The 119,478-nt window shown below is 47.5% G+C and overlaps 4 protein-coding genes and 1 pseudogene across 4 annotated transcripts; 3 read left to right on the plus strand and 2 right to left on the minus strand.

Moving 5' to 3' along the window:
- The first annotated feature begins 18,544 nt into the window (after nt 1-18,544).
- On the plus strand, nt 18,545-18,669 carry LOC136659654 (5S ribosomal RNA; annotated as a pseudogene).
- Nucleotides 18,670-22,004: 3,335 nt separating this feature from the next.
- On the plus strand, nt 22,005-31,995 carry RFC2 (replication factor C subunit 2). The gene is made up of 11 exons (XM_066635012.1): nt 22,005-22,141; nt 24,024-24,093; nt 24,573-24,614; nt 25,475-25,581; nt 25,972-26,073; nt 27,657-27,757; nt 28,819-28,976; nt 29,446-29,511; nt 29,873-29,953; nt 30,769-30,882; nt 31,714-31,995. The coding sequence occupies exons 1-11, from the start codon at nt 22,041-22,043 to the stop codon at nt 31,822-31,824; spliced, it is 1,053 nt and encodes a 350-aa protein (XP_066491109.1). The 5' UTR covers nt 22,005-22,040; the 3' UTR covers nt 31,825-31,995.
- A 798-nt stretch (nt 31,996-32,793) lies between these two features.
- Nucleotides 32,794-48,275, minus strand: LAT2 (linker for activation of T cells family member 2). The gene is made up of 13 exons (XM_066636380.1): nt 48,202-48,275; nt 43,399-43,510; nt 43,069-43,111; nt 42,187-42,230; nt 40,731-40,779; nt 40,573-40,628; nt 38,161-38,199; nt 37,190-37,220; nt 35,837-35,892; nt 35,049-35,105; nt 34,719-34,787; nt 33,441-33,505; nt 32,794-33,212 (listed from the first exon to the last, which is right to left on the minus strand). Exons 1-12 carry the CDS (start codon nt 48,244-48,246, stop codon nt 33,447-33,449), a joined length of 660 nt encoding a protein of 219 aa, XP_066492477.1. The 5' UTR covers nt 48,247-48,275; the 3' UTR covers nt 32,794-33,212; nt 33,441-33,446.
- Nucleotides 48,276-52,135: 3,860 nt separating this feature from the next.
- On the minus strand, nt 52,136-71,848 carry EIF4H (eukaryotic translation initiation factor 4H). Its single transcript, XM_066636539.1, has 7 exons — nt 71,737-71,848; nt 60,936-61,117; nt 60,134-60,198; nt 59,924-60,023; nt 57,094-57,165; nt 54,716-54,859; nt 52,136-52,289 (listed from the first exon to the last, which is right to left on the minus strand). Exons 1-7 carry the CDS (start codon nt 71,793-71,795, stop codon nt 52,150-52,152), a joined length of 762 nt encoding a protein of 253 aa, XP_066492636.1. The 5' UTR covers nt 71,796-71,848; the 3' UTR covers nt 52,136-52,149.
- A 3,200-nt stretch (nt 71,849-75,048) lies between these two features.
- MYBBP1A (MYB binding protein 1a) lies at nt 75,049-118,935 on the plus strand. The gene is made up of 27 exons (XM_066635436.1): nt 75,049-75,261; nt 76,365-76,463; nt 78,078-78,161; nt 78,319-78,393; nt 78,708-78,815; nt 78,976-79,166; nt 81,239-81,406; nt 82,149-82,266; nt 82,706-82,995; nt 83,657-83,773; nt 84,439-84,564; nt 86,357-86,563; nt 87,046-87,154; nt 89,394-89,493; nt 89,589-89,743; nt 90,103-90,195; nt 93,313-93,495; nt 94,772-94,939; nt 95,947-96,104; nt 97,229-97,363; nt 98,386-98,509; nt 100,327-100,458; nt 101,512-101,580; nt 113,746-113,859; nt 116,821-116,922; nt 117,546-117,670; nt 118,454-118,935. The coding sequence occupies exons 1-27, from the start codon at nt 75,061-75,063 to the stop codon at nt 118,848-118,850; spliced, it is 3,948 nt and encodes a 1,315-aa protein (XP_066491533.1). The 5' UTR covers nt 75,049-75,060; the 3' UTR covers nt 118,851-118,935.
- Nucleotides 118,936-119,478: the final 543 nt, after the last annotated feature.

Consider the following 119,478-nt stretch of genomic DNA (forward strand, 5'->3'; position numbering starts at 1 on the left):
GGGCTCTTCCAAGCCTATGTCCAACTTCTGAACTGCTACACCACCCTGGTTCTTAGATATCAATATCAAATATCAACAGATGACTCACCTGTGCAGATTTAAAAGAGGGTGACATATATACATGGAGGATGAGAAGGCCATGATTAAGCGAGACCTTCAGGTTCACTAAACTCCCCAAGTGCAAGTTGCTGAATAGAACAATGGCAGAAGCTCTGCTTGACTTCATGCACTGCTTGTAGACTTCCAGAAGCATCTAATACAGCTACCACTCTTAGACTCTCATCACTGTTGGAAATGGAACCTCCTTACACAGAGGCAGTATACCTCTGACTACTAGATGCTGAGAAGGGCACATAACCAGGGAGGTCAGATGTCTCTGCACTATGTTGGTGGACTTCCCAGAAGCCATCTGGCTGGTCCCTGCTGGAGGAGATGACCCTGGGGCCTGATCCAGCAGAGCTTTTCTCCCCCTCACCTGAAAACACGCAACGGGGCATTTTCTGTAGGACCAGGCAGTGCTTTGCGGGTTACCTGCGCTGGGATTTTGGCTACCTCCCTGATGAACGGAACCCACTTTGCATCCTTCCCTCCCCGGACAACATTCTCTGCTGATCAAAGTGCTGACTTCTTTGGTTTCAAAGGAGACCTCATTCTGCCAAGTAAGAGACCAACAAGTATTACTCAGAAAGCAGAAGTGCTCGAGGAGTCAGAATTTGCCTAACATGTTCAGAGGAGAAGAGACGCTTTGATTCTCTTTGTTGTTGCACAGCTCCCCCTCTTTTTTAAGATGAACCCCTCTTTTTGCCTAGATGAACTCTGTTTTTCAGGTGTATACCACAGCAGTGGAGTGCAGTGGCTAGAGCAATGAGCTTGCTAGTAGTTCCTTACGAGGCTCCTGTGTCATTAACGGAGAGCCAACAGGCAGAATCCAACAAGGGAAGCATTCCCTAGTGCTTACTCCCACACATCTTGCATAACCTCACCTGTTAGATTTCAGCTTCTCATGCAGAGGTTGGCAGCCTTGTACAAGAAGTCCAGGCTGAAGTCCCCCTAGCTCAGGCCTAGTTCTCAGTGATCTTGTTAAAAAACAGGCCTAGTGTCAGAACTATACCATGTCAGGTCACAGGGGAAGGGTCCCACAGCTGAACCCTGCTCCATGTAAAATAATTCCCTTCACATAGCAAACGAGCACATTCAGTAAAACAGATTAGCAGGAGATTCAGGATGAATACCACAAAACACTTGTGGAACTCATTGCCACAGATGCGACAACGGCGATGGGCTTCAATGGCTTCCAGAGGGAACTAGACAAGTTGTTGCTGGATGACAGATCTTTGATCTGATCCAGCAGTGCTGTGCTTATAGAAATTACCTCTTCAGTGGAAGGGCAAAGATGGATTTAATTTCCATGTTCTTTGCAAAGGTCATTGCAACTCTCGTTTCGATGCAGACACATTAGCTTCTTTGGACAATGAGACAATCCAGTCTCTGCCCACCAGAACTCAATCCATTTTCAGCAACCAATAATAGGTTTTCCTGTCTTGTACTCCAACTCGCCAAGGGCTGTGCCTTATTTATCTCTGACAAAGCACACCTGGCTCTTCACTCTTACGACTCTCCCACCTTTCGCCACCTGATTTTAATCTGCACATTGCATACTCATTGAGAGACACGTCCCACCTCTCCCGCTGGCACTACAAACTGGGAAAGTGGTTTCTCCCACTTTATCAGCTGTACAATTGCAGGAGATCTCAGAAAGAATTCAACCGCCAAGATCAAATCAGCCCCCCTTTCAGCATCTCCTGAGGTCTGGTCTAGAGAGTAGAGCCTCCATTTGCATGAAGATAACATCCACAAGGTCGCTAGTTCGAGGCCACCGTGCAACCTTGAGGCAGCTGACAAGCTGAGCCGAGTTATTCCATCTGCTCTGAGCGTGGGAGGATGGATGGAGGCCAGAATGTGAAACCAGATCAGAAAGAAACATCTGAATGTTGTGGTTCTTGAAAGATAGAACCTTTTTTCAATTGTAAAAATCCCTACGGGGATTTAAATAGCCTGCCTATGTAAACCGCCTTGAATAAAGTCTTGAATATGTTAAATTATGTTTTAATCTGTTTTTAATATGTTGTAAGCTGCCCTGGGTCCCTTTAGGGAGAAGGGCAGGATAGAAATAAAGTTTATTATTATTATTATTATTATTGAATAAAGACCAAGAAAGGCAGTATATAAATACCTGTATTATTATTATTATTATTATCAGTCACGTGCCACTTGGCTTTAGAGAAATCAACGAGAGCAATATTCACTCAACCCACTTCCTACCTGTTCATTGCAAAAAATATATATATATGGATACAGATTCAGAAGTTTGGGTTGCCAGTTTGTCCCAAATGCCTCTGGTTCTCCAGATTTTTTGGGGGGGGGGGGAAGAGGAAGGGGAGTTTCTGTCTTCCTTTAGGCAGACAGACAGCAAAGTTAATCTCAGGTCATTTTGAACCCCACTGGCCAACTCTGATAGCAGGTGGTCCCCCCCAATCATCAAGCTTGCATCATCACCAGGCCCTGTCCCAAATCTCAGGTTTCTGAACGCATCCAACCTGGCACCTCTTTCAGTCTTTCTGAAACCAACCATAAACTGCTCCCCTTTACACAGCAGTACATCAACTGCTGTATCCCCCACTCCACCTTTTCCTACTTCCTTGATTAAAAGAGGGGAAAACAGTGAAGTAAGGTGAAATGATAGAGAGCTAGCCTAGAGATGCTCTCATCTATTTCTGCTCTCATCTCCACACTTCCTCTTCCTTTTGTGAAGGCAGGAAACAGAATGAAGGAAAGAGTGCTTGCAGATCCACCACCATCTCAGGCAGCCTTACAGATGGACCAGCCCTGACCACAAACACCAAGATAGATCTACATCAGCCATTTTCAACCTTTTTCATCTCACGGCACACCGTCAAGGCACACCATCAGTTTTTGTTTTTTTTTATAATTGACAAGGCACACCACATTGCTGGTGGGGGGGGGGGGCTCACATCTCCCAATGGCCCTACTAATAAATGACACCTACAGCACACACATGGGTCATTCGTGGTTGAAATATCACTGAGGTACACTGATCTCTGCCCAACTTTGTATTTCCTTTCCTTTTTTTCTTTTTTTTTTTAGGAGAGAATTAAAAATAATGTAATCTGTGCAATGTCGTCTCCATCTTACGTGACGCATAGACAAGTATCAAGCTCCCAGGTTATAAATGAAAGCAGGAGCTCTTCCTAGAAGCAGCTGCTGGTTTACACTCTGTTACCTCCGCAGGATAACTGAATCCCTTCCAACACTAATTGGAGAGCACCAACTTTTATTTTTTCCCCCAGAGCGCGAGAAAAAGGACAAGGGAACTGTCAGCAGAAGCAGGTCAGTTGGAGAAAGAATTTGTCAGCAACCCAATCCCCACCATTAATTGAGCTCAGTGCAGTCTCAGAGCCCAACTTCAGGGTACCAGTCGAGAGGCAGCTCAGAGGCAGAAGCTGATCAAGCCAGGCATGATATCCCCATGGGAAAAAGCACCAGGCTGGAAGCGTGTTTTAGGCTGCAATCCTAACCACACTTTCCTGAGAGTAAGCCCCATTGAACAAAATAGGACTTGCTTCTGAGTAGACCTGGTTAGGATTGTGCCCTTAGGCTGACCATCCTCTTAATAAGGCCCAGGGGTTGGATGTGGCCAGATGAAGCTTTTCATCTGGCCCTTTTGCTCTCAGCTCAACCCGCATTATAATTGGGTTCTCCCATATCTTGAAATATGATCAAGGTTTGCATATTTTTCTCTGCCACTTGCAGCTAATGAGTTCCTAAGGGGGGAAAAAAGGGCTTATTTCTGGTTATAACCTGTTTTATGACATCACTTCCTGCCTGACAACATCATCTCCAGCCCTCAGCAGGCATCATGAATGCTACTCGGCCGGGTGTATGAAACAGGTCTGACACCCCTGCTCTGTTATTTCCGAGCCCTGGAAGATCAGATTTTGTTTCACCAACGCGAACCGAAGGCACAGGAGACGTTTCCCTTGATAGCCTGGAATCTCTCTCCAGCTTTTGTGACGGAACACCAAGAGCAAGAGCCAGAAAAGAGACACCACCCCTGATAAATCGGGGTGACTGGAGCCTATGCTGTCAATGTCCCCTCAATTTGGCACACCTGGTTTGGCATGAAGCAACATGCCAGATCCCCTGCAAAGCTAACTGTCTTTGGCTGAACCAGGGGCCTGTCCTGCATCAATGAAAGTAGCTTCACGTGCCTTTTGGAGACTTGAGTGCCTCCAACGACAACAGCCTCAGATATAGGGAGAGACTAGAGCTTGTGGCAGCAAGAGCTCGGCCTCCCCCGTGATTGCGCACATGCTCCATTCGGTTTCGGGAGAGGCTAAGCTGTCACGGCTGCAAGCTCTAGTCTCTCTGAGAGACTAGATCTGTGGCAGCGAGACAGCCCTCTTGCAGTGCAACCAGGTCATCTACCAGGTCATCAACCGAGCTCTGCGCACTGTGCTTCCCCACACTTGGGTCTCACAGGGCTGAACACCTCAAGTTGCCTTGTCTCACGTCCACCAAGTCCAGAATTGTCCCCACCGACTGGTAGCAGCTCTCTAGTGTCTTGGGCAGAAAGGTCCTTCCCAGCCCTGCCTGGAGATGGCGACAGGATTTGAACCTGAACTCTTCAGCCCCGAAAGCAGGTGCTCAGACCCCATTACGCCTCACTCCTCCTCACCCCTTCAAGTGGCTGCCCCTCCAAGAGCCTGTTACAAGAGAGGGTGAGCAGAAGCAAAGCCAGGGCGCTGCTCTTCAGCCTCCCACTGAAAACTAAGCTGCCAAGAGAAGCTGCACTGCGACATCAGGAGCCACCCTCTACTTGGGAAGGAGTCCAGCAACCACTCAAGGAAAGAGATCTCTTCCAAAGAAACTGTGTTAGCCAGCCAAGTCATAGAATCATAGAGTTGGAAGAGACCCACAAGGCCATCTAGTCCACCCCCCCTGCCTGTAGCAGGAACTCTTCCTAGAGCATCTCCAGCAGCTTCCTGTTGAACCTCTGCCTGAAGCTCTCCAGTCAGGGAGAACCCACCACCTCCCTTGGCAATCTGCTCCACTGCCACACCATCCTTACCATCAAGAATTTCTTCCTGATGTTCAACTGGAATCTCTTCTCTTGCAGTCTGTACCCACTGGATCTAGTTCTACTTTCATAGATAGCTGAGAAAAAATGTGTCCTTTCCCCATACGATACCCCTTCAGGTCTTTGAAAAAGTGCTCAGCCTTCTCTTCTCCAGGCTAAACATGCCAAGTTCCCTCAACCTTTCCTCATAGGGCCTGTTGTCCAGCCTTCTGATCATCCTCATCGACCTTCTCTGAACCCGCTCCCGTTTGACTGCAACTCTGGTGCCCTGAATTGGTCAGACCTCACCTGGAGTACTATGTCCAATGCAGAATAAAACAGAACCCCTACTTCTCACAACTCAGTAGCTATGGTTCTACTCACGCAAGCAAAAATTGTGTATGCCTTCTTCGCTTGCTTCCTGCCAAGACCCTTCAGAAGTCGCACCCACTGCCTTACAGAGATCAGAACCGACGGAGACTCTAGCGGTCATTTCTAAAACAAGAACGCTGTGACCAAGAGAACCTGGCTTATCTAGGGCCATTGAGCCAATTCACTGCAGATGTGGGATTTTATAGGGTGGGCCTGTAGAAGAGCAGAAGGTTCCAGGTTCAATCTCGGGCATCTTCCAGTAGGGCTGAGAAAGACCCTTCTCTGTCTGACACCCAGGAGAGTTGCAGCCAGTCAGTGTCAACAATACTGAGCTGGATGGATGCACAGTCTGACTCCGTATTCAGCGGCTTCCCCATTCAGGATTTCCCAGTTCAGAGCTCAGTTCCTTAGCTGCTATGCTGCACAAAAAATAGGAGGAGTATTTTTGCTTGGTGATGGTGGTGGTGGTGGGTAATCTTCAGCCCCATCCGTTAAGATTACCCCCCCCCCTTAGCAATCAATTAAAACTTTAGCCAATTCATCTAACCTCACAATTTTCAACTGGCTGTGAATGGCCTGCAGGTATGCCATAGGAATTTGGGGGTGGGGGTCATTTATGCATTAATAGGGCCATTGGGTGGACGTGAGCCCCCCACCAGCAGTGTGACATGTCTAGTCAAGTGTCAAAAAACCGACAACGTGCCTTGGAAATTTTAGTGCCTTTTCTAGTGCTGTGAGATGAAAAGGGCTGATTTAACCATTATATTGAATCACATATTTATTTGGAAACATTTGCCACAAATTTCAGGTTTAATGTATGCCATGTAGTGAAAATCTCCCCCCCCCCAGCCCAGTAGTCACCTGATCGGCTTCTTCACGATCAGTGTTTCAGAGAGGCAGCAACACCACAAAGGCGACCCCATTCTGGGTTCCCACCAACCCCATTTCTGTCAATGGTGGGCTAGCAGGCAAGGCCCGTGAGATTGATTTTGCAGCTATGAAGGGTGCAGGACACCCTTCAGATGGAAAGCCCGCAACCCTGGCTCCCAGCTGTCAATCTGGACCAAAGCTTGTTCCACTGGAGCAATTCAGTGGACCACCCGGAGTTCCTTGGGAATATACGCTGGGAGGATCACCTGGTGAAACACTTCTTGCACCAGGTTCATGTCTGTGCAAGACATTTAATCTACCTGAACGCCCTCCTACTCTGCGGCTTCCTTGAGTTGCTATATTATCAGCTCGCAGAGCCCACACAAGTTTCCTAGCCTAGCCCTCAGAATGTTTAAGAACTGCTGCCCTATAGCACCATGCGCACCAATGGTATAATCACAACGGTGGGAAGATCCCACCAATTTCTATTTTATTATATATTATTCTCCATGTGTGGAAGAAGGTACATATGTACTCATTACACCCAATACAGCATGCATAGAGTACACTTTATCGCCTGCCCAGAAAGGATGCAAGCAGGGCCAGAATGCGGTATCAGCACGGTTGGACGTTCACCTTTAAGGGGACCCATTGCCAAGTCCCAAGACCGCCTCAGTGCCCTTAACTTGCTTGCAGTGGTGACCGAGCAAATCCCTTGGCCAAGGTGATTGCGCCATCATCACCTCCTCTCTCCCATCTCATTCACCAAGGTGTCTCCCCCTCCCCACAAACCTCAGGCAGGTTCACAGAGGGCTGAGAGCCCCCCTCCCCCCAAAAGAACCTAAGCTGGCCCTGGATACTGGAAATTAATTAGGCATGTACTTTGAATGCATGAGAGTGACAAGTGAGCTCAAGAACAGCAGAAGAGACATTAGCTGAAACAGTTGATGTGTGGACAGCTCCCTCTTGTCCACCACCTGCAGCAACTCTTGCATCACCACCCTGGGTTGAAGGCAGCAGGACTTGACTGCTATGGGCTGATGGACACCTCCAGCGTAACAGCACATTACACCACCCAAGTCTTTGAGTCTTGAGCATCCACAGGGCAAATGAGGCGTTCCTGTTTTCAGCGATAACCGGAGATGCCTTTCAGAAGATTCCAAAATGCCGTATGGGGGGGTATTAAAAATTTCGGGGTGGGTGTTATGGGGGGGTATTAAACATTTTATATCCCCAGGTGCCAGATGCCTTTGCTATGCCACTGAATAGGCTGCCACGTGGTACGCAAGTGGAAAAAGGTTGAGAGCCACTGTGCTAGGGGACAAGCACACCTCCGATCCAATCCATCCAGAAGGGGTTCTTTTTACGCTCTTAGTGAATGCATGACAGAGACCAGTTCCAAGCAGGGCTCATAACAGAGCCGCTGCATTTCATTTGCTCATGTGAACCGAGTGAAGCATCTTGCCCATCTAATAATCACAATACACCCGCATGTCAGAGATGGGCAGTGCGACGTACATTAATTTCTTCCCCGTTTCATCCTGTAGGTCACCTAAAGGTCTTGCCTCCCAGTCTAGACAAATGACCCATTTTCCTGCACACCGAGAACGACCAGAGTTATTGATTATACACTATGCTCATTTTGACACCTTGGAGCAGGGGAAAAAAATATTATAATAATCAGGGCATTGGAGATTTACCAATGCAAGCATTTAGCCAGCACACAGATGGCCTGCTGGTTTTCTAGCTCCATCAGCAATTTTTCAACCGGTGTGCCGGAGCACATTGATATGCAAGGTCTGCAGGTGTGCCCTGAGAGTTCAGAGCATAGTGGTTGAAAAGTGCCAAAAATCACTTCTGGGTTCTGCGGCTGTTTCAAGGACAACCAATTTCGGTTTTCAAATTGTCTGCCCAGCTCTGGGTCACAAATTGCCTGCCCAGCTCTGCTGGCAGAGGAAGAGGGACAGGCAATTCATTACTACAAACAGCTGCCCTAGAAACAAAGCCACAGAACCTCGACAAAATCCCAAAAACCAGAAGTGACACCACAAGTGGGGAAGACTCAGAATGCCATATGCAAGGGAGGGCACAAGGATGAGGTCTCTTGTTATCTGGTGTGCTCCCTGGGGCATTTGGTGGGCCGCTGTGAGATACAGGAAGCTGGACTAGATGGGCCTATGGCCTGATCCAGTGGGGCTGTTCTTATGTTCTTAACTACAATTCCCAAGAAGCCTTGCAGGTCTCTTGTTATCTGGTGTGCTCCCTGGGGCATTTGGTGGGCCGCTGTGAGATACAGGAAGCTGGACTAGATGGGCCTATGGCCTGATCCAGTGGGGCTGTTCTTATGTAAGACCCTAGAGGTCTAGGGCCATGAGAAGAAAAACATTGAAAATCGCTGTTCTAGATCATCAATTGTTCTAGATCATCTTTGTAGGCACAGATTTCCTTCTTGCTAGTTCACAGGTGTGGCTTGGCACAGATGAAGTTATGCTTCTATCCCGAGCAAGGACAGTGATAGGGCTAGCTCTGTTTTCAAGGAACTCTACTCCCAAGTTCCAATGTCATGGTTCTAGTCTTTTAGGCAGCCAAAGTTGAAAGGCAGCACATTCAAAGGTCATCCACATCTGAGTACCCCTTGCCTGGGGAGGCAAAGCATGGGGAGGGCTGATACCTCCTTGTCCTGCTTAGAAACATCTGAGGTCTCTATGGGTAGCAGGATGATGGACTGAATGATCCTTTGGTCTGATCCATCAGGGCTCTTCTTTCCTCATTAGCCACGATTCTTAGGGATGGAACCTCCATAGAGAGAGGCATTATATCTGAGTACCAGACGATGGGGACATTTAGGAGAAAGATTATCACCGTCTTCATGCCCCCATTTCCAAGCTTCCCAAAAGGATTTCACACAGCCAATCATACCAAGAAATACTGCCAGAAATGAATGCTCGCCGTGACAGCTCTATGGCACTTTCATGCTCAGGGACACTGTTCCTCGCTAAGGAGGCATTGATATGCTATCGCCGACACAGACTCTGCTTATTTCCCAGAGGTAGCAGGCTGACCACTGTTGGAAACAGTGTGCCAGATCAGCTGGACATTCGAGCTGATAGACCAGCCATTTTCAACCACTGTGACGTGGCATGCTGGTGTGCCGCGAGTGATCCACAAGTGTGCCACTGGAATTTGGGGGAAAGTCATTTATTAGTAGGGCCAATGGGGATGTGAGCCCCCCACTGGCAGCATGGTGTGCCTTGTCAATTGTAAAAAATCTGATGGTGTGCCTTGACAATTTTAGTACCTTGTCAGTGTGCCATGAGACGAAAAAAGTTGAAAACCGCTGTGATAGACACTTGGTTCATTACATGCTTGCAACAAAAATGTCGGCAAAGGACTGTAGCTCAGGGGTAGGGCACTTGTTTAGCATGCCAAAGACCACAAGTTCAATCCCCGATTGAAACCCAGGTTCAGGCTCCTTGTAGGCTGCAAAGGAGCCCCTCCCCCCAAACCAGAATGCTGCTGCCAGCCAGCATAGACAATACTGAATCCGAAGGACCAATGGTCCAAATCAAGCATAAGGCATCCTCCTATGTTCAGTGTAGCCTCTGATGCAATCCATGCTGTACAAATGTAATCATTCGGGAAGGCTGACCATTGGTCATGCAAGTGCTGTAACTTTTCAGGACACAGTCAGCCTTTCCACCACTATGATATTTGCAGCCTTCCAAGTCATCTTTCAGGGACGGCGGCCCTTTCCAGAGTCCAGCTGGGCTGCCGACGTCCTGCCAATGCCACCAGCACAACACAGCAAAACGATGCGCACATGGAAAAGCCACCCCACCCCACCCCACACACACACAGTCCCATCTGCCCTTGATTAGAATCATGCTTTCCATCAAGAACAGCCAAAAGAGCAGCACGGAAGCCAGAAAGCTGAGAAGCACCACAAAAACCAAAAAAATGAGAGAACACCCAAGTCAGACAAATGACATCCACTGCACAAAGCTGTGGCCCCCCAACATCTCCCAAATGAAACCAGCAACACTGTTGAGCATGAATCACACCCTGTCTGGCCCCAATGACAGGTTGCATACCACATGGTGACTCACTGGCTAGGTGCCCCCACATGACTGGTTAGGCACCCCAACACTACTGTCCATGTGTACTAGCTCACAGTCAAGATGCCTGCGTCTCTCATTCAGAGATTTAACCTCAGAGGAGAGGGAGTGGGGACATGAAGAATGGCAGCTCTAGGGCATGTGAGCATATAGTAGCACTTTAAAAAAAATAATAATAAGCATCCTTCCACCCCCCCTCCCCGGTGCAAAAATTGGGATCATTTTACCTGGTCCTAAAATGTCCCCATTTATCCAGGGCATTCCTGACACTTGGAACATAAGCGCACGCAGTTATTTATTATAATAAATTAATAATATTATTTACTGAGTTGGCATCCTTCAGTCTCAGAAGACTCTGGTATCGCACTCTGAATGGTGGTTCTGGAACAGAGTGTCCTCTCCAGAGCGCGAAGCCTGGGTAAAGTAGGTATGGAGGATAGGCTGTTACCCATGCAGCAAATCCCCCCCTCCACGTCGCTGAAATGGTCCAATGGAAAGGCAGAGGCCAATACGGTTGGTTCCAGCGGCGTCGCAGGAGTTGCCAGAACGTGACTGTGTTCAGCCATGAACTGCCTCAGGGACTCCGGCTCCGGATTTTGCCTGGAGGTTGACTCCTGAAGCCTTTTCCATAACTGGATGTAGCCACAAGGCAGTGGAGGTTTGGGATCAGAGTTTTCCTTCTCTCAGATGAGCTGCCTTCCCAGGCTAAGGAGTCCCATCTACCCGGTGGCTGTTTAGTCGCCTCTTACGACAAGTGCAGCCAAACTGAGGGCCTATTCTCATCCCCAGCCCCCAGGGGTTATTATTACAAGGTTATTATTTACAAGGAGCCATTTATGTGCACTGTGCAGAAAATACAGGTCCCCACCCCAAGGAAATTAAAATTGTGCTGCAGTGGTCACCTCATCATCATCAACAACTCATGGTATATCGACATTGGCAGACTGACTCCTAGATCAGGGGTGTCAAACGTAAGCCCTGTGGGCCTGATGTGCCCCTCTGGAAGTTTTTTATCCGGCCCCTGTGATAACTGAGCTCTCCCAACAATACCCTTTCACCACCAAACAGAAGCAGCACTGCTGAAAAGGCAGCCAGCCTGGTAACTGGGCTCTCCTGTATCCTGAAAGTAAGGTCAAGATGTGCACATTTTCTCTTCTGTCATGTGCAGCGAATGGGTTCCTATGTGACAACAAAGAGTCTCTTTCTAGCCATCATCTGCTTAATGACATCACTTCCTGCTTAATGATGTCACTACTGGTCCTCAGTAGGCATCATCAAAGCTATTCAGCCCACTGTATGAAATGAGGTCAACACCTCCGGCCTGGATGCATCCAGGACAGTCACATACCAGGGCCAATGTTTAACATGCTACCAGGTAAGCCGACCAGCACAATGCCTCAAATTTCCTTTCGGTTGCCACCTGCTTTGCTTCCCCTATTGTTTAGAAACAAGTCTGTAGTATCATTTCCAGTTCTCTCCCAGCTTCTGATCCCTCCCCCCCAACCCAACACACCTTTTGGAGCTGAGTAAAAGATGCTGAGTTAGAATGGGGCTTAGAAACAAATCAGGAAGGACTGGGTGCCGGTCTCTTCTCACTCATGGACTAATTGGGACTTTTTCAGGCAGCTGATCATAGATCTCTTGCCACCTGTCCAGGTTGCACTCAAATGAATCATACAGCAGGGCCTATTCAGGACTTATCCACCAGTTGATTCAATTCCTCTGCTAGCCATCATTATAAATCCTCCCAAGGTGACTCACAATAAAAAGAAAACCACAAAAATAGCTCTTTCAAAAAAGTTAGGGAAAGAGTTTTTGCTCAAGACCTGGCTAGCAATTCCTTAAGAAATGGATGGGAGTTTATTGCAAGTATTTAAATTACCACTTGAGAGCCTGTGGGCCATTTGTAATTTCTTTAAAAATTGACTCAGGTTTGCTTAATGGCTGTTAACAATGTAAATGTAAATGTTTTCCCCGAGTTTGTTACATATCATGGCTGAATGAACCGCAGGCAGAAATTATTGTCAACAATCACGCATACCCATGTGACCTGACTTATTATACCCATTTTAAAACTGTAGTAACTGAGGCTTAAATAGAGAGGATTCTCCTAGTGAATTCACAGCTTAACACAGATGACTTTGAAGAATCTAGGCCTACCAGCTGAAAGTTCAGCATGACTCCCCACTTATATATATATATATATATATATATATATATACCAATATTATATATACCAATATAATTCACTAAGAGCCCAATCCTATGCATGTCTACTCAGAAGTAAGCCCCATTGAATTCAAGTGGGGCTTACAGCCAGGAAAGCGTGCATAGGATTGCAGCCTAAGAAAATCCCAAGCCAGGTCTAAGAATTCAGATCTGAAAATCCAATGCCCTTCTTAGACACGCTAAGAAGGTATCATCACACCCTCATGTTGATCATTTGAAGATTCTACTATCGAGGGATGACTTGCATGTCTGAATCAGCCATCGCAGACTCAAGTGTCAGCATCACCTCAGAACCCCATGCTTTCCAATCGACCAGCTTCCAAGCATCGCTCAATCAAGCTATTACACGCACCAAGAGCCAGCTCCTTGCTTGCTAGTCGAAGAGGCCATTTGAAAACAGTGTTATCTTACTCAGAAGTCAAGCCATTGTGTTTGGTTAAGCTGCAATCCTCTCTTACTCACCGGAAATGAACGCTTCTAAGTAGTAGCAAGGAAGAAAGTAATCTGTGCATGCTCAGAGGTGATGCAACACTTATCCTCAGACTTTATCTGCAATACTTACCCAAAACACTTATCCTCAGACCTGAAAACAGGGGCGGGGAGGTTGGAGAGGAAGAAAGAGTTTCAGCCTGGTACTGAAGGTGTCCCAACAATCAGCTGTCACCCCCTGTTCCACCCCACTGAAATCAGTTCCCAGCACCCTTGGCAATCTGCTCTGTGCCACAACAACCAAAGCCGATGCAGAATTTCATGAATGGAGAAGTGTCACCCAGCTGGGGAAGGGGCCCAGCGGCTGCATATTTTCATATTTCCCAAAAAGTGCCTCAATCTGCAAACACTCTCCTCTCCCTGGCCCCCTGGAGCAAAACATCCTTCCTTCTACAACTCTTTTTTCAAAATCCCAGTTTCAAACCTCAGAACACAGGGGGTGGGAATTTTTTTAAAAGCCCCCCTTGCATCCCCGTCACACAGGATCCACCCCATAATAAGCACCTTGCCTTTGCTGGCTTGCACACAAGGACAATGCTTGGCCATGGAGCCAAGGGGTGTGTGTGTGTGTGTGTGTGTGTGCGTAGTGGGGGCTCCAACCTGGGCTTTGCAATGGTGGGGGAGGGGCTGGCTGGCACAGGAGCCTTTCCTTGTGGATACCCAGCTGCTGTCCAGTGTCAGGCAGTTCCGCCACCCCCAAATCCAGCCCCCCCCCGCGGGGTCAGCAGCCTCAGGAGCCCGGCGCGTGTGCATCCGTGCACCACTGGTGCATGACACACCAGTCTCCAGGGTGCATCAGTGCACCACTGCTGCCTAACCCTTCAGCCTCCTTTGCTGAAGAGCAGCCACTGCATCTGGCCTCCTTTGTTGCTGGCTCAGCCTTGGCCGGCAGGCATCCTGGCTTACCTTCCTGCAGATGCTGCCAGGGCAGGGGGAGTGGGGCTGCGGCAGGCCCCCAGCCCAGCACCCTGGGGCGGGCGAGCAGCAGCGGCGCTCCTGGGCAGAGCCACTCCCTGAGCATCAGGCGACGGCAGCAGGAGGGCTGCAGGGCGGCGGCGGCCGCCAGGGGGGAGCATCCGGGGCCAGGCGGTGCAGGGGCGTTGCTGGGGCGCTGCAGCCTCTGCAGCCGGGGAGCTCCCAGGTCCAGCGCGCGCCTCTCCAGCCCGGGCTGCGCTGGCACCGAACAAAAGGGGAAGGGACGGAGCAGCCGGGGAAGGCGGGGGCGGGGCCTCCTCCAGCTGTTGGGGGCGTGGCGCAGGGCTGGCTGGCTGGCGTCTCTCGGGCTCTCGGGCTGCAGCGCTGCAGCGGGAGTGGAGCGGGAGGGCGCAGAAGGTGGGCGCTCCCTGGCTTGCAAGGGGGCGCGCCAGGGGAGGGTGAGCATCTCTTGGAGGGGGTGCTCTTTGTCCTCCCGCACAGGACTCGCTTAGAACAAGCAGAAGAAAATATTTCTGGACCCAGCGTGCCTGTGGAACTCCTCGCCACTGGACGTGGGGCTGGCCCCGGGTGGCTTGCAAAGGGAGCTGGACAGGTTGATGGAGGGGAAGCCCAACAGGGGTTGCAAGCCATGCGCAACCTCCTGGTTCCAGACTAGAAGGAACCTGCTTCGGGATGGCAGGTGCAAGGGAGGGGCAGCGGGTGGCAGGCCTCTGGTGGGCTTGGGTGCTCCCTGAGGCATCTGGGGGGCACTGCGAGATGCAGGAAGCTGGGCTCGATGGGTGCGCCCAGTGGCGTAGCTTCAGGGGTTGCCAGCTGAACATAGCAAACCAACCAACCAGGGCCCGCTCTTGTGCCTTGACCAGCAGCTTGTGCAGACCTGGGGAAGGTCTTTCACGGCATCGGAGTCTTGCACACGGGTGGGTTGGTGAAAGCAGAGCAACAGAGGCTCATCGAAAAGTTGGCAACACAGTGTGGGCACGCTCTGCTGGAAGTCAGGGTGCAATCCTAACCGGCTTTCCAGTGCTGACTTAGCCGCGTTGCAGCCCTTGAGCCAAGCAACCCCAAGCGGCACAAACCAGTTCAGAAGAAGTGGTGAGCAGTGGTTTTTTAAAAATAATTCTGTTGTATTTTTAAGACCTGTTGAGCAATTCAAAAAGAAAAAACTAAAAAAACAAAGCCCGAGGCTACACATGGTTAACATGGCATTCGTCTTACAGAACATAAGAACAGCCCCACTGGATCAGGCCATAGGCCCATCTAGTCCAGCTTCCTGTATCTCACAGCAGCCCACCAAATGCCCCAGGGAGCACACCAGATAACAAGAGACCTGCATCCTGGTGCCCTCCCTTGCATCTGACATAGCCCATTTCTAGAATCAGGAGGTGGCACATACGCATCATGGCTTGTAACCCATAATGGAATTTTCTTCCAGAAACTTGTCCAATCCCCTTTTAAAGGCATCCAGGCCAGATGCTGTCACCACATCCTGTGGCAAGGAGTTCCACAGACCAACCACACGCTGAGTAAAGAAGTTTTTTTTTGTCTGTTCTAACTTTCCCAACACTCAATTTGAGTGGATGTCCCCTGGTTCTGGTGTTATGTGAGAGTGTAAAGAGCATCTCTCTATCCACTCTGTCCATCCCCTGTATAACCCCATTGCCAGCAAGAGTGTTTTCAATATGATTCTGCAGGAAATGGCCCCAGACCAGTTACCGAACCGGCTTCAAGGTAGTAATTGAATCACTTTTGAAAGAGAGTGTCAAAAGCTGGAGCTGAACCCCAGTTTTAATGGTTTGACTCCCTGTGAGACATATTTGGAGAGAGTGATTTGAGTACCTCTTTTAGGGCCAGTTTCTCCTCTACTTGGACCCAAAAGGACATTCCCTGCGTTGGCTTTGACATCAGCAGAAAGCGAAACCCACCACTTTTCATGGCTCGCGGACATTCCATCATTCCCCATCAGGGTCACTGCGACAGGCTCCAAAGGCAGGCCAGCTCTCATTATCAAGCGGAGTTTCTCCTTTCCCTCCCCCCCCCCGACTCTGCAAATGAGCAATTAGGAACGAAGCAGCGCTGGGCCAGGTCGCCTGCAGAGCCCAACAGATGCCTCGACATCCCCTTGAGACCCTCTGCCTGCGTGGCGCCCAGCAACGACCTTTCAGCAGCTTGCAATTCTCACCTCGTTCATCATTCTGCATTGACATGATGGGGTGCGGAAGGAGGAGGGCTGCGCGTACAAGGGAGCCCCAGATCTGTGGCAAGGTGGGTGCTTGCAGACCTGTGGGAAGCAGGAATCTTGTCTTGTGCGCTCCCTGGGGCATTTGGTGGGCCGCTGTGAGATACAGGAAGCAGGACTAGATGGGCCTATGGCCTGATCCAGTGGGGCTGTTCTTATGTTCTTAACTACAATTCCCAGGAGGCCTTGCAGGTCTTGTTGTCTGGTGTACTCCCTGGGGCATTTGGTGGGCCGCTGTGAGATACAGGAAGCTGGACTAGATGGGCCTATGGCCTGATCCAGTGGGGCTGTTCTTATGTTCTTAGGAATGGAATGTCAGGTCTGTGGAAGTCAGCGCAATCTATGCTGGCAGCAGCTTGCCAGGGTGTTAGTTCAACGTCTTTCCCCAGCCCTACCTAGACAGGCTACCAGGGATTGAACCTGGGGCCTTGCACCTGCCAAGTGTGGCTGCCTTTGCTGAACAGATGACGTTGTCTCTAATCTGAGTCAGACCCTCGGTCCAGCTAACTCCGCATGGTTTCATTTACAGGGATAGCGCATTGACGATAGTGCCTGCACAGAGCTACCATCACCACCGAACCTTCTCATCTGGGCTGCTTTCTTCACGCTGGAGATTAAACCCATGTGCAGCCGGCATCTCATCTGGTGTTCCAGGCAGTCTCGTTCGATTGTCATTGGGTGCTTTCTTTCCCCCGGTTTCCTAGTACTGGGTTTTCTTAATGTGGGCCATATGGATGGGGTGGGATTAGAAAGCCACATCGGAAAACAGAAATTGCTTTGGTAGATTTCGAACGTGACATGAGCTGACGGAGATCAGTGCAATTCCACCTCCTCCTCTTCCTCATCTAGGCAGATTACATGCAATTCAGAAATTGCTCAAGGATTGGAAGTCAGTGATCGTTGATGGCAGAAGAAAAATAAATATGCATATGCAATTAATAGCAATGCTATTGGTCTGAAATCATATTTCCAAAGGAAATTCATGCTTAATGTGAAACCGCAGCTCAACCCCTCCCAGAAGCTTCTCACTAATCTGAAGCAAGTGTAACGGAAACAGTTGCATATTCTTCCCTTCTTTACCTCTGCCCCTCTCTGTTAGGGGTTTCTCTGCCCCCTCTGACTAGAGAGATGCTCTTTTCCCTCTCACACAACACCAGAACCAGGGGACATTAGCTGAAATTGAGTGTTGGGAGAGTTAGGACAGACAAAAGAAAATATGTCTTTACTCGGTATGTAGTTAGTCTGTGGAACTCCTTGCCACAGGATGTGGTGACGGCATCTGGCCTAGATGCCTTTAAAAGGGGATTGGACAAATTTCTGGAGGAAAAGTCTATCATGGGTTTCAAGCCATGCTGTGTATGTGCCACCTCCTGATTTTAGGGCTACTTCAGAATGCCAGATGCAAGCAAGGACACCAGGATGCAGGTCTCTTGTTACCTGGTGTGCTCCCTGAGGCATTTGGTGGGCCACTGTGAGATACAGGAAGCTGGACTAGAAGGGCCTATGACCTGATCCAGTGGGGCTGTTCTTATGTTCTTAACTACAATTCCCAGGAAGCCTTGCAGGTCTCTTGTTATCAGGTGTGCTCCCTGGGGCATTTGGTGGGCAGCTGTTTGATACAGGAAGCTGGACTAGATGGACCTATGGCCTGATCCAGTGGGCTCTTCTTCTGTTATCTCCCCTGTGTTGAATGGCCTGAATGGTTGTAACCTCCTCTGGGCAGGGACCTGACCTCTTGAAATGTGAAAGCACCATTGAGAAATAATCCAGTATATTTAGATACTGCTCAGATTTTTTAAAGACAATGTTCCCCCAAAGCAGCCTGCACTAAAAAAAACATAAGAACAAAAAATTCAAATATAAAATACGAGTAGAATAGGAACAAACTAAACAACAGAAAACAAGAGCTGTGCTTTAATATTGATTGATTGATTGATTGTTCACATTTTTATACTGCCCTTCCTCCAAGGAACTCAGGGAGTTCTCTCCTTTTGTCCTCACAACGACCCTGTGAGGTAGGTGAGGCTGGGGGAGAGAGAGAGAGTGACTGGTCCAAGGTCACCCAAGAAGCTTCATAGCTCAGTGGGAATTTGAACCTGGATCTTCCAGGTCTGCCTCCTGAACTACAAAACCATCCTGGCTCATCCTGAGCTTGGGCAAGCCAACATCCCTGTCCCGTTTGCCCTGCACATGCCCGATCTTGTCTGATCTCGGAAGCTAAGCAGGGTCAGGCCTGGTTAGTACTTGGATGGGAGACCGCCTGGGAATACCGGGTGCTGTAGGCTTATACCATAGTCTTTCAAGACTGAAGGTTGCCAACCAACCAGGCCTGTGAGGAAGGCCCTAGGTTTACAGACTGGACCAAGGACACTTGGTGAGCTGCACAGCTGAGTGGGGATTTACCCTGGGTCTTTCCCAGCTGAGTGATCCAGCCCTCTAATCACTATACTACACACCTTGGCAATCCGGGCCCAATTCAAGGTGCTGGTTTTGACCTTTAAAGCCCTATACTGCTCTGGGCCAGGATATCTTAGAGACCGCCTACTCCTGTACAATCCGGCTCGTCCTCTCAGGTCATCAGAGAAGGCCTTTTTGCAAGTGCCGCCACCTAAGGAGGTCCGGGGGGGGGGGGTGGCTGCAAGAAATAGGGCCTTCTCGGTAGTGGCACCAACATTATGGAACTCCCTTCCCCTTGACTTGAGAATGGCTCCCTCTCTTGAGAGTTTTCGGTGAGGCCTGAAAACACTGTTGTTTAAACAAGCCTTCTGATTTCTGGCCTTCTTAACTTTTTTATACATCTTTTAGTTTTACAGGCTTGATTCCTCGGTGATCTGCTCTTTTACTCTTTTAATCTGACTACTGTTTTTATGGCCTCTGTAGTGTGTCTTTAAATGTTTTTATCTGCTTGTATTAATGTTTTTAAAATCTGTTTTTTTAATATGTTGTTAGCCACCCTGGGTCCCGTTAGAGAGAAGGGCGGGATAAAAATAAAGTTTTATTATTATTTTATTATTTGCTGCCTGATAATAATTAATCATGGTGTACTGCTAATTTTAGAACAGGAGGCCCCAGTAACCAAAGCAATACAGAGTCCTGGACCACACCAGCTGGGAACAGCTTCCTCCTTTCATGGTTCCAGCAGAAAAGCATCTCATATTAAATTCATGAACAGCAGAGCAGGGGGCAGAGGAAGGCTGGGGGGGGATCTAGCAAATAAACATAAGCTGCGGTGTTGGGGTCACGCTTTGGCCCGCATCCTGACAACTCAGGGAGGGCCAAGGGGTTTGCATGGAAGGAAAGTCCCTCTGAGCAGACCCCCGCAGGAGGAAATTGACAGTGACATGGGATGCTTCACTTTCCCAGCTGATTTGCACTGGAGAAACCTTGGCAGAGAGAATGAAGGTCCAGGCCTTCTTCATACTGCAGAGTCATCCTCCCGACTCTGTGATTTCCAGTGCCTAGTGACCCCTGCAATACTGGGACACCCAGTACCAGAACAGGACTGTAGTAACTATGTATGCCCTAGGAACAGTGATTTTCAAGGGTTTGCTTCTCAAGGGGCACTGACCTCTATGGTCTCCTCTATGTGATCTTGCTTCCAAATTCCGGGAGACTCTTCCAGGTTCTGAAGCTCTGACGCAAGGGCAGGGGGCTGGAGGAAGAGGGGCAGGCAATTCGTTACTACAGACAGCTGCCCTTGAAACAGAGCCACAGGACCTGGAAGAGAGTTTTTCAGTGATTTTCAACCACTCTGCTCCCAATTCCCGCAGCGCGCCTGTGGACCTTTTGTGACACACCCGTGTACCACGGCACACCGATTGAAAATCACTGCTGTGGAGCACGCCCCCTCTAAGTTGCACAGAGCAAAACAGGCATGCATGTGGTTCCTCTCAAGGACTTGTCTTGAACCAGGCAAGGATCACGCAAGTGGACACTTTCTTTCTGCAAAATTCTTCCTTCCTGTTCCAGGGAAGGCCGCATCTTCCAAGGATTCAGTGCTAATGCACTTTGGTGGGAAAGTGCAGAATAGGGCAAGCAAAATAATCAAGAGATTGAGGCACCTTCCCTATGAGGGAAGGCTTTCAGGGATGTTTTAGTTGAGAGAAAGGGAGACCAGAGAGAGAGAGAGAGATGTTTGCTGTTTTATTAATTTGAATGTTATTGTTTTTTGTTAGCTGTTTGGGGAATTGTTTGGAAAAATTAAAAGCAGTAAAATAAATAAATAAATAAATAAATAAAGCTTTCCTTCTCCTGTTCTACTAGAAGTTGCAGTCACCCAATGGAACTGCTTGGTGGTAGAGTCAGGACAGACAAAATAAAAAACCATGGTCACAAAACACAGAATTAACTTACGGAATGCAGTACCACAAAACCGTGTGTGTGGGGGGGGGCTACAAGCTTAAAAGGGAATTTGACAAGTGCGTAGAGGCAGAGAGTTCAGCCAGCAGGTATTAGCTATGATGACTAAATGAACCTTCATGTCCAGGAGCAACATAGCCCTAAATGTCAGAAGTGGGGGGCACATGGTTAGGGAGGGCTGGTGTCTTCATGCTCTTCTTGGCAGCTTCCTGGTTGGCCACTGTAGGAAGCAGAATGCCAGACAAGACGGGCTCTGTGGTCTGGTCCGCCAAAGCTCAGCTGTTCCTTTGTTCATAATCTACTCCCCCATTCCCTCTTCCCCCAACTGGATTTTTGGCTTGAAATTCCATAATATGGTGCCATTTAAAATATTCCTCAAAATAGGGGGAGGGTTGTTGATACGCATAATTTGACCCAGAGGTGTCAGACACAAGACCCATGGGCCAAATGTGGCCCCCTAGAAGCAATTGATCCGGCCCCATTATAATTGGGTTCTTTCATATCTCAAAAACATGAAGATTTGCTTGTTTTCTGTCACTTGGACTTCATGAGTTTCTAAGTGAGAACAAAGTGCTTATTTCTGGCCTGCTGAATGACATCACATCCTGCTGAATGACGTTACTTTCTGCTGAATGACATCACTTTCTGCTAAATGATGTCACTCTCGGCTGAATGACGTCACTTCCGGCCCGCAGCAGGTACCACGAATGCTCACTTTGGCCCTCCGTATGAAATGGGTTTGACCCCCCTGATGCAGCCCGATCGGATTCTAAAGATGAACTATGGGTCTTGGTTCCAAATTCAAATCTAACCTTAGCCTCAAACCAAGTGGATGGGCTTGAGGATGTGAACTCTCTCAGCCTCAGAGCCCAAGCCTATGCATGTCTGCTCGGAAGCAAGTCCCATTAAAGTCAATGGGGCTTATTCCCAGGTAAAGAAGTGCGGCCAGGATGGCAGCCTCAGTTCCCCGGCCTGCAAAATGGGTGCAATATGGAGTACTGGGCAAAGACTTCCCCATCCATGTTATTCTGGCTAGTTTGACTCTTGGCTATGGCTATATTGCTATTCAAATCCATTGAGAATGGGTGGTTCGGGCTCCGCCTGCTGGCCGGTGTCATGAATTACACGCGCTCAGTGTCGGCCCCGCCCCCTGCTCCGGCGCCATTTTGACTGTGGGCAGGGGGAGGCGAGAGGCCCCATCCGACGCGCGCCCTCCGCCCACAGCCAAAATGGCGCTCCTCGCGCGCGGGTCTGGAGAATGGGGCGGGGCCTACGCGGCTTTGGGCGGGAAGCCGTCATGGCGGCGGTTACCATGGAGGTGGCCGGGCCTGAGAAGACCCCGCCAGCAGAGAAGCGAGGAGGGGGCGCCGCGGGGAGCGGCCATTACGAGTTGCCTTGGTGAGGGGAAAAGCCCCCCGGGTGCAAGGGGCCCCCAGTGCCTGCAGGGGGCGGGGAGGTGCACTGGGGCTTGGGAGGGTGTCTGGGGGAGCAATGGGGAGGGGGCCTTGCCCTGGAGCATGGCAGGGGGGCAGCCTTGGCATGGGGGCAGCCTTCCCCTATGGTATGGGGCAGCCTTGCCCTGGGTCATGGCATGGGGGGCAGCCTTCCCTATGGCATGGGGGGCAGCCTTGCCCTGGGCCACAGCATGGGGGGGCAGCCTTCCCCTGGGCCACAGCATGGGGGGGCAGCCTTCCCTATGGCATGGGGGGGCAGCCTTGCCCTGGGCCATGGCATGGGGGGGCAGCCTTCCCCTGGGCCACAGCATGGGGGGGCAGCCTTCCCTATGGCATGGGGGGCAGCCTTCCCTATGGCATGGGGGCAGCCTTGCCCTGGGCCATGGCATGGGGGGGCAGCCTTTCCTATGGCATGGGGGCAGCTTTCCCTATGACATGGGGGGGCAGCCTTGCCCTGGGCCACGGCATGGGGGGCAGCCTTCCCTATGGCATGGGGGGCAGCCTTGCCCTGGGCCACGGCATGGGGGGCAGCCTTCCCTATGGCATGGGGGGCAGCCTTGCCCTGGGCCATGGCATGGGGGGTCTGACTGGAGGCTGCTGTAAGACTCTCCCAATGGGGCAGGGGGATCTGGAGCTGATGCATCATGTACCATAACAACCTTTGCTATAACAAGAAGGAAGCCATGTTCCTCCTAAGTGTTGTCACATCCATTCCGGGGAACAAGGTGCTCCTCCTCGGCGTAACACATCATGTCATGTCGGCAAGAGTCCTTCCAGAGGATCAGCATCACCCCCTTTCTGTCTTTGACAGTCAGCGAATGGAACACAAGCACGCAGCTCTTATACCCAGCGTGTCATTAGTCTGTGGAACTGCTTGCCACAGGATGTGGTGATGGTACCTGAAGGCCTGGATCAGGGGTGTCAAACATAAGGCCCGCAGGCCAGATGTGGCCCCTGGAAGCAATTACCCGACCCCTGTTATAATTGGGCTCTCCCAGTGTCATAATGGGGCTCTCTCTTGTCTTCAAATATGCACAGGATTTGCTTGTTTTCTCTTCTCTCACTTGGAGCTCATGAGTTTCTATGTGAGAGCAAAGTGCTTATTTCTGTGCCATCATCTGCTGAGTGATGTCACTTCCAAGACCTCAGCCGGTGCCATGATTGCCCCCTATATGAAATAAGTTTGACACCCCCGGCCTAGATGCCTTGTAAAGGAAATTGGACAGATTTCTGGAGGTAAAGTCCATCACAGATTACAAGTTGTGATGGATTTATGCAACTTCCTGGTTTTAGAAGTGGGCTACCTCTGAATGGGATGGGTACAAGGAATGGAATGGGTACAAGGGAGGGCACCGGGATGCAGGTCTCTTGTTGTCTTGTGTGTTTCCTGAGGCATCTGGTGGGCCCCTGTGAGACACAGGAAGTTGGACTAGATTGGCCTGATCCAGGGGGACTCTTAATCTAACACATGTTATAGCAACATGTTAACTTCTCAGGACTGCTTATTTTCCTACCAGAAATAATCTTTATGCCAGGAAATACCCAGGTGCCCTGTGGCTTGTGAGATGTAATGGAAACATTGTGTTTGACAACAAGTGCGCTTGAGGTTCTGTGCATAACACATGATGGTGTGAAGCTGAACACGTAAGAGTTAAAGAAACCTTCACGAAACACATTTACCTGTATTTTTATTTATTATACCACATTCTGCTTATAGAGCACTAAAATGCTGACTTCCAAGATTTTCCCTTGCCCCAAATAGGTTTTTTCTTTTTCAGCCTTGCATGCAATTGTATGTATAAGGTTCCTTACCATTCTTCTCATAGGGTTGAAAAATACAGGCCAACGAAGCTCTCAGAAATTGTCGGAAATGAAGATACTGTTAGCAGATTGGAGGTAGGGAGACAACAGCTCAGTTGTGAGAAGAGGCATCTTTGTCTTGCAGAGTGTCAGGAGAGTGGTTCAGAAGTGCACGTGAATCATGCCGGTGCTAGAGTTGCAACTTACATCATTGCTGCCACCAACTATTGGGATAGTGGGCTTCAGAGGTGGTCAGGTGGGCCTTCCCATGGGCAAGGACCCTCAGACAGTGCCCCATCCTTGATGCCACTCTGTGCTTGAAGCCCCCTGCTGTGGCACAGTTCAGACGTCGTTCCAAACCACCATTTGAACAAACCATAGTTTAGAATCCAATGGTTTAGACTTCCAAGCCATTGGGCAAATGGTGGTTTCAAGCTGTACCCCTGTTTTTGCTTTCCTGTTATTTTTATAAATGTCATAATGACACCGTCCCGTTAGCATTCAGCATTGCAAGAAATGTACTTTCCTAGTTATCACAAACTGAATCCATCTTTCTTTGAATGGTCTCTTTCTAGGTCTTTGCCAGGGAAGGAAATGTTCCAAATATTATTATTGCAGTGAGTATTGGTGAGATCAGAGCAAAGTTGGGGGGAGCTTCTTTTTGTCTGAACATCAAACAGGGTTGCCAGCAGGTATGATGTTGATGCTCAAATTAGTTTACTGAGCCATAACTAGAGGTGGGTGAAAACAGTTTTATTTTTTCATGGATCTTGATGTTTTCCAAAGTTAGAAGTGCAGGAAGTGGTGTTATTTTTTTTCCAAGGGCACCTTTTTATAAATTATAATTGCTTTAGAAGTGTACTCAGTAGGTGATATAGGTAGTGTAATGTCAGCAGATATTAAGTGTCTTTATTTCATTATCACCAAAAAAAATCACCTCTAGTAATATACTATAATTCTTTTAATGCTCTTAGAAGAGGCAGATACTAAAACCCATTGGCAGTTGTTACTAACTAACCCCCATCCCCACAATGCATAGAGCCCTAACATGGCTGTTTGGGGGAAGACGCTGGAGCGATTACTGATATCATTGCTGAGCTGCAGAGCACTGAGAGGGACAGCAGTGGTGGGGGGCTTCTGTAGAGGGACCACTGCCTGTGGGTACTGCTGGGCAGGTTAGATCTGATTCAGTGGCCACATGCCTCTGAACATCAGTTGCAGCGGAACAGTGGTGGGAGAAACTTACGCTTTTTTTCTGCTGGTGAATTGCTATAGAAACAGGATGCTAGACTAGGTGGGCCATGGCCTGATCCAGCAGGACTTTCTTGTGTGCGTACAGACCTTGCAAGAGGTGTGTTAATTCACACCTCACAGCTTGTGCCCATGTCAGAAGTCAGCTTATGGGTTACTTGGAATGTTTGAGGTGTGACTTGGAACTCCTTGCAATGGCTTCAAGCTCTTGGCTTCTCTTTGAAAGGGTCCTCCAGGAACTGGGAAAACGACCAGCATTCTCTGCCTCGCACGTGCCTTGTTGGGTTCAGCCTTGAAGGAGGCTGTTCTGGAGCTGAATGCATCAAATGACAGGTGAGTTGGTTCCAGCAAGAGTTTGGCCCTATCCCACCTTAAAGTTACAGAGACAATGAAGCTGACTTCTTCCAGGTACATCTAGCTCAAGGATTTCTGCACTGACTGGCAGCAGCTTCCCAAAGGGGTCTGCGAATGTCAGGCACTGTACCCAAGGGTATCTGTTTTGCATGCAGAAGGTCTCAGATTCAATCCTGGGAAACTCCAGGCTTTTGAACTAGGCTCTTTTCCATCATCTTATCCTTTGCCTGGAGATGTTGGGGCATGGCTCCTTAGCTCCAGGCCCCATTTTTGTCTTTGAATTGACTCTTGCCCCACAGGAAAAAAAACTCCAATTGGATTCTATTTGTCTCTTTTCAATAAGTAAATACTTGAATGTTCTGGTTTCAGAGGCATTGACGTTGTGAGAAACAAAATCAAGATGTTTGCGCAGCAGAAAGTCACACTTCCAAAAGGTCGGCACAAAATCATCATTTTGGACGAAGCAGACAGGTGTGTGGATCTTTTGCCTAACCTCAGACTCCACATTTGATCTATATGCACAATTTCTAGTGTGTCTTAAGGGCTGACTTCTTGTCAGTCCTGAGAGAACAGAAGGGTGAGATGACATCTCTCCTGTCACGCAAATACTTGAGAGATGCTGTCTTCGCTACTCACCAGATTGTGTCCCCTTCAGGACTGCCCAGCATCTACCTGTTCCTCCTTGTAGCACTGCAGGCAGCCCGTTGCCCCAGCAGCAGCAAAGAGGCAGCTGCTGTTTAAAAGAACTATTTACCATTTAGGCTATCATCTCTTTTCACCTGGTGTGCTGCCATAGCACATTGGTGTGCCATAAAATGTCCACAGGAGTTTAGAGCCCAGCGGTTGAAAATCACTGGAAAATTCTTCTGGGTTCTGCAGCTCTATTTTGAGGGCAACTGTGTGTTAATAACAAATGGCCTGTCCCCTCTTCCTCCGTCATCAAATGAAGAGGGACGCACAATCTGTTACTACAGATAGTTGGCCTAAAAACAGAGCCACAGAACCGGAAGAGTCTCTTGAAAGCCAGAAGTGACATCGCAAGAGGCGCAAACCATAGAGGTCAGTGTGCCATGAGCAGAAAAGTGTTGAAAACTGCTGCTGTAACTTGATTCTCCAAAGGCTGATGGGAGTTGGAACAATGATTTTTTGGGGAAACAGCAGTGTTTACCTACAGATACTTATAGGTAGCTTGAGAGCAGCAACAAAAGAGAGGGCCCCCCCCCACAAGGTATAATGCTGGGTGATTCAGCATTTTAGCAGGTTGCCATGGTCTAAACCAGGGGTCTCTAAACTTTTCGGCTGAAGGGCTGCGTCAAATGTCTGGCACAGTGTCAAGGGCCAAAAAAGATAATTAAATATAAAATTTAAATAAATACATTAGAGATGGAACTTAGATGAATGATTAAATGAATGGGCTCAAATGCCCAGGATTTCTCCAAACACCAACACAGCCCAAAGCACACACTTAAACAGACCGCCATTCCCCCACCCCACAAGCACAACTCTGGTTGTGTTTGGTCAGCTGGGTCAGGCCTGGTTAGTACTTGGATGGGAGACCGCCTGGGAATACCGGGTGCTGTAGGCTTATACCATAATCTTTCGAGACTGAAGGTTGCCAGCCAACTGGGCAAGAGGCTCTCAGGGGATCAGGGGTTGGCTACGGGCCGGATAGAGGCTCGCTGTGGGCTGCATCTGGCCCCCGGGCTGGAGTTTGGAGACCCCTGGTCTAAACCAACGTTGGCTAAACTACAGTCTGTGGGCCATATCTGATGCAACGCTGAAGCCCTCCCTTCTGTGAGCAACACTTACTGTTTGCTCTAGGCAGTTGTGTCTGCCTGGAAATGCATGGACAAAGCTTCCTGGGGCAGTGGGCTACAGACGCGAGACGCTACAGATGCCAAGCGCATCACGTTACAGCTGTTGGGGGGGCTTCTTTCAAGGATCGTGTCGGAATGGTAAGCACTGGTCTGAACATAGACTGCTTTTTCCATGCACGGCAGTTGTGAGTTTGGCAACCGTTGATCTAAACTATCTCTTTGCTCTCCCCGCACCAGCATGACAGATGGAGCCCAGCAAGCACTGAGACGCACAATGGAAATTTACTCCAAAACCACCCGCTTTGCACTTGCTTGCAATGCTTCTGACAAAATCATAGGTAAAAGGGAAAGCTTTTGGCCTCTTGCGAGGACGGGGTGCGTGCGTGTCCTCTAGTGATTTCTTGTTCTTGTTGCTGAGGTCAATGCACCATTTCTATGGCTGTTGTACAAGTGTCAAAAGGCCCTAGCAGGATGGTGTTCCCGTCTGACTGTGAGGCAGTTGCCCCAAGCTGCAGATTAGGAAGTTGTCTTCAGGTACTGAGAACCTTGGGTCCATCTTGGCTAAGCACCATCTAGACTGCCTGGTAACACCTGTGTGGGAATTTATCTCCACCATACCTGGAGATGTCAGGCATTGAACCTGGGGCCTTCTACATGTGAATCATGCACTCCATCACTGAGCTACAACCCCTCCCCTGGTGGTGGGGGCAGGACCTGCCTTTTGGTGGGGGGACCTGCCCCCTGGTGGTCAGAACAGGACCTGTTTCCCCCTCTTCTCTGAATTTAAAAAGGCAGTGCAGAGGAGATGATTCAAACTGGCAGGCAGATCAAGGGGACTATGAAATTATTGAGGTCTGGCCTGTTAGGTAGCAGCTCAACTAGGAAAATTATAGAAGATCTCTTGCATCATGGTGAGATTTCCCTGTAGATAAACTCATCTGTGCTTTCAGTGGCCAATAAAGGAGCCTCTGTGGCTGGTGCTCTGGTGGGTTTCAGGCAGAGAATAGGTGAGGCCTTTGCTATAGGTAATCAATTCAGGATGTGATTAAGTGTCGCAAGAAAAGAGGTGGATCAGTTTGACACAAGGACCTAATTTCTTGCACAGTTCCCATTCACATCAATGAGTCCTGTGCAGGAGCACTACTTGTGCTCCTGGTGAATAAGAGGGAAATGCAATCTGGGTTTTATTCCACTGCCAATCCAGGCTCATTTGCATACTGGGTCTATAAGAGTTAGAAACCGCTTGGTTATAAGAGTTCTTCTATAAGAGTTAGAAACGCAGAAGGAAGACGCAAGAGCTTAGATGAGACCCCTTGTGCTGGAGGAAGGGATGCATCTATCTTGTGGATGGGATGGAATGTGAAGTTTTAAAAAGCCACCCCCTCTCTGTTTTCCCCAGAGCCCATCCAGTCTCGCTGTGCAGTGCTCCGATACACAAAGCTGACAGACGCCCAGATCCTTGCAAGGCTAATGAAAATTGTCGAGAAGGAGAATGTGCAGTACACGGATGACGGCCTGGAAGCCATTATCTTCACAGCCCAGGGAGACATGAGGCAGGTGGGTGGGTGGCCCCATTGCAGCTTCTTTTGAGGCTGTTCTGTCAGCAACCTGAGTGGGAAACTTCATCCTCTGCTCTGCCGCTTATCACACATCGAGATGTGTGGCTTTGCAGTTGTTGGTTTCTGAAGTCCCACACAGAGCTCTGGCCTTTAGCAGGAGGGAGCAGAAGGTCTGCAGAAGGCTGTGGTCTCTGCAGCAGGCAACCACAGAGGAGTTGCGAAGAAAATAACTCTTTCAGTCTCCCTTTCCACAAAATAAAGTCACTGGGTATTGAGCAGAACCGATTCTCAGATCATCCCCAGGAGAAAATGTGTGAGGTTGAGCTACCTTTTTCTCCTGCCTGATGAATTGCCTTAAATAACTTGGACATTTTCAGGAACCATCACTGTTCTGTTTTTAAAAAAGAAACATAAAGCAAAAGAAACAAAACATAAAGAAAGTAAAGTTCTCCTTGCTGTTTTAACAGGCGCTGAACAACCTGCAGTCCACCTATTCTGGATTTGGCTTCATCAACAGTGAGAATGTGTTCAAGGTTAGCAAAGGGGTTTTCCTCCTCTCTTGGGAGCGACCAGATACAAGCTATTGTGCGACTCCTTTTAGAGTTGCTTGGCAAGGGTGGAAGAAGCTGTGCCTATCAAAATACCGTCTTCTGCGAAAGTGTTAAAGATCAAGGAAATCTGGGCCTCTTTGCATGTGTTAACTCCTCTCATTTTGCCTCTTTAAAAGAGATTGGCAGTATAGAAAGCATAAGAGCTGTACCTAACACAGTAAAAAAAACTGGTAAGGGCAGAGCCGGAGAGCCGCTGCCAATCTGCGTAGCCAGCGCTGAGCTGAGTGGAGCAGGGGCTTGTTGAAAGACCACCTCAGCTGTTTGTGTCTGTTGTCCACCACAGGTGTGTGACGAGCCCCACCCTCTGCTGGTGAAGGAGATGCTTGGGCACTGCGTCAGCGCAAATATAGACGAGGCATACAAGGTGGGTGCAAGGGAAGAGTACAGGCTTGTGTGGGTTCAGATTCTGCCTTGCCAGCTGGCTAACTCTGGCAGCTTGTGGGGTGGGTCAGTCTGTCTCTGGCCTACATGCTTCAGCTTCTGCATCAAGTGGGGTGCCTGAGATTAGTTTTTCCCCCAAGACTGAAGCCTGACGAATGCATACTTTGGGGAAGAGAATTAAGAGCAGGTGGCAGGAGCTGTACTGTCTCCTGTCAAGTCGGTCCTACACGGGGCGAGCATTAGTGGCAGGGGGAATCCATCCAGGCCTGATGTGGCAGTGGATGTGCACACACCATCATTTGTGAATGGGGTGGCTGAAACCACAAGTGAAGTCATTGGTGCTAAAATGATCTCTTGCCCCTGCACACGGAAACCAGGGCAACGGTCCATCGCAGAGCCGGCTCTCAGTGTCAAGCCCACCCTCGTGGCCTCTTTGGCTGTGTGGTTTCTTGCAGCACTGTGTATGGGCAGGGTCATCTTGTCCAGAGGAAGGAAGTGTCTTGCTGTCCTGTGTCTGTGTGTAATACCACAAGCTGCTTTTCAAGCTCCTGAGCAGCAGTTCAGAGAGAGGCTTGATCTCCCCTCCCTGTAGTTCAGTAGGTGGAACCATTCCCTGCTTTGCATACAGACAATCCAAGGTTCTGGCCCTAGCAGTCCATTTTTACACCCAGGATTGTGTCTTCATGGTGAAATTCAGAGCAAGCTAATGTTTAAAGCTGCTTCAAACTAAGGCAGAGTCTGTATTGATATTTTGAATTTCTTTTTAATCAAGGGCTCACCCTTTTTTTCTTCTCACAGATTCTTGCCCACTTGTGGAGACTTGGCTACTCCCCTGAAGACATCATTGGCAACATTTTCCGAGTATGTAAAACCTTCCAGATGGCCGAGTATCTGAAGCTGGAGTTTATCAAGGTTGGTCTGGGTTCTTACATGGAAGTGGCAGCTTTGGAGGGGTTAACTCAATTGAGGTTAACCCTGGTTAATTCAGACGTATCGACTGCTCAATATCTGTGTTTAATTATAAAACGCTTTTCCCAAAGTTTTGTTTTTCACTCATAGTTCCAGCTTTAATCTCTCCAAGTATTTCCAGGTAGGGCTGGGAAAGACCCCTGCCTAGAACCAGGGGGAGTCACAGCCAATCAGCGAAGTAGACCATACAGAGCTACATACACCAAACACGTGATGACTCAGTAACAGGCAGCTTTGTACATTTAGCAGAAGCACCTGTAGCTTAGTGGTCACTGTGCGTATGCTTTGCACGCAGGAGGCTCTGACTTCTGTCTCCAGGCAGTGCATACCATGGCCTGAAACCCGGCAGATCTGTTGTCATCACTGTAGAAAATGGCAGACCACAGGGGCCAGTCGCTGGACTGACAGCTTCAGCTGCCTGTGACTATGGCTTATCTTCCCTCTTCATTTCTCTTGCGTGTATTCAGTGGCAAGGTTGCAGGTGGGGTATGTCTTTAAATCATGCAGCCTCTTGAAAACTTTCGGCACTTTCTAAAAGACAGACTAGAAGCTCTTTTTAAAGCAGCGATTTCCAAACTGTGTCCCAAAAAAGTCCTCCCCGTTCCGATGGTACCATTCCATCACATTCCATTCCACCATTGCCATTCCACCACATTCCTTTCAAGCTGATCTGGTCACAGGGACATTTTTTGTTGGAGTTGCATTAAGCCAACCTTTTCTTTACTAGGAAATTGCAGGAAATCATTGGAGTCTAACTTCTTTTTCCCTGTCAAGGAGATTGGCTACACGCACATGAAAATAGTGGACGGGGTGAACTCACTCTTACAAATGGCCGGCCTGCTCGCCCGCCTGTGCCAGAAGACAGCTGCTCCTGCCCCAAGCTGAGGGGCTTGAGGGAGCCTTGCAAGGAGGAGATGATGCAGAGTGGCTGCAGCTCACTATACAGCAACACAGTGACTTTCACTTGGCTTTGGATACAACTCTCAAAACGGTTTTTGGTCTTGCGAGTTGCAGGTTTGTTTATGCTTTTTTAGATTAAATAAAGTTGGAGATAAACATGGTGGGTCTCATTTTCCTACACTGTGAAGTTGCCATAACAGAGAAGAGCTTATCTCACACTACTGCATGGTCCTCTTCTCAGGAGCTGTGTGGCAGTTAAGTAGCTCTTTGTGAGTTGCCATAGGGCAGCGGTTTTCAAGCTCTCAGGGAGAGTTTGAACCGCAGTAAATCTTGGTGGGGGCGGGGGCAGGTGTCTCTTTCGCTGCTAATGGGGCTCAGCAGTCCCCATTAGCAGCGAGTGCTGCATGCACTCAGCAGTCCCCGCAGCAGCCATCCTGGGGTGCAGGGAGCCCTGTGCAAGCATCTGCAGGGCTCCCCAGGCTTCTTAAAGTGAAGGTGGAGCAATCGCGCTCTACTTGCGGTTTTGCGGAAGTGAAGTGTGATTGCTCCACTTTCACTTTTGACAACCTGGGCTCCCCACCCCCCAGGACAGCTGCTGCAGGGACTGGTGAGTGCATCAGAGTCCCTGCAGCCCCATTAGCAATGTGATCCTGGGGTTCGCATCCCTGCCTCCTCGCTGCCCCCCCGCCCCTTAAGGGGACAGAGGCCAGGGGCCTTCAGGCTGGGGCGTTGCAACGCCCCAGTTTGAAAACCATTGCCGTAGGGTAGCGGCTGTGAGATGGACCTGCCAATGAGGATTCCCTTTCTTTGCATCTCGCTTCAGGCCAGTCACTCTTTCCTGGCTGCTTTATGGGGCTGTAACCCACTCTACAGGATTGTTGTAATCCTTACATGCGAAACACTTTGCACACTCCCAATGTTATTACTATTTTATTTAATCCATTTATACCCTGCTTATTCTATAATGTTGGTACCCGAAGCTGGATACCAAAACCCCTATGGAACCTTGTTAAATCTGTTTCAATTGTACATCCTAGACCTAAACAAACTTTTTATGTGTAAACTATACAGTGTACAGACTTCAATATGTCTGAAAAACTGATGTAGAAAACAAGTTTGCAAGCTGCTGTTTTGTCCTACTTGATGCGTGACTCTTCCAGAGGGAGTCCCTCCCCAATAGAGCCTTCAGTACATGCCCTGCTTCTCAGGAAGGGCTGCAGTCCTGTGCATTTGCTCAGAGCTACACACATCAGCGTTGAACAGACGAAGCCTCTGAGGCGACAAGGTTATTCCAACCGTTGTAGTTCTTGGGATGAAGGCTGAACTCCTGAAGCTGTTCATCGCGGCTTTGGGGCAGTTCCTATGCAAAGAAGCTGGCAGGAGAGCAGAAGGATGTGATTAGAGTCCCTGCAGACCTGCATACAGCCACAGTCTGAATTATTTTGAATCTAAATATCGCAGGCCCAATCAATCTTGTGAGGTTTTCCATATCATACTCATCTCGACTTCCAAGGTGGGCGAGTAAAATAACTGGACAACCCAGCAGGGTGGGTACAATGGGTGTGCGCTTTCCTGGCCAATGCAGAGACTCATGGAATTACCTGCTGTCAGGCTTGCAGGGCCACCTCTGCATTGATGTAATCTGGTTCATCATCAGTGGAGCTCTCTGCAGTGAGAAAACATGGTCAGCAGTGAAGGAGAATTTTGAATTTCCACCAAGCTCTTTTGGTCACTGATGCAAACAGCACCTTCACATGTGCGTGTTAGATAGTGTTATGGATCAAGCACATGACCTCCTGCTGAACCTTAATTGAAATCAAGGGTTCCTGTCCAGTTGTGGTTCTGAAATTTTGTGTCCTACGTACATTTTTTTTTTTAATCGAAGAACCAAAACTTTTTAAGTATTTAAGTTCTCTGCTTCGCAACAAGTCTCGGAGAGAGACTGGTTATGGGAAGGATGTGTGTGTCCCGTCCCCCCAAAAACCACTTGCATAACTATAACTTAGTACAGCTTGAAAGCCTTTAAAAATATGTTATATACTAGAGCAGACGTCTCCAAACTACTGCCTGGCAGCCACATCCAGTCTGCAACAACTTAAAATATTTTTACTGCAATTTTTTTTTGTTGACGTGTGACATTTTTATTCATTATATATCATTTATCAGTTTAAACACAGCATTTTTTCTTTGCAATTGTCACCTTTCTCTATTGTTCTGAATCAAATCAGGTTGGTTACAAAAAAGATCCAAGTAAAGCTTATTCATTTAAAATTCATTGGTTTCTTAAACTGTTTTTTTTTTCAGCCCGAGAAAATGTATAAAATATACAATGTGGCCCTCGGATTGAAAAGTTTGGAGGCCTCTGTTCTAAATAGGAATGCTGGCTCACTTTTGGAAGCACTCTAAATCCAACCCTCTTGGTCCCCGAAGAAATTTTTGTAGCCATAACAGTCAATTCTTCCCTCCTGGCAATCCACACAGAATTACATTCCCTCTTCCTAATCTCAGATCCCCCCATTGATTTTGTTCGGTGTCCTGTTTCCAGACTGGAAAGCAGCAAGCACAAACAAAAGTTTTGTGGCATGTGCTGCTGTGAACTAGATCAGATCAACCTCCTGTACTGCTCTCCCAAATCTCCCACCTCGCCTTGCTGCAAAGTTGGGCCAGCTCTGTTTTGTGCCTTCAGTGTCTGGTTTGATCGTGTCCTGTGCGCCACTGTCCACATCAGAATGAAGCCACTGACAGCTTCAACAGAGGCCTTGAAGCAGCATATTATGCTCTGAGTGGTGCGCGATGTGTCTGTCGTATTTCTCTTATGCCCTTCTAATGCATTCAATGCTCCATTGAATTTCTCAGAGTAGTAAAAGTCCAGGGTTTACCTGACACGCATGAACGTTTCCATAGCTGGATGGCTCTGCTGTTCTCGTAGACATCTGCTTCTGCCATGACTAAAGAAGGGAAACAGGCAAAAAGGATGCAGAAATTGCATTTAGATTCATTTCTAGCTTCTTTCCACCTTCTGCTGAGTCGGACTGGCCGCACTGGCGAGCAGCTGCTCTCCATGGCTTCAGAAAAGGTTCTCTCCACCCTATCTGAAGCTGTTGCTGCTGACCAAAGCTGGGACCTTGTGCATAAAGGTCCCACACCCTCTCCCCAAGCTGATGCATGGTGTAAGTGAAGTGAGAAGTACTTGAAGTACTTGGATTTACCGTATCCACTGCTCTGGGATGGTCCAATCACGTTTTCATAAGCGTGGGAGTCTTCATCTGCAGAATGAGGAAGGGAGAGGTTTTACTTCATACAGCAAAGGAAAGTCTAGCACTACTTATTAGAAGGTGCCTAGAGAGAGGTGCGTAAATGGGCTGGTTTGTGGCAGCAACTGACTCCCACCCTGTCCCCCAAATCTGCAGCTATACCTGCAAGAACCCACAGATGTACTGTCTACTCCGCTCACCTCACAAATGGGAAAGATCCTTCAGCAATATGTAGATATGGGAAGAACTTGTCCAGTGATTTTTGGTATAAGAATAGGGGGTATTAAGTAGACAAGGGAGTGTCCCTACTTAGGTTTGTGAAACACTGGAGGGCTTGCAAGCTCTCAGCAAACCACACAGGTCTTCCCAGCCCTCTTCTGTGCATTTTAGGAGTGGGGATTTGAAGATGATCACCTCAGGCTGGTGGAGGATTCCTGCCAGCCACCCCACATCTACCTCCCCTCCCCATTTCCTGGAATCAAAAAGGAAGAGGGGTACAGAGCAGAAAAGGAAGTGTGGAGGAGAGGCGAGTGGTGGGCTAGACTGTCTAGCATCTCTGCTGCTCTAGCCAACCATTCTCATCTCCAGACACAGCTGGTGTGCTACTGGACAAGTGGGATATTTGGCACCTCACCTCCCAGGCTCTGGGAGGTCTTGGGTCAGTTCTGGGATCTTGGGATCATGCCCCAGATCTCTGAGAAACATCCCTTAGCAAATACACCATGCTTTCCTCCTCAGCTTACCGTTTGGTGGTCTTAGGAACTCTCCGCAGTTGGAATAATCTGCACGGATGGGCTCTCTGCGACAGACAAAAAGAAATGGTAGCACAAGAGACACAACCTCTAATGCCTGGGGTTGGGGCTGCCTGGGGCAAGAGGAGGGAAAGGGAGGGTTGAATCAGGGAATTAATGATTCACAGCTCAGTCTCTCAGCCAATAGTCTCACTAAGATCTTGTCTTCGGGCTTTTAAAGAATTATTCTTTTTTTAAATCAGTGGTGGATTTTGTAATATCTCCATCACCTTTGCCTGAAATGATCACCTTTGGGGCTCTTCGGTCTCGAAAAAAGGGGACCTGAGAGGGGACATGACTGAGACATGCAGAATTATGCAAGGGATGGATAGAATGGTTTGAGGGAGGCCCTTTCACACAACACCAGAACCAGGGGACATCCACTAAAACTGAGTGCTGGGAGAGTTAGGACAGCAAAAGAAAGTATTTCTTTACACAGCATGCAATCAGTCTGTGGAACGCCTTGCCACAGGATGTGGCGATGGCATCTGGCCTAGAGGTCTTTAAGAGGGGATTGGACAAATTTCTGGAGAAAAAAATATCACAGGTTACAAGCCAAGATGAGTATGTGCAACCTCCTGATTTTAGAAGGTGACTACCTCATCATGCCAGATGCAAGGGAGGGCACCAGGATGCAGGTCTCTTGTTGCCTTGCGCATTCCCTGAGACAGCTGGTGGGCCACTGTGAGATTCAGGAAGTTGGACTAAATGGGCCTTTGGCCTGATCCAGCGGGGGCTCTTCTTATGTTCTTATGATCCTAAAAAGTAGCTCTCTTCTTTACTGGGACTGTGAGCTTGGCAAGGTTCTTAAAGGGTGTGGTGGAAATAGGGAGGATAGATGATTTAAGAGACAAAGTTACGAAATGTGTTCATGGTAAGTAAATAAGTATCCCTGAAGTTGGAAACAAGTCTTTTTCCATTGATAGGTTTCAGGCACAAAGAACTCAGACGTTAAAATACACTTAAGAGACTTGGGTTTGGTGGTAGGGATCTAAAAGCTCCTTTTAGTTATGAGGGAATTACTGATCTGCTTGCCATTCAGTCCTCCTGGGAATGGGGCAGTCTACCCTAGAGAAATACTAGATACAGCTTTACACACAGGAGTGCTAAGGGTGGAAACTCCTTTTCTCTGTACAAGGATTCTGAACAGAAATTGAGAATTCTGAAGATCTGGGCTGAGGATTTCAATTTGACAACTGAGAAACAGGGGGTGGGGACGGGAGAGAGCACATAAAATGAACGGGGGAAGACGGTGAGGAACTCATCCATAAACTGTCCCAAAACCTATAGTTCTCCTGGACTTACACGTATGCAGTCTCTGGGTCTGTGGCAGTTTCTGAAAACACAATTTATGTGCTATTAGTTCATGGGGTCATGTAGAGGAGTGGCACAGAGCTGGAAAAACCCATGTCGGATCACCCCCAAACCTGCTAGCACTGCCATCTCACACTTATGGGTTGAGAAGGAAAAAAGAGCCAAGCAAAAACCTGGCACAGGGCTGAGAACCAATATGGCCAACCCAGGACAAAATGGCAGCACTCTTGCCAAAGAGGAGGAGAAGATGATGGATGGAGAAAGGCGCACATTAACAGGGCATACAAGATGGCTCCTGGATGCTTCTGTAAGGAGGGAACTGTGGCAGACACAACCTCTCTCTACCTCAGTAATTTTCACTCAGTAAGCCATGGCACACTGGTGTGCCATGAAAAGTCTACTGGTGTGCCCTGGAAGTTTGGAGCACAATGGCCCTCTCCCTAAAAGTCCTCTCAGATCTTATTTTGTGTAAAAATTATAAAACTTACAAGCAAATAGTTTTCCATTCAGACCCTTTCGGGAGACAGAACAAGTTGGTGACAGAGCTGGTAACAGCCAGAGCGACACACAAACCTGAACGTCCACATCTAGTCCACCTCTGTGTGGCCAGTGGAAGCTTTTTTTTTTAACTGGCATAGCAAGATGTTTCCTGCTGTGTCCATCTTGATGTTCTACTCTGAGAAGCTTCTAGGAAGTTCTACCACGTTCTAGAACTTCTGCTAATGAACAGAGGGACTTCCAGTGAATACAACAGACATTCTTTTAAAGTTAGTATTGTGATTCACACCAGGAAACATAATAGGAACAGGAAATGTATCCATCTGTTAAGTGGATCTTTGCCCTCTAAGAGGACCTGGCTGAATCCCTGCTTTGCAACTTTTGTGGATTCCAAAAGCCATGAGCAAATTTGGGTATCAATTTTTTTTTTATGCAACAAAAACCAATTGAAATGAGATGCTCACCTTTCCGTGAATGTTTATACCTGGGCTCTGCACAGCTACCTGGAAAGGAAATCTATAGTTCAGGAAGAGCTAGTGGACAGAGGGTCTTTGGCACAATAAAGGCACCTTTTTTTTTTCTTGAGCACCAAATCATTCTACTCTCAGGGTTGAAAAACAGAGAGAGGGGAATGTGTGGAGGGGAGGGGAGGTGGGCAAGAGTCTCTCTGATGCTCAGCACACTCCCATACTTCCCCTTTCACTCCAGAGAAATTTTTGCCAAGTAATCAAGCTCCAATTCTCACTTTGCCTAATCTCCGGATCAATCAATTCTGAAAAGTTTCCTTTCTCAAGCAGCAGATAGGCAGGCGCCAAGTTTCTCGAGCAGCAGGCAGACACAGCTCCTTAGAAGCAATTGGTTAACCTTTTCTTCTCCTTCCTTCTGCTGCAGCCTGGTTCTGCTTGGCAAATGCTTGCAAAGCAGGTCTGTTCTGTGAAACACCAGGATGGGAATCCTCCTTTCCATCTGAAGCAGGCTACAATTCAATGCACCCTTACTTAAGAATAACACCCATGGAAAGCGGTGGGTCTACTTCTGAGTGAAAAGGGTTGCCAAGATCTCATCTCTCTGCTGTGAATTGAATTGCACACTCCCAGTTATGTGTTACGGGTTGTATGTTGTACGTAGAGCTTCTGGCTTAACACACCAGACACCTTAAAGGTGGATTTGATTCATGGATCTCCTGCAGTGGTTCCCAACCTTTTTCACTTGCATATCCCTTGGCAGCCCATTTCCATAAATTGTACCCTTCATATTAGCAAAATGTTTGTAATTAATAATACAAGCCCTCATCTCCTCTCTACGAAAGCCCAGAATTCATGTATTTATCACAGTGTTTTCTCTTTTTATCTGTTTGAAGAACAGAAGACTCTGCCTTTGCACTGTTTTGCACCAGAAGTGTGCTGAGAAATTCTGGGTGATTGATCACTTTCCATATTATGTTTCAGCTTTTTTACTGTGCTGGTTTTCAATCACTGGTGCATACATGAATTGATGGCCAAAAACTAGATATTGGTGGAGCTTTCACAGCCAACTAGCTACCTCCCTTCTTGCCTTGCTGGTCCTTGCAAGGCATTCCTGTCTTGCAAGGCGTTCTGGAGCACAGCCTGCCTTTTTCTGCCATTATTCCACTATTTTTCAAGTACCCCTAAAGGTCCTGTTGAGTGTCCCTGGGAGTACATGAATACCAGGTTGGGAACCACTATTTTACTGGTATGTTGTTTACAGTACACTTACTCCGATAGTGTTTACAAAAAGGTGATGAAGACCAGAATTTAAAAAGAATAAAAATGTATCTTATGATCTTTTACTATGTGTTTTTTTTTAAATTAGAGACTACGGTTCTTATGTAACAATTAGTGCTGGGTTATTTTTCAGGATCTGGCCTCGAATAAAATCAGACAACACTATAGCCAGACAACCCCCTAAGTTTAACCCCCAACTTAACCGAGGTTCATAGAAAATTCCATGATTGTTGGCTCAAAACCTGCCCTCGACTTATCTGTGGGGTCAGCTTATAGGCGAGTGTCTGTGGTAACTATTTTATTGGGGGGATGGGCCTGATTTGTGAGGTTTGGAACCATCACTTCTGTGACTATGTTTGTCTGTGCACGTCGCAATTAATGAATTATAATTAACGGTAATGTTGGTAATTCATTATATTTACTTTAACTACTTCAATAAAGACATATTTAATAAACATATCCAACAACATATTGAGAGCCAGTATGGTGTAGTGGTTTAGGAATTGGACTTAGACTGGGAAGAGCCAGGTTCAAGTCCCTGCTCAGATATGAAGCTACCTGGTTGACCTTGGGCCAGTCACAGGGCGCAATCCTAACCAAATTTCTAGCACTGGCATAGCTGTGCCAGTGGGGCATGTGCTGCATCCTGCAGTTGGGGGGAAGTCATGGAGGCCTCCTGAAGATATGGCAGAGTTTGTTCTCTTACCTCGAAGTTGCATTGCCCTTATGTCAGTGCAGGAAAATGGGTTAGGATTGTGCCCACAATCTCTCAGCCTCACCTACCTTGTGAGGATTAAAGGAGGGGGGTAATTATACATCACTCTGAACTGCTTAGAAGAGAGACGGTATAAAAATGTGAAAGACTGAAAATAAATAACATATTTATCTCACCTTTTCATTTTTACAAAAATACCCAAGATGGCACACATCAATTAAAAAAAAAAAAAAGCAATAGGATAAGATCAAAAGATGAAACACAAAGCAGGACAATTTAGTAGTCACACACACAGGGCAGCCAGGCTAAAATGTTTAACATCTAACCCGAGTGCTCATAAAAGATCAAAATGTATCATGAGACTCGATACAGGCAACTTAGGGGCACCTTCCTATAGGGATCAAAAACAAACTTACCAGCATGTCTTGAAATGGAGGGATGCTTAGGAATGGACACATTTGTTTTCCGCTTGCTACAAAAATAGAAGGACGTTTGTGTAAACAGTGTGAAATTATTCCCAAAGGGCCAAAAACTTGCACCGTGGTGGCCAACATACTGGCACAGCACAGCTTACCTCGGTCCCGGGATTCTGCGTGACTTTTTCATGTGTTCCAGCCCTGAAACTGCAAAGGAGCAAGTGAAACTGAAAGCCAAATCTTCAGTCACGCTTTGGGAAAGGGGAAAGTTGCAGGCATGACTCATCTGACAGCTGGCATGCTGGGGCAGAAGCTAAGTCTTGTCCAATGCATCATTGCTAAGTCAGTGCATCATTTCCTTAAAACTGCTTTCCCTTTGATAAGTGGGGAAAGCACCTTATATTTGCCATTTCTCACATATGGCATCTCACACAAGAGCCTTGCTGGTTCAGTCCCCAGGCCCACCTTCCCAGCATCCTGCTTCCCACTGGGGTCAAACAGTTGCACCCACGAAAACAAGCAGGGCATGGAGGCAACATCCTCATCCCCCCATCCTATGTCCTCAGCACTGAAAGATCAGAGATAGAATGCCCCTATTTGCGAAGGTTCCATTCCTATTATAGTTAGTCAGAATGGAACAGCAGCCCTGCTGGATCAGACCAAAGGTTCATTTTATGCAACATCTATTTCCCACAGTGGCCGCCTGAGAATGCATGTTCCAGGTACCAATCATGACTAATAGCGATTGGTGGACGTCACTCCATGCATCTCTCCAATCCCCTGTCAAGACAAATTCTCCCCCTCCCCAAACCATCCCTCTAAGTTGCTCAAGGAGAGGAGAGCTCTTACCATAGGGCAACTTGGCTACCTGTTTTGGCCTCTCATGTTTTTATAATAATAATAATAATAACTCTGTATTTATATACTGCCTTTCTGGTCATTGGATTACTCCTCTGACTTTATTCAAGGCGGTTTACATAGGCAGGCATTTCTAAATCCCTCATTTTTACAATCATAGAGTTTCTCTCTTTCAAGAACCAACAACATTTCAGAGTGGATCTTCCTGGTTTGGTCTCCCTTCTGGCCTCCAGTTCTCCCACACAGGCCGACAAGCAGCTCCATCTCTCACATGGAGGGCAGCCAAGACGCTTCTTGCTCACACCAAGAGCAGGTGGAATCACTCAGCTCAGCTTGTCAGCTGCTTCAAGGTCTCCCCATTCTCAGCCGTTCAGGGAGCTGCCGGTGTCCTCGAACCGGCGACCTTCTGATGCTATCTTCAGGCTAACGGAGGCTCTACCCTCTCGACCAGACCTCCTGCCCAGCATTATCACATGCTAATGCTCGAAATGTGGGGGAAAGTGTGGCAGGATTGGCCACCTGTAGCCACCGTGCTTGGCAATGATAAAGGACATTCAGAACTCTGTTTTTAGTTATTCTGATTATTTTGTTGTTTCATGTTTTAAACTGTCCTGAGATTTTTTTTGCCTGAAGAGTTGTATATGCATAGTATCACTCACTCACTCACTCACTCACTCACTCACTCACTCACTCACTCACTCACTCAATCAATCAATCAATCAAATGGACAGACTTTGAGAAAGCACCGACACTCACTTGAAGAGGAACGCACCACTTCCAATATCTGTTGGTTTTCAATTCTGAAAGAACAGAGAGTGACCAGTGAGGTATTGACATACAAATATCACCATGCAGATGGCCCCCAAAATGACATGTGTCAGTCACAAATTTGATGCGCTCCACCTCCGTTGTACAGCTAGAACAGCAGATTCAGCTTCAGTGTGAATTGAGCTAGACTTGGCTTGTGACTCTTTGTATCAGGTGCTAGCTGAGAAGACTGTGCTCAGAGGAGGTGTTGTTGAGAATGTTCAGAGAGATTGCGCAACCAGGGAACCACTTTTAAAGGAGGTGGGTAGAACTCTGAAGCAGGTTAGATTTCAACACAGATGAATGGGTGTAGCTGCCTACTGAGTCAGACCACTGACCCGTCCATCAAAGGCTGGATGGACTGTCTACTGGTCTACTTTGACTGGCAGCAGCTCTCCAGGGAACCTTTGCAGCCCCCTAGCTGAAGATGCTGGAGATTAAACCAGGGACCTTCTGGTTTGTAAATCATGTGCTCTATCACCGCTTACATGGCCTCCTAGCTAAGCACAAATGGCTCATTTGTAGCACAAGGTCTTTCCTAGCCCTTCCTGGAGATGCTGTCAGAGCTTGAACCTGAGACTCTCCACAGGCAAAGCAGGTTCTGTAACAGTAACCGCTTTGTGAACTTTTAGTTGAAAAGCGGTATATAAATACTGTTAATAATTAGTAATTAATAATAACAGTAAGTTACCTTCCCCTTTCTTTCCTTTGCAAGAAAATTATGGAGTAAACGAGCACATCTGTTTCAATTCCATTCTGGATGGAACTTTCCAGAAGTACTGTATGTTCGTTATTTAAACCCTCCCCCAGCAATGACCTCTAATTACTTACTGATTACTCTGCTGACTCAGCCCCGTCTTCTCCTGTTTGCTGCCTACAGAGGGTTAAAAACAAAACAGAGAATTATGAGCAAGTGTCATGTGGAAGGCAGAATAAAAAGGAGGCATGACCAAGAATAGCAAAGACGTGGAACCAGAAGGGAGGATACAAAGGAAAACAGGCATGCTCTGAAGATGTGCAAAAGGATGTACACTTTGCACAATGCTGAGTTGAGCCTTATTGTACCCATTTGACAGGCAGGCAAAACGGAGGTTGAATGATGGCTGTCTTCTCAGCATTACTTGGCAACCACACTTGGGGGGGGGGGGAGATAAGTCTTACCAAACCATCGACACTTCATGCACATCGTCAGCAGGGCCCCCAAGACCATCAAAGAGAAGGCCCCCCAAATCAGCTCCACTTGGCTCATAGTTCGATCGCGTAGGATTCCAACCTTCAAAAAACACAGCACTTCTTTAAAAATGGAACAAGCAGGTAGAAGGACACCGCCCCGTTACTGGCACCTCCAAGAGTGCAATCTTAAGTGCATCTACCCAGATGTAATTTCCATTGGGCCTTACTCTCAGGAACGTGCGCAGAGGATTACAGCCCAAATCTCACAAATTAGGAGGAACTGCAAGTATATGTGGGATAATTCAATGACAACAGTCTCAACGAACCAGTGGAAAAATGAACACAACAATTTTGGGGGAACAGGGCAAAGTGTAAAGTCTTGTACAGAGGGAGCAAAAAACTGGAGGTGGGGCCAAGTGGATTGGGAGGGGGTGCAAGCTCTGTTTTGCAAGCAATCAGGGGGTCTCTTTGGTGGCAGTGATGGGTATGCAGAGGCTGGACTGCTGAGAGATGGCATTGGGCCTGGGACAAGATGCTTGATTGCTCCCCCCTTCTTAAATTTCCCGACAAATCAGATGCTACTACATTTTTTTAAAGTTTTTTGATTGACAGGTCTTGCCTGAGCAGGATTGAAACAAAATGAAAGCATTGAGCAGAGTGGGATAATTTCCTTACTTTGAGTAGTGCTATTGAGTCTCTTGTCTTTTAACTCAGCCAAGTCCTCATTTGCTTTTTTTCCCTAATAATAATGCAGGGGCATCTAAGGACTGGCTTTCACCATCTTCACTGCTGGGTGATGACTTTGAAACAAAACCTAGGTGGAATATACTTGCCAGGCTTTTTTTAGCATTTCTTTTTCTTTTTTCTCTTCTGTGCTCCAGTTTTATATTGGTACTCCACACCATTAATTTCACCTTCAAGCAATGCCAAAACACATATAGACTTGATCCAAGACTTGATTCTAGACATACACTAAGCGGCTGACGGTTGGGGCCTGGGAATTCTGCAATGGGTGACCTACTGCTGGGGCTTCCTAGTTCAGGTCTGAAGATGTTAGTTTCACTTTCCCAGGTTTGAATTGTAACAATACATGCTGATGCTTATGGAGAAGACCTGGGCTGCATTTCCACTAGAGAGCTTTATTCCATTTTCAATGCACTTCTGTTCCCCCAAATGCATTCTAGGGGTTTGTTAAGGAATCTGGAAGCTATTAGAGCTACGCTTAATAAATGGCAGTCTCCGAAATGCCTTGGGGCAGTGTTTCTCAAACTCTGTGTCAGGACCCACCAGGTGGGTCATGAGCCAACTTCAGGTGGGTCCCCATTCAATTCAATATTTTATTTTTAATATATTAGACTTGGTGCTACCATGGTATGTGATTGCATTTGGGGAAATGTTACAGACCTGTACTTTTAACAAGATACCTCGTATGTATATCTTGTTAAAGATACTATGTATATCTGGGCAGGAGAACTGGTCTAGAGGGTTGAGCCTCCCTTTGCCTGAAGATAACATCCGAAGGTCGCCAGTTCGAGGCCACCGGCATCGTGCAAACTTGAAGCAGCTGACAAGCTGAGCCGAGTTATTCCATCTGCTCTGAGCGTGGGAGGATGGAGGCCAGAATGTGAAACCAGATCAAGAAAGAAACATCTGAATGTTGTGGTTTCTTGAAAGATAGAACCTTTCAAATTGTAAAAATCCCTATGGGGATTTAAATTTGCCTGCCTATGTAAACCGCCTTGAATAAAGTCTGAGGAGAAATCTGGGGACCAAGAAAGGCGGTATAGAAATACCTGTATTATTATTATATGCTTTTAACAATTATAGTACATGGGACTTACTCCTGGGTAAGTGTGGGTAGGATTGCAGCCTAGGACTGTTAAAAATTTTCCTGCTTGATGATGTCACTTCCGGTCATGACATCACTTCCGGCAGGTCCTGACAGATTCTCATTCTAAAAAGTGGGTCCCTGTGCTAAATGTGTGAGAACCACTGCAATAGAAGTGCATTGAAAGTGGATTAAAGCTATAGTGGAAATGAAGCCCTGGATAGGCTGAGGCTGAGGTACCCAAACTTATTTTGTGATACTTTTGTTTTCTTGTCATGGCCCAGTCCCCTTGGAGGCCCAACCCCTGGAGATTTTGTCCCCCTGCCCTTCCCTCTCCTCAGGCCTGTGCAGAGTTATGTGACTGCTTGGGAACTGGGTGGCACTCGCTGGAATCATACATACTCTCCCCATATACCCTGCCTTTCTTCCATTGTCTCCCCTTGGGTCACTACCTAGATTGTAAGCACCTTGGGGCAGGGAGCTGGCCTTTTGGTAGCACAGAGGCAGCGGACCCAAGATGACATCAGGTTGCATCATTTGTTTGATTGGCAGAAGGTCCCCAGGAATCAGTCTTTCCCATCTCTCACCACTACGCAGTCCAACTAGAAAAGTCAGGGCTAGGGAGCATGTGTGTGCTTCCCAAGGGGGCTTCCCATTATCTGTATAAAATTTCATGCTGATGGCTGAATGCCTAGCGTCTGCTAGTCAATGGAAATAGGGCACTGCTCCAGCTTGGTATGAATCAAGCCCTAGATTTCTATATATAACGTGGTCAGGGGATCTAGTGTTCACAGAAAAAATCACTCATCCATTATACAGTGCGCAAAGACAGCAAGGCACTGAGGTTTGTGGCAATGCAGCATGCATGACACTCTGAGAGACACACAGCAAACCATGTGGTCTTCTTTTATATACTTTGCATGGAACAGAACTGAAATCTTAAAGTCTGGTGATCAAGCCCAGGAAAGCTCTAGTAGTCTATCCCAACATCTCTGGGAGAAAGGGCAAGATAAAAATGTCATAATCTCCAAACAGCAACCCCAAAGGGAAAATGTAGAAACCAACTCCCAACATTAAAACCATGAGAACACCAGTTATAAACCCAACCAACTGCGGGATTACACAAACAACCAAAAAGACCGACGTTTAATCGAACCAAAAGCAGATGTGGCCTAATGCGATTGTAAAGCTGGTTTTTCTATTCTATATTTGAGAGAGCACCTATGACGAATACTTTATGGATAAACAGCAGACTATTTTGTGATTTAATGTCTTTCTACATCGCCTGTTCAGATTTTCACAAGGAAGTTTCCAGAATTAACGTGCCCAATAAAACAATGTATGAGTAAAACCATAGTAAAGTGCTAGTAGGTCGGATTGAGAACTGTTTGGATTCCCCTCTTTCCCCTGGACCCAGAAATGATTCATCAACCTGCCTGGCATCAAATTAATGAAGAGAGATTTAAGAGAAGTGGGGTTTTTGATGATCACCTGCCAGGGTATGTTGTCTGTGTCAAAGTATTGGAACAAAAGAAGGAACACCTATTGATCTTTAGACAATTAAAATATCAGACATAGCAAACATAGCTAAGTTCTTTTGTAAAACATTTCTTTTCCTTTCTTTTCTTCCTGCAATGGTTGACAACCTTCAGCATCAAAAGACTATGGTATAAGCCTACAGCACCCGGTATTCCCAGGCAGTCTCCCATCCAAGTTCTAACCAGGCCTGACCCTGGTTAGCTTCCAAGATCAGATAAGATTGGGCATGTGCAGGGTAACAGTTGCTGCATGTTATGTCTGATTTAGCAATTGTATTGTTTCACTTTCATTAATAAAGGAATTTTGTTCTTGCATACAACCAAAATTGAAGTGGGGAGAAAGAGGAAGAGATGCAGCGGCCCCTTTTCTAAGAAAACAGACCAGAGCTCAGCAGATGTAATGTTCGGGTGGAGAGGGAGAGAGAATTGAGGTTGACAGGCCAAGTTCTTGACACAAACATCTAATTTTCTTTTATCATTCACCAATGTTCAGAGTCTTCAGTACAGTTGGGATCCCTTTCAAATTAAATTTTTTTTAAACACCTATTAGACTCATTTAATATCCTGCCTTCCCCTTTAGAGACAGAGCAGGGTTATCGTTAAATAGCCTGATATACACAGGCTTACTCAGAAGTAAGGGCTCTCAGCTGATTGAATAAATGGTTGTGCTCGATTCAGTCAATCAAATTGTGCTGTTGGCAGATCAGAAGGCAGCCCCCCAACAAACGTGTGGAGAAAATGTCTACATAAATAGCTTGGTTCCTCCTCATGCTCTTTGAGCCCTCCCTGAAAACAGTGCTGGGGGCTCCTGCAGATTGGAGCACAAAGCAAAAATGGAATCGCACTGTGTAGAACGCCCCATTTGGGATGGATCGTCCTGTTTTAATTAGTGTATAATTTTAAGAACATGCCCACCCTATATTTTAAGAACATGCCCATGTTTAAGAACATGATATATAGCAATCAAAGCTAGCAAATGTTAGTTAACCCACATTTTACTCAAAAGAAAAAACTTCTGGTGGGTAACGATGTTAGTCTGTAGCAGTAAAGGCAACAGAAGATCTTGGTGTGCCTTAAAGACAAATAAAAGGATCCCACTGGACCTTAAGGCCTTCTGCCTTGAAACAGTCCATCATCACCAGTTCATTTCTCGCCATGCCTGCATGTTTTTCTTCTGGACTGTCCATTTTCACAGCTTAAATTTTCCCCATATTTATCATAGCCTTTGGTTTTCTAAGAACGCACTGCACAACTTGACTGGCACCATGCAATCACAGAAAGAGAGGATCTGAATGAAGAGGAAGCAACGGGGTCGCAGAGTAAGAGGCTGTTTTTGGCATAAGCAAAGAGGATGACAGCCACTCAAAGGGTAGTGTCCGAGAAGGCAAGGAAGTGGTGTGGAAAGGCCTCTGAAGGTGGTCCTACCTTATTCAGAGATTCTTTCTTCCTACATAAGAATGGAGAGATCATCAGCTATAGCAGCTGCCAGCCCTTCCCACATCGGCCATCGCTCACTTGCTGCTCATGCAGAAACACACCCGATCACAATGTGGTCACTCGCTCACAGGGACGGTGAGTAGGCCTCTGGTTTCCTGTTCCCCTTCTGAGTCACTCAACCCAACCCAACACCCGCCTCGCAGGCATGGACCATGGAGTCCTCTAGTCGACCACAACGCTTTGGAGAGTTGCACATTTAGACCTTTGGGTCACCTGGACCAGTTCTCAAGGTGGAAATGTGGTTTCGTTCTGCCCATCATGGAACACCTCCTGACATTCTGCACCTAGACTTTTTAATGACCAAGTAACTCAGGGAAAGTCCTTTGTGACAAGCTTCAAGTTTGCTGAACAGGCACATCGATTAATCAATTTGTCATTGATTCAAAGTTTATTTTAAAATAACCAGGGTCAAAAGATAGAGGCATCCTTGTTCCATGCCTCTCACTGCTTCATTTCCATCTTTCTGCCAGGAAGTAGTGGTGCAGCTATGGGGGGGTGGGTGGGGGGGTCAAAGGGCTAAGTGTTGCAGGTGCCTGAATACGCCACACAAGCAACCCCTCCACCTCAGAGCCATTCTGGGCACTGGGAGCAAAATGGAGGCAGTCGTGTGATGTACATGTACCTGCTGAAATTTAGTACATGATTTTTTTAAAAAATAAGCTAAGTACAATCTGCTGCCTTGCTGCATTTTATCCTGAAGGAGACTAGGGTAGCAGACATAACCCCCCCCCCCCCAAATGTGAGAGGTCAGGCTGAGAAATGGAGACTGGCCAATAGTCACATCAGTAAGCTACATGGCAGGGAAAGAATTTGAAGCCACCTCTCCCCAGCTGTGAACTGTAACACATCAACCCTCAGACACTGGCACCCTGGCAAGGGGCCGTAAGTAATTTTCACTTGGTGGGGCTTCCAAATAAACTGGTGAGGGAGAGGGGGATATCGGAAGCTTCCAAAGCATTTGGGGGTTTGGGCACAGGGCCAACACCAGAAATGTATACATTCAGTAAGAGCTATTTTTACTTAAAAAATATTTATACCCTACAACAGAAATTCAAAGAGGTTTACATAAATATTGAACTTGCTTTGCTGAGCCTGAAGCTCTTGGGCAGTTTATAAACCAGGATTTTTCCTTATGTTTCCCATTGGCCAGCCAATGGCTATGCTGTAAATCATATTTTGCCTTTCAATTTTGACATATTGTTTTCTCCCATTCACATATTTAACTTCTTCTCCCTGCATTCTTTAACTCCTTTGTTCTTGCACAACCTTGTCTCTCCTTTGCCATCAAAGCGTTTAGATCAGGGGTGCTCACACTTTTTTGGCTCGAGAGCTACTTTGAAACCCAGCAAGGCCCGGAGATCTACCAGGGGGGGAAGGAAGCATCTGACAGACACCCCCTTTAATGTATGGAGCCCCTGCTGGAGTCTAGTCAGTTTCGTCAGTTTTGTTGCTGCATGCCTGAAGAGCAGCTAAAGTGTCAGTTTCAGTGTCAGTTTAGTGTCAGCTAAATATGTCAGTTTCGTCTAGTCACTAGACGAAACTGACATATTAACAGTTTGGAGAGACAGGGCTCCGCAATCTACTCATTTTGCCTCGCGATCTACCGGTAGATCGCGATCCACCTATTGAGCACCCCTGGTTTAGATAGTGAACTGCACTTTCTATTTCTGTACAGAGAAGAGCACAAGACTTCTAAATCGCACATTAAAAACTTAAGCTGCCTTAGGAATCAATATTTCAAGTTCAGTATTTATTTTTTAAAAATTCCTCCCTCAATAGTGGGAAATGTTGTAAATATTGTGAAATTAAAACATCAAAAGCTTCACTGTAAGATCTTCATTAGAGTTGGCACAGAAGGATCTTTAAATTGGTTTTCATTCAAACTTCCCTCAAAACAAAACCCACCTACAAATGTACCAGAATTGGCTCTCCTCCCCCTGCCACAAACACAAATAGATGTCAACAGGTCAGCCTTGAATATTACTTAAGGTTTTCTTTATTTAAAAGATCATTCACAAAATACCATATCCATAAATTTACTTTTTTGTCATGAAGCAGAATGTGTTAAGTGTTTGGAAATTTCTTACACATTTAAAAGTCAAAACAGATTGACTAAGCGAGTTTTAGATGGGAGTCTCAGGTTGGTTTTTGCTCTTAAAATCTTGGGATATGTTTCCCCCCCCACATTAAGAACGGAAGAGAGGTTGTTGGATGGATTTTGTTTAGAACACAACCACACAAAAATGCATGTCTTAAAGAAAATTAGTGTTAGACAAATGGTTCTTATTCTCTGAAGTAGACTGAAAGACAGGGAGTGGGAGGGCAGGAGAAGAGAAGCTGATTCTTAAGCAAATGGCCAGAATGTGTTCTATTTGCAAGCTTAAATATGTATTTTATTAACCAAATTGGATGTTGTCCTCAAATATGAACGTGTTTTAAACACTGGACAGATGAAGGGAGGGAGGAAGAACCACACTCCTGCCCTTTACAGCACTCCAGTTGAGTAACAAAAGCTACAACCCAACACCCTCACATCAATGGCAGGCACTGCAGAGGTTCACACATGTTGCCCAAAGTGAGTAGTGATAGCTAGAACCTGGCCGCATGCGCAGATGGCAGCTTCCAACACAAACTGCTCAGTATCTTCCCTGCAAAATGCACATGCGCCGTCAAAAAAAGCAGAGTTCCATGGGGATAAAGAGGATCGGGGCATGTTTGGAGCGGTGGTAAAACCAGGCCTCTGTGCCATTAAGGCACAGATTTGAGAGTTCTGTGATCGGGAGAACTTCTCCCCCTCGCCTCCATTCGTGCAAAGCAAGTTGCATCAGGGGCAACGGGACCAAATGCCAGAGTGGCAAAGTTAAGACCTTTTCTTCAGACAAAGCCCAAACACACCTCAAGTAAACTTTATTGGTTTAAGAAAATGAGTTAAAAAGCCATTAGCAAATGTGTAACAAAAAGACCAAGAAGAGGAAAACCTGGAAGATACCATCTGTGGGTGCTCAAGTAGGCACGAGTTTCATAGCACCGGCCTGTAAGCGCCAGTGAAAATGACGTTGGCCAAGGCAAGGATCAGGCGGGCCGCACCTCCCGTGTGGAGGGTTTGGTTGCCAGCATGCGGGCCCAGCTCCAAAGAGGAGCTCTGTGCCATCAGTTAGGGTGGCCTTTCCTTGCACTTGTGGTCATTTCAGATTTTCTGAGCTGCCTGAACAAAAAACACACACCGCTTTTGAGAGTGGCTAGAGATGGAGTTCCTATTCATTCTGTGTTGCATTAAGCTAGCTAAGTTCTACCAAGGGCTGTATTCTAGGACTCGGGGGTGTCTTCCACCCTGCCAGGACTCTGTGTAGAGGGCCACAGAGGGAGGGACACATGCAGCAGGTGGGGAGGGCCACAGAACTCCAAAGGGAGCAGTGGGCAGCAGGACTGAAGCCTCACCTGTGTGGCCTGGGGAATAGAAAGAGCGCCAAGGGGGGAGCGGTGAAAGCAGCACCTCAGATTATAGGAATTCACATCTGTGGGAGGGGGAGGAAGAAAGGGGCAGTGCTTTACTGGCTACAAGCCATGTGCTGGGACTAGGGAGAAAAACAGGGGGAGAAATTTAAGACAATGCAGGCACTAGGTACAGCAGAAGCCAATAACATACTAAAAACCACTTGTTAACAGCTGACATGCATTCACAAGCTCTGGGTTTGGTTTTTTCCTTTTTCCATTTCAAGGGCAAGTGTCGGATGGTAGGAATGGTGGCCACAGGGTTAATGTTCCGAGCACAGTTAAGACGCTCTGGGCTGTCTTGCGTTTTCTCCCACCCCCACCCAGCCCCTCTCTCAATCCCATTCTCCCTCCCACCCCAATTGCGCCCCTCCCCACTCAAGCTCATTCTTGCTCTCCCTTTACTACTTCCTCCCTTGGCTTGGCTCCACCAAAGATGGCAGAGTTGGGGTTCGCTACTTGGTTGAGGGGGGTGGCAACCGTCCGGGGTTTGAGCTGGAGTCTGGGCCGCTGGGCTCTTTCCTCTGGAAAAGAAAAAAGGCAGGTGAGAGGCACTCCCAGAATTCCCACATCAAGAGAAGAGCACAGAAATTGTCCTGGGGTGGCTAAAGCCTAAGCAAGGCTCCAATGCCACACACAGCCTTCCACGCACTGGGTGACCCTGACCAGTCACACACATGCTCTCTGCCTAGTCGACTTCCCTGGGTTATGAGAATCAATGATGAGAATCCATGATGCCCTAGGAAACGGTTACTGCCAGGTCAAACCACTGGTCACCTTAGTACCTGCAGGAGTTCTTGGATGCCAGAAAGGAGTCTTTTCCAGCCCCAAATGGAGAGACTGCCAGGGACGGAATCTGCAAGCTTCTGTACACTACCTAGGTGCTCTACCATGGCAATAAGACCCCACCAACTCTGTGTGATGTCCTGAGATTCTTGGAACAAACAAATAAATCAGGGGTGCCCAAACCCCAGCCCTGGGGCCACTTGTGGCCCTCAAGGTCTCTCAATGCAGCCCTCTGGGAGACCTCAGTCTCCAATGAGACTCTGGCCCTCCGGAGATTTGTTGGAGCCCACACTGGTGCGACGCAACTGCTCTCAGCGTGAGGGCAACTGTTTGACTTCTCACGTGAGCTGTGGGATGAGGGCTCCCTCCAGGTTTCTAGAAGAAAAGTCAATCACAGTGTTGGGAAAATCAGTGGTGGGTTCCTCATATATATTCACATACTGACATTATGGAAAATGGAAAACCCCTGCTTGTTGTTTCACATCTGTGATGCAGTACCGGCAGCAAGGAAAGACCAGCCTCGCTTTGTGCAAGGCCTTGAGCTATTGCAAGACCTTCATTCATTTATACAAGTTCATCTTTAATATATTCATTTATGTAAACTTATGGAAATGTATTCAAATTTTAAATGTAAGTTAATTCTTTTTTTCCCCAGCCCCCGACAGTGTCAGAGAGACTATGTGGCCCTCCTGCCAAAAAACTTTGGACACCCCTGACAAATCAAAATGGAACAGATTTATGGTGGCACCAGCTGCCACGAATTGAAGTCTATATCTAGCCCCATGAAATTCATTTCATACAGACAATAAAACAAGAAACTGGTGAAGGAGCCATTGGTCAACAAGAGCTTTTGCCACCATAAATCTGTTGGTCTTTAAGGTGCCACCAGGCTCCTGCTGCAGCAGACTGAGAGAGCTACTTCTGAGGTTTAGAATAAACCCCAAACACATTTCACACTTGTGTGCATCCTGCTGCCATCCATGACCACAATGCAGATGCCAGAAGCGATTGTCCATCAAGTCCTCCTTGTGTTCAGTAAATGCAGGGAGAGGGGTGTGCCTGCTGGCTCCACTTCCCACCCCCAACACAGTGTCCCTGAAGGATCAGGGCTCCACACTGCAAGGAGAACCCACCTGCACGTTCAAGCTCTGCCTCTGGCAAACACCCATCAGAGCCATGGGGGGAGGAGTGCTCTACTCCCCATGTTTACTGAAGATAATTCAATTATTGTGAGGTACCCTAATGGGGTACTTAGAGCAATGTCTTAAATTTTGAAGACGCTCTTCTTCCAGCAGTTCTTTAACATGATTAAAGGGCAACTACCCCCAGACAATTTTCATTTTATCCACTGAGCTCATTATCTTTTAATTGCTTTATTGGTTTTTTTTTTTTTTGAGGTTAGAGTTTTTATTTTTAATTTGATAGTGAGCTACTATGGGCAACCTTTTGTGAAAATGGCAAGGTGGGATAAAAGTGTTCCTATAAATACATTTGTGCAAAAACATTTTTTCCTGGTTGAGCCACTAGGTGGCACTACTAGATATTGCTATTTGGGGCATGCTAGATTTTCCTCTTGCTTTTCTGCCATCCTGATTCAGGCTCTCCAAACGTTCCAGGACAAGTCTGCAGAATCCAGGCCCTGGCACCAGCAGAGCCAAAAAAAGGACACAGATTCCCACATCACAGTTCAAACAATCCTGCCACTTGATCCAAGCAGAAAGATTTGCTTGTTTTGATCTGCCAACAAAACTCTCCCAGACATGAGAAAGGTCTCTCTCATCCTCTCCCATTGGCTATTACCTGAACCTTTTCACTGGGTGACCTCACTGACCCTGGGGGCTCTCCGTATGCAAAGCAAGTGCTTGGTCACTGGGGTGTGGTCCCTCCCATCAGCTCTAGCAACTTCCTGACTCAGGTGGCCATTTCATAACATAGGGCCACTAGCTAATATCTTTTCTGTAAATTGCTTATGATAGGTTTTGTAATCTGTATGTATTCCCTGCAAATAAGGTATGTGTTGCCCCCCCTTTGGTTTTGTTATTACTGTTGCCTTTTAATTCTCTATTCACCAATAAAGGAGACAGGAAGAAAAAGAACAAAACAAGGCAGCCCCTCACCAAAGTGGGCCACATAGCAGTCATGCAGAAGGGAGAGAGCTGCCTACCTTCTGTGGGCTCTCTGAAGTCCATGGAAGAGCCACGAGGGGGAGGGCCATCTCTGAAGCGCCCAGTGCCCCCCACAGGCGGAGCACCTGTTCGCCGCTCTCCAGGCTGCGTTCTACCTCTCAGGAAGTCTTCATCTCGGAAGCCTGTCAGAGGGAAACAGGTGTCAGTGCTGGCTCCTACCATTGCCACATCCCACCTAAGTCGTGCTGCAGCTGTTCCTCTGACCCACAGGAGCATCTTGCCAAGAGGTTTTTCGCTCCCTAAGATAAGCAGGGGTTCTTTTGCAAAATACACTGTACCAAAGATGGTCATCCCACCAGCAACTGAGACATCCTGCTTTTTCACATGGTTGCTTATTGCAAGTGACCATATCCTACTGCTGCAGAGTCCAACCACAGATCACTTTGTCTCAAGGTGATGATGTGGCTTTTTCTAGAGGAGGATTCAAGGACTGCTCAGTTCAGTTCTTGCCTATGCTTGACATTCTGCGGTTCCTCGTGGTCAGGTCACAACATTCACTTTGGTTTGCTTTCATTTAACATGTCTATAATAACTGTTTTAAAGGTGATCTGCTAGCTGCCTTGGTTTTCCTCATGAAAGATAGGCAAGATATAAATGTTTTAGATAAAATAAAGATCAGATGGTATGAAGGAAAAGCCAGAAGGAAGCAGTTGTCACAGTTTGCACTGTCAAATTATTGGCCCTGGAGGAAGTCTCAGACCCACCAGAATTTGGGAAGAGTTGCACATTTGAAGGAATTTTTAGTTTTGCTTTGGCAACAAGCTATTTCCTAATATTATTTAGCTAATAAATGCATTTTATGAAGTTGGCATCATACAAATGACAAGCATTCAATCTCTACCATGATTGGCTTAAGTAAGGATGAGAAAACAGTCCACACCCAATGAGAAATCCATGCTGAAAAAAAGTGAACACCCCAATGTTTTCTTTAAAGAACGAATCTCTAGACCTCAGGTTGACAGAGTTTAAGTCTGAAGATGTGATTTCAAAAACAAAAAGACTGAAATAAGGAGTCAAGCAGCGGTCCAAATTCAACAGGAACAAGAATCAAAAAAGGAAGAACAAACCCTATTGAGTAAAAGATTTACCAACTTAGAAGAGTATAGCCCCCAGCATCTTCTTGTCTAACTAAGCATGTGGTCCTGTAGCTAGAACGCTTGCTTCTGGTTGAAGTCATAAACCAAATTACTGCAAGACTCAAATCCTCATCTGGACAACGGGTATAATGACCTTAGCAAGGGCAACAGAGCAGCAAAGAAAAAATAGTTTCAAGACCCCCCCCCACACTGGTATCCAATCAATTTGACTAACCAAAATACAGAGAAGAGTACAGAGACAATACAACACAATGGCACAATGGTCATCATACAGACTTCATATGTATTTGATGGTCATGCAAGCAGACTGAGATATTAGAATATTAGAAGCAGGTTATTGTATAAAAGAATTAATGGACAAGGATCATATATGCGGAAAGTTAATAGCACATATAAACGTGCTAAAAATTACAAAGAGGCAACATGTCAGGTGCAGCTAGATCAATTGATCAAAGTTAGAAGTTTTGAATACGGGGAAAGGCAACAGCTGACTAGATAGCAATTGCTATTCTTGGCCATGAAAGGAGAAAGGGCATTATTCAACGCTGTATAACTCTTAATTCTGCACTTAGATCCATTTGCTGGGTTTGGGAATGTCTACTTATGCAGCATGCTCAAATTAGCCAGCACTGAGTCTTTGTTTCCAACTGCATCATTTGTATCACAACAGGAAAAAAGCAGCTATCAGTCATGGTTCAACTGAAAGGCAAGCTGGATGTGTAAGTTAAGAAGTCTTCAAGAGGAGAGAAAAATTAAGCCACCTGACCAGGTATTTCTAATCCAATATGCAGGAGTTAGAATTTGTGGGTGGACCAGAAGGAAAGTGACAAACAGACGGACAGAGTCTCACCAAGGGCAGAATGAGAATAACCAAAATTTAAATCATTACCTTCTTCTGAAAGTACTTGCAGCCACAAAGAAACACTTATATTTGTCAAAAACAAAGCAGCACAACTCTGTCTTCAAGGCATACAGATTTTCCTCCCCATCTCCCTTTTTTAAAAAAGTCAGTGCTGGACACACCAGTTGGCCCAGCAACTGACACAATTCTTCAAAAAACACAAAACCAAAACCACCCAGAACACACATTGTACGCTTTTGCCACAATCTTCAGCAAAGGGACTCTTCAGAGCCCTGCTTTTCATGATCAACAAGACTGCCTTATGGCGATCCATGTAACAGGCAGGTCTGACTTGAGGAAAACAGAAGAACGTCTTTAAGGATTTTGAAAGTTTCAGTAAAATTTTAAAAAGCAATACCGCCACCAGCACTGAAGTCATCTCTGGACGCCCATCCACCTCCTCGTGATTCCCGCGGACCTCCGCCCATGCCTAAAAAGAAAGTCACATTGCAAGCATGGGTCAATGAGGAAGGCAGGAAGTTCTAGAAAGTTCCACTGCCAATGGGTGGAAAATTCCAGCACACCCTCTGAGATGCAATCCTCAACTTCTCTAACAGGTAATTGTGTTGTGTGGGAGTATGTAGCTAATCAGAAGTTGGATGCCTGCACACCTGGGACCAGATCACACGTTCCGCTCTTGAAGAAGGGAGCTCATCTCCTCCTCTACCAGACATTTAAGGAGGTGCAACAAATGGATCAGAATGGGAGACTCATCTAGGCCTGCACCCACAGGCTGCAATGAGAAAATCTGCAAAGCACCAAAGTCTTCAAGAAATGCACAAGTTTAAGGTGACTTTCCTTACTTCTCAAAGCTGTGCAGTTACAACTGCACAAGACTAGGCAAAGAAGCAGAGGAAGGAGCACTGGAGAAAGAAATAATGGTTTTACAGTAGAAAACTCGCACCATTGCTTTGGCTGGTACTCCTTTATCTAGCTGGGGTCATTCAATTTTCTGATGGATACGCTATGAAATAAAGCATTAGGAAGTTCAAGGCTATTGGAAAAATAGTTATACGAGAACCTTGGTCCAACAATTCGATCAACCACGACACAGACCATTTTAAAGTGTTGCAGTAGGGTTGGTACCAGGATCCAAGATAGAGGACAATACCTTCTTTGATCACCTAGATGGCAAAAATAGTGGAGAACCATTTTGTCCTCATGCTATTGTTTCCTTTGTTTTAGGGAGTGCAGGAACAATAGTCAGGTTTCCTGGCCTTATGATAGCTATTTATTCTGGACACCTATGTATTTTCTGCTGGGCACAGATGTCCACAGCAGAGTGCCATAACAAGGCCAGGAAAGTCTGGTGCCTGAAAGAGTGGTGGCACATCTAGAGACGATGTTAAGTAGATTAAAGCAATCTGGCATTGCTCAGCACCCAAGCTTGCTTCTGGTATTCTTATGCAGCTCATTACTAAGAGGCAATGACTCACCTGTGCAATTTTATTCTAGGGATACAGGCCTCTTAAATACTTAAAACTACTAGTGTACTTCAGCTTATGTAACTCTGCATTAACAGAAATTCTCATGAAGTTGTATGTTAGAAATTTGATAAATATTTAATGCGTTTTACAAAATACCAAGACAGACAATATACTGTATTGGACTACATGAGCGCCAGCAAAAGGAAATAAACTCTCAATTTTGCAGGGTGAGGGGAAACCAATGCAGATTTTTAAACCACAGCAAGGTCAGAGAAATATTTGTTTACCTGCACAGCAAATAAGCTACCTTAGAATGTGTAAAGTATTAAAAAATGAGTTAAATACACCCGCCTCTAAAAAGTCAATGTTCTAAGAGGGGAACACTTCCTTATACACATGTCTGTTTCCACCCCACCAATGTGCAGAACAAACATTCTCTCCAGTTTCTCGATGTCCTGTGCCAATGATATACAGGAAGAGGTGAGGGCATGGGTTCAAATGCTGCTTTCTACTCAGTGTTTTCACAGGACACCAAACCAGTCAAAATACAAGCATGCTGACAAGGGCAGGACAGCAACCACTGTTTAGGGTCTAAACATAACTGCAGTGATTTTTTGACAATTCAAAATTTATTGCTGCTGTCGTGATTTGCACCCCAATGATATTTCAATGCCTGACACTCTTTATACTTTTACACCTTATATTGAGACACTAACAGAAGTCTTCAGTTTTTCATCCTACCAACACCCAGTCCTGCTTCCTTGAAGTCAAGGGTTCTACATATACTGGCTTGGCTTATTAGCCAGCCATTACTTCTCACCACCAACCCTCACTTCCTCCAAGTCTGTCAAGCATGGGTAGAAGACATGGGGTAAGACAAGGTCTTCTCTCATTTGCATCACTATATGGAGTTAAGGGACTGGTTGCTTTCTCCAAACATCATTATGAGAAAACAGCCTCCCCCCAAACCCCCTGGATTTGGGAGTAGAGACCCCACGTGCAGTACAGCAGGGCTACAAAAAGGCTCCTGGTTTTTTTTTTGTATTCAAACCATAGTGATAGTGAGCTTGTGAGAAGCTGTTGGGGGTCCTCAAAGCCCAGCTTTGTAGGCACCTGTTAGAACTTCCTCCCATTGTTTCCTCTGGGTCTTCAAACTTCTCTTTTCTGCTTAATTGCCTGAACATGTAAAGAACACATGAAGCTGCTTTGGTCTGCCCAGCTCAATATTGGCCACAATGATTTGGCAGCAGCTCTTCAGGGTTTCAGAGAAGGGCATTTTCTAGCCTGGCCTAGGGATGCTGAAGATCAAATCTGGGGACTGCTGCAAGCAAAGCACCCAGTGAGAGTCCCTCCTAGAGTGAAAGCCCTGCCAATCAAACCCTCTTTTGCATGTTACACTTACAGAAACTCAAGCTGGGTGAGAAATCAAAAAACTTCCACCACATGCTGGCTGATACTTAAGAACGTAAGAGCCCCGCCAGATCAGGCCAAAGGCCCATATAGTCCAGCGTCCTGTACCTCACAGTGGTCCACCAGTGATTCAGGGAGGACACAAGACAAGATACCTGTATCCTCTTGCCACCCCCTTGCACCTGCCATTCTGAGGTAGCCTGCTTCTAAAACCAGGAGATTGTACATACCCATCAGGCTTGTAACCTATAAGAACACTTCATATGACCCCCACTGATGTGCCTGCTCAAGATGACATTAAGAGAACCATCCCAGTTTGCAATGCACGCAAGCAGCTGTTTAAAACGTCACCTCTGTCGTCGGGGCCGCTGCCTTTTCTAAACCCAAAGCCGCCTTTGTCCTTATTCCTCCCCTCAGCAATGTCCACTCGGAGTGACCGGTCGCCCAAAAGCTGTCGAGTAAGAAAGAATGCATAAGCACTTGCAAGTCAACAGCCAAAAAGACAGTCGATACTGCCCCTCAAATTCTATACCCCTGCCCTAAGGAAAAAAGTATACATACTGCTCCATCATATGTCAGAGCTTCTTTAAGGGACTCAACCTCATCAAATTCTACATAACAAAATCCTGCAAGAGAAAAAAATATCTGAAGTTTACTTTCAGGCCAGGTCCTAGAAAGCTGTAAACTAAACTCAGCTGGTGGACAGTTTTACCTCTATCAAGGTAAAGGAACAAAACTAAGGAGTCCTGAGTGAAGCAGGACACCCTCTGCAATGGGGATTCAGAGGAATACTGCTTCTGAACATGGAAGTTCCATTTAGCAATCACAGTTAAGCTACAAGTAGGACTATTCCTCCTACTTCTGCTTATTTTTCTTATAAAGCCATCACCACACCTATTGGCACCAAGTTTTGCAAAGCAGGTGTGCCATATGGCAGAGTCCTCTAAAGCCCATCCCAAATCAATGGCCCATCAATATCTCTGGGAGACTAAGTTCCAGTATTACTGGGGGGGGGGGACGCAAGGAAACAGCAAGAGAAGGAATTCATTTTCTCCAGGAGGGACACTTTTATATACCTCTACCACATCCCTCCGCCATTATAATTGTGAACACTCACACGAGAGAGCGGTTCAGAGGACTTATGGAGCCTAGAGTCAAAGCCTACATTTCATTTTCTCTATGTGTATATCATTTTTCAGACCGATGCCTCTATGGCGACAGCCTTCAGGTCAGACCAGGTGTTCTAGACCTGCCTCAGAAAGTAGCAGCCAGATGTCTGATGTGTGGGTGAGCTATTGAGATATTCCTGTGGTAGCTCCTCTCCTCTGATCTTAGCATGCAGGGGAGACAAGAAAGCACACACCTTTAAATTTGTCTGTCTCTTTGTCTCTGACTAATCGCACACTCCTGACACTGAGATCTTTGAAGATGGCATCGATATCTCCTTGGACCGTGTTGAAGGGGAGGTTGCCCACGTATGCTGTGAATGGGGGCTCCGTTGGTAGGTCTTTCTTACGGGAGCCAGGGCCAGCACCACCACGAGGCCTGCGAACAAAGACAAGAGAGATGACCATCTCCAAGCCAGAACACTCCCCATGGAATAGCAGGCAGTTTCTGCTTAGAAAACTCACCAACACAAAATAACATTTGCACTAAGAAAACTTTGGAGCCACCCTAAAGACAGAATTATTCCTCATGACACCGGGGGTGAACAGAGCAATTATAGTGCAGTAACATCTAGCCCGTATTAAGTAATACAGCCCAAAAGGAAGAAGAGGTCCAAATAAAGATGACAGAGTTTTGCTCTGTTTAATCTTTGTGAACTATTCTTTTATCAAAAAGTAGTATATATTTTTAATCTAAATTTAGGCAGTACAGGCAGAGCTTGGAAAGACCACTGTGTAGAAGAGTTTTAGAGTCACTACTAGTCAGTGCAGACTACAATAAACTAGGCAACTAATGACTCAAGGAAGGCAACTTCATACATTGGACTAGAACATCATATTCCTTAGAAAAGACGTTTTCTGTCCACCCTGATATACAGAAGAGGGTGGATGAAGAATCGGAAGTGAAGCAAGTGTAGGAAGGCAATGGCTCTGTCATGCAGTTGGAAGGCAGCATAGCCCATCTCCCAGTTTGAAAGACCAATGACTTTTCACTTCCTGCCATAACACTTTTTAAATCAAATCTGATCTAAATATAGGTGTAACAGCCAAAGAATGCCCCAGGTGCACCAACACAAGAGGCAAACAGTTTGGTAAGGGGTCTCTAGAACAGGGGTTTCCAAAGTTTTTGGCAGGAGGGCCACATTATCTCTCTGACACTGTGTCGGGGGAAAAAGAATTAATTTACATTTAAAATTTGAATAAATTTACATAAGTTTACATAAATGAATATATTAAAGATGAACTTATATGAATGAATGAAGGGCTTGCAATAGCTCAAGGCTGATAAAAGTCCTTGCACAAAGCAAGGCTGGCCTTTCATTTGCTGCCACTACTGCATCACAGACGTGAAACAACAAGCAGTGGAAGGAGCCCTCATCCCACAGCTCATTCGAGAGGTCAAATAGTCGCCCTAATGCTGACAGCAGTTGCGTCAGGCCAGTGCAGGTTCCAACAAATTTTCGGAGGGCCAGAGGCTCATTGGAGACTGGGGGCTCCCTGATGGCTGCATTGGGAGTCCTTGGGGGTCGCAAGTGGCCCCAGGGCCTGGGTTTGGGCACCCCTACTCTAGAAGAATTAACTGTGGCTAAGAAAGACAGCTGCCATTTCAATAATTTCTTGTACAATTCAACAGTCTGACATACTGGAACTGCAATCAATATTTGGGAGAGTGTGTTAAGAAGCATAGGCTAAGATGTTCATATTCACCAAGACTCACTCTGAAAAATGAAGGCCAGTCTTCAGCAAGAGCCTGGCTGTTTCTCTCTCCTCCCCCAGCTGGAACACAAGCTGGGATAAAGGGAGGTTTGCCATTTGAGGAGAAACATTAATCCAAGATGAACACTGAGCAAGGGGTGACGGGGAAAGGTCTTCCATAGGTGGGAATTGCTCAGGTCAGAATTCCCTACTAAATGTCAAACAGGCACATCAAGCCTTCTTCTACAAGGAATTGTTCACCCATACCCTTTGGGAAACAAAGTGAACCTGTCCTCTTTCAGTAGAAGCCTGTAAGTATATAACAATTACATTTAATTTGGCTTGGCTACAGGCCATAATGTAGCTACGGATGGAAAACAAAAGGATGAAGTAGATCTGCAGCTTGTGTTGAGCCCTGAAGTGTAGCATTAAAATCTGTCATGATCAAAATACAATTGACAGTTTTGTATGCAATACTTTTAGCAGCTACTCCAAAGGTCTGTTGACTGCCGCATCAATTCTCAAGCTGCAGACTAACAATGATTTCCAACCGCTCAAAGGAACCTGTGTGAATTCTGATGAAGACCACTAACAAACAAGCCAGTCTGGTTCAGACAATCCAATGAACCACCATTTGCTTGACAGTCAATGAGCTCTGGGCCCATGCATTTCTTCCTATGTTTCATGCCTGGCTGAACTGCACACTTTGATTAAATCACAGTTTCCAATGTCTGAACTGGGAAACTGTGGCTGAACAAACCAAGTTCAGTTCAGCTACACATAAAAGAAGCATTTATCAATCCAATAAATAATGGATCATCTGAACTAGACAGCTTTCTGAATGACAGCTTCTTTTACCTACCTGTCGCAAACTTAAGGGGGTTTGGGGTGCTCAGAGTTCTTGGTTCTCGAACCCTAAAGCCCTCAAGGCGCCCCTGTTCAGTAGTATTGCCACCACCCTGTATGTGCCAGTGCCTCAGTTCAGGGACACTGAGACCCCCTAGGCTTAATTCTAGCCCTTGCAGGCACTGAGCTCTTTCTCCCATTAGAGCTTCAGTCCTCAAGTTACTAGACCTCAGTGAGCACTTGGTAGCTTGCTGAACGGCTAGGCAGGATTCTGAACCCTTGTCCCCAACAGACAATGAAACAGCTTAGTAAGAGATATTTTAGTTTATTAAGTATGCAGCAAATGCTAGAGGCATAAATATCTAGGAACCTCACGTTGGCATCCTTCAGTCTCGGAAGACCATGGTGTCACGCTCTGAATGGTGGCTCTGGAACAGAGTGTCCTCTCCAGTGCGCGAAGCCTGGGTAAAGTAGGTATGGAGGATAGGCTGTTACCCATGCAGCAAATCCCCCCTCTCCACATCGCTGAAATGGTCCAATGGAAAGGCAGAAGCCAATACTGTTGGTTCCAGCGGCGTCACAGGAGTTGCCAGAACGTGACTGTGTTCAGCCATGAACTGCCTCAGGGACTCCGGCTCCGGATTTTGCCTCGAGGTTGACTCCTGAAGCCTTTTCCACAACTGGATGTAGCCACAAGGCAGTGGAGGTTTGGGATCAGAGTTTTCCTTCTCTCAGATGAGCTGCCTTCCCAGGCTGACGAGTCCCATCTACCCGGTGGCTGTTCAGTCGCCTCTTATGACAAGTACAGCCAAACTGAGGGCCTATTCTTATCCCCAGCCCCCAGGGGAAATCTAGGAACCATATCAGCATTAAAATAACAAAGCTAGCTGGCTATATCTATTAATCCCTATCTCTCACCTGGGTCAGCTTCTCTTGTAGATCTTTTAGCTCCAGGGCTACCTATGAGGCCAGGTGCCCATGTTGGACAATGGAGCTCCCAGGGTGCAGGAAGTTGCACCCAAAACTCTGTCCAAGAAAGGACGGGACCCACCCCTTGAGCACTCACTATTATACTACTTATGCTAATAGTACTGAGGTGACTTCATACTTATTTAGACTGTCCAATCAGAACTTTTGAAGAACAGAACCTTCTCTAAGTTGGCTTGGTTGCTAACTCCTCCTAGTTCTTACCCCTCCCAACTGGAGATCCACAGCTGCACTCCATCCGCCTGACAAGGCACCTCTCTGTCTGCAAAGGTGCTAAACATTCCAATGGGTTGTAATTCTTGTTGTCTGTCCTTTCTGGCCAGCAGAGGGGAGACAACAATCTTTTTGTTTGTTTACGTTCTTGCAGCTAGGAACTGCTAGCCACTTCTCCGTTACTGACTTAGTTTGGTTCAGGCTTCACATGCTACCCTAGGCCTAACATGTACTTATTCATGACACTACCCTCCCTTACCAAGAGAGCCATGGGAGAGTGCACTATATGCTCTAGCACACCTACAGTTGCAAAGTCTTGAGTTCTTTAGGGTCCCAAGTGCAAACTAATTATGTTTTTCAGGATGGGTGCCAGAATCCACAAAGATGCAGCAGGGTTGGTCAATCGATGTCAAAAGGGTTTCTTGGGTGTCAGCAGTTTGGAAACCACTGGACTAAGTGCACTGTTATGCATGTTTATTCAGATATCAGTTCCACTGTACTTAAGAGACCTTCCAGGTAAGCATGCATGGATTATGGTCTAAGTAGTAGCAGAGAAGTACCTTGGTTATATGACATCAAAGTCACAAGGAAGACAATTTAGTAAGGAGGAACTTGCTGAGTAACATGAGCTATAAAGATTCCTTGGACAAAATCAGAAGTCTAGGTATACAAATCCATGAAAATATTATACTCTTCGACACCCTTTAATCAGACTCAAACTCTCCCATCAGGTTGGAGAACAAACCATTTCTCCCCCCCCCCCATGCAGATGTTCAACACCACAATTAGTGATTGGAAAAGCAGACCTGAGAGTGACAATTACCAGGCACAAAGAGTGACCCTCCACACACTTCAGCTCATCCAACAGGCCTTCAAGGAGGCCATAAATCCACTCTAGCATCCCAACACATATTTGGAAGGACGAAGTGGCCCAGCCAGCTGGCTCTGTCAGTTGGGCAGTCCTGATCATTACACTGACAGGCAGTTAGAACATGACATACTAGCCATGTCAGTGACCTGTACTGGGACCATGCAAATATGCAAGGCACCCTGCTCAGCTGCAAGCTTCCTCAGACCACTTTCTGCAGCCCTCATAAAAACACTGACTCCCTCCCTCATAAGACAGACTTTATGTCAGTCAGATGTAGCTCATAAGACTGACTTTATGTCAGTCAGATGTAGCATAAAGACTGAGCTGTGGATCAGGACCTCCCAAGTCCAAATCTTGTTTCTGCCACAAATTCACTAGGTGGCCGTAAGTTATTTCTTCCCAACGCTGCATATACACAACAGGGGTCAAATCTACATACCCGTGAACCAAGCAAAACTGGGTTAAGCAAGCTGTTCCCTCTCAGTCATAATGCAGGAATAACACTTGTCTTACAGGATTGTTATAAGGACTAAAATAATACAAATACGTTATTTTTGGTCAGATGATCCTGCCAGGAATTCTTCCAGAGCATCAACCATTTAAGATAGACAGCTCAACAGCACTGAAAATAGCCAACTACATGAGGCCCACAAATAATGGAATTTGGGGAAATGCAGAACCACATGACAATGGGGGAGGGGAGAATAACTTCAAGGTAAGAGACAGAACACTGGTACATACGCAGCTGCTCTTATTCTGTCAGCCCCCTTGGTCCACCTACCCCAGTTATCATCTGTACTAGTAGGGGGGTGGGGCAGCTCTCCAAGGCAGGCAGAGATCCTTCTAAGCCTGCCTGCAGATGCCAAAGACAAAGCCTGGCATCTTCTGTTGCAAAGAAGCTACTCCACTGATGAACTACGAGCTATGGTCATGATCAACATGTAAACCTGCCTTCTAAGCAGACCATCTGTCTACCTAGTCTGGCACTGTCTGCACCTCCTACCTGAGCAGACCTCACTGGTGACCCATCTGTCCTATCCACAAATGGCAGCTCCCTCCCAAATGATACTGGGACTTATAAAAGAAACTCCCATTCATGAACAAGCAAGGAAACTCTCAGCCAAAAGAGCTGTTCCATCATCACTACAAGGCAGCCCAGATGATCAAATAAGGGTATAGGTAGACAGGGCTGGCTACCCATCAGCAGTGATCCCCTGATGCAAGGTTTGTTTGAAGGTCTGTTGGGTTTTTCTGCCCTTTAGGTGACTAGGATTAAGACCTTCTCTGATCAACCTGCTGAAGCCATCTAGAAAGTAGCCACAAACCTCAGTTGCCAACTAGCTAAACACAACTCAGCACTTTCTGAAAGGATCTTGAACCATGTAGGAAAATATCCAAGTACTGCAAGCAAATTTCCCTCAAGATTTAACTTGCTTATGTTATTCATGGGTGCAGCTTAGGATCTGTTTTGCCTACTCCAATTTCTGTGCCTTAAAGGAAACAAGCAACTTTAACCACAAGGGCTTTGGGGGAGAAGAACTCAAGACACTAGTAGGCTTGGACTGAGAGCCAAAAAATGTACAGAAATCTTCACTCTTGTGCCTAAAACCACACTGCACTAAAAGCTCACCATCACTGACACTGCGCAATTAGGACTAGCGCCAGCAGTATGAACTCATGATTGAGTGAGCAGTACCTTTACAAATTTGTGACAGATTATATTGCCTTATGAAGCCTGACAATTGGATGCTTAGGAAGCTGACTCATCCACAGAAGTTGCATGGTTCGGTCTTGTTCTGTCTCCTCCCGCCTACATATACCCAGCCACAAATAAATTCAGTCAAGTCCAAGTTATCAACACTTAACAAGGCAACAGCTAGAATGTACCACCATCAGATATGAGGGGAAGAGAAGAAAGTTGGCTTATTTGCGGGAATGCTATAGAAAGTGTTTGCTCATCTCAAACTTATGTTATTACTATGAAGTTATTCATCAGCTTTCACAAGGGCACTAATAGAGATGTTACACCACGCACAAATGTAGAACAAAATAAAAAAATCCTTATGCTGTGGGCCAAAATCAGAAATTCCTTTGCTTAATAGCTCCAAAAAAGTTGCAACTGAATTTTCAGAACCAGTTTATTTTGTAATTCCTTGATCACCCTTTGTTAAGTTTCACTTTCGATTATCGTCAGACAGCCAGCTGTGGAACAATGAGGAAGTAACAGTACAACAGCAAATCAACATGGACAGTTTGCTATGGCTGAAAAAAGTAACATGCTATAGCATATTCCTTTCAAGTGTGAAACCCAGAGAAGTTAAAAGTTTAGTTAGGCTGTGCATGTTTCAGATTAACTGAAGTTGTCAAAGTCATGTAAGCTAAGAATAGATAGACTTCAGGTTTATGGACTCTCTTTTACAGAACTCCAAGGCCCTCCCATTAGGAGCAAGGTAGTGGCTAAGGGGCAGAGCCAACTGTCTACTACCACATCCCATAAGCCACTCATGCAACGAGTAAAATGTGCAAATATGAGTATGTATGAGTAAAAGTACAAGTTTATCTGCTGCAGATCAGGGTTTCTAACACAAAGCTTGAAAACTGGCCAGCAGAATTACATAAAGACATGGTCAACAGCAACCAGTTTTTACTTTAATCCATTTTACAGAAGAGGAGACCAAGTGTTCTGGAGAGTACTTGGAGCAAAATATGAGGTACATATAGCCCTTCATAGATAGATACAGCTTCTAAAGGGAGGGCGTGCAGTTTCTGTGCAAGACAAAGTGACAAACTTTGTCACTTATTAATTAGCCATCAATTTCAGCTCCATTGAATTTAAAATGAGCCATTCAAGCCTACAGAAACTTATTCTTTGCTCCTCCCATAAAAGGTCCACACCTGACAACCCATGTCCTAGAATAAGCAGACCAACCACTCTTCTGCCAATGGGCCTGCACCACTTGGCCCCACCTATTCTGCATTGTTCTCCATAGCTCAGCATTCTTCAAGGGACAGTCTTCTTGCATAACCCCAAACCCAACATTGCCACCATCTCTCTCTCTACCATCATAAGAGAACTGCAAACTTCTCATAGGATAAGATGATCTTATTTTACTCTATAAAGTTTCATAAACATCATTGAAAGTACATGTAGAAAATGATCAACGATTCTTACCACCATCCAAGTAAAGTATAAAAGTAATAAATTTAGGTAGTCAAACCAAATTCAAAATATTGGTTCAGAATTTGTCAGTTTCCTATCATAGTTCACAACTGAGCCCAAACTCAACATCTTCTGGTTGTCTTGAACCAATCCCCTAATCACAAGTAGAAACCAGTTCCAAGTAAGTGGTTTGATAACCAGACGTTCAGTTTTCAATTGTATGAGTAATGTTTTATTCCCCATTGTTTTTAATCCAGCTGTATTTGTAAAAAAAACTTGTAAAAATTTAGAACCAACATTTCTTGAGCTGAACAGTTTCAATTTCAAAGACTTCCACTGCTCCCCAACAAAGTAAAAAATGCTACACAGCAGCCTTTCATCATCATCCAGGTAGTCTCATCTGGTGTGTTTCAAGCTTTTCATTGGGGAACTGTAAATGCTCAGGTAAAGAGATGTGCAGTTATCTTAGGCTAGAGAAGGAAAGCACATCTTCCTGCAAAAACATGCAATTCCCAGATGCCTTGTGAGTACAGAACACATGAATATGATATTTCATGGCTGAGCATTATCCAAAGTTTGCTTAAAACAGCATTATGAAAAGCCTCTTCTGCTTTCTTCAAAATGTTAAGACAGGTTGGCATCATTTCCCTTTAGTGAAGACTTTGGGGTGAGGGGATTGCCAAGAGAATAAGCACATGCCTGATGCTGAAAATGGTACCTGTTTTATATACATCTTCCATCATAATGCTCTCTAGGAGGCCTTTCCATCTCAGTCTCTCCTCACAACCTGGGAGATTGTAAGGATTACTGAGAAGGCACAAAACCTCAGAAGAGCAAAATAAATGCCAATATCTTGTTTCCCAGTAAAAACCACTTCTACAGAGCAAAAAAGAAAACCAAGTCATACACATTATTCTGCCTACAGTGACAGAATATGTCATCAAAATTACAACTAGCAGGTTAGAAAGAGGAAGGTCAAAGCAAGTCTAATGACTTAAAGGTCTTATCATTGCTATTCAAATTATTGTTGACCCAACACCACCCAGTAAGATCATGGCCAAGGTGAGATTTGAAGCCCAACCCTTTTTAGGAACTCCTTCCCCAGATACAGGTACTTCCTTCCCTCTATAGATGCCAATTTTTTCTCCAAAAACTATTAAAAGCTTTACAGTGCAATTTTGCACATCCCTACTCAGAAACAAATCCTAGTGGGTTAAATAGAACCTACTTCCAAGTGCGACTGCAGCCTCAGTAAGCAGCCTACACCAACAACAGAGCAATACAAAGTTTTGTCTGTTTGACAAAGACAATTTAAGAAGCTAAAATTATAATGCATGCAGTGCAAGAAAAAAGAAAGAATGACCCTCCTTCCTTCTTTAATTCTGCCCTCCTGACTCTATTTACCAGGGCAATTTCCACTCGTCTCAGGCCTGGAACTTAGTACGAATGCTTCCCTACTGTTTTTCTTTCCACATATCACAACTTCACTTATGGGGTGGGCAGAGAATGCTTTCCTCCAGCTCCCTCACCTCCCCAAAAAATCCTGAACCAGCGGTGTCAAACATAAGGCCCACAGACCAGATACAGGCCACAGAATCTCTTTATCTGGCCCTAAAGCTCATCCCGTACCACCATCAGCTGCTCTCAACTGCTGAGCAGTCATTGCTGAAAAGGCAGCCTGCACAATAACTGGGCTCTCCAATATCTTGTTATCTGCAGCTAATGAGTTCTTAAGTGAGAAAAAGTACTTATTTCTGTTCATCACCAGCTTAATGACATCACTTCTGGTCCTCAGCAGGCATCATGAATGCTATTCAGCCCACTATATGAAACAGGTTTGATATCCATGATGTAGACCAGCCATTTACAACCACTGTGCCATGGTACATTGGTGTGCCGAGAATGGTCCTCAGGTGTGCCGCGGGAATTTGGGAGAGGGTCATTTATTAGTAGGACTAGTGGGGATGTGAGCCCCCATAGCCAGCACAGTGTGCCCTGTCAATTGTCAAAAGACTGATGGTGTGCCTGCCTTGACAATTTTAGTGCCTTGCCAGTGTGCAATGAGATGAAAAAGGTTGAAAATCACTGACCTAGACTATTTCCCCTCCCTCACATGCTTACTACATGTCATAAACCAGAGCACACTGAAAACCACACTATTCTGCCTCACATCCTTGCTCCAGTATCAGCCCTCCTTGCAATGTGACTTGCCTCTTCCCCAAAGTGCTTACCTTCCTGGGTGGGTCCTGATAGAATGTCACTCCAAAAAGTGGGTTCCAGTGCTAAGAAGTTTAAGAACCACTGCACTACCCTACCTGAACCCCTGCTAAGCACCACACCCTGCTTGTCCCCATTCTGGACAGGAGTCCCATAGGGAGCCCCACTTGTGCCTCGTGCCCCTCCACAGATCTCAACCCTCCCCACCCATCAAAGAAAGGCTAAAGTCAGGTTCAACCCCTACCAAGGACACCGCCCCCATGGCCTTGGCCTGTTGCTTCACCCCCCTCCCCACATTCTAGCCAACACGCCCCAAGTGGAAGGGGAGACAAAGAGGGAAGAAGGGGCTTCCTCTGCCTCAGAGCACCCCGAGACCTGGCACACCCCCTTCCCCACCTAGCCCCACCGCCAGCCCCCCTTACCTCTTCACACCACCCTGCCCAGAAAGTCTTACACCCACCAGCTCCTCCTCCCTCCTTCCATGCCCCCCCCCCGGTGGCATTGCTATGCTTTCACCCCCCACATTCCAGCCATCACCCCTCAGGTGCAAGAGAGGGACAAAGAGGGAAGGGGGCTCCCTCACCTCAAAGCACCCTCAGAGACCTCCCCATTATTAGATCGCCCCCTTCAGGAACCCCCATCCCCCAGAAAGGAGGAGGGGAGGGGGAGAGAGTCCCCCCGCCCTCAGTTTACCCCCCCCAAGAGCGTCACCTGCCAGCCACCCAGGGAGATAGGGGAGGGGAGTGCCAGCCCCCCACCAAACCCTTCCCCCTTTTTAAGTCCCCTCCACACCCGTGCCCCAGGGAGAGGGGAGAATCTCACCCACTTCGCCCCCAGCCCCACACCAGCTACTCCCCCTCCAGTCCCCACACCCCTCCCCCAGAGAGAGGGGGAGCCTCGCCCCCCACCAGCCCTGCCCCCCAGAGAGAGGGGGAGCCTCGCCCCCCAGGGGGGAGCCTCGCCCCCACCAGCCCTGCCCCCCAAAGGGGGGTGCCGCCCCGGGCCTCACCCGCGGCCGCCCCCGAAGCTGCTGTAGGCCCGGTCGTCGTACGCGTCGAAATCCGCCATCGCTGCCTGCGCCGCCTCAGCCTCCCGAGCGCGAGCCAGCCTGCGCCGCAGGACCCGCGCCACTTATATAGCGGGCCAAGCGCGGGGCTGTCCGCGGCGCTGCCTGAAGCCCGGCGCGGCTCTGCGCATGCGCGGTGCGGGCGACGTGGGGCTGCCCGCCGCGCTGCCTGCGGGAGGAGCGGCAGGGCTGGGAGCTGCCCGGACTGTCTCAGGGGCTGGGCTGGGCTGGGCCGACGGGGGGTGCACAGGGAGGGGCCTGCAGCCCCTCTGGCGCCCTCGTGGCCACACTTCTGTCATGGGGCTTGCTTCTGAGTAGACCTGCCTGGAGCTGGGCTCCTACTCCCCAGGAAGGGGCCCAGCAGGCCACAGCCCCCCCCCACTTTCCTGGGAGGAGCCCCACTGACTGGATTGGGCTTACTTCTGAGTAGACCCATGGATAGGATGGGGCTTCCTCACTTTGCATTGGCTTCTCCCCCCTTCCACCTTTGGGCTGCTGCAGGCTCCTGATTTACTGGGCAGGCCTGTGCAGGTCTACTCAGAAGTAAGTCCCACTACAGTCAATGGGGCTTGCTCCCAGGAAAGTGTGGATAGCCTTGCAGCCTGAAGCTCCTTAGGGTCTCCTCCCAGAGAGCCCAATCCTATGCATGTCTACTCAGAAGTAAGTCCCATGGTGTTCAATGGGGCTTACACCCAGGAAGGTGTATGTAGGATTTCAGCCAAACAGCCCAGCCCTAAGCACGTGCTCAGATGCATGGTATGCCTGCTGCACCCTTTCTTGGGCAAATCAGACCTGGCTATGGCTACGCATGCACTGGTGATGCTGAAATTGGACTATAGCGTCATGCTCTGTGGGGCTGCCCATGAAGACTGTTTGGAAACTGCAATACAGAATGCAGCTGTCAACTGAGCCAGGGATAGTGACCATGTCCCTGTTGTACCAACTGCTTGACTGCCTGTATGTTTTCGACTGCAGGTCAAAGTGCTGCTATGATCTAAATCAGGGGTCTCCAAACCGCAGCCCGGGGGCCGGATGTGGCCCGCGGCAAGCCTCTATCCAGCCCATGGTCAGTCTCTGATCCCCGGAGAGCCTCTGGGCCAGTTGACCAAACAACTAGAGTTGTGCTTGTGGGGTGGGGGAATGGGGGTCCATTTAAGTGTGTGCTTTATTTCTTGGGCTGTATTGGTGCTTGGAGAAATCCTGGGCATTTGAGCCCATTCATTTAATCATTCATCTAACTCTAATGTATTTATTTAAATTTTATATTTAATTTTTTTTCTGACACTGTGCCAGATATTTGATGTGGCTCTTTGGCTGAAAAGTTTAGAGACCCTGATCTAAACCATTGTTTCTGAATCAGTGGTACTTGAGGTAGTGCCTGGTGGTACTTGCAGTGGTACCTAGACACCTGCTGCCCAGTAGTGAGACCAGATATGCAACACAAGGAACAGCGGTAGGAGGTTAGGCTCAGTGGGCAGAGCTCAAAAAAAGCCTTCTCTTCCACCCTTACTGGTGTTTGTTGCATCACATTGGGCCTTCCAACCAAAAGTAATTGGTGATGATGTCATCACCAGTTACTTCTGGTGGTTCTTCAAATAGGTGGACAGTGTGAAATGATACGGCAGGAGACAAATGTTGAGAAACACTGATTTAAGCAGCTCTTAATGGTTTAGGATCTAAATTCTTGAGTGACTGTCTCTCCCTGTATGAAGCTGTTCATCCCGTGATGTCATTGAGGAAGGTTCTCTTGTGTGTGCCATCACATTCAGAAATGTGGTTGGTGTTGATTCTCAACAGGCACTGTTCCCCCTAAGTTGCACAGCCACATGGCCACACAGCTTGAAACTGAGCTCTGTGGGCCCAATCCTATCAAATTTTCCAGTGCAAGTGCATCTGTGCTAATGGGGCATGTGCTGCATCCTTTGGTGGGGAGGCAGTCACAAAGGCCTCTTCAATGTAAGGAAACATTTGTTCCTTTACCTTGGAGCTGCATTGCAGCTGCACTGGCACTGGAAACTTGGATAAGATTGGGCCCTAAACTGGTTCCTTGCAGGCTGATCGAATTTGAATGGGCATGAAACTCCCCTTGTTCTCTTCCACATAACCAATGGGCCTGAAGGAACACAGCTTTTAGATCCATATTGCAGCCGTCCCACACACACTTTCTTGGGAATACATAATTTCCATTTAACTTTGTGAGAGCTGCTTGTGAGAAAACATGCTTTGGATTGGACTGTGAAACTGCCATCCTATACATGCTTACCTGGGGGTAATTCAGTGTTACACGGCTGTTTCAGAGTAGACATATTTGGGAGAATATTTTATTTATTTTTCACATTTTCTATACCACCCTTTTTCATATTTCTGTACCACCCTTCTTCCAAGGAGCTCAGGGTGGTTTACATGGTTCCTTCCCTCCTCTGGCACTCACAACCCTGTGAGACAATGATTGGCCCAAGGTCACCCTGGAAGCTTTAAGGCTGAGCAGGGATTTGAACCTGGATCTACCAGGTGTAAGTCCAACTCCTGAACCACTACACTCTCCTGGATTGCAGCCTGAGGGCCCAATCCTTTCCAATTTTCCGGTGCCGGCCATGGGGTATGCACTGTGTTGGGGAGGCAGTCACAGAAGCCTCCTCAAGGTAGGGGAACATTTGTTCCCTTACCTTGGGGCTGCACTGGTGCTGGAAAATTGGATAGGATCGGGCCCTTAGAGCCCAATCCTAACCAGACTTACCTGGAAGTAAGCCCCACTGAATATAATAGGATTTACTTTTGAGTAGGCATGCATAGGATTGGGCTCTTACTCCCCAGAAAGTGTGCCCAGCAGAGCCATAGCGTCTCCTGCACACACTTACCTGGGAGGATGCCCTATTGATCACAGTATTTCTGAGTAGCAGCCACATGGAAGGATGTGCTAGCAGCAGTGGGGTTTGCAGTCAACCCAACCAGGCAACCCTATGCATGCCTACTCGCAAGTCAGTCCCCTTGGATGCAGTGGGGCTTACTCTCGAGGAAGCGTGCATAGGATTGCAGCCATAGGCTCATTTGCAAACCCACTGGCGCTGCAGTTGCATGCTCGGGGCTTGCAAAGATAGGAGCTTCCACGTGGGGCAGGCGAGGCTGCTTTCCAGGGACGGCAGAGAGAGGCCCACGCGGTGATCAGCTGCAGCTCCTCCTCCAGCCTCCACTTTTAACCCGGAACTGGTTTGCACGTGTCTCACCCGACCTCCTTTCACACGTGCGCCCTGTCGCGCTTTCTCCAGCATGGCTGGAGATTGCACCGCGCGCAGCAGCAGCAGCCCGGACCGGGAGGCTCCCCCGGCCGCCCCGATCTCCCACCCAGGCAGGCTCCTGGGGCAGAGCAGGAGATTCCTGGACTTCTTCTGGGACATCGCCAAGCCGGACCAGGAGATCCGTCTGCGGGCCACCGAGGAGCTCCTGAGCCACTTGCGGGAGAACCAGAAGGTGAGGCACCTCCTGTTCCTTGTGGGCGCTGAGGATGCACTTTGGACATGCTCAGAGGCGCGGTGTAGGAGTGGGGAGTGGGCAGGCTGGAACCTGGAAGACCTGGAATTGAGGACTGCAATCCTATCCACACACTTACCTGGGAGTAAGCCCCATTGACTATAATGGGTCTTGCATCTGAGTAGACATGCATAGGATTGGGTTCTTGGGCTGCCATCCTATCCACACTTACCTGGGAGTAAGCCCCATTGACTATAATGGGACTTACTTCTAAGTAGGCATGCATAGGATTGGGCTCTAAATCTCCTGGGTGACCCTCGACCAGCTCATTCTCTAGCTTTCTTGGCCCAATCTACCTGACAGGGTTGTTGTGAAGATGAAAGGTGGGGAGCCTTGGAGGTTGGGTGGGGGATGTAAAGTGGCATGCACCATTTAGATCTCAGTCTTGCAGGCAGTGCAATCAATAAAAACCAATAGTAAAACTCAAAACTGCATTTTGCAGCCCAGTCCTAAACTGGTTTACTCAGAAGTGAGTCTCATTATGTTCCTTGGGGCTTGCTCCCAGGAAAGTGTGCAAAGGATTGTAGCCTAAACAGGGAAACATTGAATCATGGACTGAGAGAAGATTTAAGTTTTTATACACTTAAATGATTAGATGATCACTGAAATGATCAGAGTTGTCATAAGGGTGACAACTAACAGCCCAATCCTATGCCTGCCTACTCAGAAGTAAGTCCCATTAGAGTCAATGGGGCTTATTCCCAGGTAAGTGGGGATAGGATTGGGCTGTAAGGCTGTATCATTGGGCTGGTTGGTTTGATTGATTAAATATCCTAGGAGCAGCTACAAAAGGTGCAGTGATTGATTAATTTTTGGTTGATTAATGTTTCAGTTTTTTGGAAAAAAAAAAATTACTTAAATACAACAACCACAGATGGCAAATGCCTTCTTAAGACTCTCCCATCTCATTTACATCAACTTTTTTTGAATACAGTGACTTTCGAGTATGATTTGTGTCAATGAATTTTTCCTCTTGTACCCATTTTTTCCTCTGGGTCACCTGCTTTTTCTCTCCCTCCCCTGCACCTAATAATCAATTTTAGGATGACGAGCTGTTGAAATTCACATTGAAACGTCTGATCGATGGATTGGCAGCGACTCGAGAGGCGGCCCGTCCTGGATTCAGTTTGGCCTTGTCCCAGGTTAGTGTTTCCTGCTGGTCACCAGAGAGCAAGGATGAAAGCTGTCAAACTGTAATGGAGCTGTGGGTTGTGAGGTCCCCCAGTTCAGATCCTCCTTTCTTTCATTAGAATTTTTTTTAATGTAGGCAGCTGTGGAGAAGGCCAATTCCAGGCTTGAAATCAGACAGGTCAAAAATAAGATTGCTTATGTTATATTGTCCTATACAAATCTATGGTGCAGCCACCTTTCAAACACTGTTTGTAGTTCTGGTAGTTCAAAAACCCTCAGGAAGGATATTGCACATCTGGAAAAGGTATAAAAGAGGGCAGCCAAAGTGATCCAAGGGCTGCAACACCTTTGTTATGAGGAAAGGCAACAGTATTTGGGGCTTTTTAGCATGGGGAAAAAAGGTCATGAAGGGGGAACATAATTGAGACTATAAATTGATGCATGGGATAGAGAGTTAAACATTTTTCTCTCTCTTATGCAGTATAGGCAATTAGGAGTTATCCAGTGAAATGGATTGGTTGGAAGAGCTAGGATGGATAAAAGAGGGACTTCTCCACACAACCTGCAATTAGTCTGTGGAACTCATTGCCACAAGATGTGATGATTATTTTTCACTTGGACGGCTTCAAAAGGGGGCTGGACAAATTCATGGAGAACCAGAGTAGAAAACATCTCCTAGCTGTGATCACCATGAGCTCCTTCCAGGTTCAGTGTGACATCCCATTCTCTGAATACCAGTTGCAAGCGAGCAGTGGTGAGAGAGAAGTATGCCTTCTCTTCTGCTTGCAGGGACTTGTGGTCATTAGAGGCAGGTGAGACACAGTCTTTCCTGACCCTGGCCTCACACCCCCATAAAAGGACTTGACATTTCCCATGCTGAAGCAAATGCCCAAGGCAGCTTATGAAGCTTTATAATAAAGTACAAAGTATCACAACAGGTAAAAAGAAAAACATCAAACAAAGCGTTAAAACATTAATTTTATCATTACATAGTGAAACGTGAACCAGAACGGAGTAAAATGTAACAAATATCATTGGGTCAATGGGGAAAAATTATTCCATGGAGGCAGTCAAGTCACAGCTGTATTTCAGAGGCACAGAGGGCCAATATCCACTCAGCAACCAAATGCCAGAAAAACAAGTAGGTTTTGAGCCCTCGCCAAAAAGCCATGAGGAAGTAGTTCTCAGTTGCCTGGAATGGAATTCCATAGTTTTGGCACCACTACAGAGAAGCCTTGCTCCCAAGCTGCCAACCCACTTAGGACCCAATCATATCCAACTTTCCTATCCAACAAATGTTCCCAAACCTTGAGAAGGCCCCAGGGACTCCCCATCCACCACAGGATGCAGTGCATGCCCCATTGGCATGGCTACACTGGCACTGGAAAATTGGATAGGATTGGGCCCTCACTTGGGACGGAGGTGGCACTTGTAGAAGAGCCTCCTCAGATGACCTAAGATGACCAAAGTAGGGCTCCTCTTGTGTTGTTATGAGATCCTTGTTTGGCTTTGGTTCAGTGTGTATTTCCTGTTTTGAGGCATTAGAGATACAGCAATAGCTCCCTGGCAGAATACCTGCTTTGTATGCCCCGTATTTGTCAGCATTCCCTTTCTCTCACTTCCAGGTCTTGCAAGTTTTTGAGGAGATTTCTCTCTCAACAGTCCTGGAGCAGATCAAAGAAAAACACAACCTTGAGAGAGTCAAGAAGGTGAGCAGATGCAGGCTTTGCGGCTTCAGCTTTTACAGTTGTGCTGAAATGAGGAATTTTAGGGAGGAAGCTAAATGCTGGGATACTGATATATTGACATGCTTTGTCACTGATGGTCTGACTGTCCTGTGCTCTTTTTTTTTTGCTGTGATTTCAGAAACTCTTTAGGAATGCTCTGTTTGGGAACTTCTTTGGAGTGCTGGCTCTGTTCCAGTCTGGGCGCCTTGCAAAGGTAAGACTGTTGGTCATGTTGGTCATGTGGTTGGACTGCTGCAGTGTACTCTCCCTGGGCTGCCCTTGAAGAGTACTTGGAAATTGCAGCAGCTTCACAGGGTGTAACCCACGCGGGGGACAAGATGTTACCAGATGAGAATATAAATGACTGGGGAAATGGAGCCAGCACAAAGCATGTTTTTTCCAGCCGTGTTACTGGAGATGTGGAAAACCAAACCTGGAACCTTCTGCATGCAAAGAAAGTGCTTGCCACTGATCTGTGGCCCCGAGCCAACCTTGTAGACACTTCCCCTCCTTCTTTTAACATCGCAGGATACAAAGGCTCTCCTGGAGTGTGTGCAGCTTCTTCAGAGTTTGTCGGAGCACCACGCCCACCTTAAAGACCTTCCTAGGAAGACTTTGACTGATATAGTCTCTGAGGTAAGGAGCAGGGGGAACAATTGCCAAGGGGAACATATCAAACATCTCTGTCCTTTTGGTGGCTGCCCAAGTTTAATGGCCCAAGTGGAGAGCAACCAAGCGGAGAGTTTGGTTTCGCTCCCAGCCAAACAGTTGTTCAGTTTGCATTCTTGTTGTTCAGATTCCAGAAGCCGTCTTTGAAAAAGTTCTCTTCAGCGCCCTGGAGGATGACTTCACCTCTGCCCTCAGCACTCCGGGCCAGCTTGACCTCCTGCTCGTGGGCATCCAGAAGTTCCCCAAAGTTTTCCGGCCCAAGAAACTGAAGGTCCTCTTGGGGACAGCCACTGTTATCACCACGGAAAACATTCCCAGGTAGACCGCCAGGGATAGACGCCAAAAGTAACAGCACTTCTCAGCTTTCACGGTGATGCAAGTAAAGCAAAAATTCTGACTCTGAAGAAGTTGTGCCTTTCCTACTCAAAAGTTCGGTGGGCTCTCCTGAGCTGCAGGCTCAACTTTCATGGATTTGGGTATCTGCAGAGGTTGAGCCCGTGGCTGGAGGACTTCAGAGGACCTCATGAATGTGAACCAGGAGTGCCTTCCAATCATGTCTGGCAGGTGTTCTGATGCATGGGGAGGCTGCACACCGGTGATAAGAAGTGCCTTCCTGTTACAACTGGCAGCTGAGGAAACTGGGAGGCTATGTGCAACCCCCAAATAAGTCCCCACAGTGCCGCAACCGTGGTCCCCTACAGATTCCATTAACCATGGAATTTGGTATCGGTGGGGTGGGATAGATTGGTTGCTGATACCGAGGGCACACTGTATTTGTAAGAGTGGAACGTGGCAAAGCAGAGAAGGAGATCTGAGCTCAGCGGTAGAACCCTGGCTTGGCATGTGGAAGGTCCCACGTTCCATTGCTTGCGTTGCCATGTAGGACTAGGAAACACTTTCTGCCTGAAACTCTGGAGAGCCATTGCTCGTCGGTGCAGATGACCAGTGGTCTGACTCGGGTTAAAGGCAGCGTCCTGTGTTCCTAAAGGTTCCATCACTGTCATCTCCAATTGAGAAGATCTCAGATAATGGCGACCTTTCAGAGACAGAGAGCTGGGAGAGACCTTTCTCCTTCTGAGACCCTGGAGAGTTTCTGTTAGTCAGGCACTAGAAAGCTAGATGGACCAGTGGTCTGTCTCAACAAGAAGAGGCATCTCAGAGTGCCTGCTTTTTAGAGCATGTAGCATTCTGTTGGGAGAATAATACTAATAATTAATCTATTATAAAGACAATTCTTATAAAAATCAATTCTTACCTTAGCTAGCTTCAAAAGTTGAAGAAAATAAACTCATTCAGAGACATGCAAGTTGACCAAAAGTTGGTATTTGCTAAATAGTGTCCATTTTTCAGCCAACCAGTTCTGTATTTTCTGCCATTCTTTTTATAGTATTTCAATTGATAAGACGTGATTGTGCTACTCATGTCTATTGAAAACGAAGTCCTGCTAAGTTCAGTGGGACTTCCAGGCATCTATGTATAGGATTGCAGTCCTATATTCACTTACTTCGGAGCAAGTCCCATTGAACTAATGGGATTTCCTTCAGAGTAGACGTGCGAAGGTTTGCGGTGTCAGTGACTTAGCAGTTGTCATGCAACCTTTTGTGCAGAAGGTCCGAAATTCAATCCCTGGCAACTCTGCGTTAAAGGATCTTGGATAGTGGAGAGCCCTTGCCAGCCCAAGGAGGTGATAGTGGCCAAGTGGAAGGCAGCTGCTTTGAGAGTGTCTGTCTGTAACTCAGCAGTGGAGCTGGTGCTTTGCGTGCAGAGTCCCTGCAATTTTTGGAGTCCCTGCAATCCTTGGTGAAAGAGAGTGGCTCTACACAGATAGCACCATACAAGTGAGATTTGGGTCCATGTGCTTGCCCTGTCCAGGCCTACTCACCTATTAACTTCCTATTCAGCACAAATCTTTCCAATTCTGATTTGGAGGATGAATGTAAAACCATAGTTTGCCAACTTGGCTATAACTCTGGACTGTAAATTGCAACAAAAAGGAACCAAGTAGTTGAACTGGCATGTGCATGGATAGGGGCAGAGTAAACTGGGCCATTCTCTAGTCGACCATGTAAACTGTGGTTTAGATTATTGTGAATAAACCTCAGTGTACTATAGTTAAGGAACTGTGGTTTAGTGTGATCAGCTGGTGAACTAGAATAGGAAACGTTTGCAGTAGATTTGTGAGCACATTTTGGAAGTAGGATGAAATCATATGCTTTGACTAAACTGCAGTTTCCTTTTATATCTGAAATTGTGGTTAGTTAATAAAGTGGGAAAGTAACCCCAGTAGAGACAAACCACAATTCCCTAAATCTCTGTTTCAGGACGTGACTGTGCCCCTGTGTGTGTAATTGTTTTTGAAATGTTGTTCTTGGTTTTGCTCTTCCTTCCAGGCTTGTTGAGGTTTTGAAGATGGCTGTGAAGTCGGAGAAGAAGGACAGAGTGCTTCCGACCGTTGGGCTGGACTTGATGAAAGTTGCGCTGAAGGAGAATGCATTTGAGCTGTTTTGGAAGGAAGCGGTCGAAAATACATTGCTCAAGGATAATGTTGGGCCCTTCAGGTTTGTTGGGAAACTTGTACTTGGCCTTGTAAGCCACCGTCTACCCACTGCACACAAGGGGAAGAGATTTAAAGTTTCTTTTTGCTGTTGGTTGCAAACCGCAGTTTCCTGATTTGTCCAGACAACACACTGTTAAGGTAGCTGAAACCTAAGCCCTATGATGGTTAAGTTTAGGCAGGGAGGAAATGATTGGCTCACAATCACCCACTGAACCTTGTGGCTGAATGGGGATTTGAATTTGGGTCCTCCTGGCCCAATGCTCTAACCACCACACCACACTGGTTTTAGATGCACCTTCTGTTAGTTGGAGAAATGTTTCAAGCAGCCCCTAGAGCAGGGGTAGAAAGGTGTCGGGCTTGGGAGCGGCGGTATCTGTTTCATTGACAGACCTGTCAACTGGAGCCAGGTGCAAAATAGCTACTGGTGTGGGTGACAGAACCAGATGCAAAATGGTGTTTTGGGGTGGAGCCAGTTGACAGCTGCACCCCTTCAAACTATGCAGGTCTGAGCTTCAGAATGAGATGGTGATGGCAGTACTTGCAGGCCTCCCTCCTGAAATCAGGACATGACCGCTTCTGGGGCTCAACCCACCTGTTGAAAACCTCCACCCTAGAGAACCTTTGGGTTCAGATCCTAGCATAGAAAGTGAGGGCTGTGAGTGAACTTGGGTTGAAAAGAAACCCGGCCACCTCACTTCTCTGCTCCCCCTCAACATGCTTGTTTCTGTGTCCTTCTCCCTTAGTTACATGTGCTATCGGTTGCTGGGCAGTGCCCTCCCGCTTCTGTCTCTTGACCAGTTAACGATGGTTCTCCGAGGGGAAGTGATGCGCCGATACGGGACGCACGTGGTGTCAACTCAGGTAGGTGAATGCCGCAGGATGGGTGATGCAGGTGAGGGAAGGATTGCGTGCAGGATTTCCCAGATTTAGCCCCTGGCTTCTCCAGTTAGATGTATTTTGGTAACAATCCAAGCTGGATAAACCACTGGTATGTAAAGCAGCACTGAATGTTCATATTGATCAATGCATTTACTCTGGTGAGCTGCAAGGGTCTTTCCTGGGACTTTCTGCACCCAAAGCTGATGCTGTACCACTGAGCTACAGCCTCTCTTCGTCTTCTGAATGTTGCTGTGCATTGAGTCTGACTCTAGGTCCATCCATCTCAGCATTGTCAACGCTGACTGGCAGCTCTCCAGAGTTTCAGGAAGGGCCCTTTCCCAGGCCTGCCTGGAGACGCTGCCAGGGATTGAACCCGTAACCTTCTGCACGCAAAGCAGGGATTCTGTGCTCCCTTTTTCAGCTGCCTGATAGATTTAAGTTTGCCCCGGAGATGGAGGCCTACGTTGGCTCATTCCTGGAGGGCTGTGCTGACCCTGAGAAGCAGCTGGCAGTAATGATTGGCTTCTCCACGCTCACCAACCAAGGCTATCCGGTCGTGCCCACCTTCTGGAAAGTGGTTCGGCATTTGCTTCCTGAGGCCTTGCTGCAATACACCGACTGGCTCAAGCAGATGTTTCTCTGCCCGGACTTGGAGGCTTGCATTGATTTCTCCACCAAGCGGCAGCAGCAGATCGAGAAAAAGAGTGACAGGCAAGTCTCTGTCTCCCGGGACACAGGCTTGAGTCTTCTAAATGTGCTCTGGGCAGGTTTCTCAGTGGTTTGGTTGCAAACTCCCTTTCATTTTCATGAACTTGTGCAAGAGGGCACCTCTTGGGAAAGGGTCTGGAACCTCCTTCCTGCTCCTGCACTTAGGTTAGCTCACCACAGCCATAATGACCACTTCACTTTCCTATTGCTGCTGTTCTAGATTGTTCTAGATTGTCGTTGTGTTTTACATAATGGCAGTCACGGCCTATGCTTCCCCAATCCCCAAAGCTCTTTGGCTCCACCTCTTTATAGATCTGTTGTTATTTTTACTCCATCCCCCCCAAAAAACCTGCCACCCTATATAATGTGTGGGACTGTATCCCTAATGTCCCAGTAGGTCAAGGGAGTCGTCAGTCAAAAAGGTTGGTAACCACTGCCTGTGTGGCTTGTCCAAGTGTGTGTGATATGTACCTGAGTACTGAGGATGATGTTTAGTACATCTGCAGACAGACTGGCTTGTCTTTTTTTGCAAGACTCAAAGCTGTTTTGAGCATTGAAATCGTTCTGCAATGGTGCAAGTCTTTCTTCTTCATATGCTTAAAAAAAAAATCAATGAGATGTGAGACTTGAGGAATGTTCTCTTGATGCTGATTTCTTTCTGCAGCAATAAGACAGAGCACTGTGTCACACGACTGAGAAAGTGGATTATTGCCCGGCTTGTGGGGATTGTTGAAAACCCCCAGGTCAAGAGGGAAGAAGAGTTTGTGATGGATATTGCCAGGTGAGAAAATGCAAGCTGGATGTGTTGCCCATGTCACTTGCTTGCCAAGGGAATGGCTCATTCCATATCTGAAGGTCCCAGGGAGCCTAACCCTGAGAGCTGCCATGCTGCCATCTATGTAGGTGGGCCTGTGGGTGGGCAGGAGGTAAGTAAGGAACTGGGCCAAGATCCGGCTCTTATGCTGGATCCTAACCCCATTCCTGGGCAGCCCGGGGCAGCTCTGGGCTGCTCAGATCTATGCCATCTCTTTAGGTGGCACAGATCAGAGTATCCCCATTGGGGCTGCTGCAGCGTGACATGGGGTAAGGGGAAGTGATTCCCCTTGCCCCTGGCTGCACTGGTTTCAGTCCCAACCTTGCCTTGGATGTGGGGTAGGCCCATCTGATGAATTCTTGTTAGCTGTGATATGTCTGTTACTCTTCAATGTGCCTCAGTGCTTTTTATTGGGGGGATGTACACACCATACAATAGTCTCAATAGAATCTGCATTCTTTTATTACTTACCTCCCCTCCCCCTGATATATTTACTTGCTGTGAATATGAAGACAAGAAACCTGGTTTTCAAATGAAAGTTGAATTCTAGGCAGTGAACTTGTCCATCCCTTGTGAAGGCTCTCTTTTTTGTTCTCAGCCCATATTAAGTGGTTCTTGTTCGATTCCTCCAGGTTCTGCTTCTTTCATGCTTTTTTCGGGACAAAGAAACCAACCTCTGAAATACCTGAGACAAAAGCTGCCTTATCAGTGCCTTTGAGTGAACCATCCCGCACGGTGACAGCAAACTCCTTTTTCAGGTAACCTGATTTGCTGAGCTTGCCTCAGTGGATCAGCTTGTGCCTAAATAAACTGGATAGATTTGCCAGGTGGGTGGCTAGCATCATGCGGCCTAAATCCTCCCCTGATGTCCTGGAGTCCGGGGGACCAGAAAGCTAAATGCCTGGGATATCTGCTATCCAGAGCCAACAATTCTACCTACATAGGGGTGAACTTGTGGGTTGCCAGCAGAACACCTGCTTGGCCTAGGGAAGGTCCTGGTTGGCAGGACTGGGACCAAGCCTCACCTGAAAGCTGCTGCCATTCACACTGCTGAGTTTGGTGGATGTGTGTTCTGACTCAGGGCCCAGTCCTATCCAACTTTCCAGCACCGGTGCAGCCGCAGTGCAGCTGCAAGGTAAGGGAACAAAAGTTTTCATAGCTTAAGGAGGTCTCTGTGACTGCTGCCCCACCATAAGATGCAGTGCATGCCCCATTGGCACGGCTGCACTGGCACTGGAAAATTGGATAAGATTGGGCTCTCAGTCTAAGGTAGGGGCTGGCAACCTAAAGCCTGCAGGCCAAATCCAGTCTGGCATCCAGGGTCATCTGGCCTGAACAGAGCTCAGCTTTGGAGGCGAAAGCTCCCATCCAATTTGCTGCATGATGGACAGAAAACAGCAGAGCCACCTGCATGATTTGCTGTATGGCGGAGGGACTCTGCAAACCTGGGCAGGCGGCTCTGCTGTTTCACCTCCTAAACTGAGCTCTACGCTGCCGCTTCCGAGAACTCAGCAACCCAGTGATGACATAATTGCCAAACGTCCAGCCCCTGCTGAAAAGGTTGCTGACCAATGGTCTAGGTTTTTCCTGGTTCAGAACAGATTTTATGTGGGATGGGACCTCCAAATGGCGGTGGAACAGCTGCTTTGCTTGTAGCCTCTCTGGTTGAAAGAGAAGGGAGCAAGTGTTGGGAAGGACTTTTGTTGAAGACCCTGCTGCCAGTCAGGTTAGACCATGCTCAGCTAGGTGGACCTGATGATTGGCCATAAGCAGCAACAATGGAAAGAACTTCTACCTTGAGCCTCCTTCTGCTGTTCCCATGTTTCACTGTTGCTGCTGTACATCAGGATTTAGTCTGTTTCAGTCCAGCTCAACCTACTTTTTGAAGTCCTCTATATAAAAAATACAATTGTTGTTGGCAACCTTCAGTCTCGAAAGACTATGGTATCGCCCCCTGAATGGTGGTTCTGGAACAGCGTCTAGTGTGGCTGAAAAGGCCAATCCGGGAGTGACAATCCCTTCCACACCGGGAGCAAGTGCAGTCTGTCCCTGGTCTGTCTCCCTGGCTGTGGGCCTTCCTTCTTTGCCTCAGTCTGTTGGCCAAGTATCTCTTCAAACTGGGAAAGGCCATGCTGCACAGCCTGCCTCCAAGCGGGCCGCTCAGAGGCCAGGGTTTCCCACCTGTTGAGGTCCACTCCTAAGGCCTTCTGATCCTTCTTGCAGATGTCCTTGTATCGCAGCTGTGGTCTACCTGTAGGGCGCTTTCCTTGCACGAGTTCTCCATAGAGGAGATCCTTTGGGATCCAGCCATCATCCATTCTCACGACATGACCGAGCCAACGCAGGCGTCTCTGTTTCAGCAGTGCATACATGCTAGGGATTCCAGCACGTTCCAGGACTGTGTTGTTTGGAACGTTGTCCTGCCAGGTGATGCCGAGAATGTGTCGGAGGCAGCTATAAAAAATATATTTTAGGAAAATATATATTTTCTATGCAAATGAGCTTTAAATTAGATATAGATATAGATAGATATCTTTTTCCCTTCTGCAGTTTGCTTCAGTATTTGAGCTCGATGCCCGCTCTGGGGGAGTCAGCAGAAGCTGAAGAAATGAGGCAGAAGCACCTAAATGGCTTGACTGCCAGTGGAGACCCCTGGATCTATCTCCTGGTCCAGTACTCCCAGATTCTCCTCTCCCACCCGAAACATGTCAAGGCCGTGGTGCCATTCAGTGAGGAGGAACAAGTCGCCTGGGACCGGTAAGAGACGTTGGCAGAGTTTTCAGCTGCATAAGGCCACCAAGAGCTGGCCAGAAATCAGCATGCTGGTCAATTGACCAATCAGTGTCCGTTGACTGCAGTCAAATATTGTCCAGTATTCCATGAAGCCAAGAGTGTCACCGTGTAGGCGGTGCCTTCCATTGCATAGCCAAGGCTTTCTCATCCTTTTGCCCCTAACTGTTGGGCAGCTGTAGAAGGGCTCCTCCTGCTGCCCACCTGGTGGAACTGCAGGTGTTGCCACAGCTCTCAACTTTGGAAAAAAAAAAGGTTGAATTTCATGGTTTCAGAGTGAATTCATTTGTTTCCACAAGTGTCTGCTCTAATCATCAGACTGGCTAAGAGATATACCTGTTGAAGTTAATGCTTTAAAAACATCTGAGCTGTTGGTTGACAACTCAGACTTTTTGGATGACTCAAATACCCCCCTCCCACATCATCATCAATACCATTTTCTGTTGCAGAATGCTGCAGACAGTGGAAGACCTTAGGAAGAAAGAGAAGAAAAATGACAGCCTGAAGACCTCTGCCTTCCAGCACCTTCTGTTGTTGGTGGGCATTCACCTCTTCAAGGTAATATTCCCTGTTGGGGTAGCAGGGAATTAAGCAGTGCCTAGAATTTCTGAGCCACCCACGTAGAAGGATGGGTTGAGATGAAGTTGTTACCAAAAAGGGCTGTTATGTTTTAAGGGGAATTATTCATTTACCCTTTTGGAAACCTCAGGATCGCAGGCTGGATAACAAAACAGTGTAAAGCAGAGAAAATCCCTTGTTTAACTTAAAGAGGAGACTGGGAGAAAGATAACGTTCAGTCAAAGATTATATTTTTATTACAAAACACACAAAGATAAACATAATACATTTCTTGGTTCTAGTACTTGAAAAATGTACCTAGCTTTTATGGTGGTTGCATGTGCTATGTATTTGGTGCATCCGAGAAGGAATCAGAAACGGATAGGTTGTAGGGAAGGATTTTAGGGGTCCCTTAATCTGCTGAACCCAGTTTGCTAACTAAAGATGGGGGAAGAAGGGAGGAATAGATGGGGAAGAAGGTTTAAGAGTTTCAGAAACGCAGGATAGTTACCTGTCCTGGGGAGCAGTTGGGGAGGGGAGAGTCCCATGGAGGACCTTTGCTTCGGAGGGGGCAGCCAGAGAGAGAGAGAGAGAGAGAGAGAGAGACCATGTGGCCGGAGCTTCTTCTTAAAGGGTTATGGCTGACCTGGAAGCTGGATGTGAATGACCCGGATGTGGCCTCCTGGATGCGCATGCTCACTACACACAGTAGGACAAGTGGAGCATGCAAGAACATGATGACTGGGTATTGGCCATGACTGGCCTTCTGGGGGAGGGAGGCAGTTTGCATAAGGAGCTTAAGAGTGATAAAGCTACAACAATAGAACAATAGACTTCTTCCTCTGGAGGTGCATGCTTGTTTTGCATAACAACGATTGGATCAGGAGGCATCCCTGCATTGCTAGAGGTTGTGCAAACTTGTGACTTCTACCAGGTTTTTGGAAATTGGGCTTGTTTGCTTGGCCTGTATGATATCTTAGTCCATAATAACATAATCAGATATAAAAATCACAACTTAAAAGGAAAAAGGGGATTTTCACGTAACAAAGTGGCAGGTCTTCATTTTCCTGGCTCACAAGTATGTAGGAAGGTGCCCCTTGACCAATCTCACCTAGCATTGTCTACAACGGAGGTTTCAACTGGTGTATTACAGTACATTGGTAGCACACCAGTTGCTATGAAAGGTCCATAGGTGTGCTGTGGGAGTTTGGAGCACAGCAGTTGAAAATTGCTAAAAAACTCCTCTAGGTTCTGTGGCTCTGTTTCTAGGGCAACTGCTAGTACTATCGAATTGAGCCTCTTAGAGCTAGCAGAGGGACAGACAATTTTGTTACTACAGACATTTGCCCTAGAAATAGCCACAGAACCTGGAAGAGTCTCCAGGAAGCTGGAAGTGACATCACAAGAGGAAGAGACCATAGAGAAGACCATTGAGGTCAGTGTGCTGGAGAAGAAAAACATTGAAAATCTCTGCATTGACTGGCAGCAGGTCTTTCTGAGCCCGACCCAGAGATACCACTATAGATTGAACCTGGGACCTTCTAAGTCAGGGGTGTCCAAAGTTTTTGGCAGGAGGGCCACATCGTCTCTCTGACACTGTGTCGGGGGCCGGGGGAAAAAAGAATTTACATTTAAAATTTGAATAAATTTACATAAGTTTACATAAATGAATATATTAAAGATGAACTTATATGAATGAATGACAGTTTTGCAATAGCTCAAGGCCTATAAAAGGCCTTGCACAAAGCAAGGCTGGCCTTTGCTGCTGCTACTGCATCACAGACGCGAAACAACAAGCAGTAGAGGGAGTCCACAGCTCACGCGAGAGGTCAAACAGTCGCCCTCACACTTTGTCGGGCCAGTGTGGGCTCCAACAAATCTTCAGAGGGCCAGAGGCTCTTTGGAGACTGGGGGCTCCCTGAGGGCCGCATTGAGAGGCCTCAGGGCCGGGGTTTGGGCACCCCTGTTCTAAGTGCACAGCAGGTACTTGCCTATGAGCTGCTCTGCCTCTTCCCTCTTGGTATAGACAGACAGGACTATGCAAATGAGAAGTTCTTAAGACCTATGAGATAGGGCTGCCACTCTGAAAGCTGTTCCATCCATCCTGATCTTCGTTCTGACAAATACTGACAATTCCTAGTGGCCCTCTTAAAACGTTGGGCTTGCTAGCCTGCCCTCTAAAGACACACTCTCTCTTTCTCTCTCTCTTGTTTCTCTTGCTTGATTTATACACAATTAGTCACCTACAGAGTGCGTGAACATCTTGGCTGATCTCCAGAGCTGCATCAAGAGGGCCTGTGGTGGGAAACCAAAGATGAAAGAAAAGACAGAGGCAACTGGTGAGTCTCCATTCCTGTGTGATCTGCAATCCAGGCCTGTTGTGTTGTGTGCCAAGGGCAATACCTGACGGGGTGTGTTTGTTTGTTTCTTACAGGTGGCAAAGAAGAGTTGGAATGGGTGGAGGTGATTGTGGAAGTCCTCCTCTCTCTTCTCGCCCAGTCCAGCGGGCTCATCCGCCGGGTCTGCAAAAGCGTGTTTGGACTTGTCTGCCGACATATGACGAAGGGGGCCCTGCAGCTCATCCTGGATGTGAGTTGCAGCCCAAGAGGGGTGCTTGTCTTATTACTCCAGCTGTCCCCCAGTTAATGACATATTGAACAATTAATTGACTAGTTGTTTAAATCTGCATAAATTTGCATGGATAAGTTCTATCTAAAAGGGGATAATGCTTGTGTTTATTTAAAGGCTGCATGCATTCTAGCAGAAATCCTCTTAGAAGTGGCATTTCCTATTAAGTGAGAAAATGACTCTTCTATGAGGGTGTATGTCTGTGTCGCTGCAGGCACCACCCTACCGGAAGGAATGGCTCTTCTGAGATGATTCCTGTCACCTAAGTTTGAAAGCCAACCTGATCACCGTACAAATGCATTTTGACATGTTTCTCTAAGGTTCTTGATCCAGGGCAAGACCAAGATGAAGACAGTGCAATCGTAATCACCGAAGAAACCCCAAAGAAGAAGAAGACATTTCTGGCAGAGATTGTAAGTTCCCTTGTGTTTGTAAGAATGACCATAAACTTTGCAAAGTATAAAATTTTTTAGCATTCTAAGACTACCTGCTTTTTCTTAGCAACTCCGAATGTTGCAAACTTGATTTCATAAATTGGGGGACGTGGGAAGTGGCCATGGTTGCTTCATGTGATAGTCCTAGAGAGGTGAGTTTAGAATGGAGGAACATGGACATCCTAGTTCCTATGAGCAGACATGGTTCGCACTGTGGTGATAAATCAGTGTCTTAGACCAGGGGTGCCCAAACCTTGGCCCGGGGGCCACTTGCGGCCTGCGAGGACTCCCAATGCGGCCCTCAGGGACACCTCAGTCTCCAATGAGCCTCTGGCCCTCCGGAAACTTGCTGGAGCCTGCACTGGCCCGACTGCTCTCAGTGTGAGGGCGACTGTTTGACCCCTTTAGGCTCTCTTTGACCTCTGCATTAGCTGTGGGATGAGGGCTCCATCCACTGCTTGCTGTTTCACATCTGTGATGCAGTAGTGGCAGCAAAGAAAAGGCCAGCCTTGCTTTGTGCAAGGCCTTTTATAGGCCTTGAGCTACTGCAGGACCTTCAGTCATTCATATAAGTTCCACCTCTAGTATAATAATTTATGTAAACTTATGTAAATTTATTCAAATTTTAAATGTAAATTAATTCTTCCCACCCCCAGGCCCCTGACACAGTATCAGAGAGATGATGTGGCCCTCCTGCCAAAAACTTTGGACACCCCTGTCTTAGGCTATACTGCTTCAGGCAGGGAACTTGCATGTCTGAATGCTCTAAGGCAGGGGTGTCCAAAGTTTTTGGCAGGAGGGCCACAACATCTCTCTGACACTGTGTTGGGGGCCAGGGGAAAAAAGAATTCATTTACTTTTAAAATTTGAATACATTTACATAAGTTTACATAAATGTATTAAAGAAGAACTTATATGAATGAATAAAGGTCTTGCAATGTTGGCATCCTTCAGTCTTGGAAGACTTTTGAATCGCGCTCTGAATGGTGGTTCTGGAACAGAGTGTCCTCTCCAGTGTGCGAAGCCTGGGCAATGTAGATACGGAGGATAGACTGTTTCCCATGCAGCAAATCCCCCCTCTCCACATTGCTGAAATGGTCCAATGGAAAGGCAGAAGCCAGTACGTTTGGTTCCAGCGGCGTCGCAGGAGTTGCCAGAACGTGGCTGTGTTCGGCCATGAACTGCCTCAGGGACTCCAGCTCCAGATTTTGCCTCGAGGTTGACTCCTGAAGCCTTTTCCATAACTGGATGTAGCCACAAGGCAGTGGAGGTTTGGGATCAGAGTTTTCCTTCTCTCAGACGAGCTGCCTTCCCAGGCTGACGAGTCCCATCTACCTGGTGGCTGTTTAGTCGTCTCTTACGACAAGTACAGCCAAACTGAGGGCCTATTCTTATCCCCAGCCCCCAGGGGAAGGTCTTGCAATAGCTCAAGGACTATAAAAGGCCTTGCACAAAGCAAGGCTGGCCTTTCCTTTGCTGCCGCTACTGTGTCACAGACGTGAAACAGCAAGCAGCGGAGAAAGCCCTCATCCCACAGCTCATGCGAGAGGTCAAACAGTCACCCTCGCACTGAGAGCAGTTGCATTGGGCCAGTGTGGGGTCCAACAAATCTCTGGAGGGCCAGAGGCTCATTGGAGACTGGGGGCTCCTTGAGGGCCACATTGAGAGGCCTTGAGGGCTGCAAGTGGCCCCAGTGCCGGGGTTTGGGCACCCCTACTCTAGAAGAATTAACTGTGGCTAAGAAAGACAGCTGCCATTTCAATAATTGCCTCATGAAACAGCAATGGTCCTAGTTGTGGCTTGACTGTGGGCCAGGGCGCAAGCTTACTAGAAAGGCCTGGTTTCCTGCTACATCTGAACCAGCCCAGCACTGTCTGGATTCAAGTCTAACAGTGAATCACAGTAACCATGAACGGTTGCATTTTCAAATGAGCTTCAAATTGTGATTTGATGGAATGTGCGTACTTAGACCAGTGGTTCTCACATTCTCAGGGAGAGTTTCAGAGCCACTTTGCTCTCCCGACCCCCAGGAGGCTGCTGCAGTCGGCAGTGAGTGGCAGCGCGCCCCTGTGTCCCGATCAGAGGTGCAATGCTGGGCATCGCATCTTTGCCTTCCCGTCCCTTAAGGGAGAATTGCCCAGGGCTCAATTTGAAAACCACTGACTTAGACTGTGGAACTCCTTGCCACAGGATATGGGAATGGTATTTGGCCTAGATACCCTTTTAAAAGAGGACTGGACAGATTTATAGATGAAAGGTCCATCATGGGTTACAAGCCATGAGAACAGGATGTAGCTGTCTTGTCATATTATGTGTTCCTGCTCATAGGACGCTTCCGTTGCGCCACTGTGGGATATAAGAAACTGGACTGTTTTAACCTTGTGGCCTGATCCAGCAGGGCTTTTCTTATGATTTCCTGGACTGGGCCGATGAACCCAGATGTGTCGTGTTAACTCAGTCGCAAGTAGGCAGAATAAGGAGTGTGTCAGAAGCTGACCTGGATAGGTTTTGGAGTTAGGTGTTGGCCTGAGAAGCCACGCCTACTAGAAACCATGCCCGGCCAACTTCTGAAACTTCAATCTCGGTACCCACCTATGGCAGTGCCGTAACTTAACCCAGAGATGGACAGCCACTATGTTTTCCAACCCCCTTTTTTGACCGAAGAACTCTCACCTAAAAGTCCAAGTAGTGGCACAAGGTTAGGAAGCCCATTGGCCAACGGGAAGGTTGGGCAGGGCTGTGGGACTTGGCAGGCACATTAACTCTACTTCTTTGTTAGTAAAAGGGGGGGATATGGTAGCAGCTCTTCTTGCTATTTGAGCGGGAAGGGAGAGGAAGAGATAATGCTAAATATGCTCCCCTTTCACTTCATGAGGAAGGGACTTCCAACTCTGAACAAGTCTCCCTCCCCATTTGCCTGTGAGTTTGGGGGGGGTGCATCTTAAGGGGGTTATGCTGTCATCAGAGCCCAGTGCACCAGCAGGGGCCCAGGGCAGGGCTGCATCCTGGGTCCTGCCTCCCCCTCCCCACATATTTTGGTGTTGGCAGTGAGTGGTGCACCCTGTCACCTTTCCTGTCCGTTGCTTTTTTTGACAGACCAAAAATGGTGACGCTGAACAGAGTTCTTCTGCGGAGGACAGTTCTGAAGATGATAATGAGAGTAGCGGCGAGGAAGCGGAGGACGCAGAGACGGACAGCGAAGAGGAGAACATGGACGAAGAGACGGATGAAAACTTTCAGGCTATGTTGAGGACGGCCCTGCAGGCTGGAAATGCCCTGGTGAGTTCAGGGAACGAACACTTTGGACTTGCTTGTGAAAATCGCAGGACTCTGAGTTCAGGTCACTCCAATTCTGTGTGCTGAGTTCTGCTCCAGGCAGATGTTATAGCAGATGTGTGTGTGGAGGTCATTGGGGTCCAGTGGGTTCTCCTGGAGAGTTCACTATGGAGATGGGACCAAGATATGCAAGGCCTCAGCAAGCATTCTGTGGAGTGGCCTGCCAGCAAGTTCTGTTTCCACAGATGCTGTTTTTCCCCCACAATCCTTTTTGCCTCAGATGGCAACCAGGTAGCCAACTGGCATCCCTGATTGGTTGGGATTTGGTCTGTTTTTTAAAAATAGGATGATATATTTTCTAATGACAAATTCTGCTTGTAATAAAGAGGACTGGAGAGGCCTAGACCCGTGTTGAGGCTATACCATTTCAGAGGGGGTGCTGAGCCCATCCTCTACCTGCTACTTTTCCTCTGCAGCCTGTTCTGCCCCTACTACTTTTTCGACACAATCAAAAAATGTGGTGTGGGGAGAGGCTTCTCCTGCTGCAAGGAAATGGCTGGTGACCATTAAGACTTTCACTCCCCCCTTCAAGTGCCACTTTTCTTTTCCAAATACTCCCTGTCTCTCCACACACACATGCATGCCTGGATACTTTGATTGTGGGTGTCGAGCACTGGGCTTGAGAGTCTCACATTTGGTACCAAATGTCTAATTTTGCCCTAAGATGATGAGGGAGAAAGAGCATCTTCCCATGTGCAGGTTGCTGTGTGATGTGGGGAGGAGAAATGCATGCGTAGGGGGGGAGGAGAGTGCGCGTGCGCGTGCGTGTGTGTGTGTTTAAATCATGCTAAAATTATATATATATATATATATACATACATATACATACATATATATACATACATACATACGTACATACATACGTATGTATGTATGTATGTATGTATGTATGTATATTATATAAAAGCATGATTTAAACACATTTTCTGTTCCAAGAGCAAGACAATCCATTACAGTTAAAGAGAAGGGATGCAATTAAAAAAAGAATTATACTTACAGAAATGCAGAATGATTGTGAACTCTCCCCTAAACCATTTATGAAGAGGAAGATGGTATCGCCCTGATTTCTAATTAATATCACTACCCTCCCATTTACTCACCTGAAGCTTTACACAAGAGGAGTCCTAGTAATGAAATAAGCAAAAGATTTACTAGGAAGACAATGCAAGGGGAAAAAATAAAATAAAAAATTCTCATTCTGATCCTTTTACCATCCAAGGGCGAAGACGACAGTGACGCTAGTGACGTTGACGACGAGACCATGATGTCCCTAGACAAGAACCTGTCTGCCCTCTTTGCGGATCAGCGCAAGCGCATCCAAGCCAAGAAGGACGAGCGGGAAAAGCTGCGCAAGGAGAAAATTTTGCGCCGGGAGTTCAGAATCAAGGTGAGGATTTCCCAGAAGGTGACGTGGAAAAGTGCCGAAATTGCTTTTATTGTAAAGAAAGGTGTTGGAGGCCTGTAAGGAATTGCAAGTAGGGAGTGCAGAGAAAGAGTTGGAATATGGAATGAGAGCTGCTTTTCACATCCAGTGCAAGATACTGTCTCTTGGAAGCCGCCTTTATTATGGTGAAGCTGTTTTATTATGGTGAAAAGGTGGGCTATAAATCAAGAAAATATGTGTGTCTATTTTGAAACACTGTTTTGTGGTTGGACTTTGCGAGAGAACCCAGCCTCACTTACCGTCCTTCAGCCGGCAGCCTCCAGGTGTCAGTATAAGCTTGTGCGATCCATCTAGGGATCCGTAACACTTAGTTTGATTTATGCCAGCATGTCAACAATTCCAGGAAGGGGGAGACATAAATCCATTCTGCTAAATGCTGTCTAGCGAGGGGCAGGTGGGTAGGAGATAGATAGGGATGATTTGCAGCAGTGGGCACAAGCAACAACAACAAAAAATAAATTAGGCTATTGGAATCCCTGATACGTAGTAAATTAGATGGAGATGTGTTGTACTTGTAGCAAATCCCTCTTAGCCTGTGTGTGTGTGTGGGGGGGGGGGAGGGGGTTTGTAGGATTCAGTACACAACTGGTTCTGCCCCTTGAGCCCCTATTTTGCCTCTGGCTCCCCACTCCTCCAAGGCACTCTTTGATTGGTGGATGAATTGTGATGTTCTTGGCCTCAGTGTTCCTCATCTGTAAAATGGGAGTATTAGTAGACTGACCAGGTCATGATGCTGGCCAGCTGTAGAATGTTGTGTGTCGAAGAAAAGTCATGCCTTGGGTGGGAATTTGTGTATGCAGGGCACTCCAGCTCATGGGGTTCAGCAGGTTGTTGACTCAAACCCTCTGTCCCCCTGGGCCCCAGTTTTGCACGTTACTCCACTTGGTGAACTCAGGTGCGTTCAAAAGACAGAATAGGTGTTGTAAGCAGTTCTGTGTTTCTGTCTCCAGGTCTTAGATCTGGTGGAGTTATTCCTGACAAAACAGCCAGAGAGCCCCCTTGTGTTTGACATCATTGACCCACTCCTCTCGGTGATCGAACAGAGCATGAGCTCCGAGTCCAACCAGCAAGAGCAAGATTACCTGCGAAAGACCGCAGATATCTTCACGTGAGTTTCAAGGGTGTGTGTGTGTGTGTGTGTGTGTTATGCGTACATGTGAGCACCATTGACCTGCTTAGCCCAGTATTATCTACTCCAGCTGGTAAGAGTCAAGAGTCTCAGGCCAGAGTCTTTGCAGGCCCTGCTACCTGAGCTCCTTTTTACCTGGAGATGTGCTTGGGGTGTTTTGCATACAAAGCAGGTGCTCTGTCATTGAACTGGGGGCCCCTCCCATAGTGTTGCAGAGGCAGTAAGCGCATTGTGATCAGCTCAACCTTTTTATTTTGTCTCGCTGGAAATTTATTTTAAGGACCTATGCTCCATTTTTATGGAAGGTGTGAAGGGAACTAGGAGAGACACACACCTCGTGTTTTGCCGGCCTGCTGATGTGGTTTTAGTCTGTGTGGTTTTGGGGGAGGATTTATTTTTTATCAGTAGACTCCTGGGTGCCTGCCACAGATTTCGGCACTTAAAAGAGAGCTTGCGGATCTCAATATTTTTGTGCCTTTTTGATTATTGTTGATTATCCATAAAGGCATTCAGAGGAGTTCTAAACTCCAGTTCATTTGAACTTTGAACAGTTCATTTGTCCAGGATCAGCCCCAGATCTTTTGGCTCATGAGATGGGGAATCAAACACCATTGCCACCCTTTCCTGTAGGCATGAAGAGCTGTTTCCATTCCTCCACCTCCTGCACACGTTTGGCTGTGAAAATAGCAAAGGGGAATTGAGTGGAAAAGGAGAGTGGTGGGCTAGAGTGTCTCCTGCAAGACACTCTAGCCTATACACTCTATGGTTCCATACTTCTGCTTTCACTCCATTCCCTTCTTTTCAAAGCCAGCAAGTATGGGAGGTGGAGTGGGAGCCGCAGAGGTGGACAGCAGTTGTGCCCTCCCACCAATTCACAACTTGAGGCCACTGTCTCATGGGCAGGTAAATGTTCTGGAACAGAATGTTTCAAGAATACTCTTCTAAGATGTATCCAGCTGCCTTCAGTCCAGGGAGGTTCTCTACTGTTTTGTTCCGGAGGATCTGGTTCTGTGAGGCAGCTTATAGATCAAGGATCAATAGATACTGGTGGGGTTTCTTTTGTTGTGTGAACTTGTCGCAGACTGGTGTTCTTGGCTTTTCAGCAACCATTTATGCCGATCCAAGCAGTACTGCAAAATCGTGGGCTCCCTACGGGAAGAGCTGCATGCCCAGCTGGAGAGTCTGGTAAAGAGAGCCTGCCGGCAAAGTGACTCCTCCGTTGCTCTCTATGCCTTCAGGTGAGCTGTTTTGGTACTTTTCCCACATCTTTTAATGGGAACCTGCTCTTGACCTGAGAGCGCTTCCAGGAAATGTGGATTCCAGACTTTCTGGAGCGTTGGCTACTTGGGTACTACATGATTGGAGATTTACTGTATCCTGAGCAGATTTTTTTTTTCATCAGGTAGTGCATGTACCATGAAGAACCAGAATTGGCTCTCAAAATGTCAAGAGAGCTGCTGTTTAGGCCAGGGGTGTCCAAACATTTTGGCAGGAGGGCCACATCATCTCTCTGACACTGTGTCAGGGGCCGGGGAAAAAAAAATTAATTTACATTTAAAATTTGAATAAATTTACATAAGTTTACATAAATGAATATATTAAAGATGAACTTATATGAATGAATGAAGGTCTTGCAATAGCTCAAGGCCTATAAAAGGCCTTGCACAAAGCAAGGCCGGCCTTTCCTTTTCTGCTGCTACTGCATCACAGATGTGAAACAACAAGCATTGGAGGGAGCCCTCATCCCACAGCTCATGCAAGAGGTCAAACAGTCGCCCTCCTGCTGAGAGCAGTTGCGTTGGGCCAGTGTGGGCTCCAACAAATCTCTGGAGGGCCAGAGGCTCATTGGTGACTGGGGGCTCCCTGAGGGCTGCATTGAGAGGCCGCGAGGGCCACAAGTGGCCCCAGGGCCGGGGTTTGGGCACCCCTGGTTTAGGCCATGCAGGTGAACTCTGTTTTATTTTGAAAAAAATGCTCTGCTGTTCATGCTGAGTAGCAGAGAGGTTTACAGAATGCGGCATCCCTGCCTTTCTGAGCTCTGGAACTACAGCTTGGCTTCAGTAGCCTTACCCTCCTACCTTTTTAAAGCTGGGCTTCATAGCCATGAGGTCTAGAAACTTTGTCTTTCAGAAGAAGAAGACCCCAACAAACCCAGCCCCCAAGGATGCTGGGACCAAGAGCAGGCTTCTGCACTCTCAATTGGAATGACACACCAGACCCGCCAGGGGTTCCCCCTAATGGCTCTCTCCTTCCCCATCAGTGCCTCTTTGTACCTCTTCCGCGTGCTGAAGGGAAACACAGCCAGTGAGGCACCCCTGCAGGTAGCTCAGCCCAAGAAGAAACCGAAGAGCGGCGAGCGGAGCAACACCGTGCAGGCTGGTCAGGTGAGGAGCTCCTCTTTCGTGGCCTTTGCGGAGCTGAACACTGCTTGCGTTTTCTCAGCACAGTGGGCCCTCCTTATCTGTGGGCACAGCGCCCGCTGACGTAGGTATTGGCAGATGCCAAGGCTGTGGCTGGAGGGCCTTAGAAGGCCTCCCAGCCACGACCAGAAGTTGCCAGTGCAGAATAGAAGTTCCTTTCAGTTGCGTCTGGGAGGCCTTCTGAGGATGTTGGGAAACTGTGGCCCCCAGGGTAAGTCCCTGCAGCGCCGCAACCTTGCCCCCCCCCACAGATTCAATTATCTGCAGAATTCGGTCTCCACAGAGGGATCCTGGAGCGGATCCCTCATGGATACAGAAGGCCCACAGTATTGTAGATATATTCCAGGCTACCGCTGCGTATCCCCACTCCTCCCCAAGCAGAACTGGCCATCACATCTGCGACTGGGTTTGCTTTGTATCGGAATATGGTGGAAATGGGCTGATTTCAAACCTGCACCAAGGATGCTGGAGTCCAGGCACTGAGGGCAGGAATGGGGCTTGCCGAGTTTCGGTTGGGCACATGAAACTTCCCTTGTCTTTCCTGCACACAACTGCAGGCATATTTCTCTATCCCTGAGAACCTGAACCTTGCTAACAGAATCCTGAGGATGCTGAAGTTTGCTTTGTACAGCGGGCCCTCGGATACCCAATTATGCGGATAATGAAATTTTTTTTGGGGGGGGGGGTGTCATACACTTGGTCTCACTCCCAGGGTTTTGGGGTGCTCAGAGTTGTTGGTTCTGAACCCTAGAGCCCTCAAAGATCCCTGTTCGGTAGTACTGCCACCACCCTGTAAGAGCCAGTGCCTTGGTCCAAGGACACCGAGACCCTCTAGGCTTAACTATATCCCTTGTTGGCACGGAGCACTTTCTTTACTTAAAGTCTCAGTCCTCAAGTCACTAGTCCTCAATGAGGATTTGGTAGCTTGCTGAACGGCTAGGCAGGATTCTGAACCTTTGTCCCCAACAGACAATGAACCAATATGGTAAAAAGATTTTTACTTTATTAAATACATAGGGTTACAAAAGGTTACAAAAGGCAGCAATTGCTAGAGGCATAAAAACTTCTAGGAAACATATCAGCATAAAACAACAAAGCTAACTGGCTAACCCTATTATTCTCTAACCCTCACCTGGGTCAGCTTCTTTTGTAGATCCTCAGGCCAGTTACCTATGGCCACATGGTCCTGGCGAGGCAGGATGTGCACCCACCACCTCTCTCACCAAGAGACAAAGACCAAAAGACCCTGTCCTCTGGAAGTGGGGCTGGAAGCTCACCCTCACAGCTCTTCCCTCCCCCCTGGAGATCTACAGCTGCATTCCATCCTTGATGGGCGTCTTTCTGGCTGCCTAGGTGCTACATTATCACCTTCCATTGAGTTGTAAATTCCTAGCAGCTAGGAACTGCAAGCTACTTCTGTGTTACTGTTTTAGCTTGGTTCAGGCTTTACATGTTACTAGACCTAAACTGTACATATTCATGACAGGGGGGTCCGCCAGCAAACCGGAAGTGCCTTCGCATCTTGGAGGCCTTCTCAGGCCCTCCAGCTGCAGCCTCAGCATCCACTAATCGAATCCACGGATGCTGAGCCCATGGATGAGGGAGGGCCCACTGTACACCCAGTTCTCATGCATTTACATTGCATGATGCACGGGTGTAGGGCGCTGGGCTGGCTTCCCACTCTGCCTGCATGTTGCACAGAGTTTGTTCTAAATGACGATTGAAACGTTCGGCGACAGAGCAGCTCACAGACCTCCCTGTTTTTTGCCGTCCCTTCCTAGCCACCTGCTCTTGGCATCTTGGACCTGAAGAGAGTGACCGCTGCGTACAAGGAGGCGTTGAGCTTGTTTTTGACCAAACGCAAAAGCCCGCTGACGGGAGCCATGTTTCTCGATCTCTTTGAACGCCACCCGGTAAGTAGAGGAGGGTTGTTCAGGGTTGAGAAGAATGGTTGTGCAAGAAATGCACAGTAGTGACCCATCTGAGTAGACTCCATACCCCCCTGCCCCAGAAGTTGGTTTTTTTTTGGGGGGGGGGGGGGAGGGTGATCTGTTTTTCTGAGACTCCCCAGCATGTACTGGGAACATACAATTCTCCCAGACTGTTGCAGGTGTTGCTGTTGTGACTGTGTGAAGTGAGGTTGTACAAAACTTGGAGGCAGTGCCTATTGGACAGTGCCTGTGATGTCGGTAGAACATAAGGTGTAGATCAGGCCAAAAGGCCATCCCGTTCAGCAGCTTATTTTCCCATGGTGCTCAACCTGGAGATTCTGAGAAGCCCAGAAGTAGGAAATACAGGCATGCCCCCATATCTGCATGGGTTCTGTTCCTCTGCAGATATGTGAATTGGTGGAAACAGAGGACGCTTCGACCACTTCCATAGGGTCTTCTGAGCCCAGCAGAGGCCATGTGCAGGCTTCCCCCACCCTCATAATGCATTTTAAAGGCTTAAAAATAATTAAGCCTACAATCATTCTGAGCTGGGCAGAGGCCGTGGGCGGACACGCGTGGCCTCTGCTGGGCTCAAAAGACCCACCAAAGGTGAAGCTTCCCTTGCCTTCGGAGGGGGAGTGTGTGGGGGGTGTGTGTGTGGACCCGATCTGTGGTTAACTGAAAATGTGGCTACAAGATCTGGGGATTTGGGGGCCCCCTGTTTATGTAAGCATTAGCCTTTCCTCTGTTTGATTTCCCTAAAAACAGAGGTTCTGTTTAGCCATCAGAGCTGTCGATTTGATCTTCACAAGTTTATCTGCCTTACCATCATAGAAAAATGCACACCCACTGGGTCCTTGGAATTCACTAGAACTTCTTAGGAAAATCATTTTCAGTTCTGAAATTACTTCTTGACATGCTAATGTGTTTAGACGCATTCAGAAGTTTAAAAAAAGAGAGAGATGCTTGTGCTCTTAAAGCATCGTCTAAAACCAATCTGAGCCTCTACTAATCACCTGCTCTCTTCTGTTTAAGTTTATGTGCAGGCAACTCATCGACACACTTGTCAAGTCAATCACGGAAGGAGCGAGGCAACATCAGCAGGTAAATGGGACTTGCAATAAGCTGCGATGGAGAAGGGTGTGTGTGTGTGTGTGTGTGTCGATGGAGTCATGTTTTGTATATGCCTTGCACTGCAGGTGTAGTGCCACTAATTTCTTAACCATGGTTAAAGGCATGTGAAAGTCTGCAGGTTCCCCCCCTTCTTTCCCTTGTCAGCTTTAACCATGATTTGGCAGTACGTCTGTACTGATGCTAAGCAGGTTCTCTCTCAACTGGGGTGCACGTGACCATTTTCAAGGAAATGTTGAAAACCTTTGAGCACAACCCTTTGCATGTTTACTCGGAAGTAAGCCCTGCTGAGTTCAATGGGACTTTCTCCCATGTATCTGTGTCTAGGATTGCAGCCTGACAGTGTTTTTCTGCCTCGATCGTTTTTGATATTTTTATCTCCTTTCTTGTCAGCGCTGTTAGTAGCACGGGGTTGGGGGTGGTTGGCTTCTCCCTTAGCATGGCGGATGCGTGATCCACAATAAATAGCTTTGAATAAATACTGGATGGAGAAAGGGAGACTTGATAGATCTGCTAATGGGCTGCGTCCAACTTCTGGCTTCCTCTTGGCAATTCTGATATTTTATAATGACTTGTGAGGCAGAGCGTGCCCAGAATATTAACCAGCGTGAAGAGATTTTTGATATGCGTGTGAGGGTCTCCCCCTGTCTCTTCTTGTGGGTCTTCTGCCATCCAACCATTGTCAGCCTAACGCTGTCTGTAAGTATCCAGTTCGCCCCCCTTTCTAAACCCCACCCTGAAGACATGCACAGACAGAGCGTAATTCTCATTCCTGCCACTTAATGCGATTTGATCTTATTGCTGTGGCAATTTTTCCCCTCTGGCAAGTTGACCTTCAAAATGTCTTCCTGATGTTGTTCTGTCTCTGAGTGTATAGAATACACTTTTTTTCTACAGGGTATATTTTTTGGGTGTTTGAGGGGGCCCTACCTGTGAGGTTTTTCTTCATGGTGTCTTCATATCTGGCTTTATGACTTTAGCTGCCTGCCAGAATCCCTGGGGTATTTTTGAGGCAAGATAATGGCTTTGTAGTTTTTATTTTTGACATTTAGCGATATGTTTCTGGGAGAGCTGCACCTCCCCTCACTTGCGAGTGTATGCAGGGGGGGGGCATTGACTTTTTTTCTCGCAATGAGTCATAAGTGATGTGAAATACATCCGACAATAATTCTTGGGCCTGGTGCATGTCAGGAGACCGTTCTGTAACGGGGTGTGTATATAGACATGATTCCAGGTCCCAAATGCCTATCATCTCTGTGGTGTCATGTATGGATCTGTAATCCACCCAATGGTGTAGCTAAGGGGGGGATCAGGGGTACATTGCCCCAGGTACCACACCTTGAGTGGATGCCAGCCCACACCTCCAGTGATGGACTCAAAGTGAAAAAGCAGTCTTCTGAGGCTTGGGGAGGCTGTGTGCAGCCTCTTCGAGCTTCTGACCACCTCCCGGATGTGGGTGTGTGTGTTAAATTTGACACTAGGGGATTGCACCCCTAGTGCAAGATGCCACTGACCCTGGCTCTTAATCGAAAACAGGGCCACAAGGTGACTCGTGGCAAATAACTAGTTATTGTGTCTGTTTTAAAAGCCACAAGGCATATAATTGTCAGCAAAGGAAATCCGCTAAAGAGCCACATCAAATCATGTTGAAAGGAGCAGAGCCCCGCTGGCCTGCCAACATTTTTAGATTTTTCCTAATGGATATCGCAGAAGGAGCCTGGTGGAGGAATAAGGCATAGTATAGGTGCCACGGCCAAGAAGGCTTTGTTCCTTGTTACTTCTACCACCTTTATTTCAGAAGGTGGGGCACTCTGAGTAGAAAATAGGACTCAACTGATATGTTGGTGACAATTAACCTTTTAAAGCTGAAAACTAAATTTCAAACACATGCTTGCATGACCTGAGAGAAAAGGAAACCAAACCTGTATATTCCCTGCTGTGTCTCCACCTCGCAAGCGTGCAAAGTTTTGCCCACATTGCTATAAAGTCATGACGCATTTGAAGCACTAAAGCATCTGATGTTGAACACCGCTGACTAAGAGACTCGGACGTTTCCTTGGGTCATCCTTGGGTGCCCTGCTGCTCTGCTATACAGGTAGCTGTATTCAGCAGCTTGTCAAAAGTGGGCTGCTGATGGGAGGACAGCTTTTAGAAGCAGATTGTGTACCAGGTATACATGCTGCGGCCCCTTTGGGTGTGAGATCTCCAGTCCCTCTTGTTCAGCCCTGGTGCTGCTGAGCTTGCAGAAGGGTTCGGTGGAAGTGCATCCAACTGAAGCATGTTGTGAGAACTGGGGACCGGTGAATAGGAACTGTGTGTCCAATTGTGGGTTGAGTCTTGAATTGGAGGGCGAGGGAGTCGGAAACTGGTCCTTCAGGACCCTGGACAGATCCCGGGAAGCAGATAACTTGTTCCAATGTAACTTCTGCTGGGTTCTTGACACCTTTCGGGCCTGACTATCCCTCTTTGTTATGGAGCCACGGGTCTCTCAATAGGGCAGCCTTTGGGCCTGGAAGTGACACACCATTGCTTCTCCATGAACTCCCACTCAAGGTGGCGCCTATGTTGGCAAGCAGGCCCTGGAGAATGCAACATTCCTGGTGCAGAGGAGCCCAGTCCCTAAGGAAGATGCTGGCTTAGGAGATGCTGTCTTTGGAGGTCTCCCTTTTGGGGGGAGGGGTCTCTGCCACGTTTCACATTGGGACCCGAGCCCAGCACCTCTGCAGCTTGTCCTGCCTGGCCTGTGTGGTTCCTCCCCCTCAGCATCAGAGGCCTTCCTGGACTGTGGGTCCTGACACCCCCCCCCTTGCTACAAAGGCAAGTTCTCAGGCTGGAATTTTTTTTCCCTGAGTCCCAACACCTCTGACTTTTGCACATGGGTGAAAACAATATTTTGGAGGTGGAAAGTATGTTAATATTTTTCCATGATGCCTATCAATGTTGCTGCAGACATCCTCTCAGAAGGGGCTTTCCTACCACGTTGTGAAAGCAAAGGGAAGAATGCCTCAAGCAGGGGCTAGCCCCCTGCAGCTTATTCTAGACACATGCCGCCCCATCAATCGTGAGTGTGCTCTTAGTTGATCAGAAGAGCACAGTCAGTCTGCTCAGTGAGGAGTCCTCCATTTTTTTGTGTTCCTAAGCGGTCACTGTTTCCACTGCTCTTGAACATGGAGGTTTCATTTGGCCATCAAAGTTAATTGATTTGGCCATCAAATTCATTAGTTAATTCATTTGTAAATTCAAAGTTAATTCATTAAGAATTGTAAGAATTGTAAGAATTCATTAAGAATTGTAAGAATTGTAAGAATTCATTAAGAATTGTAAGAATTGTAAATTCAAAGTTAATTCATTAAGAATTAGTAAATTCAAAGTTAATTCATTTGGCCATCAAAGTTAATTGGGAAACCCTGGCCTCTGAGCGGCCCGCTTGGAGGCAGGCTGTGCAGCATGGCCTTTCCCAGTTTGAAGAGACACTTTGCCAACAGTCTGAGGCTAAGAGGCAAAGAAGGAAGGCCCATAGCCAGGGAGACAGACCAGGGACAGACTGCACTTGCTCCCGGTGTGGAAGGGATTGTCACTCCCGGATTGGCCTTTTCAGCCACACTAGACGCTGTGCCAGAACCACCTTTCAGAGCGCGATACCATAGTCTTTCGAGACTGAAGGTTGCCAATACAATACAAAGTTAATTGCCATTGGTAGTTTCCTCTGTGAAATTATCCAGGCCCCTTTAAAGCCATCTGGGGTAGTGACTATTGCCACATTTTGCAGCAGTGGATTCCATAAATTCTGCATTGTTTGAAGGAGTCTGTACTTCTGACTTGCATCAACTGCCCATTAATTTGGTTGGGTGACTCCAAGCTTTATTATTACGGGAGAGGGAGAAAAGCCTCCTGGTCCACTTCCTTCATATCTAATTTTAGAACCATGATCTTGCCTTCCCCTTAATTATCTTAAGCTTAGCATTTTACTCTTTCCTTGTCGGAAGGGTGCTCTGGTTTCTGGGTCATTTTGGTTGTTTTCTTCTGTGCTTTTCCCTGCTCTCTGTTTGGAGCTGGGACAAGTAACCAAGGATCTTAGATTGCTTTTCCGTGACCAGCATGGTCATGTGGTATCCCAGTGACGGATTTAAGTCCCGCTTGCGCCAACTCGGAGCCTATTTTCCGCTCTTTGGGGATATGCCCCGAGGTCTGCACGGTGCTCCTTATCTTTCTTGCCACAGGTTGCCGAGGATAATGAGACCTCCCCATCTCGAGCGCAGCAGATTCATTGATCACTGAGGCATGGCAAACCTGTCTCTCAACAGCAGACTCTTTGGCCAGAACATACAGGGCCATCCGCAAGGACTTGCGAGGTTGAGTGATTTCCCTAATGTGCCTGAATTATGTTTGCCGCTTGATGCGTAGCGAGTATGGCTTTTAAGGAGAGGCGAGAATCCATACCTCCATACCGGCATTTTTTTTTTTTTGCAGAACCTGTCAGGCGTAGCCTGAGGGGAAGTCTATTGACTTGGTTACAAGGTCATAGGTAGACTGTCGTGTTCGAAGTGCTGTTGCCAAGAGGATTGTCTGCACAAGCTGCAGAATGAGGTGATGTCTTGGGGTAGGTCAGAGGGACTGTCCTTCTTCAAACTACCAGGTGGAGAAGTATAGCACATATTTTTAATGTTCCACCATATAGGGGAGAAGAGAAATCTCCCTACAGGCAGAAATCTAGCACATCAGGAAAGGAGGTTCTAGCTCAGGTTGGTTGACTCTAAATGTTGCAAGATGTTAATAAAAACAGCAGTTAAAAGTGGTCTAGACAAGCCCTATACCACCTCATTGCCAGCATGTATAGACCAGGCTTTAGCCCTCCCTGTGTTATAATGTTTAGCATTTGTACCGCACTGTCAAGTGTGCAAGTGTTTCTCGTATAAGGTTTGTATCAAGATAAACAACAGCTCTCAGCATAAGTAAATGTTATCCCCATATTGCAGATAGGGAAGACTGAGGCGAAGAGCTTGGGATCGGCAACTTGTGTTTTTAGAGCCGCATGCGGCTCTTTCAGCCATCTGCTCTGGCTCCTGCAGGCTGGGATTTAAAGGGGCAGGACGGGCAGCTGCTGCTTTCCCCTTGGGGGGAGCAGGAGATTGTTTTGTGCTGCGGGGGAGGGAAAGGGGGGCTTGGCCGCTCCTGCCTGGGAAGATGGTGTGCTGGGGCTTCACCTGCTCCCGTAATGCGCTGTGCGCCCTCTACGTGGTGTATATGGTGAGTGTGGCTGACAGCAGCCAGGCTCCCCTCCTGGCTTCCTGCCACCCTGAGTGTGGCTGGCAAGGGGTGGGGGCGCCAGGTGGGTGGGCTTCCAGTGGGGGGTCGGTGGGGGGCACAGAGGCAGGAGGGGCAGCCCAGGCAGGGCTGCCTGGGTGGGGGGGAGGCAGGGGCAGCTCCCAGGAGAGGGCAGAAGGCGCCTGCAGTCCCCTTGTGAGCATCTCCTGTGCACACAGCTGTGGGGTGGGGCTTGGCACAGTGAGGCAATGGGGATGACCTCACTTTTGTCTTGTAGGGCAATAGGTGAGGCAGAGCAGTGGGAGAGGGGGGGGAGTGTTGACTTTGCAAGGGTGGGTGGGTGGGGAAGAGGGAGGCTGTGGAAGGGCTGCCTGTGTAACTCCATCTTTACCTTGCTTTTCTGGGGTGCCATGGGGAGCAGGAGGGCAGAGATGGGGCTGTGGGAGCCTTAGAAAGGGGCGCTCTTTCAGGAGCAAGAAAGATGGGGGTTGACCTGGGGAAAATGAAGAGTGCTAAATTCAAGGGTGCTGTCTTAGCATGCACCGTCCCAGTGTGTGCCCAGGGTGACCAGAGGTCCTCTTTTTCCAGGACATGTCCTATTTTTTAGCCCCATGTCCTGGAAAAGAACTTAAATGTCCTGCTTTTCCCTGTGAGCAGGCAATGCATCCCCTCTTGTAATTAATAAATTATATGTAATACAGTTTTAAATTCAATAATAAGTAATTTTAAATTAGGCACATGAGATCAATAATACAATATATAATAAATATATAATCTATATATTGATCAATATATAATCAATATAGATGAGTGTTTTTAGCTTTTATTTTGTGGTCCTACATTTTTCTTCAATATCCTACATTTTGGGGTGACTTGTCCTCTTTTATTGTTATGACATCTGGTCACCCTGTGTGTGCCTCAGAGTGCCGTCTCAGGGCCCAATCCTATCCAGTTTTCCAGTGTTGGTGCAGCCATTCTAATGGGGCATGCACTGCATCTTGTAGTGGGGAGTCAGTCACAGAGGCCTCCTCAAGGTATGGGAACATTTGTTTCCTTACGTCTGGGCTGCATCAGTGCTGGAAAGTTAGATAGGATTGGGCCCTCAGTCAAGATATATCTATCTTGACAATAAGTATATTGTCTGGTTAGCACAGGAAGGGGAGCTTGCAGTAGATCATAAAGGTAAAAAAAAACACTATATATGCAGGAGATCCCAAAGGATCTCCTCTATGGAGAACTCGTGCAAGGAAAGCGCCCTACAGGTAGACCACAGCTGCGATACAAGGACATCTGCAAGAGGGATCTGAAGGCCTTAGGAGTGGACCTCAACAGGTGGGAAACCCTGACCTCTGAGCGGCCCGCTTGGAGGCAGGCTGTGCAGCATGGCCTTTCCCAGTTTGAAGAGACACTTGGCCAACAGTCTGAGGCAAAGAGGCAAAGAAGGAAAGCCCATAGCCAGGGAGACAGACCAGGGACAGACTGCACTTGCTCCCGGTGTGGAAGGGATTGTCACTCCCGAATTGGCCTTTTCAGCCACACTAGACGCTGTGCCAGAACCACCTTTCAGAGCGCAATACCAGAGTCTTTCAAGACTGAAGGTTGCCAATATATATATGCAGTGTTATCTTCATTTTAGATGTCAAAAGAGTTTTGTGGCTCCCGAGGTTTTCTTTTCTCCGGAAAACGGGTCCAAATGGCTCTTTGAATGTTTAAGGTTGCCGACCCCTGCCCAAGGCCATCAAGTGTGTTCATGGCAGAGGTGCTGTAGCCGCTTGCCCACTAAATGTTTTGTACATAAGAATTGATTAACCGGTTAATGGTAATGGTACAGAATGCAATTGTGGAGAAGGGGAAAGAGATTCTCCAATGGGAACTCAGTGGAAGAGCTCTTGCTGTGCCTGCAGAATCCCTCGGGTTCAGTTTCTGCCAGCAAGGCAAGGCCTGGGAAAGATGCCTCTATGCCACCCTGGAGAGCTGCTGCCAGTCAATGGAGGCAAGACTGATTTAGAGGGAGCCAGGGTCTGACTTGGGTGGAAGCAGCTTCATATGTCCCTACTACTGGACCAAGTTCATATAAAAAGCTGCTGGGATTCCACATTAGGTTAGACTTCAAGAAGGAAGGAACAATCAAGATCAGGGATTATACTGAGAGCTGGAACAGCTTGGAGCGTATTGGAAGTCACATTTCAGGGGTGTAGCTAGAGGGGGTGCAAAGCACTGAGTTTTGTGGGGCGCCTCACCACAGTGTGCAAGGGGCCCCTCCCTCTCCCCTTCAGAGCCATTCCCAGTAGTGGGAGCAAAACGGCGGCATTTGAAGGCTCCAGGGTCTCCAAAGGGGATGGGAAGGGGCCACTTTCACTTAGTGCTTTGCACCCCCTCTAGCTATGTCACTGATGTGTCTAATCTTTTAGTCTCCTGCTCCAGACATAACTGGACACTGGTTTATTCAAAAGTGAAAGCTTTTTTGCTCCTATCATGGGTGAAGGAGAACGCACAAGGGCCCCAGCCCTGCTACAGCTCACTCAGTCTTTTCACTAACAGCTTAAATCAGTGGTTCCCAAACATACCAGAGTCATGGTGCTCCCACAGCCTCTTTTTCCAGGCTCAGTTGGGCACTGCCATCTCGAACCATGTGAAATTCAGCGAGCTGAGACAGTGGTGTCCACATCTCATGAAATCTAAGATGACCTTGCCCAGGGGAGTTGCTAGAAGGAGCCACCAGGGACAACCCATGACACCGCTGTGGGTATGCTGCAGCACCCCAGGGTGTTGTAACACACACTTTGGGAACCTCTGGCTTAAATGGTTGTCTGAACTGGGCCGTGCACCTGTTGGCAGAACTTGCAGACAGAACCTCTCACCTAAGAGAAGACTTCTAAATGGTGTAACCTCCTCTGCCACGGTCTAATTTTTATAACGTATTTTAGTCTGAGCTTGTAAACATTGCTAGCTAGTTTTCTGTTTTCCTTCCTCCCCCATGTGTTTCATTCAGAGCTTGCTGCATTGCGTGCCCTTGAAGTGCCTCCTTTTCTAGAAACTTTCTCTCGCTTTAAAGAGGTTGGGCTGGAGATCTTTCGGCGTGGCGTAGAACACCCGCCTGCCAAGTCTATGATGGGATTATCATGGAAGGCGGCTGCCGATGTCTGAAAAGATCTTCAGGTGGTGCCTGCCAAGGGCTCCATTACTTTATTAAGATGTGTCAAGAGCTGTCATTGGTTGATTTAGGGCTAGCAAGGCAGGGTTCTGCTTGCTCAGAGTCGCAGATGGTTTGTGAAAGCTGGCAAGAAACAAGAGTGTGTGTGTGTGTGTGTAACGCACTACAACATTTCTCACTTGTCACAGCAGTGTGAAAGTTTAAGTGCCACTTAAGGATGCTTCCTGGAGCAATTTAGCACTCCTCCTGCTATCCTTGAGGTCGGTGTTGTGTTAACCAGCAAATTGGAGCTACGCAGGACCCAGGACTGGACGCTGTGGAGGAAGCACAGTGGTGTTAATTCACCCCCTTCCTGCCCTTTTTAACATATTGGAATGTACTTGGCTTCCTTATCCGAAGCTGGGCCCTTGGTCCACCAAACATGGTATTGCTTAGAGCGCATTTTCAACTGGTGTGCCGCAGTGTTGAACCGGTGTGTTGCAGCAGATTGGTGTGTCATGAATTGTCTGCAGGAGTGCCATGGGAGTTGGAGGGGACGGACGGACGCTTATTAGTAGGACCATTGGGGGATGTGAGCCTCCTACTAGCAGTGTAGTGTGCCTTGCCAGTTGTCAAAAAACCGATGGCGCACCTTAAGATGTTAGTGCCTTGTCACCGTACTGTGAGATGCAAAAGGTTGAAAATTGCTGGCTTACACTGACGGGGAACAGCTCTTGTTAATGTCTTGGATGTGGGGGGTGTCGTAAATATGTACAGTTTAGGCCTAGTAACATGTAAAGCCTGAACCAAGCTAAAACAGTAACACAGAAGTGGCTTGCAGTTCCTAGCTGCTAGGAATTTACAGCTCAATGGAAGGTGATAATGTAGCACCTAGGCAGCCAGAAAGACGCTCATCAAGGATGGAATGCAGCTGTAGATCTCCGGGGGGAGGGAAGAGCTGAGAGGGCGAGCATCCAGCCCCACTTCCTTAGGACAAGGTCTTTTGGTCTTTGTCTCTTGGTAAGATAGGTGGTGGGTGCACATCCTGCCTCGCCAGGACCATGTGGCCTTATAGGTAACTGGCCTGAGGATCTACAAAAGAAGCTGACCCAGGTGAGAGTCAGAGAATAATAGAGATAGCCAGTTAGCTTTATTATTTTATGCTGATATGTTTCCTAGAAGTTTTTATGCCTCTAGCATTTGCTGCCTTTTGTAACTTTTTGTAACCCTATGTACTTAATAAAGTAAAAATCCTTTTACCATGTTGGTTCATTGTCTGTTGGGGACAAAGGTTCAGAATCCTGCCTAGCCGTTCAGCAAGCTACCAAAAATCCTCATTGTGGACTAGTAACTTGAGGACTGAGACTTTAAGTAAAGAAAGTGCTCAGTGTCTACAAGGGATATAGTTAAGCCTAGAGGGTCTCAGTGTCCCTGGACTGAGACACTGGCTCTTACAGGGTGGTGGCAGTTCTACCAAACAGGGGTTCTTGAGGCTCTAGGGTTCAGGAATCAAGAACTCTAAGCACCCAAAACCCTGGGAGTGTAAGACAAGTGTACGACAGGGGGTTCTCTCCAGCACTACCTAGAGATGCTGTCAAGATTGAACCTGGCCTTTTGTGTGACAGAGCAGGGATTGCTCTGTCACTGAGCTCAGCTCCTTTTTCTTTTTCTCAAAGCTAAGCTTGAATACTTGTCCTGAACTTGTTCTGAGGCCAGTAAGGAGAGCACAACTTCCCTGCTCAGGAGGAGAGTCACATTTGTGAAGGACATGCCTGTCAGTGGCTAGGAGTCACGAGGGCTCTGTATTCCCACCACGCCCCCCCCCCAGTTCCTCAGCATCTGAATCCCAGTTGCAGGGGATCTGTGATGGGAGAGAGCTATTGCCCTGATGCCTTTCCAGGAGCAACTGGTGGGCCACTGTGGAAGGCAGGACACTGGGCAAACTGGGACCGTTTGGTCTGATCCAGCAAGGCTTTTCTGATGCTCCATGGAACCGTGAGCTAGTGGGGGGGGGGGGGAGAAGTGCAAGGGGCTTGGAGCACCTAAGGGTGAAAGAGAAGCACTGTGGCCAACAAGTGAGTCAGTTGCAGAGATGATATTTGATCTGGGGGGCTTTCCTGATAAGAACATAAGAACAGCCCCACTGGATCAGGCCAGAGGCCCATCTAGTCCAGCTTCCTGTATCTCACAGCGGCCCACCAAATGCCCCAGGGAGCACACCAGGTAACAAGAGACCTGCAAGGCTTCCTGGGAATTGTAGTTAAGAACATAAGAACAGCCCCACTGGATCAGGCCATAGGCCCATCTAGTCCAGCTTCCTGTATCTCACAGCGGCCCACCAAATGCCCCAGGGAGCACACCAGATAGCAAGAGACCTGCAAGGCTTCCTGGGAATTGTAGTTAAGAACATAAGAACAGCCCCACTGGATCAGGCCATAGGCCCATCTAGTCCAGCTTCCTGTATCTCACAGCGGCCCACCAAATGCCCCAGGGAGCACACCAGGTAACAAGAGACCTGCAAGGCTTCCTGGGAATTGTAGTTAAGAACATAAGAACAGCCCCACTGGATCAGGCCATAGGCCCATCTAGTCCAGCTTCCTGTATCTCACAGCGGCCCACCAAATGCCCCAGGGAGCGCACCAGATAACAAGAGACCTCATCCTGGTGCCTTCCCTTGCATCTCGCCTTCTGACATAGCCCATTTCTAAAATGGGTCCATAGCTTTGGCCTTACCGCAGAGACTCTTTGCTACTGCTGCAGATCCTCTCTGTGCAAAATAACGCACGCAGGAGCTGTTTGGGCACAATTCTCAAGAGGTTGGCTAATTCGCCCCCTCGCTCATTTTTGACCTGTAGCCAGCTGGTGGGAGAACCTGCATTGCCGTTGTCAGCAGGTTCCGCCACTCAGAATTGGCTGCCGTCTTGGCCATTGCTTTGTTTTTTCTCCTTTTTTTTTTTAAAGGTTGCAGCTCTCCTTCACAGAAGTGGCACAAATTAAGTGCCTGACTGCAGTGTGCCAGGCTATTAAATCCACAGAGTAATAAGGTTTGCCATGAGCCACTAGAATAGATTTGGGGCTGGTGCAGCTCTTTCAGACTCCCCTAATCTTCCTTTTCCTCCTGCTGGTTTTAATTTCACGATTGCTGGCAGATAAAAATGAAATGGACACTGTTGGTGCCCACGTGTGTGTGTGTGTTGCAGAGTTCTGTCTGCAGCCATTATCAAAGTGCAGGGTGTCAGAATCAGGCTTGGGCTGGCTCAGTCCATTTGTGTCCTGTTTAATAATCCTCTGATCATCAAAGAAAAAAAGAAGGGTTTTTGCAAGGAGTTGAAAGGAAGTGAGTAAGGCAGCGATCCCACTGTGGAACTAGGAGGTTCTGCTGGATCAGACAGGAGGGTGTTCTGGCATTTTGTAATACTGTAGTATGTGAAATGGACTACATGAAGTGTCAATTGACTTTTCATTGTTCTTTAGTAATATTCCTCCACTAGGATTAATTTGATGATACAGAATTCTTAGGAAGTGAGCTCTGTCATATATTGTCTTGCCATTTCTAGGAGTTGTAAACCATCTTAAATTCAGCCCTACAGAAAAGTGGACATTGAGTTGCATTTTTAATTTGTATATCGTTAAGGATCACATTAGGCCCACTGGGTGCCAGTGGAGTATGTCATAATTTGACTTCAGCTTTGTAGCTTTTGAAATTCTGGGCTAACTCTGTACTCCTCTTATTGTTCCAGGCTCAAGCATGTATGCTTCTCCAGAAAGCTCTGCAGACTCGGGATTTTAAGCTCTCGCTGCCAGAAAAGGAATGGGAGACACTCATTAAGGAGAGCACTAATCAGGTCACAGAGGTGAGGCATTCCCATGTGCTTGAACTCCATGGACCCCAGGTCCATTTCACGCACATGCTGGTTGAAGAGTTTATCCTGATGGATAGATCAGGAAGCTCAAATTTGCTGAATAGGGGCTAGATGATCAAAGTTAAGAATATTGCACCACTTGTTAGAAATGCCCTACTTGGATGACATGAAGAAATTGCCCAAGAATTTGGCAATGTGGGCAAATTATTTATTTAATGCATTTATACCCCATCTTTCCCCCATGTAGTGGGTGCGCAAGGTGGCTAACAAAATATGCAATCATCACAAAACAATATAAAAATAAGTATCACAGTGACCTCTCACACTTATAAAAACAGTAAAACTACAAGGAAACCATCAAAAGCTGCAACAAATTGTGAGCAGCAGAAAACAGTAGAAATTCTTGGAGATCATGAATTGCTTTCAGCTATGGTGGCTAAATGCAACTTCCATTTTCAGAGGCAGTGGGGCAATCCTAACCTCTTTTGTCAGTGCTCTCCAGCACTGGTGTAGCGGTGCCAATGGGACGTGTGCTGCATCCTGCAGTTGGGTGTCACTCACGGACTTTGCCTCCTCAAAGTAAGGAAATGTTTTTACCTTACCTCAGAGCTGCATTGCCCTTAACTCAGTGCTGGAAAGCACTAACATAAGGGGTTAGCATTGCACCCAGTATATCCTTAAATCTGGGGACACACAATGGGCGACGGCTGTTCAGACCTGTCTTGTGAGCTTCCTGAAAGACTCTAGTTGGCCACTGTTGGGAAGAGGATACAGGATTGAACACTGCTAGAAGAAGGATGAAGAGGGAGATTCAAATTGCATGATTAATTTCTAGATTCATTGAAGGAAATTGACCACATGACGTTTAACCTTGTGCATGTTGGATATTATGTGTGAAAACAAAGTTTGCGTGTTCATCCTGTGGGGACAGCATAAGAACATAAGAAGAACCCTCCTGGATCAGGCCAAGGGCCATCTAGTTCAGCTTCCTGAATCTCACAGTGGCCCACCAGGTGCCTCAGGGAGCACACAAGACACCTGTGTCCTGTTGACACTCCCTTGCATCTGGCATTCTGAGGGAGCCAACAGAACAGAGACTGTGAACTAGGTGGGTGTGGAGGGCAAGTGCGTGCAAGCACTCAATTCGGAGGGAAGTCAATTAGGAGGGAAGTCAATTCTGAGTCATTGAAGTCAATTCGGAGGGAAGTGATGTGCGGCCCATTCCAGGATTGTGAGGATAATGGGGGTGGGGGGTGGGGAGAGCCATGTACCCCCAAGTTGAGCTGGGAAAGACTCCTGATCTGGAAGCCCTGGGGAGCTACTGCCAGTCTGAGCAGACAGTGCTGCTCTAGATGACCCAAATATCTGACTCGCTAGGAAGCAGCTTCATGGCCAAATACATCTGGGGACACAAAGTGGCACCAGAAAGGATTGTGGACACTGAGGGGCATCTCATCTTGTAACAGGCACTGTAGCTCTCCCTGATCTCGAACTCGCCTCTGACCCCATGGAGGAAAGACGAGAGGAAATTTATTTGCTTTCTCAGATTTGTGCTGTCGGATTTCTTTTGGCAGGAGACTTGACCAGCAGGGCGTGTGCTGCCCTGTCATAAATATTGCTCGGCAGTGTTGGTCCGTGACCCAGCCTGGCTCCTTCCAGCCAAAGAGCTCTTTGCCAGGGGCCGCACCAGGCACCCCGCACTGCTTGGAGGAGGTGTTTCCATGGCAACCATGGGGGGGTACCATGAGGCGCTAGGCGGTGCAGCATGGCTGGAAAGCGCAGCCTGATGCTTACATTTGGCAGAGGTTTTCCCCCGTCATGAATCTCCGCAGCCATTCATTTTGGAGTGGGAGGGGTAAGCAAGGGGGTGCGTGGAAGGAATGCAGCTTAAACTTGGCTTGTGTCCCTTCCTGGTTGCAGTAGCATGGGAGTCAGGTGGTCTGCGGGAGAGGAGGGCCACTCGGTTTATATCACACAGGAGAAGAGGTCCAAGAAGGCCAATGTTTTTTAGCAGTCCTGGTATGCTGAGAACTCCTGTTAAACTTGCTGCTGTATCCCCATTGAGAGGCTCTTCGCTTAGCTTTGTTCTATAGTTTAACCCTAGTTCAGTGTTGCTGCTGGTCTGGAGGGAGATGGAGAGGGACCTAGGGCTCGAATCAGGATCCATTTGGGGATGTTGGTTCCCCCGGGGAGGGTCATCCATAAGAACATAAGAACAGCCCCACTGGATCAGGCCATAGGCCCATCTAGTCCAGCTTCCTGTATCTCACAGTGGCCCACCAAATGCCCCAGGGAGCACACCAGATAACAAGAGACCTGCAAGGCCTCCTGGGAATTGTAGTTTAAGAACATAAGAAGAGCCCCACTGGATCAGGCCATAGGCCCATCTAGTCCTGCTTCCTGTATCTCACAGTGGCCCACCAAATGCCCCAGGGAGCGCACCAGATAACAAGAAGACCTGCAAGGCCTCCTGGGAATTGTAGTTTAAGAACATAAGAACAGCCCCACTGGATCAGGCCATAGGCCCATCTAGTCCTGCTTCCTGTATCTCACAGCGGCCCACCAAATGCCCCAGGGAGCACACCAGATAACAAGAGACCTGCAAGGCCTCCTGGGAATTGTAGTTAAGAACATAAGAACAGCCCCACTGGGTCAGGCCATAGGCCCATCTAGTCCAGCTTCCTGTATCTCACAGCGGCCCTCCCTCCCATGGAGGGGGGTGAGCCCTGCCTCTTCAGGGGCTGTGGCTTCTGGCGGTCTCTTTCCTGTGCTAGAAACCTTTGAGGTGCCCTCAGCAGTGTCTGCATCCCAGCGGATCCTCGCAGAAGGACCGTTTTTTTTGGGAATGGAAACGGATTTACCAGGACTGCATGATCAGGAACTGTTTTTGCAGAAGGAGGAAACTTCCTTCTCCTTTCTTTACCTTTCTTCACCATCAGTTTCCTTTTCCAGACTTTGAAGACTGTGAGTGAGTTTAAGGTCAAAGTGGACCAGGAGAAGGTGCTCAAGTGCCTGGAGCTGTTGAATTATCTCATCAAAACCATGACCCAGCAGGTAGGCAAACCCATCGTCGTTCATAGGCTTTTATAATAATAATTTGTATGGTGTGTTTTGAGTGCCCAGGTGACTTTCTCTGTGTTATCTGGAACAGTGGTAGTCAACCTTTTTCATGCCGGACCCCAGTAAATACATACCATTGGTTCCACCCACTTCATGCCCCTGTTACACCCTCCCAGCTCTATTGTTACCAAATATACTTAAGAGGCAGCAGGAAAAGCTACCACGAAGTCTGACACTAGTGAAAGCTATTTCAGCACAATTGCTAAGAACCTGAACAGGACTGTTACACAACCTCCTGGTACCTGAAGAGGTACACCAGATGCCTTCCTCTTTACCTGGTGGTGCTCTAGGCCAGTGGTCTTCAACCTTTTTCATTCCTGTAAGTTGCGGCAACCCCACAACTGAGGCTTCATGACACCGTTGGGGTCCCAACTCCAAAGTTGAAGAATGCTGACATGGAACATATGAAGTTGCCTTTTACTGAGCCTGACCTGAATGAACATACATAGGAAGATATCCTATACTGAGTCAGAGCCCTGGTTCATCCAGCTCAGGATTACTTTTCTCGGGTGTAGATTCTGGACTGCTCCAATTTTGCGTGTGCTTTTCTTTCCCAGAAGCTTGACGTGGATTTGAAAGAGCTGCGTGGGGTGCTACAGGCATTGAGTCAGCATGAAGGATTTGGGAACTCTGCACGACTGGGTGATGTCTACTGGAACGTCATGGCACTCTTGGGATTCACGTAGGTGGTTTCAGAAAGGGGTTCAGCTCTTTCTTGGGCTTTGAGTCTTCATCTCCCAAGTCTACCAATCTGTCTCCTGGGATCTCAATGATTCTTAAGAACAATGGTCTTATTGTTCCCATTAAGTGGATAAGAATATAGCAAGAGCCCTTCTGGGTCAGACCAAAGATTCATTTAGTCCAGTATTCTGCTTCCAACAGTGGGTGGCCACAGGTCCCTGCTCCTTGGAAAGCTGCGTTGACAGTGACGAGCTGACATGGTAAACGATGGCTTCATACCAGCACTCGCACATCTCTCAAATTCAGTCTCCAGCTAAAAGGTCTCTGGTAGCGGAGTTGGGACAAACTCTTGTCTGAGCTCTTGGAGATCTGCTGCCATCTGGGTAGATGGACTGATGGACTCTGTGTAAGATATTTTATATAAACTGGACCTGCCATATCTGGGGGTGGTGTTGGTGTTGGTGGTTTGGTTCCAGGACTCCACATAGATATGAAAAACATGGATGCTCAAGTCTTCAGATAAAGTAGTGTAAAATTGCCCAACTTGAGAACAAGGGACAGGTGCTAGAGAGAGATGTATGAAATGGCAGAAGGCTAAAGCAGGGTATTTGCCATTTTTTTTAAAGTACATTTTTGATCTGCAGTTGGTTAAATCCACAGATACAATGGGCCCACTGTATACCCTTTTATTGTCCCACAGTTTTGTCTAGTAAGCGAAGGCCTGTAATAAACATATATTTTTAAGAGCGTAAGTCATACGCATACCTGTACTCTTCATTTATAGACGACCTGCAAAGGAGAAAGTGGCAGTCCAGCCAGAGAACCAGACCGAAGCCGTGCCCCCGAAGCGGAAGAAAAAGGGTTTCTTGCCAGCTACCAAGAAACGCAAGAACCGCAAAAAGCTTCTGGAGCAAGCCCTGGAGAACAACGGCGAGAGCAGCGGCAAAGGGGCTGTAGTGGGTGGAGCAGACACCACCCCTGCGGGGAAGAAGCGGAGAAGGAAAAGGAAGAAGAGCGGAGGGGCCCAGGGCCCAGTGTCGGAAGAGGGTCTGCCCACCAAGAAGCAGAAGTTGCCAGCAGGCAGTGCCACGGAGGCAGAGCAGGGCAATCTAAAGACGAGGAGGAGGAGGAAGAGAGGGGGCAAGGCTCGAGTGCAGTCTGGGCAGAGTGGGACTGATTAAGGGCTGTGCGACTGCTTTTATACGTGTATAGAGAAAAGTATTTTTCACCATTGTCTGATTTTAATAAATTATCTGTGTTGTTAAATACATGCACATGTGGGGTATTGATTTTAGTTTCTGCCCATAGAACAGTGATTTTTTTCAGCCGTTTTCTTCTCAAGGCACATGGACCTCTGTGGTCTTTGCCTCTTATGATGTCACTTTCACTTCTGGGAGACTCTGCCGGGTTCTGCAGCTCTGTTTATAGGGCCACTGTCTGCAGTAACGGATTGACTGCTCCAATCTGACCGTCGCCACTTCTTGGGGTAGTGAATTCCACAGATTAATAACGCAGGCCAACACACGTTTTGCTTCCTTAAACGTTACACCAATTCCTGGGTATATTTGGGGTGCCGATTCCAAAAATGGCATCCATTTTGCCCTATCACGTCTAGTTTTGGAGACATGACACAGGCTCTTTAGTGACTGGTTCAAGCAGCTTCCTCATGAGGAAGCCTACACCATGGCTTGCTCATGAGGAAGCTGCTTGAACCAATCACTAATGAGGCTATGCCGTATCTCCAAAACTAGATGTGGCAGGGCAAAACGGATGCCATTTTTGGAATCTGTATCCCATATTCATATCGAA

Source organism: Tiliqua scincoides, chromosome 8, assembly GCF_035046505.1.
Source record: "Tiliqua scincoides isolate rTilSci1 chromosome 8, rTilSci1.hap2, whole genome shotgun sequence".
Classification (NCBI taxonomy): Eukaryota; Metazoa; Chordata; class Lepidosauria; order Squamata; family Scincidae; genus Tiliqua; species Tiliqua scincoides.

Coding starts and splice junctions, on each gene's coding strand:
- RFC2 (XM_066635012.1), top strand. CDS start 22,041: ATGGCGGCGGTTACCATGGAGGTGGCCGGGCCTGAGAAGACCCCGCCA. Junction 28,977..29,445: donor CCCAGGGAGACATGAGGCAG/GTGGGTGGGTGG, acceptor CTGTTTTAACAG/GCGCTGAACAACCTGCAGTC. Junction 30,883..31,713: donor TGAAGCTGGAGTTTATCAAG/GTTGGTCTGGGT, acceptor TTCCCTGTCAAG/GAGATTGGCTACACGCACAT.
- LAT2 (XM_066636380.1), bottom strand. CDS start 48,246: ATGATCTCTCCATTCTTATGTAGGAAGAAAGAATCTCTGAATAAG. Junction 43,511..48,201: donor AGAAAGAATCTCTGAATAAG/GTAGGACCACCT, acceptor TGTTTTTTGAAG/GTTGGAATCCTACGCGATCG. Junction 35,893..37,189: donor GACCCAGAGACTGCATACGT/GTAAGTCCAGGA, acceptor TGTCTGTCGCAG/AGAGCCCATCCGTGCAGATT.
- EIF4H (XM_066636539.1), bottom strand. CDS start 71,795: ATGGCGGATTTCGACGCGTACGACGACCGGGCCTACAGCAGCTTCGGG. Junction 60,199..60,935: donor AGAGACAGACAAATTTAAAG/GTGTGTGCTTTC, acceptor TTTCTCTTGCAG/GATTTTGTTATGTAGAATTT. Junction 54,860..57,093: donor TGACTTCAGTGCTGGTGGCG/GTATTGCTTTTT, acceptor TCCCTCTGACAG/GCTTCCGAGATGAAGACTTC.
- MYBBP1A (XM_066635436.1), top strand. CDS start 75,061: ATGGCTGGAGATTGCACCGCGCGCAGCAGCAGCAGCCCGGACCGGGAG. Junction 89,494..89,588: donor AGAAAAGACAGAGGCAACTG/GTGAGTCTCCAT, acceptor TGTTTCTTACAG/GTGGCAAAGAAGAGTTGGAA. Junction 89,744..90,102: donor CCCTGCAGCTCATCCTGGAT/GTGAGTTGCAGC, acceptor TGTTTCTCTAAG/GTTCTTGATCCAGGGCAAGA.